The sequence below is a fragment of the Clarias gariepinus genome, chromosome 17 (genome assembly GCF_024256425.1).
Source record: "Clarias gariepinus isolate MV-2021 ecotype Netherlands chromosome 17, CGAR_prim_01v2, whole genome shotgun sequence".
In the NCBI taxonomy this organism is placed as follows: domain Eukaryota; kingdom Metazoa; phylum Chordata; class Actinopteri; order Siluriformes; family Clariidae; genus Clarias; species Clarias gariepinus.
In genome coordinates, this window is record NC_071116.1 from 26,502,512 (window position 1) to 26,622,669 (window position 120,158).

At 37.9% G+C, this 120,158-nt stretch overlaps 5 protein-coding genes across 7 annotated transcripts; 3 read left to right on the forward strand and 2 right to left on the reverse strand.

Annotated features, from left to right (window-relative positions):
• Positions 1-1,247: 1,247 nt before the first annotated feature.
• drg1 (developmentally regulated GTP binding protein 1) lies at positions 1,248-11,344 on the reverse strand. The gene is made up of 9 exons (XM_053475968.1): positions 11,216-11,344; positions 6,897-7,020; positions 6,055-6,230; positions 5,825-5,894; positions 5,562-5,731; positions 4,365-4,495; positions 3,728-3,895; positions 2,612-2,734; positions 1,248-1,624 (listed from the first exon to the last, which is right to left on the reverse strand). Exons 1-9 carry the CDS (start codon positions 11,252-11,254, stop codon positions 1,525-1,527), a joined length of 1,101 nt encoding a protein of 366 aa, XP_053331943.1. The 5' UTR covers positions 11,255-11,344; the 3' UTR covers positions 1,248-1,524.
• A 12,258-nt stretch (positions 11,345-23,602) lies between these two features.
• Positions 23,603-69,491, reverse strand: kcnn2 (potassium calcium-activated channel subfamily N member 2). The gene is made up of 8 exons (XM_053475913.1): positions 68,619-69,491; positions 66,072-66,167; positions 49,397-49,815; positions 43,801-43,942; positions 43,476-43,586; positions 41,915-42,042; positions 25,889-25,958; positions 23,603-23,939 (listed from the first exon to the last, which is right to left on the reverse strand). The coding sequence occupies exons 1-8, from the start codon at positions 69,489-69,491 to the stop codon at positions 23,679-23,681; spliced, it is 2,100 nt and encodes a 699-aa protein (XP_053331888.1). The 3' UTR covers positions 23,603-23,678.
• Positions 69,492-78,110: 8,619 nt separating this feature from the next.
• On the forward strand, positions 78,111-99,225 carry smarcad1b (SWI/SNF-related, matrix-associated actin-dependent regulator of chromatin, subfamily a, containing DEAD/H box 1 b). Of its 3 annotated transcripts, XM_053476302.1 has the most exons (24): positions 78,111-78,373; positions 78,463-78,513; positions 79,639-79,774; positions 79,864-79,951; positions 80,116-80,161; positions 80,305-80,390; positions 84,021-84,119; positions 84,365-84,443; positions 86,066-86,481; positions 86,687-86,871; positions 87,057-87,147; positions 88,911-89,010; positions 89,085-89,144; positions 89,225-89,300; positions 90,023-90,158; positions 90,270-90,401; positions 92,870-92,965; positions 94,924-95,041; positions 95,617-95,732; positions 96,697-96,885; positions 97,008-97,126; positions 97,414-97,596; positions 98,604-98,713; positions 98,894-99,225. In XM_053476302.1, exons 2-24 carry the CDS (start codon positions 78,471-78,473, stop codon positions 98,953-98,955), a joined length of 2,766 nt encoding a protein of 921 aa, XP_053332277.1. In that variant the 5' UTR covers positions 78,111-78,373; positions 78,463-78,470; the 3' UTR covers positions 98,956-99,225. The 3 variants fall into 3 exon arrangements, with proteins under 3 accessions (XP_053332277.1, XP_053332278.1, XP_053332279.1); XM_053476303.1 differs by having other exon boundaries at positions 78,111-78,513; positions 79,864-79,936; XM_053476304.1 differs by lacking the exon at positions 78,463-78,513 and having other exon boundaries at positions 78,112-78,373.
• Positions 99,226-101,215: 1,990 nt separating this feature from the next.
• ska1 (spindle and kinetochore associated complex subunit 1) lies at positions 101,216-106,216 on the forward strand. The gene is made up of 7 exons (XM_053475944.1): positions 101,216-101,333; positions 103,054-103,148; positions 103,231-103,355; positions 103,571-103,671; positions 104,836-104,976; positions 105,184-105,353; positions 105,999-106,216. Exons 2-7 carry the CDS (start codon positions 103,061-103,063, stop codon positions 106,145-106,147), a joined length of 774 nt encoding a protein of 257 aa, XP_053331919.1. The 5' UTR covers positions 101,216-101,333; positions 103,054-103,060; the 3' UTR covers positions 106,148-106,216.
• A 1,469-nt stretch (positions 106,217-107,685) lies between these two features.
• slc2a11l (solute carrier family 2 member 11, like) lies at positions 107,686-116,790 on the forward strand. Its single transcript, XM_053475923.1, has 12 exons — positions 107,686-107,752; positions 107,842-107,940; positions 108,472-108,632; positions 111,019-111,143; positions 112,667-112,796; positions 112,925-113,073; positions 113,178-113,368; positions 113,511-113,621; positions 114,010-114,111; positions 114,672-114,747; positions 114,944-115,071; positions 116,209-116,790. Exons 1-12 carry the CDS (start codon positions 107,729-107,731, stop codon positions 116,407-116,409), a joined length of 1,497 nt encoding a protein of 498 aa, XP_053331898.1. The 5' UTR covers positions 107,686-107,728; the 3' UTR covers positions 116,410-116,790.
• The last annotated feature ends 3,368 nt before the right edge of the window (positions 116,791-120,158 follow it).

The following is a 120,158-nucleotide window of genomic DNA, read 5'->3' on the forward strand; positions in this document are numbered from 1 at the left end:
TCGCTTCCTCTTTTTGAAAATTGTTGGTGGAAATAAAGTGTTCTACCGGATGAAGTGTACATTTTAATTTGAAACGCAACCACCCAAATGAGTGTATGTCACTTCAACATTCAGTATGAGAGCACACACTCGATGCTCGTAACAGTTTAAAGCACGACACTTGATAATGGTTTGTAGCTAAATTGTAGGAATTCAGCAATCTACATTTCATAATGAAAAAGAACCAACAACCTATGAAGTAACTTCTATGATATACAGTATCAATAAAAAGTTATGCAATTAAGTAAAAACAATAACAGTCAGCTGTTATAAATAGGTCTTCCAAGAACAGTATTGTCAAGTGAAGTTGCAAAACCCAGCAACTGAAGACCAAAACGTACCTCTGCTGCAGAAAAGTTCATTCAGAGTTACCAGCCTCAAAATCACCAATTAACAAACAGCACCTCAGATTAAAGCTGTTATAAAAAGCTTTACAGATAATAAGTAGCAGATACATACATCTCAAGATCAGTATCGTTTTAAAATGGAAAAATAAAGAAAACAAATCTGAAAAGACCATAGAATTAGAAGGTGTGTCCAAACTTTTGACTGGTAGTGTACAGTACTGTATATATAAGTAACTGAAACGACAATGTTTTTTCAATTTGGGAATTTCAAAGATTTGAGCATCTTTTAAAAAAAAATTAAGATGGCTTATAAATGGGGCAAGATACAGCATACTGAACTCAGACCAACTTTCTGTTGATCTCAGTGGAATTTGCTACCATCTCGATTTTTTTTCAGCTTCAGAACAAAGTTGCGAATGGAACTTTGTAGACAGTAGCCTATCAATGAAGCAATTATAATTATACCTCATGTCAACTTAGAGTTTAAAAAGAAAAAAAGAAATACTTTTAATAAAATCTACCGGTGTATTATAAAATAAATCTAAAATGTGTGTGTATATATATATATATATATATATATATATAAAAAAAAAGATAGATGTGATAGTACTGTTTCAGCACATCAGTTAAAATAAACCTGGATTTCATTTTCTTGACTAACGCCTTAACACACTTGTGAATAAGTTGTAATGTCACCGGGAGACCAAGTCAAACTCCACACAGACTCAGTAATCAGAGATAGACCTCATTCACACCAAAAAAAAATTATAAATCTATATCTCCCATACACAACATTTAACATCAATAAAAGGGCAAAATTTCTGAGTTTTGAATTACAGCCATGGAGAGACATGAAAAGCATCACTTCATCAATTTTTTTAAACCTTTTATTTAAACCTATAGATACAATATGATTTCCTTTTTAGCAATCAACCCATGTGTGGCTTTGACACATGTGCTAGGTAGGGCTAAATGCAACATTAACGTTCATATAGAATCTGATGACATCGGGAAAAGAAAATGACGAAAAGCCTCCTGACGGCATCGATGACAGACAACGTCTCTGGTCTTTGAAAGCCGTCTCACTTTGCTGTAAAGAGCAGCTTGGTCATGCACAGTGTTTCCAGTCTATGCGTTTTTACTTCTTGACCAGCTGAATGACATCCTCATCCTCCATCACATGGTCTTTGCCCACTTTCTGAGGGTTGTGTTTCACGGAGGAGCCCCACACCAGCGCACTGGAAAAAAGGAAAAAATTTATATAAAAAAAAAAATAAATAAAATCAGGCTGCGTTCCATTAAAGCTGTAATTTACAATGTTTTACTCGTACATCACATCAAGGCGGTCCTGCACTACTGCTGGAAAGCTACCAGTTTGCAGAAAGGAAAGTTTTTCCCCCCCAAGTTATTCATAAAGATCTGATCCAAGACCTGATAATGCCATTTCCTGCATCCTTCATCACACTCTCTCTCTCTCTCTCTCTCTCTCACACACACACACACACACACACAGGGTACCTCCTACAGCTGCGCTTTTAAAAATTCGGGGACATTTCTTCAACAGAAAGCTGACATTTTTCTTCACTTTTGACTTGATTTTTAATCTCTTCTTGTGCATTTTCATTCCTTTAAAAAGCCTGTGTTAAATTCTTCCCATCATCCCTTCTTCCCTGTATAATTATAATGTCTTATTGGCATTATTATTATTACTACTACTACTACTACTACTCTACATACTATGGCTTATAGTTACCAGATCTCAGAACCTGAAAGAGATTTAGTAGTGATGTATTTGACTCAGAATTCACCACCATCATCAGAACAGCAACTATACCAAGGTCTTTTCTTTTATTTCTCTCTGTGTGTCTTTCTGAAGAACTTTAAAAGACATGGATTAGCTAGGTGATTTGGGCCTGCACAAAAACTATATTAACCTTGTGATCTTGATCATGATGTGATTAAAGAACAGCACTGATTTAGTAGAACATCCCGTATATTTTCGGTGAGCACTGAACAAAACTTGTGCTCTGACTCTACAGAAGAACTATAAAGACACCAACTAGGACATTTCCCCCCGCAAAACTTACGATAAAGTTAAATGCAAATAAATTTTTTTTTATTGATCTTTGAAAAAGTTATCTGAGTGTCCCCAAAATAAGTTACACCTATGCTGGTTTCCTCAGTTTTGTTCAGGGTTTTGCAGTTTGCAGTACACATAAGCTTACTATTTAAACTCCTTGATGAGGTTTTTGTGGATTTTCAGGCAGAAGTCTTCGACAGATGTTCGCCCATCAGGAAGGACGACAGGAGCTGTGTAGTCAGGGAGCTGACCCTTCGGTTTGGTGTAGCTAAGTAATTATAAAAACAAGAAAAATATTTAATGGCTAACAGTCAAAATGTGATAATTATTAAAGTTTATCTGCAGTTACATCAGTCCTGAATATTATTTACCTCATGTTCTCTACAAACACAGTAATGTTATCGATGGTATGAACTGAAAGTAAATATACAGTACTTCTAAAAAAATAAATAAATGAAAAAGTGAAGCTTTTAGATATTCCACATTCATTAAGTATAAAGTGGAACACTTCAAGGCTTTTTTGTCGATTATCATGGCTTACAGCTTGTGAGAATATTAAGGTAAAAGATTGGAGATCAATGGAGTCTTGTAAAGAGAATGATAAAAACACCCGACCCAACAATACAGACGAGTTAAAGGCTGCAATCAAAGCAAGCTGGTCTTTAATAACACCGCAGGAGTGCCACAGGCTGATCGTCTTCATGCCATACTGTACTGATTTGTGCTAAAGGAACCTTGACCAAGCATTGTGTAGACAAATAAATGTACTTTTCACAAGTTTGCCATTTCCGTGAAAATTATTCTGGGAACTGTTTAAATATTTTAACACGCTATATTTTAGATTTTCATGAATTGTAAGCCATAATAATTGAAATTAAAACTAAAAAGCCTTGAAATATTTCACTAATCAGTCAAGTTCTGCAAACCCTGAGTCTATAAATCACAAAAAGGAGAGAGATCAGGTAGGATATCTTATTGAACAATTAAGGCTTCGATGTTGCAAAAGGCTTCGATGTTGTTTTAAATATAAAATTGTTGCTCATGTATTGAGATGTTGAATCCAGTGCTGTCAAAATTGCCAACCCCATATTCTTCCCTCATCAAAATTAACTGGCATTTACATGACATGAGTTTTATCAGCACTGTGCTTTAGCTGAGTTCTTAAAGCCTGCTCATCAGTGAGTTTTAGTCTAAACCAGAGACCCTGGGACTGTTCAGTATGACTTGTGCTTGAAGCAGACATGATTTTGGGTTTCTTTACATGCGTACGAGGTGCAGATAATCCCAGATCTTCTCCAGCAGATCGTCAAAGTTCCAGCGATGGTGTGCAGAGATAGGCACACAGTGAGGGACTTTGTAGATGATGTCCAGCTCTTCTATGGAGATCTGGTCGATTTTGTTTAAGACATAAATGCATGGGATGTAAACTCTGCGACAGAGAGACAGTGAGAGTAAGGGAGAGATAAAAATAATTAAAGCAAGAGAGAAGGGAGTGAGATTGTGAGAAAACCAAACGAAGAATAAAGTGAAAGAGAAAAAGAAGGATGGAGAACAAGAACAAAAAAAGAAAGAAAAATAGAAACAATAAAGGGAGAGGCAGAGAATGAGATTGAAAAGAACGATTGCAATAAAAAAAGTACAGCAGTATAAAGAAAGATAGATAAAGGAGATAATTCATTAGAAAAAAGTGAGATAGAGGAGAAAAAACATGTGAAAAGGAGAAAAAGACAGACAAAAAAGTGTGTGTGAGAGAGAGAGAGAGAGCGAAAAACAGAGCAAGAGACAGAAATAGACAAAAAAAAGAGGTAATTAAGTTTAGAACAGTTTCTTAGGTTGCATTCAACAGCAGGTCATGGCAGATCAGTCAATACCCAGAATCCTTTGCGATAATTACGTACCTGTTTCCCTCCACTACGTCTATGAGGTCGTCGGCAGTCACGTCACTTCTCAGTGTTATGTCAGCGTTGTGAATTTTATACTCTGCAAGAATGCTCTTCACCGTTTCAGCATCTAGCTCGCTCTGTGCACACTGTGACACATGCACATCGAGTGTTGGGGGGGGGGAAGAAAACATAAAAATTCTGCTGACTCTTATGTCCTTGAGCAAGTGATAATATTCAGTCATATTTATTCCTCTGCCTCAAATGATACAAATGATGTCTTCACAGTGACACCTAGTGGTGACTGGAGTATTGACAGTATTAATCATAAAAAATCTTAAGGTACTTGAACATACCACTTGGATTGGTTGCTCAAGGATTTGGTTTTACTAATTTTCTGAAAAAATGACACAAAATGCTTTTTGGGACTGTAAAAGTACAAAATAAATACAATGCAAACATTTAAAGTTATATTTTGGTTTGGTAATGTCTGCAGCGTTGCACAAAATCAGGAATACTGCCAAAGATAAACTTATGCAACTTTATTTACAAAAATTTTTTTCTTCAAAACTGCTGTCCTATGTGAACTCCATGAAAAGTGTTTAGTGCCATTTTACACAGAATCTGTTACTGTTTGCTTGAGTCAGCTAGGTTTCTAATGCAAATATAATGAGCATTGGTTACATGACTAAATATGCCTTTTGGAAACGTCCTGGAAAATGATGCACATAAAAAAAAATATCTTTCTACTACCATTTATTTTTGGGGCATGTTAAGCTTTTTTTAACTAACATTTTTATCATCATTAAACATTAAATATGGTTATAAGGTTATTCTAAGAAAAATAAATTGATACAATATGTTTTTAAACAAGACCGAGATGGTGTTTGTGATCAGAATTATGTCTGTATAAAAACTTAAGTACTTCCTGAAGCGTGATTTCTAAGATGTACAAACAATGGCTTTTAAATGCCCAAAAATCTAATATTTCCAGTCTGAGTTTCTATTTTTCACCTCAATAAACACAGCAGTACAAACCTGAGGAGCAATCCTTTTTTGCAATCCTTTGTACACTTCTAATCTAAACACGTTCCAATGATTCGGCTTGGAGGAAAAAAGCATTAATACTGAGAAAATACCTGCACTTTTTCATAAAAGTGTGTGTGTGTGTGTGATCTGATGTGTAAAATGTGGGCGTGTGACAGTGTGGCGTACAGTAGTGGTGAAGTTGATGCCTCCTTTGTCCTTCTTCTTGAAGCCGATGTTGGGAGGTTTCTTGTTGAGGCGGATGCCGAATCCCTCCAGCTCATGCTCGATCAGCTTCTTGTGTCCCAAAGGCTTCAGAACATCCAGGACAATCAGGATCAGATTGCAGGTACGAGCCACTGAAATGCACATCAAAACCAATGAGCTAAACTTTAGTAAACCAGAACCTCAATTGAATGTCTTAGGTGTACAACACTGTTTTGTCTCTCTACCTGCTATAACTTGACGTCCTCTTCCTTTACCGTCTTTGGCTCCTTCGATGATACCTGGGAGATCCAAAAGCTGAAACAAACAGCAAATTAAATATTAGCTTCAACAATACATCCTAAATGCTTATGGCTAATCCTTTAGAGAAATCTAGAAAAACTGTATGATGGCCATCCATGACAGTTTGCATTTTTTTGTACAGCATGTGCCATGTGATCATTTTCACACATCCAACCTGGATTTTGGCTCCTTTGTAGCGGATGACTCCTGGCACCGTGGTGAGCGTAGTGAACTCGTAAGCAGCGACTTCGGAGTACACACCAGCCAGGTTACTCAACAGAGTGGACTTACCCACTGAGGGGAAGCCCACAAAACCTATACGTGCATCTCCAGTCTTTGCAACATCGAAGCCTGAAACACAGAGAAAGTTTTAAAGGTTAATATGCTGGAGGACATATTAAGGGCAAAACCTACATTTATTTAAATTAAACACCCAAGCAAAAAAAAAAAGAAGCAAGTACGTTTTATCATTAATCATGTGCAAAACCTGCCATTCACAAAAAACAGAAATTTGATCAAGGGCAGATGGAACATACAGCACATTTTAAAGTGCAAGAGTCAAACTATTTATGTTTTATCCTTTAAGTATAGGTTTCTAACAATTAGCTTGGCTCAACGTTTGAATACAGGCAGTGCCTGGGTTAAGAGTATCCCACTGCCACAAAACTTACTATATTAGTGTAAATACCACCAGTTCGTAATATTTTAAGAAAACATTACTGCACAGAATATTTTATAAAATGCAGAAAAAAGTCTCAAAGCTTTTTGACATGTTCTCACTCACTCTTTGACATGTTTGACATGTTCTGACTCACTCTTCTCAAAGAGTGAGTCATTGGCTTTCTCTCCTTCTACCACAATTTCTTTGGTTCATATTTCTCTGAGATTGAGACTTTGTGGTGAGAAACATGATCATATACACAAGGTTCGCCTGTTGTGTTTTATTGACCGCAGGTTGTCAAGCTGCGTCCCATCCTTGTCCAAACTAATTTTTTTTGCTCATGACATACGATGTACCTTCTCCAGGTCCTCCTCCACCGCCTCCTTTGGGACAGATGAGCTCCCTGCGCAGTTTGGCCAGTCGAGCCTTCAGCAGGCCCAAGTGATGCGCCGTGGCCTTGTTCTTCTGAGTACGAGCCATCTGCAGACCAGAACACAAATCACAATACCTTAAAATGTCTATAAAACAGCATTTGTTATTTTAAGAATAAAACTGAAAAAGGAAATGATATTTAATAAGAAGCGCACAATCTTAAAATATCTATGCTCAGAGATGGATTATACCATGAGAAGGTGAGAAGATATCAGATACAGGATTACACCTCTTAGTGTACATTAGAGAATAAAATTAAACGTAATATTACATAATATTGCCAAAAGTATTCACTCGCCTGCCATCACATGCATATGGACTTGAGTAACATCTAATTCTTAATCCATAGGATTTAATATGATGTTGGCAACGCCCACTTTGCAGCTAGAACAGCTTTAACCCCTCTGGGAAGGCTTTCCACAAGGTTCAGTTTTTAGTGTGTTTATGGGAATTTTTGACCATTCTTCCAGAAGCGCATTTGTGAGGTCAGACACTGAGAAACCTGGACAGGTTAGACAACCTGGCCAGGCTTACAGTCTCCAGTCTAATCCATCCCAAAGGTGTTCTATCAGACTGAGGTCAGGCCAGTCAAATTCTTTCACAGCAAACTTACTCATCCATGTCTTTATGGACCTGGCTTTGTGTATTGGTGTGCAGTCATGTCGGCACAGGAAGGGGCTGTCCCTAAACTGTTCCAAGGGTTGGGGTTAAGTTGGGATCATGAAATTGTCCAAAATGTCTTTGTATGCTGAAGCATTAAGAGTTCCTTTCACTGGAATTAAGGCGCAGAGTCCAAATCCTGAAAAACAACCCCACATCATAATCCCCCTCCACTAAACTTTACACTTGCAGACACAATGCAGTTAGACAAGTACCGTTCTCCTGGCAACCAGTCCACTCCTCTAGAGTTCTTTATACCACTGCATTTGATGCTTTGCATTGAACTTGATGTAAGGCTGCAGCTGCTCAGCCAAGGAAACCCATTCCATGAAGCTCTCTATGCACTGTTCTTAAGGCTAATCTGAAGGCCACATGGAGGTCTGTAGCTACGGATTCTTCAGAAAGTTGTCGACCTCCGAGTGTGATTTTTTTTATGTGGCCTATCACTTCATAGCTGAGTTGCTATAGTTCACAATTGGTCCACTTTATTATACCACTTAAAGTTGACAAAAATATTTAGTAAAGCGGAAATTTCATGACTGGACTTATTGCACAGGTGCCATCCTATCACAGTACCATGCTGGAATTCACTTAGGCCCTGAGAGCAACCCATTCTTTCACAAATGTTTGTAGAATTGTGAGTTAAAAGCTGCATGCGCCCACAGCCAGTCAAACGGCACGCTCATTATCAGAGGTGTCAAGTAACGAAGTACAAATACAAATGGAGCGAATTTGATTGTGGTTGGATGAGAAGTATAAACATACCATTCCAACACCCTATTGGTTGGTACGCGATTCATCGCACCTGCACATGACGTCACACACTCCAGCAAAGGGCGTTTAAATAAAATAGCATTTTCGGTTGATAAGGTTGTGATAGGTAGACGAAGATGTCCTTGATTTAAGCAAAATGTCACAACCAAGCACCAGCGAGGAAGGTAACAGGAATTATATGTATATATATATGTATATATATATATATATATATATATATTTTTTTTTTTTTTTTTTTTTTTTTTTGATTAATCACTTGGATTAATCATTCATTCTGACAGCACTAATGTTTATTGTAGACAACCATACAAGGGTAATTGTTACTAAGCCTGCCCTGGGTACACTAATTTTCTTGCCCTCACAGATTCCTGCAGCTAAGCTTGGATGTACATCTACATTCCAATAAAGGTTACTGATGACATGCCTTTGAAGTTTGACTTTTTTCACCATTAAAATACTTATAGGCAGCTGGTTATCATATCTTCTTCTCCATAAAACATGTTAATGCTCAGTAGTACACATATATGGTTCTTCAATGTATTTGCATTTTACTAAAATGCATTCTTTTTTAATTGCCATATACAGTATCCCAAATCACTATGGCTGTTAGAATAATACAACAAAAAAACAATAACACATTTTTTATTTTATTTTATGAGGTGTTAGTGCAGTATATAGGCCCGTGGCACAGCCTAAGCTTTTATCTTTAAAACTTTTACTTTTATACTTTAGTTTTGAAACCAGTACTTTTACTTGAGTAAAAAGCTTGAGTTAATACTTCAACTTCTAAAGAAGTCTTTTTAAACCCTAGGATCTATACTTCTACTCAAGTAATGAATGTGAATACTTTTGACACCACTGCTCATTATTAAGTTGAGTTTCTGAGACTTTGGGTATTTATTAGGTCAAACATGACCCTTTATTCACTATCCTCTGTGGTAGAAGTAAATTATTTTGCAAAGTTTGTTTAGAAATAATGATAGTAAAAGACAGAGATATGTGCTGCTCAGTAACAATGTAGCTTTTCTTGTTTAATTTAATCCCAAATTAAATGTTAAACTCTTGTATTTTAAGTTAGTTTGTATTATTTAAATGCTGTGCTTGTTTTTTTACTGAACAAACTAATAGTATAAAAAACAGGCCACATTTTATTATAAAAATCGGGAGGAAATATGATATCAAATCGGATACAGTGAAATCTTGGATTGCGAGTAACGCAGTTTTTGAGTGTTCCGCAAGACAAGCAAAGACTTTTAATACATTTTGACTTGGAAAACGAACAAGTCTTGGTTTACGTGTACCAATATCATGTAGCACGCATGCGCTTCTTGTTTCGACGCCGAGCCTTACGTAATCACAACTGAGCCAACAACTGAGTTTTTCTCTCTCTTGCCCTGCGGAATTGTGGGTAATCGTCTCCCCTGTTGGGTCTTAGTCTCTTACTGGTATAATCAACATCCGTGCACACGTGTACTGTTAACTATGATCGCGTGTGTGTGCGTAAAATATATTTTATTTTGTGTCTGTATGCGTGTGTGTACAGCGCACGTATAAAGCAAAAGCAAGTCTCATTAGAGAGATTAAAGATCCATTTTCTCTCTCTGCTCAAGACTCAGCCTGCTCTTTGTGTCTGTGTGCGTCATTGGACACAGTGCCACACACAGACTCCTCCTACTTTCATCTTCACAGACACACACTCACTCTCTGCTTTGCACAGAAACACTGCACTGTCACAATGCTTTTCAAAGGTAAAGTGCGGGTTAATTTGTTTTATTTTAACTTTTTAGCAGTGATTCCGTTAGTGTGTCGCTCAATCGAGTGTCATTAGAGAGATTTCTTGTTTATTTTTCCGATAAAACAGTGTTTCCGTTGTGTGCGCATGTGTGTGTGAAAAGAATGGAGGAAGGGTAACTGTGTAAGCTTACTTTAGATTCATACACACACAGCGTCTGTGCGCACAAACTGAAACACTTCTGTCGTGATTTATTCTTCCTTTTTAAAAAAAAAAAAAAAAAAAGATAGACTGCAGGTTATTTTGTTTTATTTTCACTTTATATTTTGTGTTAATTATTTTTATGTATTTATTTTTTTGGCCTGTGGACCGAATAATTTAACCGTTTCCATTATTTCTTATAGGAAAATTCTATTTGGTTTACAAGTGTTAGCGGGCTCGTATTCCAAAACACTATATATAATATATTTTTTTATCGAATCGGCACCTTGGTATCGTAATAATATCATATTGGGTGGTGACTGGTCATTCCCGACCCTATAAAGTATCGCGAGATTACAGTTTAAGCATCCCCTACCTTCAATCTTAGCACTTACCCTATTGCATTAAATAATGATTTGTGTATTTATTTGCCATCTTCTTATATAGTGAATAGTTTACTTCTTTTGAATAAAGAATTAAGTGTATGGACGGTTTTGGCGCTGTAACGTCAGTGCCAGCTAGGCAAGCTAACTTCAGTTTGCACTAGGCCAGACACGTATACCATGAAAATGTATAATATCAAATAACAAAATCGATTTAAATTAAAGTTGTGGATGTGTTGTTTCATTGTGATCCAAATGTATAACCATATTTTTTTTTACAAGCTGTAGGACTTAATCGTTAACATTAAATCGTGGACACAGTTTCAATGCTGCTGAGCCGTGTCTCAATCCCGTTCTCCTAGTGATCTATTGCTCTAACATAAGGCGCTGACATAATTAATCCAACACCCTACAAAGTGCGCGTGCATACATAATAGAAAGCTATTTGAGACTCAGCCGTTTTATAGTAAGCTAACCTGCTATACACACAAACCTCGTTCTCGATTTCGGCGATTTTGGCCAGTAAACTCATTTTCCCGGCGTTGGTCCTTCCGCAGGAGTATTTCAAGAAATAAAAGAACTTAGATGCACTATTTAGAGTTTCTCTGTCTTTAGTTTTATATCATTTGTTAGCCCAGTGCTAATGTAATTCCACACACCGCTGACATGCCGTCGCGCGAGCAACTCGTCGCGAAAAAGCGGTCTCGTGTTTGAGTACCGGACCGCGCGTCGCCGCTTGCTGGCGTGGAGTCACACTGCAGAAGGAAATCCTTAAGTTTATTTTATCCCAAAAAAATATGTTGAAATAAATCTTAATCATATTTGCTTTTAATAATACGCCTGCTAAAAATATCCAAAATGCATTTTATTATGTTTAGACAAACATAGCCAAGGCAAATGTATTGGTTTTGGCCTGGTGGCGGGGAACAGTTACTGAAACAGTAGTTAAAATAATAATAACCTGTATTTGCCTAGAATAATGCGCTCAAAAGTTTCATTTTAAAATTAATTTGATTATGTGTAGGCAAAAGTAGCTAAGGCACTTTAATAAAATGTTTTTGATTTTATGGTTCTGGTCGCGTGTTGCCGCCTAGTGGCGCGGTGTCACACTGCAGCATGGAATCAGCCGGTTTCTTTTATCAGGAAAAGTAATTAAAATAATTAATAATAATTTTGCATAGATTGCCTAGAGTTTTTTTTTATATATATAATTCCATATATGACCAGCAAACTCATTTTCTGTAGCCGAGGCATAAAATGTACTCTTGTTGATTTAATGGTTGCCTGGGATTTTATTACAACTAGGAATAATCGGCTGCGTTTTATTCCGAAGTGTATTTCACAGCGTGCTCCCTACTCCCTGCTCAGTTTGCAGGGAACGTCGGTGACAAAACTCCACCATTCGGAAAACCCTGCGAAGTCATCAGCGTAGACGTGGCCCCCTCTATGCGTTACCATGGTAATATAAGCCCCTCTGATACCTGTCATTGCGGCTGTGGAAATTTAACGCTACGGACATTAAATATAATTTTTTATGATACTATTATAAAACATAAATAACTTGTAAAAATTTTTTTCTTAAAATTTGACAGAGATATTTTTAAACAGATAACTAGGCTATATAATACTAAAGATTTCTTAATTCAATTAAATTATTGTCCTTTTTCATATAATGTCGTCCTCTATAATAATAATAATAATAATAATAATAATAATAAATCCTTTTCGAGCTCCATTTTTTTCACGTTTCAGTGAAATGCATGACTTATGGGAAATATTTCATTCCCTTTTTCAGTGTAGTGAAGACCCGTTGTTCACTCGTTCTTTACACCGTTTGCACTTCTCTTCGAACTAAACATTTTCGCTCCCTGCTTTTTGTAATCACACTTAACATAGCCAAACACCCTATTCACAATGTACTTCAGGCCCATCGGAACGCACTTATTATGTTTCTTTTATCTGAAACAGTAATCAATTATTTTCTGTATTTGACTAGAGTAATACGCCTAAAAGTATAATTTAAAAATGTTCTTTATTTTGTGTAGACAGAAGTAGCTAAGGCACTTTAATAAAATGTATTTTTTAATTTATTTATGGTTTTGGTTGTGCACACTGTAGCATGGAATCATCATGTCTTCCGTATTTAAAAACGTATTTTAAATAAATCATAATTTATTTGATAAGCTTGCTTAAAAAATACATTCCAAAACTAATTTAATTATCTTTAGACAAAGGTAGCCAAGGCACTTCAATAAAATGAATTCATGTTGGTTTTAAGGTTCTGGCCACATGTCGCCGGCTGCTGGCGCGGAGGCACACCGCAGCAAGGAATCTTCATGTTTCTTTTATCTGAAATAGTAGTTAAAATAATTAATAATCATTTTCTGCATTTGCTTAGAATGATACATTTAAAAGTTTTATTTCAAAATGTATTTTATGTGTAGGCAAATGTAGCTATAACACTTTAAAATTGTATAGTTTTTGATTTTATAGTTTTTGGTTGTGCACACTGTAGCATGGAATTATCATGTTTTCCGTATCTAAAAACTTATTTAAAATAAATCATAATTATATTTTCCTAGAATGATAAACAAGCTAAAAATGTTTAAATTTTAAATGTAAATTTGATGATGTGTAGACAATGGTATACAAAGCACTTTAATAAAAATGTATAGATTTTTATTTTATGGTTCTGATTTCGCACTGCAGCATGGCATCATCATGTTTACGGTATCTAAAAACGTATTCAAAATAAATGTATAGATTTTATGGTTTTGGTTGTGCGTCGCCACCTGCTGGCGCAGAGTAACAGTGCCGCATGAAATCATCATGTTTTCCTTATCTAAAATCGTGTTTTAAATAAATCATAATTTATTTGATAAGCCTGCTTAAAAAATACATTCCAAAATAATTTAATTATCTTTAGACAAAGGTAGCCAAGGCACTTTAATAAAATGAATTCATGTTGGTTTTAAGGTTCTGGCCACATGTCGCCGCCTGCTGGCACGGAGGCACACTGCAGCAGGGATTTATCATGTTTCTTTTATCTGAAATAGTAGTTAAAATAATTAATAATCATTTTCGGTATTTGCCTAGAATTATTTACTTAAACGTTTTTTAAAAACATTTATTTAATGTGTAGGCAAATTCAGCTATCGCACTTCAAAAATGTATAGTTTTTCATTTTATGGTTTTGGTTGTGCGTCGCCACCTGCTGGCGCGGAGTAACACTGCAGCATGGAATCGTCATGTTTTCTGTATCTAAAAACGTGTTTTAAATAAATCATAATTTATGTGATAAGCCTGCTTAAAAATTAAATTCCAAAATAAGTTTAATTATCTTTAGACAAAGGTAGCCAAGGCACTTTAATAAAATGTATTCTTGTTGGTTTTATGGTTCTGGTCGCATGTCGCCGCCTGCTGGCGCGGAGTAACACTGCAGCACAGAATCTTCATGTTTCTTTTATCTGAAATAGTAGTTAAAATAATTAATAATCATTTTCTGCATTTGCTTAGAATGATACATTTAAAAGTTTTATTTCAAAATGTATTTTATGTGTAGGCAAATGTAGCTATGGCACTTCAAAAATGTATAGTTTTTGATTTTATGGTTTTGGTTGTGCACACTGTAGCATGGAATCATCATGTTTTAGGTATCTAAAAACGTATTAAAAATAAATGTATAGTTTTTGATTTAATGGTTTTGGTTGTGCGTCGCCACCTGCTGGCGCGGAGTAACACTGCAGCATGGAATCGTCATGTTTTCCTTAACTGAAAACGTGTTTTAAATAAATCATAATTTATGTGATAAGTCTGCTTAAAAATTAAATTCCAAAATAAGTTTAATTATCTTTAGACAAAGGTAGCCAAGGCACTTTAATAAAATGTATTCTTGTTGGTTTTATGGTTCTGGTCGCATGTCGCCGCCTGCTGGCGCGGAGTAACACTGCAGCACAGAATCTTCATGTTTCTTTTATCTGAAATAGTAGTTAAAATAATTAATAATCATTTTCGGTATTTGCCTAGAATGATTCATTTAAAAGTTTTATTTCAAAATTTATTTAATGTGTAGGCAAATGTAGCTATGGCACTTCAAAAATGTATAGTTTTTGATTTTATGGTTTTGGTTGTGCACACTGTAGCATGGAATCATCATGTTTTAGGTATCTAAAAACGTATTAAAAATAAATGTATTGTAGCGTTTTTACGCCGAGAAGAATGCTGGAGAGACGAGTGAGCTTATTTGCTACCCAATGCAATGGCTGGGAGTACTTTATTTAGCACACAGCCGGTAATGGCATGAGCAGCACCTTCACTCAGGAGCCTACATCCAATTCAGCACTAGCTTGAACTGGAGCACATTTCACACGTCACACACCCCTCACACACAACAGGGCCGAAGCCACTAACTCTAACACCTTTCCCCAACATGGTGAACACACACCGACATCCCCGCAAGGCATGCTGGTCGTCAGCCGCCGCCCCGCCCACGCCACACTGCCCCCACCCGAGCTGTGACCGTCCCCGGTCACCATGACGAACTCCTTTTCGGAGGCGTGGAGGCGGTCGGCGCTGGCGGTGGGAACGCCGGCGTCCTTTGGCAGGTGAGGGGTGAACGCGAATGTAGTCCTGAGGCGGTCCGGCCTCCATAGTTCGATGGTTCCCCGGCGTGCGGCTGTGGAGGCGCAAGACGGTCCCGGTGGGGCAAAACTCGTGCCCGCCCTGCCAACCGCACCCGGTAGATGACATCGGAGAGCCGAGCTGGCTGTGAGTGTCCACGCCCATTCGCCCCATAGGTGCCCCCACCCAAAAGTCTTGCTGCGGTGCCCGCGAGCGCTGGGCGGGGCCCTTCTGCCTGGCGATGAGCGGTTCACAGTTCCACAACCCGTGGGAAACAGTGGAGCCGGTGTCCACGAGCGCCCGCAGTAAGACGCCGTCCGGCACACAGTCGATGTAAAGCCCCGAGGGGCTCCCCAACCGTCCACCCGGCGCTAGCTTAGCGGCTGCTGGTGTACGCTGTCCCTCAGGCCTGAGAACGTTGAAGCGGTAGTCCGGCTGTCCCTCAGGCCTGAGAACGTTGCAGCGGTAGTCCGGCGGTCCCTGGCCTCGGCGTCGTCGCGGAATCTCGGAAACGGTGTCGAGGCCTAGCCGCGACGGGTAGCCCCGTCCCCGGCTAGGTTCACCTACCGAGCGCCACTGAGCTGCGGGCGGTCGCTCGGCTCTTTCGCCGTGATGTGCCGCCGATATGGGCTCAGCGTGCTCGACCTCGCGCACCGCCTCCTTACGGTCACCCGCGCCGTCGCCTCGCCGCGAAACGTCGGAGAGCTGCTCGTTGCCTAGCCGCGACGGGTAGCCCTGTCCCCGGCTAGGTTCACGAACCGAGCGGCACTGAGCTGCGGGCGGTCGCTCGGCTCTTCCGCCGCGATGTGCCGCCGATATGGGCTCAGCGCGCTCGGCCTCGCGCACCGGCAGGTCGCTTTGCCGGCTAATAGCGCACGGAGCTGTATCTTGCTCCGGCGCTTGCGCGGCGCCAGCCTCCGCCCCGAGATCCAGCGCCGGGATTTTCTGCTTCCCGCTCCGCGTTGGTGGACGTGGTGTGCTCGCGCTAGCTCCGCCAGGAAAACGCTTTTTCAGCGCGAGTAGTCGCTCCGCTACTCGGCGGCCCGCTTGGATTTTCAGAAGGTCCTCCTTTGTGCGCTTGAACCCGTTATTCTCCATCCCACTTCTGACACCAATGTAGCGTTTTTACGCCGAGAAGAATGCTGGAGAGACGAGTGAGCTTATTTGCTACCCAATGCAATGGCTGGGAGTACTTTATTTAGCACACAGCCGGTAATGGCATGAGCAGCACCTTCACTCAGGAGCCTACATCCAATTCAGCACTAGCTTGAACTGGAGCACATTTCACACGTCACACACCCCTCACACACAACAGGGCCGAAGCCACTAACTCTAACACCTTTCCCCAACATGGTGAACACACACCGACATCCCCGCAAGGCATGCTGGTCGTCAGCCGCCGCCCCGCCCACGCCACAGTATAGTTTTTGATTTAATGGTTTTGGTTGTGCGTCGCCACCTGCTGGCGCGGAGTAACACTGCAGCATGGAATCGTCATGTTTTCCTTATCTGAAAACGTATTCAAAATAAATGTATAGTTTTTGATTTTATGGTTTTGGTTGTGCACACTGTAGCATGGAATCATCATGTCTTCCGTATTTAAAAACGTATTTTAAATAAATCATAATTATATTTTCCTAGAATGATAAACAAGCTAAAAATGTTTAAATTTAAATTTAAATTTGATGATGTGTAGACAATAGTAGACAAAGCACTTTAATAAAATGTATAGATTTTTATTTTTTATGGTTCTGGTTTCACACTAAAACTGGTCACCTGCTGGTGCGGAGTAACACTGCAGCATGGAATCGTGTTGTTTTCCTTATCTAAAAACGTATTTAAAACAAATAATAATTTAATTGCCATGACAGAACGAAGGAAACCTTTGAGTGAAAAAATATCAGGGCCTCGTCGAGGAATGCCACAAAGAAGGGTGGACAGCTAGGTGCTGACCTGGGGGGGGGGGGGTTGGGTGCAGGGGCTTTGCAGGATGGTTTCTTTGTTTCTTTATATCAGCCTGCTAACAATGTTAAATTCCAAAATTAACGTAGACAAAAGTAGGCAAGGCACTTCGATAAAATGTCTTTTTGTTGATTTTATGATTCCGTACCAAATTTTAAACATCAGGTACTAAACAGTCAGACTTGTAAAAATGCATTGTAATTATTTAATATTTTCAAAAATACATATAAAATATAAAAATATTAATATTAAGATAATTCTTTTTGTCCTTTTAAACACCTTGACTGATATTAAAACTGAATTTTTACACCTCAAGCTCAATTTTCTGAAATCCTCTACACAGTATGAATAAGCAGTGCCATTTGTTTGGTAAATAGTGTTTTTTTATTGTTCATAATCATTTTGCATACATTATCATCACTCAAATGTTGGTGAATTTGCTGGATCCAGCACCGATCTTGTATGTCGGATGTGTTCCCACTCTGTAGAGCGCTGATCCATCCAGCTTCAGGCCATCAGATGAGTTGGGCATCCCAAAAAATATCACAGTCTGTAACATGCGAGTAACTTGCACCCGACCACCAGGAATCAGACACAGGAGTCTCTTTAAAAGAACCGAAACACACTGAGCTCTCGGGTCCCAGTCGATTGGAAGATTTGATCTAGTCTTAGACTAAAATTAGTCTTAAATATGGATTACTGTTTTAGCTGACCTTGATTACGTAGCAAATTTGTTAGCTTTTCAAGAATTCTGAAGTGAATTTCTAGCTGAAAAGCTCAATATTGTGTTAAAGGTGCGGTTTGCACTCTCTGCTGGCTGTGAAGTCTTGAAACGGAAAACAGAAAAGACATGATATAGTTCATGCTTATATTTCATATTTGATGTGATAAACAATCCTGTCCTTCTTTACACTGCCTCTAGAATGCATTTGTGACAATATTGCTTGTCACAATATCAGCTGACCACTCAGAACAACTGGCGGTTACGTGAAGTCTGTTTGACACACAGCACCATAGATTAGACACTGTTAGATATGCTGTTAGGATTGAGTTGTGCGTGTTGCTTGTCACTGTGCTCCTGTGTGATATGATTACCCTTAAGTCCCCTCTCTGCACTGTCACACTAGTAGAAATTAGCTTTAAAGAGCTATGGTTTGTTTCAGCTGTAGAGGAACTAGTTTCATTTCTGGGCCAAAAATAAATTAAAGCCTGATACAAAGAAACAATTAAAATATGTTATAGGGGGAAAAATAATGATATTTATTTATTTCATAACATAAATATATTATATCATATATTTATTTAAATTATATATAATTATTACAGGCTAAAAGTTGTTTTTTATAAATGTCAAACCGCACCTTTAAACCATCTTAGTCCTACCTAAATCTCAACTTTTGGATCATTTTAATTGTTAGATGGTCCAAAGGAAAAGTTGTTATTATGAGACAGACTTTAAAATGATTAAAGAGACGTATAAGCTCATTAAAAAGATGTAGAATGTTAAGAGAGCACAAGTTTAACCAAGGAGGGCAAATAGTGTCATTTAAAATATTAACAATAAAAGATACAACATAATAACTGCTAAAAGTTTGCATCCCCGTTTCTTAATGTGATGTAGCTATAAATATTCTCTAATAACTATATGAAGTTACAGTATATATGAAGACACACATGAACATGGTGAAAACATGAACAACAGATCCAGAAATGAAGATTCTCTACACCGAGCTGCAGTTCAGTTCTGTAGTCTGATTGGTCGGAAGGTGTGCATGACAGGAAATGGCTTAGAAAGTACAGTAGATCCGGCTACAACACTAATATTAATGTGCTTGTTTTAATGAGTGTTCAATCTAATCTAAGACTGATAATAAATATTGTTGTTGTTTAATAAAGAAGAAATACAGTATAGGTGTTGCTGTGGTGGAAGTTTATATATACAGTATATATTTTACACACACACACACACACACACACACATATATATATATATATATATATATAATATTACATATATATATATATATATATATATATATAATATTATATATATATATATATATATATAATATTACATATATATAAGTTTATTTATTTAAGTTTTGAAAAGTCTTTAGGGGTGTCATTACTTTGAAACATTTACAGTGATTTTTAAAGTTTCTCATTGTGAAGTGTTAAGGGCAGAGTGAGTTACGCTTTCCTGTTTCTCAGGCTGCAAATGCCGGAATTGACATTTAGCATTGTTAGAGCATAAGCTATAACAACAATTAACATTTCTCATGAACATGAATTGCAAGCAGAAACTATTAAAATGGGTAATAAAGTAAGATTTGTACATGTTGGCCAAATTGCTGTGTTAAAAGGAGATTATAGCACATAACAGATCATGTGGTTACATGAAAATTGTCCACTAATAATTTTAATAAACACTGATGTGGATTACTTGCATATAAGCACATGGCATAGAGTGTGTTATCCCTTGCATCAAGGTCCTATGTTTTATTATTTAACACAGTTTGTTTGTTAATACTACAACTGAAGTACTCTTACTCTCTTTATTTCACTGTTAGATTCCCCCTCAATGTGACCTGCTATAAGAAGATCCCCTCCCCTGACTTGATGCTCAGCTCTGCAGGTCCATTAAAGGGCGTGGCTCAACAGTAGCTCATTTACATAGATACTGGAATGGCACACTTGAAAGAGGAGCGAAATAGAGGGAGTTTAAGGGATGAAGAAATGCACACATGGCAAACATCACATACATGCACCTGTTGTAATTATTGTACCATGTACTAACTTGTTTAAAATCAGGTTTGGAGATAAAATAAAGAAAAAAATATTTAATTCAGTTCTTTTCAAACTGTTTCTTTTTTGGTGAGTTTTTGGTTTATACAGAACGTACCACTGTTTCATTTTTAATTAGTTGTAGATACAGCTTGGTATTATAATCGTCTATCTGGGTGAAGAATAATACTGAGATTACAGGATAGTAGAGGGATGCAAATTGTAGGGGATGCAAACTTTTGCACTCAACTCAACACACCACACAAAAATATGACGTGTTTCATCCGCTTTTAGGTTTGTTTGCACAGTTTGATCCTCCAGATTTATGTTTTTTTTTTTTTTTACGGAGAGACAACATTTATGTATTCTAAGACTAGACCTAATCTGCGTGGAAACTTGTTTCTTCCTTCAGTGAGACACGTCTGCTTCCAACAGTCATCTGACGTGTGACATGAGATGTTTTCCTTTTTTTCCACCTTTTGAAAGTCACAGTAAAGTTATTATTACATACTGATAGGCCGCCTGGGATGGAAGCCCAGATGCTCTTCCAGGATCCCTACAGGAAGCTGTTGAGGGTCAGTTGAGCTCTCACTAGCTTTCACAGCTTTGGTTCCGATCGCCAGCCACGCTCTCGGCTGCTGTTTGAGTTTTTCAGTGTTGTGTTCTTCGACAGAGACGGATTTTAGGTGGTGTGCTTGTCCTCATGAGTATAAAAATAGGCATTTCCAAACAAAGATATTTGCTGCTCTTAGACAGATGTGATACATCCAGAAATAGAGTCCGGTGAACGTGGGTTTTGTTGAGATTTTGGAGACGAACAGAACACTGAGCTGACACTTTGTTCTCGCCTGCTGAAGAGAGAAAGATAGATAGAGACAGAGAGAGAGAGAGAGAGATATGCACTTTGCTAATAAAGGAATAGTTTGGCAAGAAATCATACCAGAAACATTTATCTCCTTATGCAAAAATTAGCCAATCATTCAACATTTGGTGTCCAACGCTTGCTTTCTTAGTCTTGCACTGATTCTACAAGGCTAATGAAGCTAACAAGAACATTCACGCTAGGAAGTGTATAGATTGTCTTATGGGCGTGCACAGTCCAAAGCCATTTTTAGCAATTAAACGAAAAACAGTATTAGCGTGTTAGACATATTAGCTTTGACGACTTCTTAAGCTAAGTTGTTTTATTGGCATGTTACATGCTAGGTTTTGTACTAGCAAAGCAAGCTAACTATATTAGCTCTACACTCACCAGATATTCCTTCTATTTCCTTTTAATCTTTATTTTATTTTGTTTTTGTCTCTGTATACTTTAACAAAAGGTATTATACATTGCCTGGCCAAAACAAATGCTGTTTTAGAGGGATGTTTTGGTCTGTAGCAAAAAAAGAAAACATTAAAATAATTGGAATAAAGAAGGATTGGAAAGATAGTTCTCCAACATGGATAAAAAAAAAAAATCATGAATAAGCATGATGTTGCATCATGAAAAATGGCCAGTAGAAATCAGAACTATGTTTAATAGTGACTGTTAGAGCATTTCCATATACACACCATATGACAAGGACTGGGACTAAACAGCTTGTGTCTATAAGAAAACCACGTTAGTGAGACTCAAAAAGATAAATAAATAAATAAATAAATGAATAAAAGGCTTCAGTTTGCCAGGTAGCATAAAGATTGGACTTCGTGGCAATGGAAAAAGGCCCTTTTTCAGAGCGATGGATGTGTTCTTTAAGCATGAGGAATCATTCAGGACATTTACATGCACATATAACAGGTGTTCTGCACATGCTCTACACCGGGCTTTGACCTGGAAGTCAACCAAATGAGTGGAAGAGGCCACTGACAATAGGGCGGTGTCGACTGCCGTTGGATAACACCATAAACCCAAGGGATACCGGGCATCTCATTTGTAAAAAATAAATAAATACAGCATACAGCACATATTACGTGTACAGTGCTATAAAGTTGTATATGTTTTCAATGCTCGACATACTGCCAATTTGCCACTAGCTAACTTGTTTGTCAAGTGTTTTGGTGTGTGACTAAATTGCTTAACTGGGAATACAATAGTAACAAGGTGAAATGGATCACATTGACACTTATTGTAGCAAAGTCGGACACACTTCATATAATGGGAGAAGGACAGCAGACCAATTAAATGGCCTATGGCTAAATGGTTATAGCTCGATTTAACTACATGTGTAAAAAGACACACAAACTGGCCACTATGTGCCATAATCAAAGCTTGTCTCAAAGTTTTAATGTCACTTTTTTTAGCCAGGCAGTGTATGATATGAGGATGTGAGGTATATGAGGATAAGATGAAACCCAGGTTATAATTTTTTTTTTCTTTCCATTTTTGTGAGTCAACCCATAAACAAATTAACTCATTTAAAGTCTTTAGCGTGGAACTTAAAATTGGTCAGAGGAAACATTATTGATGATAGTTTAAACCTACTTTGTTGCTTACTAAAAGTAAGTAAACGTAATAGGGTAAAAGAAGTCAGTAGGAAGGAATAACACCAAACTGTGCTTAAAAAAAGAACGTTCCTGTTTAGCAAAATGCCGTCTCTATAACATTACATATTGCGTATTGAGATGCATTTTGAGAAATTTTTGCACGAGTTAGACCTACTATTTTTTCACATGATTTACAGTGCAAAACTACAAGAAGTAAAATATTAGACACCAATTGAGAAGAAACTAGAGTAAATTAGATTTCTCAACAAATTATCCCTTTAAGAGTTTAAAAATGGTGCAGCAGTAATAGCAGCGGTCTAATATCTAGGAAATAAGCACAGTTTCAGGTTGAGGTCCCATTTATAAATATAAGGAGGGGGTTAAGTTGTTATTGTATCTTGCTTTAAGACTACACAGTCGTATATTCTGGCCATAATCTAACGACTAAATGTGTTTTTTTTTGTGTATTTTATTTCTAAAGAGCAACATAAATTTATATATTAGTCAGTCAGCATTGAAGTGCATAAGAAGTGCAAGTATAGCTTTAGATGCATTTGGTAGAAAAAAAAGGAAAAAAGAAAAGAAAACAATATTTTTGGACCCCTTGGAGAGAATAGCTTTTAAGGGGCACCCTTGGAAGAAGAAGACCATAACATCTGCTGTTCTAATCTATATGTTAGCTCTGAAGGGGGAGGGCTCGGTCGTGGCGGGGTCAGTCCGCTATCGACTGCTGGATGATGGAAAAAAAAATCTAACACCTGCTGGTTTGAGGAATTACTCAGTCTCGTACAGACAGGAAGAGCAGGACGCCCATTGGGAAGCACTATACTGGCACAGTATTATTTTGCGCCATGGAGGTTGTGTGACACTGCTCTCCTGATGACTGTGTGACGAAGGGTTTTCACGATAGCCCCGCCCTTTTATACTGAGGAAAGATTTCTCTGAGAACCTGCCAACAGAGAAAAAGAGAACTTTGAGGTACAAATTAAAAGCTGTACGCCATTTCAGCTGCATCACCGCGGTAATCAGGATGCGGAGGAAGCGTTACTGAGACACCGTAAGGCTTTACAGTAAGATGCACATCGGCCATATGATGGCGAAGGGTCTCTACTCTCCAAGGTGCTCTAGCTGCTCTCTGATGACGTAGGGGGCGCCGTGGAGGAAGAGCGCCGTCGAGATACAGACTGCGAGCGCTCATATGGCTGCAGCTGCACTTCCAGAAAGTCACGCTGCTGCTGGCTGATTAGCTGGCTAATGAGGCCTGGAAGAGCCTGCAGGTTACTCAGCAATGTCTCCAGCTTGGTTTCAAGCACGGCAATGCGCTTCTCCGTGTCCTCACCACGTTCATTCAGGTCCGAGATCAGGTCATACATGATGTTCTGAGTCTGAGGCCACGGGGAGAGCAGGAAAAGAAGAAAGAAGTATAAATCAGTTAGCTGTCTGTGATTGTTTAAAACATAGTTTATGGTTAAAATCAAGGACAAATAAAAAATTTCTAATGCATAAATCTTGTCTTGAAATTTTAAGGTAAGTGTCATTAGCTAATCACAAACTTGCCAAAACATCACACCTGACACATCAAGTCAAGCATAAAATTCATACGAATGTATTTGAATATCTTCCATCAACTTTCCACATGCTGTGAAAACCCTGTGAAATGTGCATCCATTTAGATTTCTAAAAGGAAGAACACAAATCTGCCAACAAAACAAGATATTTTCAAGCTTTAAATCAATTAAACATGATACCAAACATGAACTCAGTCTACAGCTCCTTTTTTTTCAAGCTGGTCCTCATGATGCACCACAACGCACTTAGGGGAAACTGCTGCCTGTCCTCAAAGCTGCTCTAGGAATCTCTCACCTGACAGGCTAAATGTTTTTTGTTCTGCCAAGAGATTTTCACTTGATATTACTGTTAACAAACAGTTAATAAACCTTAGTTAATATTAGCTACATTATGGTATTGATGCCGTATTTTCTGGCTGTTTGGATTTAACTATTGGCCTGGTGGGGACTGTCACTCACTCAGCAAAATCAGGAAATCTTTCAGCCCACTTTCCTGCAGCTTCAGTGGAGTTCCAATAAGAAAAACTCTGCTGCACAGCCTGCCTGCTTAGACTATTAGCTCACACTGCAGTGCAGTCTGATCACTCACTTATCAAATAATCACGGGGACGTGACGAAGCCAGATCTATGGATAGTTCTTTCTCTAGAGGCTCTCTAATCACTTCTAGATTTCGTTGTAGAACTCACAGCAGCTGGGATTTGCAACACTAGTGAAACATCCATGTACCATTAACTATGTTCTTCTCATTTGTGGAAAAATGGAGACGGTTTTAAGGTTAGAAGCCTCCCTGAGGTCTTTATCATTATGGCCATCAATTATGACAGCACAACCGCTGCATAAGAAGCACTCTCATGGGAATTTTTTACTTACCTTATATATGTATTTGCATTCATAGCACTTTTTCTTTAGGAAATAAATTAAACTCCATCGATTATGAAAGGAGGAGGATTCTCGGCTTATCAGGGAGAATTTTATTGCAGAAAGCTGACTAAAGGAGTCTGAAGTTGCACAGCTGCCAGAGTTATTTTAAGCTTCATTATACAAGGCTTCTGCCGGTGGCAGCATCTGCGTCAGGATTAATGCTACGTCGCCCTCTGATGGAGAGAAGCAATTGTGGCAGCAAGAGAGAGATGGCGTGAATGAGTCTAAGTTCCGCCTCACTGCCTGGCTAGCTCTTACATTTCTCCTGGACGTGTTGCACAAGAAAGGAGACGACCGGGTAACATTAGCTAATGATTCACACAGCATAGAGGCTGGACATGGCTAACTGGGACGTGACCGATTGGGTCAACTGAATGTCAGAGCCCAAAGCTCAGAAATAGAGTGAGAGAGGAGAAGGGGTTGGGGATCTGCGTTTGAGCTGATTCATCAGCTCTCTGAGCGTCTGCTTTCCCAGTTTGCCGTGCGATTTCTGCCGAGTCAGATGGGCAGCGTGCCAGTGATTCTGCGAGTTGTCGCATCGTTTTTTTGAAAAAACTTCTGAGCTGTTTTCGCATCATGGTTTTGAACAATGAAGACAAAAAAATTAAAACAGAGAAAGGAAGTAAAAACCTCATACAGGACACTAAGACACTAACCACACCAAAAAGCAAGACTCAGACATAAAGAGCTGTTCATTTGACACCTGTAGACTCACACATATTTGATTTTGAACTGAAAAGAAAGCAGTTTCTACAGCATGCAGAAGAAACCTACTCATAGATCATCTGAATCATTAGAGAAGGGTGTGGCAGGAAGGGAAGGTGGGGTTTGGGGTCACGCTTACCTTTGCGAGGTCCACTAGAGAGTTTGCTTGGTCATTCAGCTTCCGTTGCTCCATTTTAACACTTCTTAATCTGAGCCCAATACAGGCAAGTGGTCATTAATCAGGTTATGATATATATATATATATATATATATATATATATATATATATATATATATAGATAAACTTTTACAGTCTTTAGGTTTAGGTCCACTGGTAAGGCACGTACATTAATCTTAAGGCAAAAGCAGTCCAGGGACATGCATAGGAGGAAATGGAAGGAAGATGCAAGGCTTGCAGGGAGGAAGGGGCAGAGCATGGTGGTCTGAGAGCATGCAAGCGTCCAGTTTTAAATCCGTTACAGCGGATCTTACCCACAAACCCTGAATCTGTGAGGCAGCCTTAGGAGTGTCCTGTAGTAATCATTATCATAGTCATTGAGGGACAAGGCTGAGATGACCACAGACAAAAAGGTTTGTTTATTTTCACACTCACAAATGAAAAATCCATTTTGAATTGAGATCCAAACTTCAGTAGTAATTTATTTCTCAAACTGTTTTAATATTAAATGATTGGTGTTCGAAAATACCCACAATGCTGTTTATCCGCTTATTGTGGTTCAGCAGGATTTAGCTCCTGCTTCACTAATATCCATGCTGCTCTAACATCGGAGATCAGCTTCTACTGTCATGCTATCAATGCAATCACGCTCACCATCTTGTAGAACATAACTGCGAGCCTAACGATTGCACCAGCGTCGACACTGCTTCAACGTTTAAATTCTTGTTAATATGATTAATAAATGGTGTATTAGATAAAAAGCGGTTGTTGATTTGTTTTCAGGTGTTAACTTCTTTTGTGATGTCAGAGCAGGAAACACTTGATACATTCCAATACAAATTATTAAAAAATTACTGCATCAAAAAACAAATCATCATCAGAATCCACAATAATATTTAAATATAAACATAATGACATGTTTCAGAGTAGTGGGTTCTTTTGATAATAACATTGTTAATGTTAATGTTCATGACTAGTCATAAAACGAATGATATTTCCCAGCAGACATTTTTGGTTGTCGAGACGCTGTGTTAATGTCAAATTGGTAACTTTACGCACGTTAGGAAAACATTGGTATTAGGTTGTTTTTTAAAAGTAAGAATTTGAGAATTTATGTTGGGAAAAACATTGACTACATGATGATGGGCTACATCGAATTAATGTGCCTAACTCAAAACACTATTAATACTAAACCAATGGCCAGAGCAGGACTCAAACTCAGGCCAGTCAGTAGAGAGAGGCAAGTGCATGCTTACCACTGAACCACTAGGGGGCATTCTGCTGATGCATGTAAATGTGAGGTCATAACGAGCGCCACAGAAAATAGTACCCAGGACAACAGTTATTAAAGGACTGTATTCAATTGAAAAGCAGCCAAAAGGGGGTAAAAAAAACATATTGCAATGCTCATCTGACATTAGGGTTCCTGTTGAGTCAATACATAGGTGCGGTGTCACCTTTAAATGCTAACTATTTGTTCATTAGATATTAGGGATGTAAATGAATGCAAATCCAATATTAAGATAATGCATTATAAACAAAAGCAATTACAGACACATTTTTTTGGTTTTATTTAAATGTGCTGTCAGAAGATCAGGGTTATGAAGAGGGTTTAAATTATGGGAACCATAACCACTGAAATTCCTTATAAAATATAGCATGGACATGTACAAATAAAAATAAAACCTGTGTGAGAGAGATTCGGTCTCTGAGTGATGGAGTGCTGGCAGGGTCAGAATCTAAACTTCATGCTGACAGTGCTGAGATTTCTACCTCTTGGTTTATTTCCAGGGGTCTCAACACAGGAACAGATACATGACTATGGACTCTAACTACAAAGAAATACAGTTATATTATCACACAGTTGGATTGTGTTACACACCTAATGGTGCCTTTGGTGTCCATAGCTCACTTTAACATGAGTGGTCTAAATATTTTTCACTCTTTACTTATTAATTAAAAGAGTGCTCTTCATAATGAATACTATGTAATTTTGTCCTTGAACTCAAATTCTGCCTTCATAGTGGTCAGACTGCAGATCTCCGGTTATCTAAGGAAAACTCAACGTAGGAGTCTGAACTTTAAAAACATAAATTAATTCAATTCTGTAAAACCATTCAGGCTGTACTTGTATGTAGCTTGTTTTTTTTTTTTTTACTTCTTTGCCAAACGAACCCACTTAGCCTGATCTATACAGCTTCCATTAATTATTCAAATCCATTCAATTACGTTTCCTTTGAGCTCCTTATCTTAACTAAAGCAAGAGCATTCCCATTTCATCCTCAAGGGCATGAAAAGCTGAAAAGCGAGCAGGGGGCTGGAATGCACTTTGAGTTATGAGCGAGACTTTGCCAGGCACTTGGCTGCTTAAGTGGCCTTTACACCACTTGGGGTCGGATGGGGTCGGGGAGGGCTGTAACACATCTGTGTATTTTGCATTTTCATTTTGTTTGGAGGTGGGTTTAAGTATTGATTTTTTAAAAGAGTGCTGCTGCAAATGTTCTAATTAGGATGTGTGAATTTGATGAAAGATCAGAGACAGTCCGGTGAAAAGGGCCAGGGGAAATAGAAGTTGGATTGGTCCAGATGGAGCGATTTCAAAGAGATTGGTTTACAGAAAGCGGTAATGATGAGAAGGTGGGTGATGCCAAGATTACCACACTGCAAGGATAATTTTGGAATCTTGTTTTACAGGATAGACTTATCAGGATTCACGCTCTAAAGTGCACCTTCTACCCCAACACCAGACATTAATATTAGAATGAGAGAAAATTTCCAGTTCATAGCAAATACTAGTTTGAAAATAAGAGACGTCTATCTTGATTAAAATCTTTCCATAAATCAGTTTTAAAAATTTTCCTGTACTCTCTTTCCAACAATGGTGAGGTACAACTAATTTTATTCAAATAAATAAGGCTGCAAAATAGCAAACAATTTTTAATAATAGTACATCATGCTTTCAAACTTTATAGGGTTCTGACAGAACAATACCGAACTACGCTACCAAAAAGGTGATTCTAGCTATCCAAGATGGCTGCCGCTAAAGCGTTCTGCTCTTCTAAGTCTTCTAAACCACACTGGCATGTCTGAGTGAAATCAAAGAAAAAAAAAAGAAAACTTTGGACATTTTAAATGTGCTAAGTGACTATATGTTCTAACTTGTGTTCTTGTTTCTTTTGTGACTTTAACATCACTTAAATCCTGTTGTGTGGTGGCCATTCTGAATTTCCTCTGTCTGTGAGTATAACAGCTCGCCTAAAGCATTTCAAATCTAAATCCGAGAGAAAGGCTCTCACACACCATTAGGTGTGGTCTGGAGTTACTGGCCATCTACAAGGTTTATATCCAGCTTTAATAGGTGTTGGAGTTCAAGGGCTGTTAATCTTGTGGTCTTGTAGTATAAAACATTACTGCCTAGCAGTTCTGTTAATAGTAGTGGTTAAACCGGGGACAGTAACGCACTGAGGATGCACGCAAATGTCCTGATTCAAGTTTATTCAAGTTTATCTTGTACCTAATTTACAGAGCTGCTTGAGTGAGAAAGAAATCTGCTCTGCTCAAAAGCAAAATGGTGTGGATTTGAAAAAGGGACGGGGACATGCACAGGGTGTTCCTCTGTTCCTCAGGCATTTTCTGACCTTCAAATACACACACACACACACACACACACACACATATTTTGAGTCATAGAGGTTCCAGACTTCATTCTCTTCTTCTGCTAGGCTGGTAATAAAATGTGCGGCAGCCCTTCAATTCAACGTACAGTCCACAACACTTCCTGCACACACAGGAAGTTATAAAATCCCCCAAGTTTACGCCACTGAGGAGGAAAAATATGGAAAGAAAGTCAGATGGAGCTCCAGGCACACATCTGGTTCCACGAGCCAAAAGATGAACCACCGTAGTTTTTTTTTTTTTTTTTATATAGTAAGATTGCTAAATGTGTATAATTAAAGGCAAGAGAAACTGCAGAGATTAAGCTTTATAGCAGTCATCCTTCGGTTCATGGAAGCAAACCCGAGTTTTAATCAGAAGCTACCTGATTAAAGGATTCAGATCAGCACACTCATGCAGCAATGGTAGCAAAAACACCCTCCGTCATTAATAATTGAAATTCATTTGGAGAAGGTGTAAAAAAATATTTGAGGTCATTAGTGTGGTCTATGGAGTGTGTTGGGCTGGGAGGCATTAATGGAATGGATCAGTGAAAAAAAAAAAATCTAATCTATACAATTGAATTTTCCACTTTTGTGTTGCACTCGAGTGTAATGGAAGTTTATCTGACTTAAATCTTTTCTGTAAGCAATATAACCTCATTTGTGAATCAATGATATATGAAATATATTTTACATTTAAAGCATAAATCTATATTATGATCTGCATCACTTGAACCTTTGGTATAATTTTTTAAGTGAGTACAGAGATAAAAAAATAAATAAAAATGTCTTTAATTGCAAAGTCTAATTTCAGCCTGAGTGAACTTTTTAATAAAAACATATTTAAATGTCATAGTTAAAAAGATACTGCGAAGTAAAACTTATCTTCAGTATAATTAAATGTATCCAATATTTTCTGTAATAAGCTTGGAATTAGTCTAATATAATTTTTTTAATGTAAAGCTTTTAATAGTCTTTTTTAAATTGTTTAAAGTTGCTAAAAATTTAATTATGATCGTGTGATATATTATAATTGCATAATCAGGCATTATTTCACATGTTTTGCCTTTTTACCCAATTTGGTCTTACCCAGTTTGGTCATGGGCAATTCCCAGCCAATTATCAGGGTAAAGGCTAACTGGTGGTTCCTTTGTGCCACAAAAATCTTTACAATGCCAAGCCACAGGGTATCTAAATTTTAAAATTAAGTGCCATCAACCCTCTTCTGCATACATACCATGATTCGCTATGATGTGATTGACAGGAATAGGAATAATGTAATATCTTACATCAATTTTGCTCACTGACTGAGATTCCAGTCCTGCATAACTTTCATGTTATGCAGGATCGCATTAGCCTGATTGAAGGCCGGCCAGAGCTGGCAACGCACCTGACGTCCTAGGGTATCCCTGGCCAATTGAGTCCGCATTAAATTGCAAGAGGTGGCACGTAGAGGGCTTCTTGGAGGCAGATATTTCCGAAAAAGATTTTGAGTCAGATAAGACTTCCATTACCTTTTCCACAGTACCTTTGTTATAATGTAGGTGCAAAACCGAGAAAGGCAATTTATCGTGGCTGTTTAATTTACAATTGTGTAAATGTCTAAATTAACCACCAAACCTTTTAAAAAAACATGTGCTTGCATGTGTCAGTCCTGAAAACCATGTGTAAATCTAGAAATAGAGGAATGACCCAGAAAGTGTCCCAAGGTGTCGGACAGAATCAGTAATAATTAGGAAGAAACAAATAAGTGATGAATTTCACTTATCAAATGAGGGAGTGCCATTTCGGTGTGATCAGACTGTCTGAGAAGAAAGACAAGCTTTCAGACGCATGCACACGGCAAGTGTTTAACTGGAGACACGAGGCACTTACTTCCGCGCTCTATCGGGTTGGGTGGACACGCAGGAAGGGAGGGAAAACAAAACAGACAAATGAATCATCACATCGTTCAGTCATTCATTCTATATTCTCTCTCTCACACACACATATACTCTTAGACATACTTATACTATATTTTATACTGGATGAATATTAACTGCTCTTTGGCATGAGATGCAGTTTTCATCCCGGCTGCCAATTTGGCACAGCGAACCTTCCCCGAGCAACAGCCAAGGCCACTAAAACTACAACTCGTCTCTGTTTTGAGTCAACATCTGATATAAAAAAAAATCTGCGTGTGTGTGCTTCTGCGTGACCTTCTCTAACGGAGCAGAAGCATTTGTGTTCTGAGGGATAAATGAGATTCGCGCATCCTAGAGCTTTCTCTAATGTTCTTCCGAGGCTTAGAGAGACAGCAGGTGGTGCACGGACTACTGCACACACAGGCATCAGTTACAGCGCGCACACAAACACACCCCGCACACACACTTTAACAGCAGTGGAGTAGCAGAATGGCACACCACACACGCCCACCACCCCACACACAGCTTTTCAGTGTCGATGTGCAATATTAATGGCCCAGTGGAATTTTAAGTATTCAGAGTGATACCTGACATCCTCTTGTCTTTGACTCCTTTATTTACTCTCCTTTCTAGTTTTTTTCCCCCCTTCTCTGGCAACATGTAAACACTGTGACAGGTAACCTTCATCCCTGGAGCGTCACTGTCCTTACATCCTGCTGTCACCATCAGTGCTGCTCCCCTCCCGCCTTGATCTGAGATGAACAACTGTCTGATAAATTACTGCTCTGAGGTCAGCTACTATAAGGTACATCTAATGATGTACTGATTTTTGGGCTAGAATTTTTAAAACATTGCTTTTACTTATTAACAGTTTTCACATAATGGTTATTTGAATGATTTTTCGATTCGAAATAGTCAAGAAACTAAAACAGAAAAAGTGCTGTAAATCACTAGGTCAAGGCCAGACACCCATGTCCCCTGTTTAATTAGCTTTAGATACGGCTTTGGAATTGTATCCCGAAGCAATTACCAACATCGTAAGACAGGACTGTCCTTTTGAATGATATCAGAGATTTAGTTACATGATTGTGGCCAAGCAAAAGCCATTTTCTCAAGGACTATTAAGAGATTTTGTGCTAAACACGGATTAAATTGGCTCTCTGACGCACAAAAATAGAGTGACATAAAAGTACCTGATTATTTGCTGTCTGTTTTAGAACACTTTGGGGACATACTGATCTGTTATTGGGCCATGTTATGACTCACTAATCTCAGGTCAGGTGTTCTGAAAAGTCTCAGAAAAAAAACTACTGATCTGTTATCACAATTATAGGACTCATTCTGATCTCAGGTCAGCTGAGGTACACAGTCTGAGAAATTACTGACGAGAGATCACATGATGTACACTCCATTTTAGGACTAAGCGATCAATGCACAGGATTTGTGAAATTACTGATCCAAGATCAGCTTTTTGTGATGAATAACTGGACAATAAGATCAGTTAATGCAGATTCATCCTTTGCAGAATCTGAGATCAGCTGCTATTACTGTATATTGTCCTGAGGTTTCACAGATTAGCTGATGTCTGTTGACGTCTGAGTGATTCCCTCTAAGGAGTCACTGATCTGAGATCAGATGCGTCACTCATTGACTCATTAGCATTCCACAGCTGTTCTGTGCATTTGAGGGCTCACTGATCTATGGCCTGAGAAAGTACACTTACTTTACTTCCCTGGCAGTACCTGATATTTGCTCACCCAGAGAACTCATCATTTTAGAACTTACTGATCGGCGATCAACTAATTCAGACTCCATCTAAGGACTCTCTTTGATCTGTGATCAGCTGCTGCATTCTTAATCTAAAAGCGCATTGATCTGAGATCAGCTCTTTCACAGTCCATTTTATGACATACTACTATGAGACCAGCTTCTGCATTCAAATAAGCTGCTGCACATCTGAGGGTTTGCTAATTTGAGGCCAGCTAATACTCACACCACCACTAATGGCTTATTGCTTCTATACTGTTCTTCTGAGGACTGACTTGCTGATCTAAGATTAACTCATCTTCACTCAATTCAAAGACTCAATCAAAGCTCTTGCATTTTTCTTTGTAGTCCCCCAAATGCCACACTGACTTGAGAACAGATACTATATTTCCCCTGATTATCCCATGTACTGTGTAGTTCTGTGCTAATCCACATCCTTTTATTACTCTGCTTTGCCAGGAGAATGAGGACTGAGTTAAACAATCTATCAAATGCTGAAGCCTTCAGCCCTGCATGCTGCTGCACTGGTACCCCCATCTCGATCTTTATGGGCATGTAACTGTGCCAACTGCCTTATCAAAGGAATTAAGTTTATTCTGGCCCATCGTTAAAGAGTTAAAAGAAGAAGACACATTCATGATTCATGTCTCTGACCTGTCTTTTAGCATTTTAAGGTTCAGTTACATAAACAGAACTGCTTAAACAGGGCTTCAAATTTCAATGTCATTTTATAACCAAAGGCCAAGTATATCTGCAAAATACTGCTAAACAAATCATAAACATTGTAAAGAAAAAAAGAATAATAAAAATAATAATACCATATAGCAATAATCTTAGCAATGTTCTGAGGTTTGATCCCCGTTTCAGTGCAGGTTTTAGTGTTTCCCTGCACCGACACACACATTTTAACCTCCTGAAGGGCTTGTTAATGATCTGATGGGTTGAGTCAGCTGTGTAAGAACAGGGAAAACACTGGATTGTGCAGTGAAGAATAACATGGAAACTGGCGCTGCAGTTGAAATGTCACACTCTAAATAAAACGGCTCCCAAAAGATTAAAGTCACAGAAAAAAGTAATTTATCATTACGATTTAGTTTTTAAATAATCACTAGAAAAAATGTGTACTACAAAGATCAAAGCAAAAGATATTTTCTTAGTTCTCAGCACAGGTGACAGTATTGCATGGGATTTGATAAGGTATCACCTGTTGTAATTCCATCCTTTGCACGTGCACATCTATGTATTTTGGCCAGTGGTATGATAATTTTACTCCTGAGTTCACACATGTGCATCATCCACCATTTTATTTTTATTACTGTATTTATCTGCCTAGCATATATAGTGAGGTCAATAAGTATTTAATCACATTGTATGATTTTTTAACAATTTATTTGTGAATTACTGTGTCAAATAAGTATTTGATTACTTGCTTATCAGCCAGATTTCTGACACTCAAAGACCTGTTATTTGTTATACAGTAGTAAGTAAGAGAACTTGCAAAATCACAGGGTGATCAAATACTTATTGACCTCACTATATATCTAGAGTACCTTTATACTCACATGTGCAACAGAACCTGGCAACTTTTTAGTTTAAAAAAATAAATAAATAAATGAGTGATTGTAATACTGTCAGTTACAATCATATAATTTAAGATGCTGCCAAATAAATTCATTCATTCATTTTCTATATAATTTATCCTGTGTAGGGTTGCAAGATTACCTAGAGCATATCCCAGACTGGGTAAGATGCCAATGCATCACAGGGCACGAGTGCACACCCACTCACACAATACGGGCAATATGGGTACCCGGAGGAAACTGACAAAGCACGAGAGAACATGCAAATTGATGAACACAGATCGAAGGAGATAAGCACAGACCGAATTTCTGAGCCCCCATGCTTTCTAAATCAAATCAAATCATTGTACATAACCCTCTTATCATTTCTGTACTTGAACCACTTATACGTCCACTGTTTTAGAGCAGGGGCAACCTGAGCAATAAACCCTTGGCTATTTTCAAAATTCTGTCACAAAGTTAAAACACCACAATAATCAAGGATGTCTTTATAAACTGGCAATGATTTATTTTTCACCAGAAATAAGCATGTTTTAGCATGAAAATGTGCAAAAAATTTGAATCCATAAAATCCACAATTCTACACCAGTCCCAACAAAAATATAAGAGGAAAAGAGAACAAATTCAATAATAATGCCTGTGGTTTTAAAACGAGATGTTCAATACGCAGATGTCCACATACTATTTGGCATCTGGTGTGTAACAACATATAAGCATGTGTGATACAAAACATCCTGGTTTACTGGATAGCCTGCATTGTACTAACAAAAAAACAAAACTGCTGCCTGGACATGAAAGGTATCACAGAGAATCCAATCCTGTCCAAACAGGGCTACTGATAATCTGGATGGAAAATTTATCTTGGAGTAGCACCCGTGTATAACAGGATTACCTTAATCACCATTCAGAACTAATGTAACATCATTATAGGTAGATGTTTTTTTTTTTTTATGGTTAAGAACATTACTACAATATGTACAATATATGAGAGGTGTTAATGTCAAACCGGGACTTTTGATTGCACAGAATAACAGAACATAATGATGAGGATATAGACTACCTTTATTTCTCTGTATAATCTATATATAAACTATACCATTGCACTTATCCTAGCATTTCACTAGTACTGTACTTGGATACCAACAAGGTGGAAGGTTTTGTCAGTATGCCAGAGCCATGATTAGACTGCCTACTTCACATCCGAAACGCTGGCCTACCAGGAACTACCTTAATGACTTATACATGTAAATGGCTTGTAGGGACATCAGGACTGTACAGGGGACGTGGCAATAACTCACAGGCAAGTTCTTGTAATGTTCTTCCCATAGACAGATGCATCTTTTCTGCAAATCGCTGAAAAGTTAGCCTTTGATTCTGAAAGATCAGGTGTTCCACTCACCAAATTTTCACGCTAACGACTGCAGTGAGCTCCGAGCCACATGGGATGGGATCGTCATTCACAAAGTTATTGCCTTCTTTATAACAATCACACCATTCAAATAGTTTACGTCGGTTAAGAGTCACATCACCGTACAGAGTTTGCAGTCCTTTGTAAATATCAATCCGTTTTAGAGCTTCATGTACCAGAAATTTTATCACGAGGCCCAATTTAACTTGAACAGCTGTCATAATCCTCTGCAGGTTCATCCTTTGTACTCAAACTCAGTTCTTAATATTTGTCCGTTTTCTGTGGATTTTTTTAACACTGTGCTTATCATGATGTAACGTGTGTTGCGCTTTAACTGTAGCTAACAAAATTCATTTATGATAAGTAGGCTGCTGTATAGCATTTTTTTTACAGAAATCTAATACTTTGTGATTTTATTAGAAAATATTTCTTTTCCTGTTTAACCGTTTAACTGAGTTATATTAACAGTATAGATATATCACCTCAAATATGTAGACGTTTTTTACATCTGCAGCAAAGCAAATTTAGAAAAAAAAACTAAAGTGAGTTCCTGCTGATTTTATTATGACAAAGAAATCTCTCTATAGACTTGGATCATGTGCACTGGCTTATTCGAATTAGCTTAGTCTCATTTTTGCAAATGTAGCATGTACATTAACAAATATTTAATAATAGATTTAAAGAGTCAAAATCTATTAGTAGAATATGAAGACAAGCTCTATTGTTTTAATCTGAAAAGGTTTACACCACATTGCTCTTTTATTACAGTATGTGCATGTGTGTAAGAAATTAAATAAATAAAATCAACAAGACAAACATGACTAGCACAAGGTGAATGCTAATAACATCTAATTAGCATGCTATAATTTACATTTATTGCAAATGAGGAGCCAGTATCTACAAACACGCGTTCAGCAACTATGGACATCTATGGAAAAAAGGAAGCTTGTCTTTTTTTTTTTTATAACAAAGGTCATTAATATGAGACAACACACGCATACACAAAGATAATAGATTTTTTTTTGTAGCAGAAAACTGCAGAATGCTCATTAATCTTGTTTCGTGTACAGTATGTGCCTTGCAGCAACTCCTGCTAATCTACAACAACCGACTTTCCAAAGAGGTCTAAACCTGTCCAGTCCATCAAGTTTTGCATAAGTTTGTGGGACACTGGATAAACCAGCAGGAGCTTTACATAATAAATGAGCAATACAGAAGGTGGCTAATTAAAAATGGGCTGGAAATGGAATGCTAACGCTAAGTGGCTGTCAGCTGTTCAGCTGTTTATCTCTCCAGAACTTGTCACATCATACACAGCCGTTTTTAAAGAAACAGTTTATCCCAAAATACAAACATCTATTTTTTCCCCTAAATGTGGTCTATTACCAGTCTGGTGTATGTCGTTCTTTATTTTTTTGCAAAGGAGCTAAGAGGCTAATTTTGCATTTGCTGAATTTACTGTCATTACCATGTCAGTACTTTTTCAAACCCAGGCAGAGAACATTTTATGTAGTTCTGAATGATAATAAATCTATGTTAATAAAGTATCCATGTCTCAATGATCAAAGAATTGACGTGCTTCCATGTTGTAGTAGTTTCTCTGCACGGTCGCTTCCATTCTATTACAGATTCTGTTTAAATGCTATAAAGATGTTTTATCAAGTTGTCTGTATTACAGGAGGATGCTGTAGTTCCTCTTTGTGATATTTTTCACAGCACGGTTTGCTGCCTGCTTTGCTTTAATTGCCATCATTAATCAGGGTGTAGATCTCCATCGCAGGATGTCGTATGTTCGTTTGCATGGCTGGCGAGGTACGCTACGCCACGCTCAGCTCACAGAGGATCATGTGGCATCACAATATCAGACTGTTAAACAGTACCAGTACATAATTTAACAGATCTATAAAATCTCTTTATTAAGGACACTACATACAGAAATTAAAGTGTTATGCGAATTAGGGTTTACTGACGATTCCTCCTTTTGAGTTAAAACTATTTTTATCTCTAAAGCAACAGTTTTTAGCACCTTTTCTTTCAGATCACAGCTCAACAAAGCGATTTAGGTGATTATTTACACAATGCTATTTTTGTGGTAAACTAACTACATTCCAAAATTAGCCTTGTGGCTCTGTTGCAAAGCTAAAGAAACAAATTGTAGACACCATAAATATTTTGCAGGATTTACATTATTTCTATCCAAATAATTGTTTCAATCATTTAGAAAAGAGACTAAAGCATAGCAGAGATTTCTAAAACTAACTGTGCTCAAACCTCTAACCCTCTGATCAGTAACTCAGAGCCTCAACCCACTGATCCACCACTGCCCCTAATATGCAAATATACACATATAATTTAAATTATGGTTAATTATGTCATGGGGTATTATGGAAACTGGTAGTTATTTTACAATTACTCATTGTGTCTCAATTATTTATCATGAAATGTGAATACTGTAAATGTATATATCGTGACTTATGGCACTCTGTGAAACAGATACTGCAGATAAATTCTGGCTGACAAACCTGGTTACAAGAAAAAAAAATGGGTGTCTATAACTAGAAAGGAAAAGAAAAAAGGGGGAAATAAATAAATAAATAAATAAATATAATCAGACAAAAAAATTTATACACACTTTTAAAAAAAGATTAACTTTTATAAATAAATAAATAAATATTTTAATACTAAATGTATTGCTATACATTATATATTGATATATATGCTAATATTATTAATATTATATTAATATAATATAGAGCATACTAATTTGCTTTTCCTGAAGTGTGTATAAATTTTTTTTGGCTGACCCTATGCATTTCAATGTTTTCTTGCCTAAGTTATAAAGATCACAGAAGGTAAAGGTAAATTATATAGTTTAAAAAACATTGGTATCCTACGAATAAAGGTAGTTATACAGTGTTTATTATTTTAAAATTTAGAATTTTTACATTTGTTCACCTGATAAATTTTTGCAGTTTCTTGCAGACCGCACCAAACAGACCACATAGGGTGTTTTGGAAAGTGACTTTACCAGTCATGAAATGATATATTTACCATTTTACCATACTGTTAAAATGTGTACTACTTTGACAACAAGATAAAGCGTGTATGTTTGCACAGCGGATTTAATCGTCTGTCATGAGGGTCGGCAGAGACACAGTGAACTTCAAATGCAAATTACAATCCCACAGTGTTTCCTTTGCTGATAATAAAAAGTTTAACATAAAGCCATGAGCGCAGGGCGACCGAACAGAAGGTGAGAGATGAATAAACAGATTTAGAAATGTAAGAAAAAGTGACAGATGGAGAAGGAGACAAAAGAAAAAAGAATCAAAGAGCATGGAAGGAGAAAAATGTATTTGTCTGTAAAAAAAAAAAGGTAAAAGCGGTCTCTCGTGAATAGCAAGGAGGATGGGACAAGCTTCAGGGACTTTGAGGATGTTCTCGAAAAAATTTTCCCTGCTCTAGATTCACCTTTATTTTTATTTCAAGTTTGTCAGTCCAGCTGATTGCTTTTGCATTAAGATTTAAAAGAGGATGTCGCATACAATTAGTGTTTCAGTTCTCTTTCTCAAAACTGAATGAAACATATATTCACACATTGACACACACACAGGAATGAATATTCCCGTTACTAACATTCTTGATTTGCCAAGTCACTTAACAGAGTGACATTTACAAGGTGCGCTGCTGCTTTTAGATGTCCTATAAATGTCAAGCAAAGTGTGTGTCGCTGCTAAACAGTAGGACTAATGCAGGATTTACACATTAGAAGTCACTTTCAGGCTCCCACTGAGATTCCTCAGCACAAATTAAGAGTAGAAATGGAGCATATCGCATGGCCAATGGGCATTTTCCACTAAAGACTTTTTAGTCCAGACAGGCCTTTTGGGAAGTGCATGCTTAATGGTGACACAGTGGAAGACTGATATGTAAAATGCTTTAAGGTTAAAACTGAATCTATGCCAAATTAACTTGCACTAAAATTATTCCAAAAATATGGTTTCTCCACTCTACCAAACCAAACCGAACTTTATAGAGGGGACATTCAAGTCAACCCAGGACTTTTGATTGTGCAGAACAACAGAACACAATTATGTGAGTAAAATCTACCTTTATATAATCCCCTGCTACCCTAATGCATTTATCCGAGAGTATCTCAAGTGCTTGAATACCATCAAGGTAGAAAGTTTTTCATGATCAGGGACTGCCTGCTTCATGTCAGAAATGCTGGCCTCCCAGGAACACCTTTAATGGCAACCACATGTGGAAATCTCTAGGTGCGATGTCAGGACTGTGTAGGTGACATGACAATAAATCCTGGAATGTGCAATTGGTGTTGGTGAAGAACAGTCCAGTTCCCTCAGATTACATCATGACCAATAAATTGGTTGCAAGGTCTTTTTGAAATGTTTGGATCACTTGAATGTTTTACTGCGGCTAAGAGTCTCATCACTGCAATGTGCTTGAAGTCTTTTTGTAAATTTTACTAGTTTTTTACGTCTTTATTAATAAGAAAAATCATCACATTCTGGTTTGATTTGAATGTCCCTTGTATAACTGTATAGGCAGAAATAGTCAAGTCATTATTTTTTAAGATAGGCAGGGGTATTCGATTTTTTTGAGGTCACAATGATGAGGGTTGCTACCTCACAGTTACAGTGTCCTCAGTTCGATCCCTAGCTCTGTGAAAAGTTTGCATGTTTTATCCATGTGTTTTTCTTTCACGTTCTCTGATCTCCTTGCATTTCCCATTAATGTGGGCAGATTTTCCACCATACATTGGCCTTGGGTGTGAATGACTAAGTGAAGGTGTACGTGGTTGCATGGTGCCTTGCAACAGCCTGGCATCCTATTTTTAATGTATTCACATGTTGTTGTTAGTCTTTCGGCTGCTCCTTCCAGTATTCCTGGAACAGGCTCCGAAAGCTACTTCAACTTTACTAGGATGAAGCATCTACTGAAAATGAACAGATGTTGTGCATTCTGCCGTATATTAACTTTCGCAACTACTTTTATTACCTGGTTGGTGTTAAATCATGGAAATACTCCTGGGAATGAGCATGGAGAATCAGTCTAGCATGCTGGTGTGACTGATATTGTTAACAGGATGGTCTAAGTTATAAATTACAAAGAAAAAAAATAATAAGTAAGCTCCATTTGGTTGAACAGCTACAATTCTGTGCAATCAAAAAGTGTGGAAATGTTCTAAATAAATATTTCTATAAATATAGTTCTTATTTTGTTTACTCATGATCTGACAACAGCTATGACTACATCATTACACATCATTACAAATCATTAGCGCTGTCTGGAATTTATTTAGACTCCATTTGGTGCCCGGGGGTCAGGACAGAATGCTCATCAAGTTTCAAACTTAACAGATCATACAGCTCATAAAGATTACTTAAAAAACCTGATGAGTGTGCCAGAGTAGCGCAAAAGCAACCCTGTACAGACAAAAACAAACCTCTGGTAGCCACTGTCCTATCCAAATACCAAAATAATAATCAACATTTTATGAAATAAAGCTGTCCTTTAGAAAGAATTCATTTGTCTTTCCTGCTATCACTGTTACCCTGTGCTACAGGTGTCAAACAATTCAGAGCTCAGAACGTAGTTCTGTCACAGAGACTGACATGTGAAACAATGAAACAAGGATGGAGGGTACGTACTGGTGAATGGCTTGGAGGAATTTCCTCTGGTGCTTCCTGACTCTGGCATGGTCCATCTTCCTCACCAGCTTGGTGTTCTTGTAGATGAGCCAGGTCTCCCTGAGAACATTTGCAGCAGTGTTCTTCACCTGAGGTAAAGGAAATACAGGGATACTCACACCGCAGTACTGTTTTTTGGGGGGGTGCTTTAGATTTTCATGAATTTTTAGCTTCTTTAGCCTCCTTTTTTGTAACATTAACATAAAAATAACATTCATATGGACCAGTTGGACGTCCTGCAAGTGTAATTTATACAAGATTAGTTTATTTATTTTTTATGCATCAATCATTTATATGCATATTCAAATTCTTTTATTGTTACTTTAAAATTGCATGGCAGAATTTTTGATCATAAGCATGAAAGTAAATGGATCATACATGAGTTAAAAAAATTAAACCGCATGCCTGAAATAAAAAAATCCAATGTCTAACATTTTTAACATTCAAATCAATATGTAGTACTGAAAGCCCAGTTTATATTTATTTGTGTAAAAAAAAAACAAAAAAAAACTTTGACTGAAGCAATTTAATGCAGTTCCATACACAAAAATGTTTTATTTAAAGATGTATTTGGTTTATATTTTACATTAAATCACAAGAATTTAATCATTATATTTTTTGAATGTTTAAACAATTATTAAACTCTTTATTTAGTTAAAAGAATTTGTACCACAGGGAAAAACTTCCAAAATCAAATCCTTACAATAAAAAAGAAAAACTGGAAGTTGTTTTAACATGTTTTTAAAATTTTTCAGTGATATTTCTTAATATTTTCAAAAAGCCAAATCAGTCATGTGACTAAGGCTCATGAGTCAGAATCATGAATGCCAAAGAGCTAAAAAGTAAGAGATTCAAGCGAACAATAGCAGTTTCTGCAAAGAAAAGAGATGTAAAAGTGGCACCAATTGCTTTTCATAGGAGAGCAATTTGAAAGATGGAGTTCATGTTTTACACACTTTGCATAAATTAGCATAAAAAAAATATTTTAAATTTTTTTAAATATATGCACTATCATATTTATTTTGTACCTTTACACATAAAAAAAGCTGGTTATATCTCTTTTAATGTTTACGCAAAAAACTTTTTATTTTATTTATTTATTTATTTCTCCTAGGAAGCTAGCATACTGTAAAATGCCTACATGGCTACAAAGGTTCACAATAATTTAAAGTTATTTTCTCATGTGATTTGGAGATTATTTACCTTTACTTATTTTTCATTAAATATAACAGGAGTTTTAAAAATACTGTCCATAAGTGTGGACACTGTGCATAAAAGGGTTAAATTACATCCTTCCTTGATGTTTAAAGTCTGTAAAGTACTCGAAAGTGTTTGAATTTAGTTGAAAGCTTTTAAAATTGAAAAAAAAATTTTTTTAAACCATTTATTATAAAATAGCCTTCTAGGTCTATTTGTACAATTTATACAGTAAATCTAGATTTCTGAAAAAACCGCCTTGTTACTATGTCAATACAAATAAAACTGTACAAAACTGTGTGTTGTCTACGGTGTATTTACTCACTCTTTTTGTCAGCTGCGTGTCCATCATAAAGTTATGTACATGTTTTTCAGCTTTGGTTAATTCCAGTTTTTTTGCAACCACGGCCACCACCAAAGCAGTGCATCCGGCACCCTGGGGAGAGAAAATACATTTTAAAATATTGCCTCCGGTTTCACTTCCCACTGCAAAGTAAACAGCATTATCACTTTATCCACTGTACTTTATAATGCCATAGTAGGGTATCAGTAATCTACACAGGCTTACAGAGAAACAGTCTTGCTTTTAGATTGCAAAAGGAACGTGACTGTTCATAAACAAAAACATGTAGCATGAGAGGCAAACTCACCATAATCCCGGTGAGGAGACAGACCCCCTTTCCACAGTATGTGTTAGGGACCATGTCCCCATAGCCGATGGTTAGAAAAGTGATTGAGATCAACCACATGGCTCCTAGGAAGTTGCTGGTTACATCCTGGTTATCGTGGTACCTAAAGCATGTGCATGAGGAACACAAATTATGAAAAATCCAATAATGTTATTCAAATTTTTGTTCTATGGAAAGAGAAAACTGAAAAAATAAACTGTCAGCAAAGTATCTTGTTATTTTGAGACAAGCATTAGTTATTACAAGAAGAGAAAACATCATCTTGTTATGATGAGAAACTTATCCTAATACTAGTTTAAGAATTGCAAATATTACAAGAAAACATTAAAGCAGACGTTCGTCTTGTCTGGACAAGATGATGTTTTTTGGGGCAACAAGATGTTTTCTTGTCACAATGAAATGCTATCTCGTGGTAACAAAAGTTTTCTTGTAAGATATCCTTACAAAGAGATATTTTGTTATTGTAATGAAATGTTTTCTCATAAGAAAATGTTTCATTTTTGTAAAAATGAGATGTTTTCACACAAAAATATACATTGTATGTGTATATACAGTTTATACAGTATGTAAAGTATATAATTTTTTTCTTGCAACAATAAGACATTTTCTCATCGTACTACAATTGTTCTTGTTAACATAAGATTTTTTCTTCGTAAGGAAATTATATCTTATAGTAATAAGATGTTTTCTCGCAGTAAGGAGATGATATCTCAGTAATGAGAGGTCGTCTTGTGAAAAACTAGATGTTTCTTATAATGGCAGTGTATTTAGTGTAATGAGATGTTTTTTTTCTATGAAAGAGATATCTCATAGTACAGTACTAACATGTTTTTGCATAGTAATGAGATGTCTTGTAAAAGATTGATGTTTTCTCATACTAACAAGATGTTTTCTCATAATAGCAAGAATCTTTCTTGTAATAATGTGATGTTTTCTTGTAGTAATTAGACTTTTGTTTAAATAAGATTGGGATTATCTCAGTAGGGAGAGGTTTTCTTGTAAAAAACAAATTCCACAAGGTGTTTTCTCGAAACAGCAGGTTATTGTGTAAAAGTAGTTTTCTCAACAATGTAAGATGTTTTCTCATAAGTGCAAGTAATAGTCTTGTAATAGGCAGATGTTATTACATAGTAACAAGATGTTATCTCATAGTAATAAGATACTTCGTTGTAATAAAGACGTTATCTCATAGTGACGACAAAATATATATTTCTCATACTCACAAGATGTTTTCCCATAATACCAAAAAAACTTCACTGTAATAATGAGATGTTACGTGTATTAAGGGGACCATATTATCTCATAGTACTAAGACGTTATTTTGAAAGATTAACCAAATAACCAAACAATAACCAAAACAAATGTTTCGCATAATAGCAAGAACTTTTCTTTTCATTTTAAAATGTTTTCTTGCATTAAACAGCTGTTATCTTGTATAATAAAGAGATATTGTCTTATAATGATGAGATATTATCTCATAGTAACATAGTAATGAGTCATCTTGTAAAAGTTTGATGTCACATACTAACAAGATGTTTTCATGTAATAGCAAGAAATTGTCGTGTAAAAATAAGCTGCTTTCTTTTATTAAGGAGATGTTATCTCATTTATCTCATTTTGTACTATCTCATTGTACTGCAATGTCTTCTGTTAAGAAGTAGATGTTTTCTTGTAATAATGAGATGTTTTCTCATAAGAATCATATACTTTGTGTTATTAAACAGCTAATAGACAATTAACTTTTCTTGAATGAATGAGATCCTGATGAGGATTTCTCTGCTTATGTGGAAGCAATGCACTTTCGTAACGTTCACTCATCGGTCCATATCGATTTAAGTTTGAGGATGATTGCATAATGATTGCAGCTACAGCGGAAAAAAGAGCTAATCTGAGGTGTTATAATAAAATGTTTAATATGCAATCCACAGCATTATAAGCTGCCATCTTTAGCATCAGATTACATTGATTCAATCATATGTTCGTGTGCTTTTAAAAACCCTAACTGAAGCATCAGGGTGACCGGATGGGCGTTTGTCCTAGTTTCCCATGCATGCAGTTAAACAGGTTGCTCCCTGAATGACCGTTCACAAAGCACCTCCAGGAATGAAACTTGAGAAATGTTCCAGACTGTGAGCTGTGACAGGGACGGACACAAAGTCATACACTGTTATTCTCACTCCCACTCAACAATCCCTTCACTGTATGGTCTTAAAAATGAACATGTAATTTTAAGCTAGTAAAAAAATCTGTATCATAATACAACTCGATACACTTTCCATCCTAAGCTTAATGGTAGCTTGTAAACTAGCATGTTTTTTCTAAGTGTTAATTACCTAAAATTTCAGAGACTACACCATAATCATCTGATAATTTAATTATTAAATATGATTATTCAAAAGCCACAGAGCTTTTTTAGTTACATCATAAATAGGGGGATAAGGCATAATGCTCTAGTTTTATACAGACATCATGGAGAAATGATCTATTTTAAAAGATAAACAAAAGCTTGGAGGTTTAGAGCTGCTTCCAACCTTCGTCAAAGTAGGGCTTAGAATGTTTTCACAACTCTAAGATGTAAATTTCTTCAATGTATTTTAGTATAAGCTCTTTGCAGTTTTTGATAGGAGGCCGAATATGCGTAACTCTTGACCGACACAGCACTTGTCAAAATAATATAGTGGAGCCAATCTTCTGGGATTTTGACCATGTGACTAATTTGTAAAAAATAAGAAAAAGCCTGAAACATTTCTAACTATACAGAATATAATATATGGAATATAATGATATAGCTGACAATTGCTCACACACAAAAAAGCCAATTAGTATATTATTATGTCATAAAAAAGCAACACAACATAACATAACATTAACACTTTGGTGAGCTATAGCTATCCTATAAGTAAAATCCCTGGTAAATGAAATGCTATGCTACTGGTTTTTGCCTTACTATTTTCTCCTCTATGGGGATAGAGCACAAATTTGCACAGTTCTGCGTTCCTTGGTAAAGATGTAAATCTGTAGGGTTCACAGTCATAGAATTATTTGGTGTGATGTTTGGATGCTGTCTCATTCTACTTCTGAAGGTTTACCAAGGTTAATTACAGCGTCTAGGGTCTAGTCGATTTATGTCATGCCTTTCTGGTTCTCCCTTATACTTACGCTGTCATAGCTATTCCTAGGTAGGTCATTGGTAGTGTTACCACAATCCCTCCTTGCACTCTGCACACACTGTACACTAGTAAATATCTTCTCCATTAAGTAACAATGAGCATAGTTAATAATCTGTGCCTCTCTCTTTTTCTCTGTCTCTCTCTCTCTCTTTCTGTCTCTCTATTCTATGCTTTTCCTTTACCAGCGATCCTTTTGCTCTCGGGAGACTTGCCTGATCCATCCTGATGCCCCATGTCTGGTTGTAGTTACCCCCTCAATTTCCTCATCACATGACCAAGTCGCGGGATCCCTTTTCTCGAAACGTGCGTTCTTAATGGCCAAGAGAGGACACTTATACTCTTCTTATACGAGGGCGAGTCAAAAAGTTTCTGCACTCAAGTTATATTAAAACTTCTGTTGGCCGCATAGCACTTTTCATTCCAGGCTACTGTCTTCCTAGTCACTGTTGTGCAGTTATCAACGAGGAAGGTAAGGAAGGTGAAAGTTTGTTAACAACAATCATTACTGGTAATGAGACATGGATTCATCACTACGAACCTGAAAGCAAATGGCAGAGAATGAAACGGGAATATCCTTAATCGGCTACCGAGAAAAAGCTGAACAGGCAACCATTAGCTGGGAAATTGATTCTCAAGAGCCAGTATTGGAACATTATCGGGAAAAATCTTCAACTATCAACCGAGGTCATTACAGTAAGATGCTTCTTGAAGAGCAGAAGCCTAAACTTTGGATTAAACACTATACAAGAGCGTCATGAACTTACAAGGATTTACTTCTGATGAATCTCAGCTCAGCCTAAAACTTTTTTAAATGTTTTAAGCTTGTCGACAGATGGACAGAGTGTTTGGAAAAGCATGGAGATTATGTTGAGAAATGATTTATGATAATACATTCTACAGAAAGGGTGCGGATAATTTATGACTCACTCTCGTGGATACATGAGCCTACTCGTGTCTAGCACATTTCCACTTCCAAACAGTGAGGATGGCTTCGGACTGCAATTGATATAAACACTTTTGCTACAGTGGCTTATGACTGCAATCACTTTGATAGCTTTAGGAATGAAGTTGCCACTCAAGTCTCATTGCTGACTGCCTCAACAAAATAGACCTCATTTTAAATCTACAATAAATTTTAACCATATAGCACACAGTTATCTCCATAATGAGAGTGGCTTCCCTTTTGCGTTTACTTCTTCTCAAGGTTTCTTTATTTTGTAGGTTTGGGGCATTTTTTCCTTGTTGGACTGCTCATTAGGAACAAATTGAATTATTTAAAATGTATGTAAGGAATTTATTTCTTTCTGTAAAGTTGATTTTGAACAATTTTCATTATTTAAAGTGCTACACAAATAAAATGGTTTACATGTCTTATACTGAACTGCATTGCTTAAATGTGATTTTAGAAAAAATATAGTGGTCAGAGAGCAAAAACAGGCCACTGCTTAAAATGTTAATACGATTAGGAAGTGCATTATGCTCAGCAGGTACCAAACCGCAAATAAGGTAAGAAAATCATACATTACAGCATGCACAGTCTCTGTGTGGATTACACATGAAACACAGGAGAACATGACTGCTTTCAAAATTTCCTGAACGGACTTTAGTAGTGCATCAGTGAACATGTTAGCAAGATAGCAAGGGCAACATGGAGACAGAAATAATGAAAGTATGAGGGAGATTTAAAAATTAGCAGCTTCTAACTACAGTACTTGTTTTTTTTTCTTTTTGATAATTTGATAAACTTGATGAAGTGCTACAAAAAGGTGCATAAGTATAACTAAAAATGTAACTAATGTATATATTTTTGCAAAGAAGAAAGGACATTTAGTAGTGACCCAAAGTGCTGTGACAGACACTTCAGAAAGTGTGACATTTTCTCTGTGTAGCAGAACAGCACCTCCTAATTATCTTAATCGGGTAATTATCAAACCCTCCTTTAGATGACTCAGGTGTAGGAAAAAACAGATATCTGCAGTGCAGGAATTCCTGAGACTGAAACTGTGAAGTGTTGTGTTAATACAGGATACAGTAAACAGCACCATAGCACATTCCTCTCTGCGTAAAAATGTCTGTAACTTTGACAACGTCCCTCAGGGAGACCAGGAAAGGCCAAACTAGATTGCAGTCCTTTATCTGAAGATAAAAAATCACCGACAAGAGAACATGCTACTGTTTTCCAACAGCAGATGTGTCACCGCTGTAGGCCCGATCAATGCTGTTTTAATTAGCGCTGCTCTTTCTAGCGTGGAACGTATACAGAATTCTAATGCCACTCTGCTACGCTGCAGGGTGCAATGACAAATACGAACAGTAACCATATGTGTTGGAGTGTAAACCCAGCTTAAATAGTGTATGCGTGTGGTCTTGTGAGTGTGTGATGACACCTTTCGCATGCCCTGACAGTCCAGGCTGCGATGATCCACAGGGAAATGGTGAAGACGAGCAGCACGGTGCCGGGACAGATGGTCATGAGGGTCTTCATGACAAAGCGGGTGTTGAAGTTGATCTTGTTGAGGGCGCCGATGCTGCGTGATGACGCGTCTGTGAACAGCTTGCTGTGTAGAAGCATGACACGGGCGATCAGGTAGAGGCGCAGGAACATGGGGATGGACAGGATAATGTCCACGTCGGCGTCCGTCTTGGACGGTGTGTAATAGAAGGCCAGGCGTGCTGTCCATGTGAAGGTGTATTTGCCTGGAATGGGGTGGATGGCGCAAACCAGGATTTCCAGGCAGATAAAGAAGATTCGCTCGTACGTCATGGCTATCCTCCAGTCGTCTGCTGCATTGTCCACCATAAACAGCTGAAGTGGTGTAGAGAGTAAAAGAATAAATTAGATTTTTTAAATATTTTAAATATTATACAGTTTTTCGAATAATATTTTTCTTTTGTTTGATATGTAGTTTAATGCTAGCACTAATAATGCTACACTATCGCTAGATGCAACCCAAAAATTAGGATAGCCCTCGCAGAAAAAAATAAATGTCACGGGATCCAGCCTGATTTAACTCTGACTATCCCTACCCCTTAAAGGGCATCTATAATGCAAATTTTACTTTTTAGTCATTTTTAGACATTCAGTTGGCTCTCCATTGTATGTGTGTGCAAAAACAAACAACAAAAAAAAAAAACATGAGACAAATACATTCCTTGCTTTTTGTTCTTTTTCCATTTTTGCAGTAACCAGGACTTAAACCCATCAAATAGAGATCCCCCTATTGTTACCTTATCAGGTAGAGGCGCAGAGGTTGCCGGGACTTAAAAAAGTGATTATGTGATTATGAAAAAAGTAAAAAAGTGATTATGGCTCCAGCCTACTCAGATTTCTATTTTGATGGTATCCAAGCATCAGTAAAAGCCTGGGATTACTGAAGTACATTACTGTAGCATGGGACTCTATAGACAAATAAAGGGAGTTTTTAACTCTCGTTATTCTGCACAAACAAGAGTCCTGGCTTGACTTGAACACCCTTCTTATATGGGAAACCCCCCTCGGCTCACTCGTTGCTTAGCTCTGCTGTTCTTTGGTAAGTGGACCTTGGCAGTAGCTCGTTTACATCGGCACTGAAGCAGCGCATTCAGAGGAGGAGTGAAATAGAGGAGCAATAACAAATACACGTTGGGGGACCTCTGGGACCTATTTTAAGTTGTTAAAGAAATAGTAAAGTATGACGTTTCTCTTTACCCAGGAGATGCTGCTACAAAAACCTAAAATACACAGTGTTTTAACTTCCTGGTTCAACTCCACTCCGGATCAGGAGTGTTGCTCTAAATAATACTGAATGAGTGCCTTTGAAAAACAGGATTAAATCAAGGCAATCTGTCTCAGACAGTCCAATTAGTCTTCATGGACCATCCTTTAAAAGTAAAAGTAAAGTCTTCCTTATAATGTTTTAAGGATACCTACTGTAAGAGCACTAATTCATGTTTCAGAACATGAAAACATGAAACTAAACTGCGCCTTTCCACCTTTCCACTCGAGTAGTACCCTTTACCCAGTAATAAAATACATAAAAACAATTCTGCACCTTAAATCTTTTTTTAAAAGGTACACTACATCACATTTTAATTTACAGCTACAAATGTTAAGTGGACAATCTCACTTAAAAAGAAGGAAGTGAACAGAACCACGTGGCGCTTCAACAAAGGGGGCGGAGTCAAGTGAAGGAAAGCATGGATCTCTTCTCATAATCAGTGTTAGTCCTTTAATGAAAATTTAGACAAGATTCTCTTTTACATCATCTAACATTTTGCGAGTGTTTTCCTTGTATTACACAACAACCAATTTAAACACAGTACAAAAATAATTCATATTGCATATTGTTTTACAAGATTAAAAAAAACCTTGCGAGGTTGGATTTGGGGAAGGGAATCTAATCTAATCTAATGTTCTGCATAACGTCTTTCTTTCTCTCTCTTTCTCTCTCGTACTGTCATTTCAATAAGAACACTGAACGGAAAAAGGATAAGATTTTGCTGAGACTGCCATCATTTACCACATAAGACCTTGAATTTGCTAATTCTTACAATCTGATAAAGACCTGATAAGACACTGACACCTCGGATGGCCATTATATTAGGTTCAGACTGCATGTACTGTTCAGGGAGTCCGTCAGCAGTTTTTTATTACTATCTCATTCAGAATTTTTAGGTGGTAATAGAATGATGAAAATCTTTCTATGTAAACATAACCACTGTTCACACCGTATTTATATGATCTCTGGTGCTTTTTTAGATGCCCAGCAGTTTTGACTGTTTGTGACTCCATTCATATCCTTATGGTGTGAGAAAAATACTTTGGCTTTTTTCTCAACACACACACACACACACACTCACTCGTTCACATACATTGCAATTTCAATCTCAGCTCAGCAGGCCGTGCCAGCACTCATCCCTCACTGTTCATTCTCAAGCCCATCTTTCAGGCACTGCCAACATGTTTCTCTGCAATTGGCTCATTCCTAAGAAACACTCAACATCTCTCCCCCTCCTTCTTCTCCATCAGAAAAGAAAAAAGAAAAAAAGACTCGCCTCCACCTTGGGCTCGATAAATAACTCCCGCCCAATCGGGTGTGTTGTCAAAACGGCCCCCCTCCTTGATAATCTGCGCAGATAAACTTCCCTCTTCACTTCCTCCTTGAGCTGTCTGTCACCTCAAGGTCCGTGCTGCGTTCTCCGTCAGCGCGACATATTTCACCGCTCTCGTGCTAAATCATTCTATTCCCTTTCCCAGTCCCAACTCTCTCGACTCTATCCGGCGTGTCTGCAACTCTCAGATACGACAGGAGGAAAGCATAAACTCCTGACGCGATGAATTTCAATGAGGCTTGCACTTTCTGAAGGCGCTCACACAGTAATAGGTTTTACTGTTAAACCAGCAGGCGAGTCCACGGGTGCTTTTTAAATGAAACTCTTGTTGAGAGACATTGTGTATAAAAACAATAAACAACATAAACACAGAAAAACGTTTTTAAAAGTTCACTTTGATACAAATTAATGAGTGTTAGAATAGTGTTGGCTGAATGACTCCAATGCTGCAACTACAATCTCGAAAAAAACTAAATATCAACCTTTATTTAGAGAATGTATGTGGTTTAACATCGGTTTGAGCAACATGAAGTTTTACATAATGGCACATGTCTGTTTTATACTTCCTGATAGCTTGGTAAATTTAAGTTTTCTATCATTTCTTGAATTGGAGAAGTAGTTCTGGGGTCCTTGTTGCTTGACATAAATAAATATGTGCATTTACAGACTTCAGCTTTAGGTTCTACATTTCAGGTTCTATAACGTTGCCAAATGATCATTGCCACAGTGTTCTGACAACCAAAAAATCCTGCTTGGCTAGGTTTGACTTCTTAGTTTTATGTTTTTTCTTCCATAAAGCTCACATGAGTTGTTAAACAGGAAGCTTGCATAAGATATAAAAACAAATGCTTACCAAGCAAATGCTTACTACATTAGGCATTCATTCATCCTCAGTGGACTAATGGATAACTCACTGTCCTCCTAAGCCAGCGATGGTGGGTTCAAGTCCCATCTGGGGAGTTTGTGGTAAGCAGAGTGGTGCAGCGTAAGCGTCCTGGGCGCATAGACCAGATAGCGGTGGATCAAAACAATGCTCTGCTTGGGCTACCAATTTTAGGGACAGTGGTGTGGAATGCTATGGAATACTGATCAGAAGGTTGGAGGTTTGAGCCCCGGCAATGCCAGGCAATGCCAGGCAATGCCAGGCCTCCATTTTTTAGCCCTTGCGCAAGGCCTTAAACCTATCTGCTCCAGTGGCACTGTACCATGACCCTGAGCTCTGACCCCAGCTTTGTAGCAGGGATATGCAAAAATAATAATTTCACTGTGCTGTAAGATACACATGACAAATTAAATCTTAATCCTTAGTAACTGCTAGGTCAGGATTGTGCTGATACTGGGAAGGGTGTTGAAAGGGGTGGTCTGCGGCATGGGTATCCTATTGCAGAACACAAAGCAGGGAACAGTCTTTGGACTGTGGGAGGGAATGGGAGCACCTGGAAGACGAGGAGAACATGCATGCAAACATGAATGTTTATATATATATAAACCCACAGCAACAAATAGGGTCATCGTGTTACATCCCAACGCAGCATGGGCTACAGAATGCAGGTCCAATCTACTGATTTACTGCAAAAAAGGTTCCACACAGTTTCTTGAAGCAGAGTCTATACAGCATCCATTCATCACAGGCTACGAGGTATTTGATCCAACCCTGTGGCACATTGCCCAATTTCACTAGTTAACTCCCCTCCTTTGTTAGGCACGAGAGCTCATTAGTGAAATCAGCTAAGGGGTGTGAAGGGTATGAAACGAATACCTGAGACCTTTATCGCCTGCAGGAAACCTTCACTCACGCAAAGCGCTTTGATTCAGGGCCGATTCACAGAAGTCCTGGCCCCCAGTTCGTGGTTAATTATTCACTTCGCTTCCTGCCACTCGGCTGCACGTCATCAGCGTGAAAAAGGCCCGGATGCTTCAATAATTCAGAGGACATAAAGGACCATATAAAACTCAGCGGTAAATAAATGAAAATCCCAAAATTATAAAATGCCTCTCTTCCAGCAATTTATATAAATATTTTTTTTTTCTTCCATTAAGAAAAAAATGCCTCTGTTCCATTACTGGAAGTGAAATGGGATCAATGACCTAGATCGTATATTTAGCAGCGGCATGTTACAAAACCACGAATCATTCAAAGAGAAATATATCTTAGAGCTTTTAAGCAATGCGTTTCCACCCAAGGACACGGGGTATGGAACAAAATTAAAGCTCCCTGACTGCACCTACACACACTAATCATACACACATAATCATGTTAGAACACAACAAACCTTCATTTACACCCACACACAAACACACACACTTACAAGAATTACACTTATACACAGCAGATAAAAATACTCTCACTGCATTTGGAACTACTTTAATGCAGCAAACTTTTTTAAGCTTTATCTGAAAAAAAGTTTTAGAGCTCCTGATTATCTTTTTTTCCATGTTAGATAATTTTTTTTTTTTGCATAAATAATTATAATTTGTCCTGCATTTTCCATAATGCTGCTATGAGGCTTCTTCTGTCTTCTTCTGTACTGCTGCAGTCCTTCTGGGTTTCAGAAATGAGGCATTTTGGAGGGTGAGTAAAAAAATTATCCACATTCTATTGGATGCACTGTCTTATCAGCGTTTCTTTAAGGCTACTGTCTCCCCAGTCACTGCTGTGCAGGTGTGGACATGTTACATCGGTTCCTTTGTAACTGCGGTGTGAGCAAAAATGGATGCCCCACTTGTGATTTGCATGAAAGAAGAGCAGCGTGCAGTGATTCATTTTTTGTGGTTTGAGAGTGTAGCGTTTGGTGCCGAAACAACTCACACAAGTACATAAACAGAAGCGTTTGAATATTTCATACTCTAAGGAATGTAAAAGTTTCTTTAAGAGAATCATAAGTGGTGACGAGACATAGATTTATCACTACGAACCTGAGAGTAAAAGGCAGAGTATGGAACGGAAACATCTTCAATCACAGACGAAGAGTTCAAAACTAAAACCATCAGCTTGAAAATGAATGCTTTCTTAAAAGCCAATATTAGACCATTATCAAGAAAAAGGTTCAACAATTAACAGTGCTCACTGCAGTGAGACGCTTATTGAAAAACTGAAGCCTAAACTTCTAATTAAACGCAGAGAACTGTTATCCAAAGCGTTGTGATTTGGCATGATAATTCACATTCTCTGTTAAATCATCCTCCCTATAGATCCCTGATCTCACTCTATCAAACTTTCACACGTTTGGTCCTTAACTTTAACATTTAACATTCTCGTTAAGGCCTGTTATTTATTTATTTTTTGTATTTCTCTGAGCATTGCACGATCTGACCTTGGGGTGAATGTCCAAATTTTTTGGAAATGGTTTAATAACCCTAGACAGATTGATGTGCAGCAACAATTGCTTCTCGAAGACCATTGCTTATGTCTTTTTCTCTTGGCATTGACACACACCAGAATGCTCAAGACCAACAAACTGCCAAAACTTCTCATTTTATAGAGCTCTAAACACATGTTTATGATCAAGGGTTTATAATTAGCAGTACCTGGCTGGCACTTGCCCTCGTAAATCCTGAGTAAGCAGTAAGGAAGTACTTAATATTGCAAATTGTTACTTCTTTTTTATTTATTTTTTAAAGAGTGAAAAAAGTCTTATGCTGTTGTTCTTTTGAGGTTGTATTTTTACACAAAAACATAAAAAATACAAATTCAAAGAGAGGTCGCTAACTTTTGAACAAGAATAAATATTGAGTTTGGCTAAAAAAAAAAGGATTTTAAAGTGTGTCCCTAAACACCCCAGGTCTAACATATTTCCTTTTCGTGATACAAGACACATGAATATAGTAAGCCCTAAAAAGCCTGATCTGCTTCCCTGAGGAAATAACGAAATATGTAGAAGCTGTATAATTAATGAGTTAGGTTTTCCCTTTCTGAACTTAATGTCCTCCTATCTCATAAGACATGCTGGATGGCTTTGAGCTGTCAATGTTGGATCAGAGATCAATGTCAGGAATGCTCGTGTCTTCAAGCTCCTCAGTAATCCTGACAAGTGTGGAGAACGCGGCATGCCCGACCCAGACTCCACACTTTCTGAGCTCATTGTGAGTTAAAGATAAAGAGATGGGCTGGAAGAAAACATATATAAAAATACTGATCTTCCTCAAGGCAACGAAGTGTCCTCAAGGAGAGGACTAAAAAGCTTTCATCTGTTTGCTAGGGGTGATCGGTTGTCACGAAAGTGCTTTCCGAAAGTCTGTTACTCCAAAGCGCGGTGATTAAACATTTAGAGTGGGCTGCGCAAGGAAAGCTACTCGCTAGGTAAAACTAATTATGATAATGGACAACCTGCAACACAATCCTCAAGAGGTCTTCACCTCCGTGCATCAGATATTCCGAATGGAGTGTCAGAGCCAGTGGACAGGTAGAACTGCTAAAGTACATTTGCCCACTACACACACACACACACACATATATATAGACGGTATATATGTATACACATATACACATAAAGTAGGTTAAGTTACACTGCCAACAAACTAAGCTATAGTAAGAAACAAATGAATCAAAGAATCTCCAGGGGTCAGGAGGATTTCCTGGAGGCTCAGAGCGTAAATAAAACACACAGCAGGAGGTAAAGATTGGACAGTTGATCTTATCTTGGTTGTTGAGATGCTGTGTGGTCCAAAAGTCATAGAATTTAGAAACGGGAATTTTTTTTGTTTGTTTGTTTTAAAACGATCCAACTTCAACACAAACAATAAATAAATAAGTAATTTGGGCAGTGGTGGATCAGTGGTTAAGGTTCTGAGTTACAGGGTTCAAGCCGCAAGACTGCTCAGCTGGTGGCCCAGAGCAAGACCCTTAACTCTATCTGCCCCCAGGCTCTGAGTCATGGCTGACCATTTGTTCTGTCCCCAGCTTCCTAACAAGCTGGGATACGTGGACAAAAAAAACTAAATAAATCTGGGGTGTTCAAGTCAAAATGGGATTTTTAAATGGTAAAGAATAACAAAACACAGTTATGAGAGTAACTCCCTGTATTTCTTTATTTATGTAATCCCCTGCTACACTGAAGCACTTATGCCATTGTTTCATAATTGCTTGGAAACCATCAAAGTAGAAAGTTTCTCGGTATGCCAGAACCATGATCAGACTAGCTGCTTCACCTCTGAAACAGTTGCCTCCCAGGAACTCCTTTAAGGGCCCAAACATGTGGAAATCTCTTGGAGCAAGGTCAGGACTGTATGGGTGATGAGGCAATAACTCCCAGCTGAGTTCCAGTAATGTGCAAGTGGTGTTGGTAAATGTGTGTACAGTTCCCACAGACAGATGCGTCATTTCCGTAAGTTGGCGACAAGCGATCGGTCGTGGGAACGACTGCATTGGACATCAAGACATCTTAGACAGGATTGTCATTCACTGATGTATGGCCTTCTTGCATCATTTAAATGTTTTACTGCGGCTAAGGGCCTCATCACCGCACTGTGCGCGAAGCCTTTGCGTGAAATGTTTTACACCTTCATTCACAATTTATAAAAAATGGAAATGTATGACAATCCTATACTAGCCAGAATTCTATATATGCTCTCAGGGATATTTGCAAATTGAATTATTATGCATGCATTTTCGTGAATTTGCGGATTTACAGTACATGAATGTGAAAATGTAGAAATTACATCTGAAGTTGTTTAAAAAAAAAAAAAAAAAATCATTATAATAAAATACAGGACATCATGCAGACAGCCCTCCTTAAGCATGACAGTCACAATGACGGATCAGACAAGTGCTGACACTCCAGTTCCTCTGTTTGCTATGAGTTTAGACTTTGTGTTGCTATTGATTAGCACTTTATGGCCAGGCAGAAGAGGATTTGACGTGAGACTCAACGGTCATCGGCATCTGTCACTCTGCTCGGCAGTGCAGGCCGGTTACTGGTTTCAAGGCTGCTCAATATAACTAATGGAGCGGGGCTCAATATTTAATCTGTGTAATGTGGAGATGGGAGCATATATCTTGTCACTGCGAAAAGAAATCGCTCTGTCTCATTAGAGAATTACAGCCACAGTGGCTCACCTCAATTAGAAATGACCGCCATGGTTTATTTATAATATCAAAGAGAGAGATAGTAAGGGGCCACTTTGCATAAATAAATGCCCCTCTAGGAGGTTACTTTGTGCTTTCAGGTTACTCTGAAAAGATGTATGGCCTTTGCGTACTTCATCACCAGGAGTCCGTTGGATGGTTGCTAAGGTTCTCCTGTTTAACAGTAAACCTACAGTATGTTCTCTGTGAGGTACAGATTAGCTAACGATAGCCCACACTCACTATGGTAAATCTTTATGGGAAAGCACGGTAGGTTTAATCACGTTGTATCTGGATTGTAATTCTGTCCAGGAGACGTCAGCGCAGTGAAAACTCAAAGGTCGCGGTGAAGACTGGAAACAAGACACCTGTCTGCTGTGTCACTGAGGAAACGTTTCACCACCAGATTAGAGATCCGACACATCCTCTGTAGACTGACACTGTCACTCACACACACAAACACACTCTTAAATATACGCATACACACTTGCACACGCATACGCACGTGAGCAGACATACTCATGCTTTTTCAGGAAAGAATGCATGCTTCAGGGACTGAACCTTATTTTGGGAAGTGTGTCCTCATTGGCTTTTTTTCCATTAAATAAATGTGGCCCCAGAGTCTGTCTCTGTCTCAGTAAAGAAGATGGGTCCTCTGTTCCTGTCTCACTGTCCCTCTGAAAAGAAGGGGTGTCCTCTGTTCCTTTCTCTCTGCAAAAAAGGGTGTCCTCTGTTCCTGACTTTCAGCAAAGAACGAGTGTCATCTGTTCCTGTCTCTGTAAAGAAGGTGTGTCCTCTGTTCCTGTCTCTCAGTAAAGAAGGTTCATGTTACTGTCCCTCGGTAAAGAAAGTTCCTGTTCCTGTCTCTCCACAAAGAAGGTATCCTTTGTTTCTGTCTCTCAGTAAAGAAGGTGTGTCCTATGTTCCTGTCTCTTGGTAAAGAAGGTGTATCCACTTTCCTGCCCCACAGTAAAGAAGGTTTGTAATCTGTTCCTGTCTCTTTGTAAAGAAATATGTCTCCTCTGTTCCTGTCTCTCTATACCAAGGTGTGTCCTCTGTTCCTGTCTCTCAGTAAAGAATGTGTGTCCTCTGTTCATGTCCCTCAGGAAGAAGGTGTGTCCTCTGTTCCTGTCTCTCAGTAAAGAATGTGTGTCCTCTGTTCATGTCCCTCAGGAAGAAGGGTGTGACGTTTATTCCTATCTCTCAGTAAAAAAGGTGTCATCTGTTCCTGTTTCTCTGTAAAGAAGGTGTGTCTTCTTTCCTGCCCCTTGGTAAAGAAGGTATATAATCTATTCCTGTCTCTCTGTAAGAAAGTGTGTCTTCTGTTCCTATCCCTCAGTAAAGAAGGTGTGTCTTCTGTGCATATCTCTCAGTAAGAAGGTGTAGACTTTGTTCTTGTCTCTTGGTAACAAGTTGTATAATTTGTTCCTGTCTCTCGGTAAAGAAGGTGTCTCCTCTGTTCCTGTCTCTCAATAAAGAAGGTGTGTCCTCTGTTCCCATCTCTCAGTAAGGAAGTTGTGCCCTCTGTTCATGTCTCTCAGTAAGAAGATGTCGCCTTTCTTTCTGTCTCTCTGTAACAAGGTGTGTCCTCTGTTTCTGTCTCTCTGTAAAGAAGGTATTTCCCCCTGTTACTGACTCTAAGTAAAGAAGGTGTGCCCTGTGTTTGTATCTCTCGTTAAAGTAGGTATGTCCTCTGCTCCTGTCTCTCAGTAAAGTAGGTATGTCCTCTGCTCCTGTCTCTCGTTAAAGTAGGTATGTCCTCTGCTCCTGTCTCTCAGTAAAGTAGGTATGTCCTCTGCTTCTGTCTCTCAGTAAAGTAGGTATGTCCTCTGCTCCTGTCTCTCAGTAAAGTAGGTATGTCCTCTGCTCCTGTCTCTCAGTACAGAAGGTGTGTCCTGTGTTCCTGTCTCTCGGTAAAGAAGGTGTGTCCTTTGTTTCTGTCTCTCGGTAAAGAAGGTGTTGTCTCTGTGTCAGTCCTTTGGAAGAGGCGTGTCTTTAGCTGTAGCAAAAAGCTTCAATTTCTTTCAGCCACACTAAAAGAGGTGTAACTTCCAAATCATCAAAGCTAGAACTCCATTCAGCAATTTAAAAAAGTACATGAATGATTTTTAAGCATCGTATCTTATAACAATTCTTATAAACAATACTTATACTAGTCCAGGTGCGAAGTTGCTATTGTTAAGACTACCTCCGAGGCTCCACATCTTTACACTGTTTCCACTGTCAGACCCTGACTGACCAAACACAAGCTCACACTGACAATGCTAAATGCTTCACCGTCCGAATACCCTGAAGTCACGTTAAAGTAACCCCACTGCTGTCTGTCTTCTCACTCGGATTTAACTTTAAGCTATGCTTGTCTGTTACAGTATATGATGTACGCTACACTGAAGTCTGACTGACCCCAGCCTTTATGAGCTGTCACAAGCCTACACAATCCAATAACTTGCAGTTCAGTGTAAAAATAGATGATTCAGCAAATACCCAAGCCGCTGGTAATAAAGTGGTAACAACTTTACAGTGTGATAACATAAAAAAAAAAAAAAAGATTAGAGGAACATTCAAGCTAATAATAGCCACCAGCTAGAGCAAATGATCGACATAATGAGACAGTAATGGAACAAGGAGCCTGATATATAACGTCTTGATATAAAATTCTATAAAATTAGAATGTAGAGTTATGGCTTGCCAGTGAAAATGAGCATGCATTAGGAGGAAAAAGTGATGCCAGGGCGGTCCATCAACCCCCACGCTAACCCGTTCCTCTGCCGTTACACACGGGAGCTATTGACACTTATTAAACAAACCTGATGCGCTAAACATTTTGAACGGCCGTCTGATCTCTTCGGAGTCTTCCGGCTTGCTGAATTAAAGATGGAAAAACGAGAAGCTTGGAAATGATCCGCGCTTTATTTGCCAGCTAACTCGTCACATTCCGTAATTTTGACAACCCTACTAACAGGCAAGAAATGCCTTCAGACAGAATTTCTCGAGTAACAGCGATGGTTGGAATGTCGTAAAATAGTGCTTTTGCGCGTGCATGTTTCTGTGTCTGGAAGTGAGTCTGTGTGTGTGTGTGTGTGTGTGTGAGATGGCATTTACACCGCCAGCACCTTTCTTCAGGCAAACTATTCAGAAGATCGATGTCTCTTTGAGACATGCAAGCCTTAAATACAAGAGGAAAAAAGTCACAATTTCGTAAAATTCTGTGAAGCTTCCTGCATATATTTACAAGCCTGATGACAAGATGAAATACGAGTGCTTACTGTATATCATACATTGGATGTTATTTGTGCCACCATTGAGAATCAGCTTTAAGATTTTTTTGATGGTAATCTGTATCAAACGCATATGAGAGTGAGTTAAAGTAATAAATGCTGCAAAAGAAATGTGCAGGTCGTTTAGTTATTAGGGTGGAAGGTATTTCCCAAAGGTGGGACTTTATCTGTCCTCCTATGAATGTTTGCGAAAGGTGGGAAATGACTCCACACGCGATTTCCTCACACTTCTGTAATCACGCTACAATAAATGCTCATTTCTTGCTCTCTGTCTCTTTCTCTGACTGTCTCCATTAAACAGGCATACTTGCTTTTATACAGTTATAATGAGTACAAAGGACTCCAAAAAAAACAAAAAAGATGAGGAACAAGAATAGAGCGACTCAAATTTCAAAGGATAGCTGGTCCCAAAACACACTCAGCAGGTCCTGTCTGAGTCAGAAACTCTGTCTGTGTTATTATTTTAATAATTTAGCACTAGGTGAGGATGAGTATTGGTATTTTTTAGCACTTATTTTAACATTTTTCTGAATGCAGTGCTGTGTTTTGGGGTTTTGCACTGTTTTTCCAAATTGCTGTTAAGCTTCGTTCCTTTTTGTTTTCTGATTCATTTTCTGATTTGTTTTTTTTTTCGTTCACATATTCACATTTTTTTTTGTTTAAATTAGTAATGGTTTCCGATTAGTCATAGTGTGTCTGGAAATTTTTCCTTGTCTTAGGACACCTCAGTAATTTAACCTTTTTTCTATTTTGACCCAGTCCTTCAACTTAGCCTTTGTTGCAGTATGACCAGGGCCTAAACCAATGAACCAAAGGTTTAAATTATGGTTTAGCCAAAGATAATGTTTATGTTATTGCATTATTATTATTATTATCATTATTATTATTTTATTTTATTTTATTTTCAATATTTATTATTAATGTCCATTTTGGCACCCCAAGTAGGAAACAAAATAACACATGGCTGTCAATAAAGTCATAATGTAAAGTGTTGGGCAACAAGGAAGGGAATTTAGAGTCTCTAGCAGATATCACGTCATATGTTTAAAAATGGTGTTTGATGTGGTCATAAAGTTATAGATGAACTTTTGTTTCATCCAGATCTTTTTTTAGGGGGCTTTTTCTCTTTCTTGGGATTAATTTCATTTGCAAGATTTTCGCTCTGTTTTTACACCGGATGCCCTCTCTGCTGCAGTCCTTCCATTTGTCTGGGCTTGGGACTGGCACTAATGACGTCCTGTATCTTCACTGACTGGGTATTTTGAATGGGCACAGGGTGAAGGGGCTTGCTCAAGGGCCCAATAGTGGCAATTTGGCGGTGGCGGGACTTGAACCCCTGACCCTTGTCAAACCCCGATCAGCAACCTAGTGCCTCAACTGTCTGATCTATTGAACCACTGCCCATAAAACAACAGACTACAGCTGATCTTTGAAAATACTGAATATACTTCGAATTCCACTTTTGCCTGGGCTTGTAAAATATTTCAGGAAATTGATAAATCTATATTAACAATGAAATTACATTCCCAAAAAGCCAGAGAAATACAATGCCTGGGCTGCGACATCAAAATGCCAATGCAAAGGACAAGAATTTGTGAATGGACACGCCTACATGTCCAGACTGGTTCATTTTTTGTGGATATTATTCAGGTTTTGTCCTGAAGTCAGTGTAAAGTGAAGGAAACTTCAGACAATTTTCCCAGAGAAAATGCTGTGACTTAATAATCGCTGATGTCACCTGAAGAGAGAGTATACAAAAGTTCATTCTAGCCTAACAATCCAATTGGATAAACGTTATGGGGATATTTTGGAAGTGTATCTATACTGTACCTTTTCTCACATCTGAGCATTAACACTACTTCAGCAATCTTTTATAAAAAACAGGCATTAGTTTATATGTGGTTCTATGGATATGGCAACTCTAAAGTAATGAGTTTGAATTGTTGCTATGTAACAAAGAACTGTTGTTGTTTGTTAAACACAGATCCATTTCTCCTTTTAGGGAACATGATGGGGGGGTGTAACACAGACTTCATAGACCAAAAGGAACACATTTTAAAAGACGTTTCCTTGATAATTTTAGTGCTAAAAGGCTACATCACGAAAACATGTCACATTGATATTTGTTTTAGAATTAGTTTTTTAAATAAATGTAGTCAGATCAGGTTAAACATAAAATATGACATATTATTAAATCATTGGACTTTTCCCTAATTAGACTTGTTAATTAGGATGAAACTTACTTATCCTAACAAAAAAAACAAGCTTTCTATAAGTACTGTAGCTAGTTCTGTCATATGTGCTACCCAGACATAACAACATTTTGGAAATGAGCATCACGGTTACACAGATTGTCACATGACATTTAAAGGGTTTGTGGGTTCACCGTGGGTGCTTTTGGGCTACTACAGCAAGCAGAAACTCTCAGTTCTAAAAGCATATTTTGAGATTTGTTGTTTTGCTGTTTGCATGATAATGATGATTATGAATCCATCTGAATAATATTTAAATATGAATAAAGTTCTGTTTTTAATACAGATATTCTGTTTTTTATACAGAATGTGTGCTATCCTAATCATGTACACAGCATTAACCATGTAGCTTGGGTGGAATAAATAAATCAATAAATAAATAAAACAAGCCGGGAGTTTCCATCTCAATTATTTTTAACATCCATCCATCAATCCGTACAGTGTAGGGTCATGAGCAGCAACTACCCAGGAAGGAGTCTATCCCAAAAAACTCAAGGTTCAAGGCAGGGCACACACTGGATGAGGTATACCCTGCCTTGTGCATGTCTTTAGACTGTTGGAGGAAACTCACTAAGCACGGGGAGAACATGCAAACGACCCTGGAGGTATGAGTGGACAGAGATACCAATAAGTCACCATGCCACCATGCCATCATTTCATAGTTAACAATTCTGATTAGGAAACACCTAACACAGTTTATTATTCCAAACGCTTAACTAAAAGTAACTTCCACTGTCTTCTGTTCTCAATTAAAAGACATCTCCATAATTAGGGAGATATAAAAATGTGTGCCTGATAATGGATGAAGGTCAAACGAGTTTTGTTAGAGCGGAACATTTTGAGGTTATCTGAGTAATCGCATGTCTCAGAACACCTCACAGGTTTATCTCTGAAACACATCAAACCTCCTTTGTGATTTCGCTTAATCATGGCACGGATGACCGAGTATACGGTCAGCGCTGCAGAATGCGGCACTTATCAGGCAAACTAAATCACAAGAAACGGTCGTGTTAATAAAGTGATCAATTGGTTTTAACGATAAGTTATCTATAAATGCGCTAGACTCATTTAATGGTCTAATAGGTTCACTTGTAGCTGGAATAATGCAGAGTGAATAGTAAATCAATCTAACACTGCATTATTAGACCTTTTGAGCATCTAATGAGAAAAAAAGGCATTGAGGGTGATGTATGGATAGTATGCATTGCATTGAAGAGGCTATTGGTTTATGGAGAAGTACCTGCTTGGTGGTCTGGTAATAATTTAAGGTGCTGAAATGCTGTAAGTCATTCATATAGTTTACTTATATCGTGGCTGGAAGCTGAGAATGCAAACGTGGACTTGATATCGATCTTCACATCACCAGCCAGTGCATATAAAATAAAATATCCATCATGAAAATGTTGCAGTATTTGTGGTCATTTCCTGATTTGTTTTATAACACAGGAACCAGAATGAGACACAAGCATTCATCCAGCACTTACTGACTGCAGTAGGGGATGAAATGAGAAAAAATAAGTGAGATCAGGCTATGAAAGTTATGATTCTATTCTCAAAGGCTAGAAAGAACAAACAATAGAACAAAAGCTTTAATCATATTCTCATTTACAAGTTTTCGAGCCTGCTTCTGTTTTTTGTCCTTCTTAACAAAGTAATACACCCCAATCCACAAATATATGAGGGAAAAAAATCTCGCAGAGAAAAAAAATCTCTGACGCAAGGTCATAAAATTGAGCCTCGTCCAAGTGCAGGGAGCTGCTCAGCCGAGCCGAGCCGAGAGTCCGGAGAGTTCTTTTAACCCTCCCAAGAGCTGAAATGACCGAAAATGAAACAATTATGCTGGAGGAGAATTCCGAAACTCTGGAGCAGCCTTGTACGGTGACAGTGAGTAAAGTAAAATCAGGAGTGATGAATTAGTATCTACAGTGCAGCGTTCCTCCAGAGGACAGTCACGTTCTCGGGCTAGAAATGAGTTTGTGCAGGGGATCCCCTACGACACTAATTGAATTCAACCAGGGCTGACCTACACAAAATACCACAAATCAAAATATATGATTTTGATTGACACTTAAAATAACTATTCTATTTTGGACACATTTCTCTGGAGCAAAAGCTTTAGAAGGCAAGCACAGGATTTCACAGGATAATTTGATTAAGGGATGGGATACACTCCAAGGTGTTGTACTGTAATCTGATTGTGTATTATTAACCACCACATTAAATGCCCTTCTGAACATGTTTTCAGGTGGAAGGATATAGCACAGTTCACACTGCACTTTCTTAAATGGTTACTTTAAGTGATTTACAGTGGACTCGGTATAAAAACAACAGAGTGTATGCATGTAAGAGTGTGTGTCCGTGTGTGTATGTAGGTTACCTGAATCTCCCGAGCATGATATATGATAATTAAGCCAAGCAGGATGATTGTAGAAAGGCTTATCAGGCATTTTAGAGCTAATGAATACAACGACTCCTGAAAAAGAAGAGAGAGAGAGAGAAAAAAAAGGTCATTTCAGTTTCGCAGCTTGAAACTTGTCAGACTAAATTTCCTCTCTCTTGTCAATACATACCTTTCCTATTGATATCCATGCTACTTGAATAATTCATAGGACTACTGAATAATACAATTCAGAATTAATTATTGGATAATAAGCTAAGAGTATAAGGAGTTAAAGTAGCCTGGACATGTGAAGTGTTAAAGGGTCACCTGTGCTACTTCAATTTCTTTTCTAGTTCTCACTAAAACATTTATGTGCATATGTTTACTTGGTAAATTAACATGCTTTCACTTTCTTACAGACGCCCAGAAAGTCACAAATGGCGGAAGAAAAATGGCCCCCTCACCTTTCAAGATCCCACCTAAGCTGGTGTAGTGTGGAGTGTGATAATCACATTGCTTATGTCAAAAAAGCTACTACACTGCTGCACCAGTTGTTTATTTTCCCATGCACTAGACTGACAGAAGCCCGGAAACTTTGGCAAAGTGGCCCAAATATGGCCTAATAAATGAATTGGTCCACCAATAAATGGGGTACAAGCTTGACGAACAATCCATCACATACTGTAGCACAAGCATATTTCGAAACATGGATTAGCCTATGCTGCATAGCTTTGGAGTGTAGGAGGAAACCAGAGTACCTGGAGGAAACCCACCAAGCATGGGGAGAACATGCAAACTCCACAAACACTGACCCAAAGGCAGAATTCACATCCTCAACCCAGGAGGTGCAAGGTCACAGTACTAACCATTACACCTGCTACAGCAAGGGATTTTGAAGAACAAAATAATACCGCTTCTAAATCAGCTAGCTACATGGTTTATTTTGATAATACATTTCTAGTGCAAGAATGTCTCTTAAATTTGTCTTTCAATATATTTAAAAATGTAAACAATGTTTCGCTAGAGCAGGGATATCTCTTCAATAATGAAATAAATTGTAGACATAACAGCTTACATCTAACTACCAAACTAGCTAATTACATGGGTTATACAGATGTGCAGCGTTTTACTTCATTAATCGTGAAGGAATCTTAAAGAAACATAGTTAACTGCAAAACTAGTTACGTAGTTTACCTAGTTAATCTTCTTTTCCTGCAGAGAATCCTTCTAAAGATAGATGAATAGTGGTTTATTACTAAGCTAGCATGCTATGTAATTTTTGTGGACATCATGTTATATTACCTTGTTTAATGCCTTAATATCTCTTATTTTAGCGAGTTACAATCACTGACAATCCCTTACTGTAAAGCTCTGGCACTTGAAAAACAGCTATTATAGGTGATTTATTTTACTTTATATTATATTTATTTGTAGCCAATAAGCTTAAATTGCAATTCCTCGTAAAATTCCTTAAAGCAAGCCACTGTGCTGTCAATGTTATAAACATTGCTGCAGAAATTAGTTTAAACAAGAGGTGTTTTTTAAGACCTTTAGACACTCCATGTTTTTATTCAGTACCAGCTGTAGTCTCGCCTGGGCAGGTTGTAAAGGTGACAGGTGAAAGAATGCTAATTACTTGCTCACGTGTGAAAAACTGGATAAGAATACAGAATATGGACTGACCACTGCTATTAAGGTCTGGAATAGGAACCTGAATAAAAAAAAAAAAAACTCTGGTAACCAAAGGGAGTTTGGTGTTGCTTCTTTAGTTCTGCACTGAAGCTACAAAGGTTAATGTCGGCTGTATGTCTGAAATCACACCCTACTCACTTGAAAGCGTATAGGTAGTGTCAGTATCATGTGCACACTGCTGTAGGTTAATGTCAAACAGTGTAGTTTTACTGGTAAAGAAAACCAGTAAGACACTTGTAGGTGAACAAGGAGCAGGACATTGCTGTATACACGGAGATCCAAGTGATTAGGTAATTATCAGGAACCTAAATTTTAGATGCCTGACAGTGAAGTTGAAAATCTGTGATCTAAACCTTCACTTCACATTATGCAAAGTTGTTAATCTGAGACTTTAGCAAGCCTACAGGGTTTGATGTTTTACACACATTAAGTAGAACAAAGTTAGAACAAATGTTTTCCTTAAATTAAACTTCTAAATGTCTTCAGAATTATTCAGTTATGTTTAGAAAGCTGTTTGCATATATCAACCAAGCAGGCCATGCAATGAAGAGTGTTGCAGTTTGTGCAGTGCTTACTGATAACGATAGACTGGAATTATTATTTCTTATCTGCGTTACTGTCGCTCCAAACTAACAAGACAAGCTCTCTCTCTTTCTCTCTCTCTCTCTCTCTCTCTCCACAGAGACATGTGTCTCTACATGTCCTGTCTGATTATAAACTTAATAAACTAACATTTCAGGCATTTCTAAGTCCTGTGCACATTCGATCACGAGCAGACAGACTAGTCCTGCGTGTGTGTATAAACAGCACGCGCGCTGGTGCACGCTCCTGTGCGCGCGCGCGGTGCTGTACCTTGCCGTACGCTCCCCATGACAGCTCGGTCTCTATCACCATGACCACGATGCCGAACATGCCGAAGATCAGCGCGTAGTCGCTCAGGCGCTTCCGTTTCTCAAATAGGGCCCTCCGGTGGCCGAGCTTCTGTCCGATGTTCTGGTTCTTCTTCTTGCCCTGCTTGCCGCCTCCACCACCACCACCTCCTCCTCCACCACCAACACCACCCCCACCTCCCCCTCCGCCGTCCGCGGTGGAGTACGGCACCGGAGCGCTGGCGCGGTTCTCCGTCCTCGTGTCCACGGCGCACACGGGCTGCAGCGGCTGCGACTCCGAGTCGAACTCGTGCAGGTTGCGGCGCGACGAGCCTGCACGGCTCAGCGGCCGCATCACGCCGCCGTTGTATCTGCAGCCGCTCATCGCGACGGCGGCTATTTCGCGGCGGGGCTCGCCGACCGGGCTTCCCGGCTGCTGCGGATGATGATGGTGATGGTGGTGATGGTGATGGTGGCGGTGATGTTGCCTGGATGAACTAGCATGACTAGAAGGCGTGAGCTCACACCGGCACCCTTGCCTCGGGGAAGACGACACGGACGGCGTCCTGATTATGACTGAAGTGCCGTGACAAACGAGGCTCTTGCGCGCGTGGCAGGTGCAGGTGCGGGAGTCGCGCCGCCCGCCGAAGCGCTGCTCCTCCTCCTCCTCCCGCTCTTCCTCCTCCTCCTCCTCCTCTCGCGGTGCGCAGTGCTGCGGCTGGAGGCGCTGCTGTAGGACGAAGCGACGCTGCGGATGCAATGGGCTTTCCATCCCAGCGCCGCCGCTTCGCACCGACTGCGCGCTACGGTGTGCGCCGGTGGGCGTTCCCAGCTCGAGTGCGCTCCTGGTTGCCATGGTTACTCTGCTAGCAAGTAAGGCTGGCTGGAGCAAACAAACAGCCACGGGGTAGATGCCAACTTCTGCAAAGGAACTGCACCTAAGTGGCCACTTTATCTGGTAGGCCACACCTAGTCTATAAATTTACAATTTACCTTTCTATCAGGTGCACCTTACACCTTTATCTAAAAAGGGTGCTATGAAACATACTATACAGACCTTTAGTGCATACATTTTACCTGGAAAAGTGCATAGTATTTATTGGCCTGTTAAATTTACATTTACCCCGAGGCATTTGGCAGACGTTCTTACCCAGGGCGACTTACAAAAGTGGTTTGAAGTTTCCGTCATTGGATAGATCCTACTGTGTTTGTTGAATTCATTTAATTACATTTAATCTCATTTTAACCTTTAAATTTAGGCCAAGCTATTCATCCTAAATACATATTATCCACTTCAAATACACACTAAAGGTGCAGCCTACTCTTGTGTTCCCAAATGGGGACATTATTTTAAGCGACTTTTATGTTGCTGAGGACCCCAACCTCTGATGTGGCAATCCACATTCACACACACACACGCGCGCACACACACACACACACACTGTGTCCATCTTGTCCATCTTGAAGGAAAGTGCAAATTCCTACAGTAGATTGCTGGATTTTTATTATCAGCTTTTAGTAAACCTAGAAATGGTTAAAAAAAATTCAGTGCAATGACTAGAAGAAGGTTGGGCAGGGAAGATGAGGTTCCTGTACAGGGTTGCTATTATTACTCTTTGTGATAGGAGACAATCCATGTGAGTGCTATTTTGAGATTTTTTGGACATCTCATGAGTACAGTTGGGTATGTCTTACTGGTGGAGACCCCAGCACAGACCAACCTAAAGAGATTATATCTCACAGCTGGTTAGTGAGGATCTGAGAACATTCCAGCAGGAGGAACTGGAATTCTGGAATTTGTTGCTTGAAATAGAGAAGATTGGACTAACTTGCATCAAGGAAAAGCAGAGGGAGAATAAATTATTTGATAATAAATGAAATGCTAATAAAATAATTAAGAGTTTTAGAAGCCATATGTGATCGAATAAAAATATTACCAAATTATAATAACTTGATAATTTTTAATAACTAAAGGTTTTTTTTTTTTGTTTGTTTTGTTTTTTGGTGTCATCTGGGGGAACTCTTAAAGGTTTTACAAAATAATAAGGACCCAAAAAGCAATGTGTTTTTATATCAGGAAACCTTTACACCTGAATATTCTCCAAAACCTTTTTAGGAAGATATAAGAACCTTTGTGGAAAAGAACCCATGAAGAACCTGAATCTAAAAGTGTAAAACAATATAAAAATCACACAACTTAATCATGAGTAAGAGTTGGTGAGATATATTGTTTCCCCTGGTTGAATCCCCGAAGCCATTTAAAATGCTGAGGTTCATTAGATGACGAGTTGAGTTAACTTCACTGCAGGCTGTAGAGTTTACCCTGAGGATACAGTGATCTGTTGCAGTTTCATTTTACAACTAAAAAAGATGAAAAAAAATCCAGAGGTCTTTTTTTAATTTGTTGCTCCAAGATGTTTTGCACTTTCAAGTTAATTTTGCAAATTAAAAGGTCAATAATAATAATTAAAAAAAATTTACTTACTCCATTGTACTTGGATTTCATTACTACAGAACCACAATATTTCTGGTAACAGATCAATACATTACAATAATATTAGCATACTTTTTGAGCAAGAGAGTTTATATTTCCCCCCAAAATCCCCCAAACATTTTATTTTATTCAAATTGTCACTAGTTGCCAGTTGACATTATTTATAGGAGTAATAACTTTAGTAATGGTGAGTTGTGATTTCCAACTCTGAAACGAAATTAGAAAATCACAGAACCCCTCGGCTATGCTTCAAATCCCCCTAGAGCTCGCCAGATCCTGCTTTAAAAACCACAGATAACCATATCTTATATAAGTGGAGTCTGATTTTTGTGTTGATCACATTATTTGCCTTGGGAATTTTCTTTTTTTTTATGAATTGTGAACTCATCAACCTTGAGTCTAAAATGGTACTATTTGAATAAAACATCATTATTATAATGCAGAGATAGTACAAACATGCATAAAGATACAATTTGGGAATGCGTCCTGGATGATTTCTTTATTCCAACCACACATATAGAAACAAACTTTCATTATAGTTCAGATACAGAATTAAAAGGAAGTCAAAGGCCATAAGTGAGCCGCACCATTTGAACCACCACAGCTTTTTGATTTAATTTTAATTGAAGCTTAATTAAATGTTGTCATTGTCATGCATTTTCTGTCTTAGGCTCGAGCGCTGTGTGCAGATTTTATATTCTGGTTACATCCTATCCTTATGGCAGCTAATTACACAAAACACATATTTACCTGTGAACTCTGTCAAGATATTCATTTGGCCCCCTAGCCAGGAAGCGTTTGCCTTTGCTATTTGTTTGTCATTTGCTGCTCTGATGCCTAGTAAGTCTATAGCACTACCAACATTGTCACTGCAATTTGATTTTGACCTTTAGTCAAAAATGTCATAGTTTTGACTTTTTTAACAAATGAGGGCTACAGTAATTAAGCAGCTTTTATGTGGTTTCAGAGCTATAAAAGAAATAAAATAATCGTAACAGAAGTGGTGTTTACCTATTATGATAAAATGCTGCACTATATCTAGGTTTTAAAATACAAACTTATTCTGTAGATATCATGGTAACAACATGTCACTGTCCTTTCCCTATCTGCTTGGTTTTTCCTTAGGACCCTTTGATTTTTCCTACATTTGAAAAAGAACCCAGGATTTAATTACTAAGGATGTCTAAGCCAAAATTGGACTTAAATATTCTGTTTTGCAGAATAACAGATCACACTTATGAAAGTAAAAAACTCCCTTAATGTCTCTATATAATCCCTTGCTACATTTATGCACTTATCCTAGTGTTTCACTAGTGCTTTATACCATCAAGGTAGAAAGATTTTTCAATACATTTACAAGAAAATGTATCACAAGTCCTGGTTTGACTTGAACACCCCATATAGACTAAACGTGAATCTATATGGGGTGTTTAAGAAATGAGAGTGTGTTTAATAGACTGCCATCACAGCTAGGATGTATTAGGCTCCAGATAGGGCTTTCATCCAGAGCGTCCGGTTTTCAGATTTAAATAGTTTTTGAAAAATTTTAAAGTTTCCAGAATTGTGCGGAAAAACATACAAGCAATAAAATCAAATTAAAGAGTTCCGATTCACTCCTCATTCATGCTCCACCCAATTCCCAATGCAATTTTAAATCAGTTGTATTATTTTCTTATTTTCTTATTTCTCATTTTTAATAATCTCTTTATCCTGACCAGGGTCATGGTCGATCTCCTAGGCACAAAGCAGGAATACACTTTGGATAGGGTGACCTACAGTAGGGGCAACTTAGGGTTAACTAATCCTTTTAATGGTGTTTTTGAGAGGTTGGAGGAAACAGTAAAACCCAGAAGAAAACCCACATGGTCCTGTTTTTGTGTGATTGACATTTTTAAAGCAGCAGATATACATAGTGAACTGGCACATATCACAATTGAAAATGTATAAAAACGACACTTTAGTAAAGAGCTTCTTTTGTTTGCAGACTAAACTGGTACAGTGTTTATTTGTGTAAAGCTGGATTTTATCTCTTGAGAAGCCTGGGAGATTTATGGATTACTGGGTTATTATTCTGTAAATTTCTCTTGCTTTAGCATCTCACAGCTCAGAGCCATGTTGCTGGTCAGTTTATTAAAAAAGGACCTCAAAGGACTGTTGGGAGATCTGAGCACGTGCTGTTGGAATAAAAGCACGGGATACGTCGCAGCCCTGCACTGCAGTCGCTCGCTACGTCATCTTGGGACACTGGGCACGAGCTGCAGCATGAAGGAAAACCCCTTTTATTAAAAATAAATAAATAAATGTGGCTGCATCCCAAATGCACTATGAATGAAACAAAGGCTCCTCACTCACATTCTCTCTAGTGCACTTTATAACCACTGGAGAGATTTGGAATTCTGTCCTGGACATCTATTACTAAAAATACTAAAAATCGTAAATAATTTACTGATAAATAATAAAAGAGCAAAATCATAATTTTGAGCAGATCAATTTTGAGTCCCTTTCAGCTTTGGTAACTTTCATTAGGGAGCCTAAAAGACGTCTCCAGCTACGTAATAAGACCTTTTGCTATGTGGGTGTAATACATTTGTGCCACTGTTGTACAAACATGTATCTCAACAACATCATTTTACTGGTAAAGCTGTAGAGTTTTATAGCTCTATAGTATACCCTGTACACTACATCAGCTGCCTCATTTGGAATTAAGCACTAGTTCATGAAAAGATATTACAAGTTTATTTAGATTAAATAAATATTAATATTATACCGTATTATACTTTATACGTATTTTTTTTTTAAGTGACTCATACAGATGGTGTGTAAGCTCACATCTTTGGATTTAATGCAACACATGGCAAATCATACTCTTATATTAAAACACTGCAGACCAGGGTGTGATAGAGCACACCAAACACACATGGATACCACATATGTGTGTTATTCTGCTTATTCCACAGCAAAACAATTGGCAAACAAAATGTTAAAATGTTTAAATGAAACATTGATCTACTGCATGAAGGTGTAAAACTGATTGACCTTTACAGAAGACTTCAAACACAGTACGGTGATGACACTCTTAGCTGCAGTAAAGATTTGAACAGTCAAACATTTTAAAGAAGGCCATACGTCTGTAAATGTCGATCCCTGCTGAGGTGACTCAGAGCCCACTGCAGTCGTTTCCATGAACATTCAAAGAGCAGAACACATGATCCTTGAAAATTAACGGATAACAACTTGTGCAAGAGACGCATCTGTCTGAACTGTACACAGAATCATTCACCAACACCAGCTGGCAGTTATTGCCACATCCCAGTACAATCCTAATCTCTTTCCAAGACATTTGCACATGTTTGGGCCACAGAGTTGAGAAATCCTTGGATAGTGCATGAGTGTAACAGGGGAGTATACAGAGAAATAATAAAGACAGTCGTTATTTTGAACAAAATAAAATTCTCAGTTTGACCTGAATGACTTTTTTGTACCTAGTGTATACCAGTATCTGACTATAAATCCAACATGGACATGACCTAGACCCGGGACCTCAAACTTTTTGCACGCATTTACTCATTTACTATTAATGGAGTTCCCTAAATCAGGTTTATTCTACAAAATATGTCTAAACTATTTAGAATGATTATTTTGATGTGTGCAATAATATTTGTCTATTTATGGAAAACAGATTGGGTTCATTTTGTTAATTGTAAAACCACAGAACCCATTTTTATAAAAACCGTCAGTTAATCCACTTGACATGATTTATAGATGTGATAATTTTGTTTTTGTTTTTTTTAAATGTAATTTAATTTAATTAAAAAAAAAAATTAATTAAGAACCTGAACCATCGCTGTTGCTTCTTTTTTTTTTTTTTTTTTGTCCTTTACTTAGGAAGTTAGTAAAAATTAAACAGTTGCTCTGGATAAGTGTGTGCCAAATGCTATAAAGGTGCATGTAACTAAATATATATATTTTGAAAGATTATTTGATGAATATTTGAAATTTTTTATTTTTTTAGGAATTCATCAAATCTCATTTTTTATGTTGTCAAACAAAATATGAAATCTTAAAGCACTCTTAATACAGATCACTTTCCTTTTCCACACGTTGCTTTTTTTTTAATGCTACCATACCCTCTGCAGAATATAAACTCAATCTTATAACTGATCTGTCCAAAATGGACGTCTCTGTTAGAGCCTGTCGGTTAATCTGTCTATTTATCTTCTGTGACATGCATTACACTCAAAGCCTCTTCATCTTCTTACTAAAAGTTATTGACAAAAGCAACTACGAGTACTTTCAATTTCCAAAGCCAAAGCGTTGATTAACTGAAAAATGCAATGCTTTATAAATGAAATGGATCTGCCAAAACATGAAGAGTAAAATAGTTATTTAGGGCAAAAGAAAAGTAATTAGTTAAGGAACGTAAGACTTTGGAGAATGTTGTAGTCACTGATGCACAGGGATCACGCCTGATGCAAGGCAGTGTTACTGTTAACACTTCACAGTGTGTGCTTTAGTTTTTTTAAATGTACAGTATTTTAAGTCTAAGTAATTAAACAATTATTACGTTCTTTAATCTATTAATGCACAACACTTTTTCTGCATAGATAGATAGATAGATAGATATACTTTATTGATCCTGTGAGAGAAATAATTGCATTATAACGGCAGCAGGTCACACAAACAGTAGTAGAGAGAAAAAAATCTGAATGTAATTAAGTAATTGTAACTTATATAAATTAAACCAATATAATTAAACCATGTTGAGAAATCCTGTTCCTGTTTTCATTACAACTATAAACAGTTTTAGAAGGTTTTTATCTGCCTCTAAAAGCAGAGTTCTGAGATAAGAAAATATATTCCAAACTAAAAAATGTGGTTCTTAGTGGCTCAATGGTTCATAATCATTTTTTCTGTATTTTCACAAGTCAAAAAACATATTGAATTTTAAAAAACAACGACACTGGAGACTCCTCTTCCTAACGTTAAATAAACATGTGCTTTTAGAAAACTTCATAAGTTCTTGCTACTGAAATGCTGTAGTTTTAAAATGCATCAATTAATGCACCATATTTGTATGTGACTTGAACCACAGCTGGAACCGCTGTCAAAGGTGCTGTTAGAGAAAATACACTCTAACACTCTCTGTCGTACAAATTAGCTAATAATATATTGAAAGCTTTTTTTTTTTTTTTTTTACCAGGGTGTAGTGTTTTAGATTAGAATTTGTTTTATTAGAACACCATAAACATGTTTATTTTCTTCGTCTTTAAATATAAATTTATGTTATATAGCACGGTTAAAGTTATATATTATTGAAGTCAAGTTAGCAACATTGTATAAACAAATCTGTGAACTGGGACTATTTGGGGAAGAATGTGCCATTTTTTGTGTTAGAGTACTTATGCATTTATGTAACAGCTATAATTTCTTATTATGTAATGCTAAAAATGCTTTAAAGCAAGGACAAAAGAAATATTTTTAAAAAAAGTTATAAAAAGGATGCTAAATTAATGCTTAAATTAATTTTATGAAATAAGTTTTTTCTTCGCGTGTCTCTTTCAGTATTCCTTATTAAAAATAAATGAATAAACAACCTCCCACTGTGGCCACCGTAGTTACCAAGGTTACCTTCGTGGCTTCCTTTAGTCTAAGGTGTTGCCATATTGGAGATTTTCACATATGCATTGTTTCAGAGAGAGTCTTGTCTTTTCATTTGACTCAGACAGTTGCAGCGCAGCAAGTACTCCATGTCTCACCGCCTCATACACGCATCTGTTTGTGGTCAAAAGTGAAACCCTGGACTACCTTGAAGCACCTTAACAAAATAAACCTAACACAACCTGAATAATACAATGAATAATCTAATGCATAGCCATTATCTTTTCTCATAAACATTATTTCAGTCGCAATAGCTGCTTATCTGGATTTTTTTTAGGTATGGATGGAATTTAAGAAAACTGGACCTTCCTAATTTTAGGTAAAAACTCCTGGCATACACCTGTAAATACTTCTACTACTACTATTCATCATTATCATCACCATCTTATATACTTCATGTATCACTAATGGATTACTGTTGCTTTATTGCGACCCCCTCCCTAAAAAAAAACCAAATTATTTGAGGACAACAAACATTATGTAATAACATGATTAAAATAAAAACATAAACAGCCAATCCATCACAGGCTACATGCCCCCAGTTAAAACTGTTGAAGGAACCCTAACAAACTCAGGGAGAACATGCAAACTTCATGGCCAAGCTGGAACTCAAACTATTGACCCTAGAAGTGTAAGGCCACAGTGCTAACCACTACACCATCGGGCCACCATCAGATATTCAATTACAGTTATTTACTTACACTTATCGGATTTACAGGAGGGTCCACACAGAATGAGATGCCAGGCCATTACTCACCATGCTCACACATTCACTTATGTACCCTGCCTTAAGTCTCTTGGGATAGGCCCCATGCCCCCATGTACAGTGTACAGGATAAATCGGCGATTGCTGATCGGAGAGACGATGAATGTGTGAGTGAGTGCCACCTTATTACCCTCTGGTATCCACCTAAATTGCACAACTTCTTCACTTTTAATAACTTAATTTCTGATTTTTTTTCAAAGTTTTAGTATAATAAAGTAAGCCGTGGTTTAATTGATTATACTCTCTTATCCTCTAATGAACTTATACTATATGTGTGTGTTTAAGATCATGACACCGATATGTATTTTTTCCCCCAAACTGTTGTTACAAAGTTGTCTTTGTATTTCTGTAGCATTGCAATTTCTTATGAGAAAAGATAGGGTTAAATCTGGAATGTGATGTTTAAAAACACATATAGCTCTGATGGTCAGAAATCCATAAACCTCTGGCAATATAGTGTCACGTGGTGCCTAACAGATTGATGTGGAGTGAGTGGGCCCAATCTGGCAACCTTGCCATAATCTGTCGCTCGTGCAGCTCTCTTCGTGTGTTGCAGAATGTGTATATTTTTTCCTCCAGTTTAATGGCTACACAATAAAACGCGTTGTCTTTTCAGTATGTCCTAAAAGGGCTTCCGTAACGCGTTAGTATGAGCTAAAACATACGCTCGCACAAAAAGAAAGCAGGATTTAGCTTTGGCGAGCTGTATTAGGTGGTTAGCTTGCTATCTTGCATACAAATATGACATTCTTTGTTAGCTAGCCGGCTAATTTATGAGGATTCTGGCCTTGTTTAAGTTTGTTTAAACTTGACGTTTCCGGTAGGATTTTTATATATATTTTTTTATTTCTGTCGTGAATCGTTTTCGCAGTAGGGGAGGTTTTATCTTTTTTCCCTGAATGTGTGCAGCTTAAACGATGAGGAACAAAGATGAACCAGGCATACTTGCGGACTGTACCGGTAGGCTGTATTCCAAATAGAGCGCTATGGTCTAGATAGGTGCACTACTAAGTGTGCGCGGGCGGACTATTTAGTGCCCCATTGTTTCAACAGCGAAGTAAATTGGAACACAGCCCTATTCTCTTATCTACTGTCTGGAAGGCGTCTGGTCTGTTATGTACATTGTTATAGGGAATACATGTTTTATTTATCTTTGCATCAACGTTTTATTTATAGTATAAAATGTATTTGCTGTTCAATGGTGGAGTGTGGTTTAATGTGTGTGTGTGTGTGTTTTAATAATGGTTGTAAAAATGTACACCCTATTAAAATTAATTAAATTTTTTTTTTATCTGGTTAATACACAACTATCAGTCACATCATTTTAATCCAATCATTACCATCTAACTATTAAAAAAAACTATAAATTTAAACAAACCTCTGCTGTATAAGCAAGTAAGAGGTGATATCAAAAAGTTTCAAGATTTGTGCACCACAGATCCGGTCACTTTTGTCATATGTCCTTTCTCAGACACCTTAAAACCTGGCAGTAATTGTATTGATAGCCACTGAAAATTAATTCTTGATGCACAATGCCGCAAATGTCAAAAAAAGACGATGAGCATGCATTTGCCCGAGCTGCAGACCTTCCTTGCATTTTTTGGTGGTGGAGATGATGGGCTCTTCTATTGTAAAGACTGTTGTTTCATCTCAGGGTCATGCCCATACACCCAAGTTTTGTCAACGGTAATGATCCGCGACATGAGGGACGAATTATCCATGACACGCTGACGTCAGTCTTGGTGGACTTTGACGAGAAGTTCCTTCTGCTCCTGGGTCAGCTGTGGACAAACTTGGCAACAGCATGCAAAATGTTCAAATCACATCTAAGGATGGCCTGATTCATGGTGAAATCACAGGCATGGTAACGCACATGGTTAAAATAGCACCAACTGCGATGTACACATAAAATCGGTTTGGCTTATAAAGGTCGTTGCTCCCTGTGACTGTTTTTGCAGCCTTGTGCAGCCATCTGTTGGCGTGTTACAAAAGTAGTCTCTAAACTTTTTGATACCACCTCATATGTGCTTCTCGAGTATACCCTAAATTCAAAATGCTTTTCTATAAAATGTACTTCTATTACAGGCAACACAATCCCGGAAACTCCTGAGGCCAAGCGTCCATCTAAACCTGGTGCCTTCAAAGCCGCCGATCCTGTACTGGTGGACTTGTCATCCGATTCGGATTTGGAGATATCTGGGAGCTCTATGATCTCAATTGGGTAAAATGGTGAATCTGAATCAAAAATTGTTGTTTTGTAACTGTCACTTCTAGGAATGATCTACATACAGTATTTGTGTTGTTCTCCAGGCCAGGAAAGACTCTTGTGACTTCAAAACAGGACTCTAATTCGTTCTCTGATGACGAGGACGAAGTAACAGAGGTGAAAATGGAGACGGTAAAGATCGCAGGCGAATCTGAGAATATGTTAGAAAAGAGCATAGTTTTCTCTTTTCTTTCTTTCAAACTAAATATGTCTGTCTGCGAACACGTCATATTTTTTTCCCCAAAATTATGAACCAGTTTTATCTGTTAATCATGTTTTATTTATAAATTTTTTAGGAAACCAAACATGAACATTCTTCTTTGAAGACATCTGGAAATGGAGGTGGTGATTAATTAGTTATTAGTTAGAAGTGGTGTTTAATAGCTTGTGTTATTTAACGAGCCTCATCTCATTGGCATTGATGGATTGACTTTAAGGCCACGATTTGACACTGTGTTTTTTTCTTTTTATTAAATTCTTTAAAGATACTGTGTGTAAAAGAAGGCAGGAGGAGATGTGTGAAGATTCACAGGAGAGCAACAAGAGCAGCAAGAAGAGGCGTGAGTCACTGGTGAGCTTGCCTAATGCTACTACGTTATCTTCACATACACCTCTGTGTCCTAAATCTTTGGAGAACCCTTTAGGGTCTTTCAGGGCATTTTCAAATTAGGTCGCTACTGAGAACACCCCACAGGCTGGTTAATTTTGATCAGTCAGAACACAGTCATTCTGCGCTCTGGAGCCGTGCCTGCGTCTGCTTGAAGAGGTGGTCTCCAGAACTGTACAGCATACTTGAGCACGTGTTAAATCAAATATAAAGGCCAATCAGACCTGAGAACGGAAATCTTTGTGTGTGCGTGTGCCAAACTTATCCTCTGCAAAATAAGGATGAACGCAGATAGAACTGTTGTTGTGTGTCCTAAAACGAAAAGAAGTTCGTAAATGTTTTCTAATTATAAATAATACTCACCTGGGAGGCCATGTTCAATTTTATTCTTAGCCACATACAATTTAGCAAATATAATGAAAAACTTATTTTCTGTGTGTTCAAATGTTGAAACCTTACCACGGAAGCCTGAGCTTTTAACGGTTTTTTTTTTTTTCGCAAAGCAGCTTTACAAAATCAAAAAATCTGGAAATTAGTTTAAAAACTGTGAGGAGAAATATTTAATAATCAGACATGATCAGACTGTCCCTGATGAAGCAAGCCGAGGGTGATGGTGGCAAGGGGAAAACTCCCTGAGATAAGGCAATAGGCAAAAACCACGAGAGGAACCAGACTTAACAGGAAACCCATCTTTATTTGGGTGATATCAGATTGATTCGTAGTCATACTAAATGTTAGGTAGCTAAAAGTTTAGTGTAACAGGAGAGATGTTTAGGTTTAAATGAAGTCCACTTTCATTATTGGAGGCTCAGGTACAGGACTATGTGTGGTCCTAAACTACTGAGCGACTGCAGTCACAAGCCATCAGAGAACAAAGGGCAGGACAGTGGAACCGTCCCCAGTCACCACATGCATCCTAAGCAGATCACACAGGTCCTTAATGCGATAAGATCTCCAATCAGAGGCAGGGCACCAGGATGAGTCAGACAGGATCTGGATCACTACAGAGAGAGAGAGAGATAACATTTAGGCATGGTCACTGTCACATACATAAGGTGAATGTATATGTAGTGCAGAGTGAAAGCAGGGACACCGGCAAGACTAACTATGACAGTGTAACAAAAATACTGTCTCTAGGACATAAAGCAATCAGTCACTTTATCATCAACAAACCTAAGTGATTAATTAGAGTGGAGGAAACAGCATCCAAACATACCAGTTCACCTTAATACTTTGTCAACGAGTTCCCCAGATCTGCAACTAAAACTATTCACAAAGGGATTGGCTAAATCAATAGGTTTTTATCCTAGACTTAAACACTGAGACTGTGTCTAAGTCCTAATAGTTAATTGGAAGGCTACTCCATAACTTTGGGGTTTTGTAGGAAAAAGCTCTGCCCCCTGCTGTAGTTTCCATAATAGGCGGTACTAACAAGCAGCCTGCATCTTTTAATCGAATCACTCAGGTACTAGATCATTTGGTGCTTTGTGATTATGTGAGTGATATTAAGGGCTTATAGAGCCAACTGTAATAAACTCAGATCATAAAAGTCAATTTTGTCCTTAACTACTATGGAGGTTATGTCAAAATTGGAGATCTGAACCATCAGTAGAATTTAAATTAGATTAATGTAAACATGCATGCTGTTTTGACACGTCCAGTGTATGATAAATGAGAATAAAGGTACTAGTAGAATCATAACAATTATATTAAATATATCTAAACTATAGTTATGCTTTGTTTTAAGTTTTGACTTTATGTCTGCTAAATTTATGCGGTTTCTTCTGACAAATATTTCTGGGGATGTTAAACCCTAAACATGACTGCTCTCAAACTGGGGCTTGACACATGCGTTTCTCTTCTTTTAAGCTGCATTAAGATTTCAGTCTGAACATGTAATTAAATTTTGCGTTGTCTGTCATGTGGCATCATGTCACAGTGGTGTCGCTGATCAGATGTATTGTGAGTCCATCAAATTAAAAAATACAGCTCAAGGACAGAAATGTTATTGCTTTTCAGTCACGACAGCTCCTGGCTTAGCGGTTAATCTTTTTCGCCAACAGTGATAGACGGCTGCCTGGATGGGTTATTTGTTATTTGTCGTTGTGAGGTCTCTGGAGAAGGGGTGTGGGCGTTTATGGTCACATGGCTCTAGGAACCAGACAGACTTTTTAAACGTGCTTTAGTCTCTTACTTGGTTTGTTTATGTCTCTTGAAAAGCAGTATGCTCGCTGTCTGGTGTTTGAAGCCAGAACCAAGCAGGAGCTGAGGAGATAAATCAGTGCTTTAAACCGATACGTCCGACTATTTGGATGGTAACATTGCGTTTTAGTGTAAAAGTTTGCACATCCTCCTGCTGTATTCAAAGGGGAAGTTGCAACTTGGAATTTATCATTTAATCGTTAATCACTTCACTGGTATTAAGAATTTAACTGATTAAAAATCTTTCTGCCTTTGGTCTGTGTGAGTAGTTTGTGTGTTTTTCCCCGTGCTTGGTGGGTTTTCTCTAGGTGCTCCAGTTTCATCCCACAGTCCAAAGACATGCAAATTAGGCTAATTGGCATTTATAAAATGATGTGGCATGATATTCCACACCTATGAGAGAGGGTAGTTGGTAATGTTTGTTTTGCATTATGATTCTCTGCATCTAAAATTTAACACACTATAACTTGCGACTTGCAGTATTGGAAGTAGTATTTTTCAGCAGGGTCATTTTGAATGGAGACAGAAAGACAAGCAGTACTTTCGACCACATTACTATTATTATTATTATTATTATCATCATTATTATTTATTAATATTTTTATATAAACTTTTTTGATTCTGCTTTTTTAGAAAGCAAATCTTTTGTTTTATTCCTTTGCATTACATAACTAATTTTACTAGAACTCTTTAAATAAACCTGAGAAAACATGTGCGTCTTATTCTTACAAATTAATTAATTATTGAAAAAATTGATTAACTGTTGTGTTCAACTATTGGCTGAACAGATGTGCGAAATTTGCAACCTTGGTTATAAATTAGCTGGCTAATGTTACGACAGCTGTTCGTATATGCATGATCATTTAAACTTTAGTACAGTCGAATACAAAGTGCAGCAAATAAGTCCTGTAAGGGTCGAAGTGCAGTTTAAGTAGAATTTTAGAGCTTTATGCGTTTTGACATGGCAAAAAGACACGCTTCTGTGGAGGAAACCATGTTTTTTTTTTTTTTCACTTTGTCAAACGTCGGGGTGGGAATTGACGGTATCACGACTTTCAAATTACAACCCACATGGTATCACGGATGCAGCATTTGACATTTGAACTTTTGACTGCTTTTTCTATCCCCTTAATTTTTCCCATTTAAAATACTGTTCTTAAGTTTTATTTACACCAAAGCTTCTGTTTAAAGGGAAGCTGTTCAATGCTGTTTGGCGCTAGTTAATAATAAATTGGACAGTGGTTGCAGCAGCACTTGAAATGTTTTAAATTGAAAATCAATAGCAGTCAGTTTTAATATTTCAAGTCAAATGATGTCAATAGTTGAACGTCTGAACTGGTCATTGTGTTGTGCGGTTTTGTGTCAAACGGCAGTTTTGCATGCTTTCTACAGACGGACGATTCTGCAGATGAGGGACCTGAGCCCAGCTGGAGGGAGCAGGAGAGCATGGTAAAGAAGCTGCAGCGTAATTTCCCAAACCTCAACAAGGAGGTGAGGCAACAGGTTTCAACGTGTTTGAATCTGGTGGAAAGTGACATCATGTGACAGTGATGTTTCTGTTATCAATATTGCAGAATAATATTAATATTACAGTAGACCTTTCTAAATATTGTGTTGTCTTTTATTACTCCCACATACATAAATACTGTAGCATATATGATCGTATATACATTTACATATACCATACATACACATATACAGTATGTATTTGACGTATGCTGCGTGCGTTCCTGCAGGAGCTCAGGGACGTGCTTCACGAACATGGCTGGATCATTGAGGACACCATGGAGGCACTGCGCATGTTCTCTGAGCACGGTGAGACCTTTCTGCTGCTTTCTTTCAGCTTGAACGAGAAGCGACCCACATTAGGGAGATCCACGAACGTGCGGCGCTGTAATAACAGACGCTTTTGAGCAACGTTTGCAGTTGCTGTAATTTGTACGTCGGCCCGCGCTCCGTGTTCATAAGCTCAGCTGCTCCTGCAGCATCCACCCTGCTGTTTCAGCATTTCCTGACAGGGACTTTAATAAAGCGTATTTCACCCTAATAGCACGGAGGTGTTCGAACCCGGTTGCTCTAAATTGGTTTTGCTCCAGCTCTCGGCACACCTGAGGCAGGTCATCAAGGGCCATGCAGTTTTGATTAACCGGCCAAGATTTGTTTGGTGCTGGAACAGCACAAAAAAAGGCGGACTGGCTTCTCCATCACAGTGTGAAAGCGTTGTACAGAAATTTACATTTACATTTATTCATCCGGCCGACACTTTTATTCAAAGAGACTTACAGGTGAGACAGAATGCGCTCCAAGCCCAGCGCTGATGATAGAAAAAAAAATTTCATGTCTCTTTTTGTGCTATCCTAGACGAATATATATTGCACTGTCTAACATTTTCAGAGTGAGACATTGTGGATTAAAAGTATTCCTTTTTCCCCCTCATACAGTAGACATGTGCCATACAGTATGCTTTAGATAGTTTCCTTTTATGTTTGAAAGTGAAGTAATATCAGTGCAAACTGTTATTGTGACTAAGGGTGTGTAAACCTTTTCATTCAAGCATGCATTACACACACACTGTACACATCCACTATTTACACCATTGGTCACCAACCACCAGACCGTGAATGATTTGGTACAAGGCCGCACAGAAAGAATAATAAAAAAAAAAAATGTAGATAGATAGATAGATAGATATTATTAGTATTTTTATAATATATATTTTTTAAATAATAAAACTTTTTTTTGCACTGTGTGTAAAAAACATCTCTGGAAAGCTTCTTTGAAAAAGCGAAAATACCCAGTAATGAGTGCGGTGGAAATCTTGAAAACACTATAAAGACGAGTAATTTATACACTGGGTAAGAACAAAGTAACAAAGGTTGTATTATAACTTTTGCAGAAAGACAATGCAATAAGCAACTGTTAAAGCTTGTTCAGTCTGTGTGGCACAATTAATACATAGATCAGAATGAATACATAAATAAAATGTGATTTATCCATTACACGAGACAGCAAATGAGATCCTGAGCCTGCCCAAACAAAAAAATAACTACCCTACCTAAATTATGGGTTTATGGCAACATGTGATTCACATGCTACCTGCTCGCTTTGTATAATAGATTTGGAAAACAAGCTCAGGGCTCACACTGATTTTGCTTTATGGTATGTTATATTTATTATGCACTTTATTATGCTAAGTTATAAGTGCACGATGGCTGTTCCATGGAAAACTGTCTTACATAAAACTAGGTGCATTAAAGGTTGGAGACCACTGATTTACACTCCAATAGAAATGATTAATTTGTAAACTCTATAAAACTCATGATATATGCAAAATGATATTGTGAATGAGATACCTGGGGATGAGCACACCAGCAGGTTCGAGTGTGCAGTAAACTACATTTCATTCACTTTTTTATTATACTTTTTTCTTCTCCCAGTGGTTGAATGCAACAGTGATGACTCTGAATCTGAACCTCCCCCATCTCCTGAACACAAAAGCACAAATCTGACCTCGAGCCCCAGCACATCTGCAGCACACAAGGTACACCCGCAGCCACCAAACTGTGCCCTAAATGGAGCCCGAGAGCCGCGGACGAGAAGGAGACGGTACCCCAGAGAAATCCAGAAGCAAGACAGCAGCTCAGAAGACAATGGCAGTGACTGTGAAGCGTCTCCTGGACACTTGGACTCGGATTGGGACGAGGCTGACGAGAAGCTTCCTCGACTGAAGGCTCAGATCCTGGACTTCTTCCAGAAGGCGACGGTCGATGAGCTGACGCTGATTGCTGGCTGCTCTGTGAAGAAGGCTCAGAAAATCATCGAGCTAAGACCGTATCAAACGTGGAGCAACCTGGTAAATGGCTTCTCCTACTTTTTTCTTACTTTCTTTCTTTCTTTTTTTCAGTACATATTTCCTTATGTACATCTTTTATCAGATCATCCACTAGAACAACAAATGGAAGCCAGCAGCATGTGTACCCTATTTAGCATAACCAGCAAGTGTTTATAGCTTGGTTTAGAAATGTTATATGTTACAGTAAAACCCATATTTTCTACAGGACGATGTCCTTCACAGAGGTAATGGCCTCTCTGCGGAGCTGCTCACTGGGTGTCGAGAGGTCCTAAGGGAGCGAGAGGTGGTACAGGGGCTCATGGTCAAGTGTGAGAAAATCTCCAGAGATATGGCTGAGTTGGTGCAGCAGGGACTGGGATCTATGAAACAACCAGACATCCTTAACAGCTCGTGAGTTCGCTCTTAGATTCTGGTTTTAGGATATAAGCTAAATATTCTATAAGTTGTTTGTATTAGAAATATATATATATATATATATATATATATATATATATATATAAAAATATATATATTTATTTATTTATTTTTATTTTTGGGGGGGGGCTTATTTTGTGCATTTGTGCATGTGTTTCCAGGTTTGAGCTGAAACCATACCAGCTGATTGGCCTTAGCTGGCTGACTCTGCTTCACAAGAACCAGCTGAGTGGCATCCTGGCAGATGAGATGGTAAAATCTCACACACTCTTGTCAACATTAGTGAATGTTTAGTGATGATATAACAGTATAACAGCACTAGGGCTACTCAATAAAAATTCGCAGTATCGACTTGTGTAATTATATAATTTATATCTCAATAAACAATACATTTAAAATATATTCTACAATATATTTTAATATTCTACAAACCAGCTTAAAATTTTAGCAGTACTTTTGCAGACATATGTGAACATATTTGCTTTATCTGAAATTATTAGAGCTATTATTAGAGCTTTCTGACATGAGGTTATGTGCATTTTCTAAGTTGGGAAAAAATTTTTCAAGTACCGTGGCATTAAAGTGAGGCACCAGGTTTCGGTCCCTAACCCTAGATGTTAGGGGTGTTTAATACTGGAATATGTCACTTTATGAGAAAAAGTGGCAGCACGATTCAGCCTTTATTTGTCAATACTTATTTTCATTCAATAAAAGTAAATAAATATTTACCTTTTTAAGAGCTACCTTGCTAAGCTATAGTCAGTTTTGTGTGGATTGTGGCGTGTCTCTAACGTCGCCGTCTGTTGTGTAAGTCGCTGAAGCAGTTCAACATTAAGAAAATGCACCAATATCCTAAATCAAATCACAGCATTAGATGCCGCAATTATTTCTAGGTTTAAAAATATTGAAGCTGGTTATATTAAAGGAAAGATGGCGTAGATTTGTCTCCCTTAACGTTTTTCTTCCTCAAACATTAGTGTTTTTTATATATTTGTACATTAATACAGAGAGGAATAAAATGTAAGGAGCGTGCTCTTATGGAAAAAAAAAAATTAACAACAGGTTCGTCCCAAATTATTTTATTACACTTACATCACATCATCTACAATTATTTTATTATTTTATTTTTTTATTTTACGGGGGCCCTATTATGAAGAAATGTTTAGACATTCAGATGTTTTTTGAACATTGAGATGCAAATGTATAATCTTGAAGGTTTCTTTTTTTAGCTAAGGCTTTAACACACACACACATTAGGGGGCCTTTGAGACCTGTGTTAAACCGTTAAAGAAAAAACATGGTAACTTTAAATAACACCACATTGTACTTGTCTATTTTTAAAGTTAATGTTGTGGAATAGAGGCAATCTTCCTCATACTTTCTCTTAAAATGACGAATAAAACAGGAAAGTATAGTACACAGTTGTACACAACGTTATAGCTTCAGTTTTTTCTCACCTCGAAGCAGGGCCACTAGAGACTATGTTTTTCTAAAAGTTTTAGGATGAGTGTATTCACATAAATTTGTGTCTCTTACTACCATCAGAGCTGCTGTTATAGTAAATCCTTCTGATTAATCAGATTTAAGAATTTGAGCATTATACTTTTTTTTGTTCAGCCAATCAGGTATGTCATCAGATGATCAGGTATGATCATGACATACTGTACAATGATGAAAACAACTAAACTGTGTTGTATTCCAAAATACATATCAACTTAAAAAAAAATGACAGTGAGTACCAATAAAAAGTACACTGAATGTTTTAATGAATGGAAGGAAAAAAAGCTGGTGTGTGTGCTGTGAAGTTTTTGTTTATATACTGATGATAAAATCTTGACAACCTAGACCCATAATGTTTACCTGTGCACTAGGGGTGAAACTTGATTAGTTCTAATTAAATTCAAGCTTAAAGAGCTTAAAGTGAAGCTTAAAAAGCTCAAAGTATAAAAGGATTATCTCTGATAAGGATTTAACAGAAAGGAGAGAAAAATTTAGTCTTCATCATTTCTTTGCAGGGTTTGGGGAAAACCATCCAGGTCATCTCGTTTCTGGCGCACTTGTATGAGGAGGGAAACCGAGGACCGCATCTTATCACTGTGCCTTCTTCTACGCTCGGTGAGTGAAATGACCAGGATGACTAGAACGACTAGCAATGCTTACTGTTTATCTGACAATTTTCCTCTTGACAGATAACTGGGTTCGAGAGCTTAACCTTTGGTGCCCGAGCTTAAAAGTGCTGGTTTACTATGGTAAGATTTAGAGATGTTGGTGACGTGACAAATGCAGTTTTGCGAACAGTAAAGTCGTCTAAACCACAACGTCTGTATAGGGTCCGTCGAGGAGCGAAAGTGCATCCGCTACGAGATCCTGAATGAAGAGGTGGACTATAACATCATTGTTTCAACGTGAGTGATGAAAGCTGCATTTGTCTGTAAAATCTCTTTTTATATAATTTTTTAATTTACAGATCCCAAGCCCTGGCCGTGTTTGCGAACTTAGTGTAGAAATTAAGCTTTATAAGTAAAGCTGGATCAGAAAAAGATTGACAAAAAAGTAAATTCAACAAACTAATGGCGCAAAGATATAGGTTCCTGGTGATTCCTAAGAAATGTTGTATTCTAAAACAAAAAAAAATCCCATCAGAAATCTTAATTGTATATTATTTAATTACATTGAATTGTAAAAAATTTTTTTTTTTTTATATATATATATAAATCTTTTAATTCAAAGTATGTCCAGGGAGAATGCTCACATACTAAATTTAGCTACAGTGTGATAAGATAATGATGCATAGCAGCCGACTCCTGTGCACGGTTTGGGATGAATCTGTTGACTGCTGTATGACTGATTGGTAAATTTTATGTTCCTATAATCGCACAAATCAAGGCAGGACCTCGAGATGTGTGTAAAGTTCCACTAAGAAGTGAAGTGCATTAAATGCTTGCTGAATCAGGATGAGGTAAAGTGCCCTCTCGGTGGGCATTATGCATAGCTAATAAAGTGTAGGGGGTTCTCACGGATTGCTCATTAGGAACTGCTGCTGTTAACAGTACACTCATTTGCAGAATTGTATTCATTAAGATTTTGTATGTAGGCCTGGATTTTTATTTATTTTTTTCCTCCCCAGGTACAACCTGGCCATCGGGAACTCCAGTGATCGCAGTTTGTTCCGTAAGCTCAGGCTACAGTACGCCGTGTTCGATGAAGGACACATGCTGAAGAACATGAGTTCGCTGCGCTATCGCCACCTCATGGGCATCAATGTAAGCGCAAGTGTCTGCATGCGTGGGCTCTATGCCCATCAGTCCAGAGTGTCTTTAAGAGCGTGTGTATCTATGTATGTATGTGTGTGTGTGTGTGTGTGTTGTTCATAGGCCAAAAAACGGCTGTTGCTGACCGGAACTCCGCTGCAGAATAACCTGCTAGAGCTGATGTCTCTGCTTAACTTCATTATGCCCAACATGTTCTCCAGCAGCACCTCACAGATCGCCAAGATGTTCTCTATGGTAGGAGGGACACACATACAGAATTCATTCAGCATATTTTAGTGTCAGTCGGTACTGATTTATTTTTACAAACTAACCGTTGAACGCTGCAATCTGACTGATCAGGAGGTGTGAGTTATCTCAGTATAACAGCAGGACTCGGACCGTAGGCCTGGGTGTAACATGAGCTACAGGTTAATATTAATGAACCTGTTCTTGTTATTGTTTCTGCAGTAACAGTACAGGGACTTTCCCGGCAGATGATCCACATAATCCCAGACTAATAACAGAACTCTCTGCCAAACTTATTAATACAAAGAAATCACAATTGGTAAGGTTGAGTATCTTGCGCAAGTTGTACTTCTTTTGTTGTCACCCAAATACACTCCTTGTTTAAAGTAGATTATTAAATCCGGCACAAAACTGTTTGATTTTTGTGCATAACACTGGGCTCTCAGTTCAGATATTTTACACGCCCTCACTTCAGGATATGTTTACTCTAACAACCCATGCTTTGTCTCTTAGTGGCGCTTCACATTACAGCTTTTTATTAGCACCGCAGTTTCAAAACATATGAAACAAACTGTTTTTAAACTTCCCGCAGTAAGAATAAACATACATTGATCTGTTCAAGGGAAGAACCATTTTATTCGTCCAAAAAATTGCTGGCTGCTATGACGTAATCTGTCACATAACTGCTCATAACATCCCTTCTACTCAACATTCGAATTTTATCCATGGTGCAAATTCAACTGCAAAGTTTTATTAATTTTATTTTTAGTTTTTTTTTTTTAGTTTTGCGTGATTCTGTGACAAAATCAGCTAGACGTACAAACAGAAATTTTTTTGGGAGACTAGTTTTGAGTCCTCCAATGTATATGAGACATAAAGATATCATTGAAAGAGTGAGTTCCAACCAATGTACAGGTGAAAACCTTTTTTATATTCAATCCCAAGTAAGTAGCAACCTGTTTAATTTATAATGATTGAGGCTGATTTATAATTTTTAATCAGTCATAGTTTTAGTAGAATCCGAAATGTTTCTATGGCATCCTATAGAACTGCAAGAAAGAATTTCAACAAATATTGTAGAATATATACAGTAGATACATGGCCCAGACCATCATTCCATATTGATATTACTGTAGACATACTGTATATAAACATGCATGTTTTACTAATCTAGCAGCAAGTTAAAAATCTCACAAATTTCTTTGCAAAATCCCCCAAACTGATTCCCAAAATCTTAGTTCTTGGCACCACTGGGGCACACACGCGTGCACTTTGGAAAGCTCAACAGGAAAAGCTCATTAAAATACATAGCTTTAATGAAGTATTCCTTTCCATTGTCTTGATAGTTAGTTAACACATGCCTAAAACACACTGCAGCTAAATTTAAAAGCTGAGAGCTTTCTAAGAGCTACTGAGTAATTTTTTATGATATATATAATTATATATCACTATAACTTTTTAATTTCGGAGTGCACTTGTCGTTTAGATTTTTAATTTTAGATTAAAACCAATTAATTCAAGTTTGGTCAAGCAGACTAATACCCATAAAAACTCAACAGGAAATTCTCGGATTTCTACCACAGAAATCAAATCACAGACATCAAGGGGTCCTACATGTTAGAAACCGTGGATTTAAACTAACATAGCCCTCATGATGTGTCATGTTCAATCCTCTCTCTTCTTAAACACAGAATGTAAACAAGGTTTAAAAATAAATTCCAAAACTTTTTACATCATCAGATTTGCACCGAAGCTGTGAGACTAATGTAGCCTGCAATTAATGAAACTCTAACTAACATGAAAGGTTTCTGCCTCAGAGCGCATCCACTTCATCAGATGTAGAACGCTTTGGTTTCTTCTTCTTCTTCTTTGTCTTTCGGCTGTTCCCTTTCAGGGGTCGCCACAGCGAATCAGTAGAACGCTTTGGTTTAGATTCGCTTAATGTCACATAATCCTTGTGTGCACCAACAAATCATAGATTATAGATAGGATTGTACCACTAAAGCAAAAATGATACAAACGACAATGTAATTTTAGCATAAACCATAAATATATTTGTAAGTACAGACTCCTGGTGCTATTGGCTCGTTTTTATTTATTCAGAAAGCTGAACAGCTTGAGCAGCTTAAGAATGTGGTTGGAAGTGATTATGTGAAGATTTAGGCATGTATTTATGGCTAGGCTTTTATTCCTCCAGTTTCAGTGCAGAAGTAAAAAAAAAAAAAAGGTTAACGATAGATAAATTGTGTTCTTTTATAATTCGGGGATTGCTGTAGAGCTTTTCATGCTTCAGCACATCTGATTGATTTCCAAAGGAGCTTTAATTAAACATCTCAGAACGGGGGAAAAAATAAAGAGCGATGTGGCTGTGCGGGATCGGGAATGGAACTGCAATCCTACAGCAATGCTGAGCTGAGCTCATCTTTTCTGTGTGTGTGTGTGTGTGTGTGTGTGTGTGCATATATGTGTGTATGCAGAAATCCTCAGAGGAGCAGAGCAGCTTTGAAAAGGACCGGATTGCACACGCCAAACTCATTATGAAACCCTTCATCCTGCGGCGTATCAAAAGCGAGGTACTGCGCAGCTTGCTGTGTGCATGTGAGCCAAGCCTGTGCATAAGTATGTATGTGTGTGTGTGTATATGGGTGTTAATGTCATTAATTTGGAATTCTACAATCTAATTGGTTATAAAACTCTGACAGTACTTCCAGCTGCAAGGCAAATCACAGGGTTAGATTAATGTGCTCGTTCCAAGATATTGTTGTTTCTATGGTAACAGATCCTTCACAAAGACGTGTGCAGCAGACGCAACATGTAATTTAAGCGTTTAAAAAAAACATATACTTATGTAACTAAGAAAAACATATTTACATTAATATAGTAAAGGAGAGGATTAGCAAACATTTATGGAAGGAGTCCCTGATGTCAGAGCTTTGTAAAGGTCAAAGGTGAACTGACAAGACCAACTAGATTTCATTCTCAATATCAAGAGAGGTAAAAAAGATGTATAATGTAAATAAGAAATGGGACTAATCTGTTTTTTAGACTCTGCACAAGAAAATCAGATATAATTACAGTGTATCTCAATTAATTAAAATATTGTAGAAAACCTTTTATTTTAATTAAGTCAAAGTGGCAAACTCATATATTCTACATTTATTAGTGGTAAAAGTTAAATATTTCAAGCTTTTTTTTGTTTTAATTTCAGGTCATAGCTCATGAAAAAGAAAAATTCTGTATCTCAAATTATTAGAATATTTAATTTCGGGTTTGAGTAAATTACTATTTATACACTGTTAATGTTAATGTCTCGGTTTAGTTTGTAAATTTTGGAAAGGGCTGGCTATGTGTTGTTGGCAGAGTGCTGTATCAAAGTCTATACATAGAAAGTTAACTGGATGGAAAAGTGTGGTAGGAAAAGATGCACAAGCAACAGGGATGACCTTAGCCTTAAGACGACTGCCAAGCAAATCCAATTCAGAAACTTCAAAGCACTTCATAAGAGGTGGAGTAAGGCTGGAGTCAAAGCCACCAGGGACTAATTGGTACTTTCCCAGTTGAAATGTAGCTTTCCTATTAAATCACCCCTGTAACAGTGACAATATCAAAAGTGTTTTACCAGGGCTAAGGAGAAAAAATTGGACCGTTACTCAGTGGTCCAGCCTCTCCTTTTCAGATTAAAGTAAATTTTGCATTTAATTTAGAAGTCAAGGTCATGGAATCTAAAGGAAAATTAGAGATGTGCAGAATGTGAGTTGCTTAAAGTCCAATGTAAAGTTTCCACAGTCAGTGTTTTTCTCAGTTTGCCATGTCATCTGCTGGTGTTGGTCCACTGTGTTTTAAGTCCAACGGGAGATTTATAAAGATGATAAGCTTCATAGAGATACTGATTTTCTTTTCCAGCACTTGCCCACAGTGCCAAAACGATCACTAACTGGTTTGCTTTCCATGATATTACTGTGTTTGATTGGCCAGCCAACTCATCTGACCTGAACAACAAAGAATCTTTGGGCTGTTGTCAAGAGAAATATGAGAAACACTCTCTTAATAATACAAAAAAGCTGAACTCTGACATCAAAGCAGTCTTCAGCTCATTGCCTCCATGCCATGCTGCGTGCTGTGTGATTCAGTAGTTTATACTAAAAGAGCCCTAACCAAGTATTGAGTGCATAAATTAACAGCGTAATTTTCATAAGATTGACATTTCTATATTGTCAATTCTTCCTTGATTGATTTTAGGAAATATTCTAATAAGGTACTGTTTTTTGTAAGTTATAATAATTAAAATTAAAACAAAAAAATAGACTCTGAATATTTCATGTTATGTATACTGAATCTAGACTATATGAGACTTTCACTTTTTGATTTAAATTACAAAAATAAACATGTTTCCATGATGCTCTAATGTTTGAGATTCACTGTGTAAATGCATAAAAACTATGACATGTTGTTCCTAATTTTCAATAAATCAAAAAGTAGTCGTTGCCATATTTCTTAGAGGCTTAGTGAATGTCTCTGTTGTGCTCGCCAGGTCCTGAAGCAGCTGCCTGCCAAGGAGGAACAGATCGAGTTCTGCAGCATGAGCCAGAAACAACAGCAGCTTTACGACGCACTGTTCAGCAAGCTAAAGAGCTCCAGCAACACAGAGAGTATGTTGGAGAAAAACAGTGATGGTGATGATGTTGATGATTTCAGTTCTGTTAGCTTCAGTTCTACAAAATTTGTGGGAAAACCCAAGAATATTTGAGTCAGCTCTATTTCCTTAAAATGCACAAAATTAAATTGTTTAGATTATCTCAAACACTTAACATGTGTTAAGACGCAAGCTTACCTCATGACTTGTCCCGCTCAGTTCACCTCAATAAGGAAGTGATTCAGGTGGAGTCTATGTTGTAGGGATAAGAAAAAAAACACCAACTATTCAGGCTGTGTACTGCACATTGTGCTGACGGAGTTTTTTTCCTCATTAGAAAAGCACAAGTTTTCTAGAGAGCTGTAGTTACAGCAGTTCAGCAGATAAGTGCTTCCTAAGTTGTTCTGATTAAAAGGAAAAATTATAATACGAAGAGACAGTAGCAGACTTAATCATCATCCTGATCATCATAATTAAGTATGATTGAGGCAAATCCGATACCCGTCATTTTCGACAAAGTAAATCAATTCATCATTTCTTACATAAAAGCTAGTCACTCTGAATAACTTCCCGTCTGTCATCCCCATACAGAACGTGAACTGACCAACGTCATGATGCAGCTGAGGAAGATGGCTAATCACCCGCTCCTGCACCGGCAGTATTACTCCAGCAAACGCCTCTCCGCCATGAGCAGACTCATGCTCAAGGTTTGCACGTGCATTATTCATCCTAGCAATAGATTATCCCCAGGCCATGTAACGGAAGAAGATCACAGCCTTTACATCCATCAGGTTTATTATAGGCATGCTGATCAGGTGACTGCAGTGCAATCATTTATTAATGCGCTGTAAAAATGATAAAGGACAACCTTTAATTGGATAATTACTGCAGTGATTTATAGGTTTTAGCTGCGACAATTCCCTTAACCCTGAGTTAAGCCCAGAGTAGCTTCTCGTTTCTTAAACAACCATATTCAAAGGCGTGGTCATGGAAAAGATGTAACTGTGTTACTGCGGGTCAAATTATTATGTGTCTGCATCAGGGACACATCATGGATGACCAAAAAACACAATACTAGGTGATGTTGAATCATAATAAACTGACTGTAGAAATCAGAGGTTTAATAGTAAAAGTAAAAGCATTTCCATACACACATTGTGAAAAAAACATGTAGGATTCAGAACAGATGTGTGTCCAATGAAAAGAAACTTTTGTAAGACTAATAAAAAAAAGGCTTTGGTTTGCTAAGGAGCATAAAGATTGATTTGAAGCTTGGAGATTGCACCTTTATGGAAAAAGGTCAAGTGGTCTGATGAGTCCAGATCGACCCTATTCCAGAGCGATGGGCGTGTCAGGGTAGGAAGGAAAGCACATGAAGCGATGCACTCATGCATATTGTTCACTGTACACGCCTCTGGAGACAGTGTTATGATCTACGGTTGATTAATTTGCTCAGGTCTAGACTCAGTCAGCTGACAACCTGAATGTACTGAATGACCAGGGTATTACATCGATGGAGTTTTTCTACTCTATTGTCACGGATATATTCCAGGGCTCGAATCGTGTAAGTGGTTCTGTGAGCATGAGGAATCACTAGTTACACTACACTAGTTATGTCCTGTGTTATGTACTCTATGTGATCTGTTGTCTCTGGGTTTTGTTGTGGGACAGGAGCCGAGTCACCGTGAATCTGACCCGGCTCTGATTGAAGAAGACATGGCGGTGATGTCGGACTTTGAACTTCATCGTCTGTGCCAGCAGTATACTGCGCTACACGAGCATCAGCTGACCACAGAGCAGCTGCTGGACTCAGGGAAGCTCCACCTCCTCACACCACTTCTGACAAACCTCAAAGAGCAGGTGGGTGTTTCCAGTGCACTCGTCAGCCCCTTGCGATTACCGTTCTATAAAAACTAAATCGATTAGACCCCCGGCATTCACGTCACTTTTACGGCTGTTTAATAAACTTGTATCTTACTCAGGGTCATCGAGTGGCCCTCTTTAGCCAGTTCACCATGATGCTGGACATCCTGGAGGTGCTGCTCAAACACCACAAGCATAGGTACATCCGAATGGATGGCTCCACACCAATGAGTGACAGGTGAGTCTAATGCTCAAGATTCAACAATTTTTAACTCTGCGATGTATTAGCATGTAATCAGATCTGAGATATAATTAATTATATAACAATATAATAACAAATCTTACTTGCCGATAAACCTGAATAAGATTGCTTGAGCTAAAAGTATAAACATTTAAGCATGAAGTAATCAGTGACTAAGTAATTTACTCTCCTGGCATGAATAAGGTCAGCCATTGAGGTATAAAATTAAATCGCTTAACATTTAACATTTAACTATAATCCTTTCCCTCTGTCCGCTTTAACAGAATTGTCCTGATTGACCAGTTCAACACGGACCGGGACATCTTTGTGTTCCTGCTGTCCACTAGAGCCGGAGGACTCGGCATCAACCTGACCTCTGCTAACATCGTCATCCTGCATGACATCGACTGCAATCCGTACAATGACAAGCAGGCGGAGGACCGGTGTCACCGTGTCGGACAAACCAGGTCAGAGCAGGTGTATAAGAGAATTGTATGAGGGCGAGTCAAAAATGATCCATACTCTGGCTGTAAAATTTCTTTTAATAAACTTAGAAAAGACAAATACATAATTTTCCTAATTAATCTTCTTGTTTGTCAATACACTTTGGCCAACAAGTTTTCGTATTCCCTCATTAAAAATGTTTGCAAGCCACGAATACACCGCTGTGTTCACTTCTTCAGCAGGAGTGAATCTTCGTCCTCATAGGGCTGGTTTCAGGAGACCGACAGATGAAAGTCTGATGGAGCGAGATCAGGACTATAGTGAGAATGCTTTAACACATAAAAACCTTGTTTTAGAGTGTTGACAGTGTGGGCAGAAGTGCACGGACATGCATTGTCATGTGAGATAACAACGCCTTAGGATAGCAGTCATCTGTGTTTAATCTGAAGTTAAGGCTTTGGCTCTAAGATTGTTTGAACTTTTTTCCTGATAAATTTTCCATTATTGGCTCTTGTGAATCCCAGAAACGTTAAGCATTAATTTTCTAGTTGATTGCTGACTTTTGAGCGTTTTTCCCCGTCAGCGATCCGACTCTCAAGGCTTGTACTCTCTAAGGCTAGTCGTGTCTCGTTTGTTTGCAGATATCCAAATGCTCTGTTAATGCTCTTCTGTAAGATGTTTTCGCACCAGGTACACCCACAGACCTAAAAAAAAACACGAATCACTGCATGCTGCTCTTCTTTTGTTAAAAATCATAAGCAGGCATTGCTTGCACTGTAGTTACAAATGAACTGATGTAACACGTTCACACCTGCACAGCAGTGACCTGGAAGTGCGGCCAACAGAAGTTTTAATATGGATAGATAAATATTTAATAGTGTGGATAATTTTTTACTTACCTTCATATATTTTATAGGCATGTAAAAGCTATTAGAAGCTGTGTCTATGTGATTAGTTTATCTATGTAATTAACAGTAAAAGGTCATTGTTCTGTGAATAAGCATTACAAACATAATTTTGTTTGCTGCAGAAACGTTAAAGTGATTAAGCTGATAAGCAAAGACTCTATAGAGGATGCTATGCTCCGCATTGGCCAGAGGAAGCTTAAACTAGAGCAGGACATGACAGCCACTGAGGAGGGTGAGTGATTACATTTTTGTAAGACATTTTTGTTGAGCATTTTGAAGCACAGTTGTAGGCTGTTAGGATTGACTGCATACTGTTCCAGCTTTATTAATAATATAACTGTGTTAAAGCAATGTGCTGATGTAAATTACTTCCAAACTGCGGATGTCTGGGTAATATTCTGCTTTCATCCAGCTGACGAGGACACCATTCCTGATGACATGGCCTCCCTCCTAAAAGCTTCATTAGGCCTTTGAGAAGCAGAAGAACACTGGATTATTAGTCTGTGTTTGTGACCGTATTCTGTTGAATCTTGACTGAAAGGACTATAACACAAATGAGTCTGACTGATGTGTGGTTTAAGGGTGCACTGATCATTTAAGTTTATACTGGGGATGTAAGTTTATAAATCCTCTGGATGGCTCCGACATTTCTGTGGAAAAGTGCACCGTGGTCTCTGCTTCTGTTTTTGAATGTATTAAAGTATTGTACTGTTTTTATTTTCTGTGTTTGAAAATGTTTAAATAAAAAAAAGAAAAAACACAGTATGAAGTTTTCACCATCGTGTTTTGTATACTGTTATTAATCTTCATCATCATCGTCATGAGCTTGGAATCTGAAAGAGACAATCATTATGTAATTAAAAACCTGTTTAGAGTGGGTTATGCCAAAAGTATTTTAACATACGCATGAACCGTATGCTATTCTTTCAGCAGCTCCTGTTGAGGAGTCGCCACAGTGCCACAGTGCAACTGCACAACAACTTGGCACAGGTTTTTTTTTTATGCCAAATGCCCTTCCTGGCGCACCTTTCCCATTTTATCCAGGCTTGGGACCAGGCTTGGGACTGGAACTGCATCTGGCTGGGGTTTTTGCATTGGCTCGGAAATTTATATACTATCTAAATTTAATTCGTACATCGCCACTATAGGTGAATTTCAATAAATGTAAATATCATTGAAAAGTTTATTTATTTCATTAATTCACTTAAAAAACTGAAACTCACAGTATGCATACGGTAGATTCCTTACACACTGACTGATATATTTCAAGTGTTTATTTCTTTTAATTTTTATGATTTATGGCTTACCGCAAAAAAAAAAAACCCCACAAATCTCAAAAATTAGAACACTGTGAAAAAGTTTAATATTGTAGGCTCATGGTGTCACTCTAATCAGCTAATTAACTGAAAACACCTTATGTTTTTTATTGGTCTCTAAATGGTCTCTCAGTAGATGTCCTTGGGAAATCCTTCGCAATTATGGAAAAGACTTGATTGTGAACTGGCTGACTTGACAGTTGTCCAGAAGACATCATTGACACGCTGCACATAGGGGGTGGTAGAAAAAGGTGGATAAGCAACAGGAATAACCACAGCCTAGAGGGAATCATGAAATTAAGCCCACTGAAGAATTTTGGGAAGACTTACAAGGAGTGGACTGCAGCTGGAGTAAGTGCTTCAAGAGCCACCACAGATGCATCCAGGACATGGGCTACAACCTTTGCATTTCTTATGTAAAGCCGCTTTTGAACCAGAGACATCAAACACACCTTTGCTGGGCTAAGAATAAAAAGGACTAGACAGTTGCTCAGTGAGCCAAAGTTCTCTTTTCAGATGAAAGTAAAATTTTCATTTCATTTGGAAAGCGAGGTCACAGAGTCTGGAGGAAGGGAAGAGAGGCACAGAATCCAAGTTGCTTGAGGTCCAGTGTAAAGTTTGCACGGTCATTGGTGGTTTGGGGAGCGATGTCATCTGCTGGTGTTGTTCCACTGTGTTTTATCAGGTTCAAGGTCAGCACAGGCATCTACCAGGACGTTTTATAGCACTTCATGCTTTCCTCTGATAACCAGATTTATGGAGATGCTAATTTCATTTTCCAGCAGGATTTGCCATCTGCCCAATGTACTAATATCTGGTTTAAGGGCCATGTTATCCCTGTGCTTGATTGGCCAGCAAACTAACCAAACATTTTTAACCAGGGAGCCACAACCCAGTACTGAGTGCTGTATATGTTCTTACTTTTTTAGTAGTCCAACATTTCTATTCTAAATCTTTTTAAAATTAGCCTTAAGTAATATTCTCAATTCTGAGATTTTCTTAGCTGTAAGCCATAAACATCGAGAAAAAAAAGAAAAGAAATAAACATATAGATTTATATTTAAGAGTTCCACTTTGAATTAAATTACATTTCTGAAATAAATCAACTTTGGGATGTACCTGTGTGTGTGTGTGTGTATAATTTACACAAGTGCTTGCTATACAATGTGGCGAATGTGTCACACTCGATCACGAGTGCAAAGGTTAACTTTAATCATTTAATCATAATTGTTGTTTTAACTACGACTGTATTTTAGCAGGATAAAGATGTTAGATACTAAAGTATAATATCTTATTTATATTTTATCATTATTATCACGACTATATAAAACGATTTCTGTGAAAGGAGAACTCGTTGACTCAGTGTAGCGAAAGTGCTTTACCCGATCACGAGATATTTCCTAGTGAGAATTATTTGAACGTTGGCGCGCGCTGAATGCCTGAAACAAGGGTTAGGAGAGATGATATATTTTTTATAAAAATAATAGTAATTGAAAAAACTAAGAGGTTTTGTGTCCAGGAGCAGTCGTTTTAAACGTAAGTGATGTTTGTGGTTTTAATTATAACGATGATTTTACATTGTTTCTCGTCAGTCATGACAACGCAGCGCTCGAGCAATAACGTATCGTTATGCTGTGAGATATAAAGTCATTTTCCTGTTAAATTAACATAAAAAATTTATAAAGTTGACTTTTTTTTTTTTTAAATTAAAAACAATAAATGAGTGAATACTTATCAGTTACCATAACAAATGGTTGACCTATAGACTGCGCTACGTTTTATGGAAATTTTTTAAACCCGGAAGTCATTTTTATTTTACTAAATACTTTTTTGTACACTCTGGATGCGGTGCCAATCCTTCACAGTGCACACACACACACACAGACAGACTCGTTCACACACTACGGGAACAATTTGAGAACAGCAATTAGACTAATCTGCATGTCTTTGGGACTGTGGAAAGAAACTGGAGTACCCAGAGGAAACCCAACAAGCAGAACACGTAGAACTCCTACATATTTACTGCATTCTTTTTTTTCTTTCTGTTTTCTTTTGTAGTTTTTAAACAGATTTTTATACAGCCGGATGATTTTTTTTTTTTTAGTGGAAGGTATAGTAAAATTAAATGAAACCATTTCAGACATATTTACCCCAATAGTATAAAGTCTTTCAGGTTTTTTTTTTATAAAATAAATCATAAAAAGCCATTTTTGGACTTGAAAGAGTCAACTCTTATTGTTTAAATTGATCTGAATCATTGAGAAGAATCTGGATTCTTATTAGCAATCTGAGGCACCCAGTCAAAATTTGGCAATTTGTCAGGTCTACTTGGGAAAGAAATGACCTTTTAAAATTCAAAACTAAAATAAAATAAAAAAAACTGCCATCCAATGTCATGCAATACCATGTGTTGTTTTAAATCATTAATTGTTACTAATATATATATATATATATATATATAATTATACATTTTTTACTTTTTTTCTAAAATAATGATCTATTATTTATCGAATTCCCAATAATGTTGTTGGTCTTTCGGCTGTTCCCGGCAAGTGGTCGCCACAGCAGGCCAACCGATCCGCATGCAAGCTTCAAATTAAAATAAAAATTTTATTTGTCACATACACAGTCATACACAGTACGATATGCAGTGAAATGCTTGTACGACCGCCGGTGACCTTAAAAAGAAAATAAAAACTATATATAAGGAATAAATATTAATAAAAAGAAATGAAATACAAAAGAAAATAAATGTAACTAGTAAAATAAACAAACTGTACAAATAAGGGCATAATAAAAATATTACGAAATATAGAAATATAGAGGGGAATATATATATATATATATATATATATATACATACATACTGTACATACATTTATTTTAAAACGTTTTAAAGTGGCATTAAAATGTTTTAAAGTGGCAAAGTGTCATGTGCAATGGCAGATGTATAAACATGCAAAGTGACACAGGTATTACACCGGATGCCCTTCTTGATGCAACCCTCTCATTTTATCTGGGCTTGGGATCGGCATCGCCCACACTGTCCACACTTCCCAAATCTTTGTTTTTTTTTGAGGTGTTAAACCATCCTCCCTATAGTCTTGATCTCGCTCTATCGGACTTTCACCTGTTAGGTTTTCTGAAAGCAGCCCTACGAGGACGATTCGTATTCCTAATTTAATAAAAGGATCTTATTAGTTTAATGTGTACAAAACTCAAAAGTTACAGCTGTTTGTATTTTGTTTTATTTCAGAAAAAAAATGAATCACTGTGAGCTGGAAGAGGTAACAAAACACATCAACGACAAACTTTCACTCGTTAAGAGGCTTTTAGACCTGCGAGCAGTAGGTATGCCTCAACATGCTACTTATTTATTGGACATCACAATTTGTTTTAATGGTGGACTAAATTATTTTTATTATTTTCTTAGCAAAAGATCCAGATAAACGGGCGTACCTGCTCAAAATTGAGCAGGATGTCAATGCCATAAACGGTCTCCTCGACCGGTTTGAGAGATGTGTCATTCAGCAGAGGGACCTGCTAAATCATTTGCAGGTCACCCTTTACATCTTAATGTAGTGAATTAAATTTTAAACATAACACATACATAAGTCTTGTGTCTGTATAATGTTAAGTGAATAAAAATAATTTATAAGAGACTGAACAAAACTGAGCCGTGCATTTATATATTATTTATTATCAACTAATCCTTTTTTTCATACTGTAAATGTGAACTCTATACCAGGCCTTCATTATCTTCTCTACTGCAGGACCTGGACATGTTCTTCCAGGAGGATGAGCAGAATGCACAGCACCTATTGGAGAACATCCCACCACACATGCCTCGCAAAGGAGGGCAGCTGACAGCTCAGTAAGCTCACATGCTTTATAATGGGAAGCTTTGCATACCAAAGCAATACCAATTAAAAGATTGGACACACCTTCTAATTAAATGTGTTTTGTTTAGTGGTTTATTTTCAAAATGCTAAAACAATACCAGAGATTTCAAAATTGTAAATGTAAATAACACATATGGAAATGGGAAATTATGTAAAATTTCCTGCGAGTATAGTAGTGTCAATTTATCAATCACCATGATGAAACTGGCTTTCATGAAGACAAAAAGCAAGACTAAAAAATTTACCTCTGCTACAGAGGAGAAGTTCATTTAGAGTTACCAGCATCAGAAATCACCAATTTACAAACATTACCTCAGATTAGAGCCGTTATGAAGGATTTACAGAGCATAAGTAGCAGATACATCTCAATGTCAACTGTTCAAAGAAGATTATTGTATATTTTGGAATGTTTTAAAATCTCCAGCAGTATCTTACAGTGTAGAAAAAAAATAAACATCAGGAAAAACACCAAGGAAGCAAACGTTTGACTGGTAGTGTACTCCTGTAATCACAGAGGACTCTGCTACAAACTATACCCGATTCATGCTAAACTGTCATGAACTGTCTACAAACTAACACAGTTGGCTATAATTTACCTACAAAGTATCTAGAACACCTCACATTGCAATGATTTGTCAGCGGTTGTCTTGTTTTGAATACCTGTGACTACAGAAGCTATGTAACTTCTGTAATAAACATCATCATACGCAGTGTTGTATCTATCAGAGCATATTATTATTTCATAGAGGCTTGGATTTAGCTATTTTATCGGATTTGCTCCACACCTCGTCTGAGAAGCTTTTACAAGTCCTTCAGTAAAAGAGCTCAAAGCCGTCCACATAAACAAGAATTTCTGAAATTTCTATGATTCATAGCGAAGAGGCACAAACCACCTGTGGATCTCTATGGACCAATTTATAGTACCTTAGATCAGAGTCTTTATGAAGTTTTTATAGAGGGTGAGTAGCAATTTTGGATGCTTTAAGCATTGTTTTACAATGCAAAAAAAAATAAAAATCAGGTGTGTCCACATCTCGACTGATAGGTCTGCTTGAGTACATACATTTGTCCATATAGTGTACAATAGCATTAGATGGAATAGCCTAATTGTTTTCCTTTTTTTTCTTTCTCCACAGAGGAGGACAGACAGAGGTGCCGAGCAAGCAGTCAGAAGTGAATTCAGCCCCACAGGAACAAGAACAACCCAGGAAGCCGTCACGGAGCCAGATTAAAGAGATGGAGTTTATCACAGTGCAGGAGTTTGACAACATCCCACAGTGAGTCTCACACAAGCATCTAAACCCACGCTTATCCAAACAGCACTGACTGTCAATACATTTAAAAAGTTCTCTGAAGTTTATTGCATGGTGACTTGTAAGGTACAAGCATTAAATCATTACTGGCATGTTGTAAAATTTAATTTGTACTTTAACATATTTGATTTCTTAAAAGTTTAAGTGACACTTTTGTTATTCTCATGACAGGTACATGAAGGGACGTGTAACATATGACCAGCTGAATACTGCTGTAAAAAGCATCAACACAGCCGTCACTGGGAAATATAAAATCCTCCAGCAGCCAGTCAAGAGCCTGAGTAACGCAGCACGTAAACTTCATCAGCGATTCAAAGACCAGGAGACCAAAGACACTAAAGGTACCATTAATGCAATCCTAAATGTGACTTCCATAGAACCTAGTGAATGTTTGTTATATAACACTAATACCGGTTGTGCTGTGTCGCTTTGGGGTCAGGGGTCAGCCTGGTCTGTTTGATTACCATGCCTTTTCATTCCCTGTGAATTAGAAAGTGTAGCTGCGTGAAAAGGGCGTAATTGATCTCATAACGAAGGTCATTAATCCCACTTGATGCCTTAACAAGCTCTAAATGGTGAAGTATCATGCCTTGTTTACTGTTTTCCTTTTATTTTTCCCCCCTTAGCCACTCTCTCAAGGTGATTCTGTGGTATAAACCTCTAAAAAAATGTAAATGGTCATTGATGAGACAAAAATGCACGAATCAACAAAATGTAACGTTCGACTTAGACAATGGATTGGTGTTCACTGTCTCACACAAATTCACCATTAATATGAAAACAATATCGGACTAGAACAAATGCATTAATATTACAATATAATGTATTGTGCATTGCAGTTGAACTACTGTTGAGGCTGTGTGTGTTTGTGTGTGTGTGTGGTCACTTACAGACTATCTGACTGACGCATTAGATTTGGCTATTCATAAAGATCTGTTTTCCACACTGAATTGTTTTTGCTGTCTCTTTGCGTTTGCCTCCATCAGGTCAGTTCTTTGTGGTGGAGGAAGACCTGCGTGACCTGGCTCAGCTGAAGGTGGATAAGCGCTTTGTGGGTATGTTGAACATGCTGAGACATTGCCAAAGACTAAAGGAGCTGAGAGGAGGCGGGCTGACTCGCTACATGCTGCTGTGAGCCTCTGGACATGCAAGGACACCAGAATCCACACACATGCAGAAAGAAGTGCTGCTTAAACACATGCTGGTGTTCAAGAGTTTTCCCAATGCTCATCAGATGGCATCCCCTGAGCAACATATGAACTTCCACTAATCTTTTGAAATATCACTTTTTAGCTGCAGTCTAAAGATCTAACTGCAGTCAAAGTGCATTATTTCAACATGCTTTGTCACATTTTAATGTACATTCATAATTATGTAAATAAATTTCCTAAATAAGCTCACAAATTGCTTTGATTGGTTATTAGTGGTGGTGTAATCAACAGGGGAAGAGATCATCCTGGAACTGTAGATTGTGGTAGATTTTTTGAAAACTGTAAACCATTACAGGAATGCGACCTAGAACAAAACCCTGAACTAGTTTTCAGCGTCATGTCGTGTCCCATATTTATGTTATTGACTCTAGTCTCTCTTTTGAATCACACCAAGATCTTTTGAGTTATTTTATAATTTGGGCTGGGGTGGAAGGTAAATAAGTACTTTTACTTTGGGACTGTACTTAAGTACAACTTTTCAAATACAGTGTACAGCGCTAGTCAAAAGTTCAATGTATTTTGTTTAGTGATTAATTTTCTACATTGTAGAATAATACAGGAGATTTATGAAATAACACAAATAGACTAACAACAGCCAGGTGTTAGTTTAAGACATGAAGGTCATCTGTCTTGCAAAAACTGTATTGTCAAGTACTTTTGCAAAAGCCATCAAGCACCATGATGAAACTGGTTCTCATAAAGACCTTCCTATAAAAAGCAAGACCAAAACTCACCTCTGCTGCAGATCTATCCGTACAGCTTTAAACGAAGACTCAAGGCGTATTTGTTTCTTAAGTACTTGGATACTTAAGTAAATTTGAAGGTGAGTACTTTTCTACTTTTTCTCAAATAGAAATGTACCATGAATTGAGGACTTCTACCCGGGGTATCACCACTTTTACTCAAGTACTGTACAAGTTTCGTGTTCTTTGTCCTACTCTGAGTTTGGGGTATATTTAACATAAGGACAACGGCACAAACGTAATGTTTCACATTTCTTGCGTAATATATCTACTAGTTGCAAAGCTTAAACATTAACATTTTTTCACTACTCGGTTTTTAAACTATGTTCCTGACAGAACTTTGTCCTACAAATTAAAAATGTCTTTTAATGCCAAGTGACCAGCACCAAATGATGTCATTTTGGATTATGAATAATGAACATTGGATTGTAACTGGTCCTGGTGCTGCAAGGGATGAAAATCGGCTCTTAGTTATTGATTGGATGGTTGGCAGTTCAAGTCCCTGTTAAGCAAGGCCCTTACCTATCTGCCCCAGGGGTGTTTTATAAAAGCTGACTCCAGCCTCCTTACAAAGCTGGAATATAGGAGAAATTGTGCAGTAACGTATATGTGAAAAAATGAAGGCTTAACTAACTTCAGTAGTTACATTGCAACAAGCTCAGTTAGACATTTACAGTTTTGCTGTGTCAGAATGATCTCACTCTTGATTTACAAGACCAAACCAGATGTTTCAAGAGTCTAGTGGGAGAACTACACAGTGCAATGACGAATGTCGTAACATTGCTGGTAAGTTGGTTTTTGCCAGGGTTTCCATGCACAATTTTCTCTAAATGTGAATTCTGTATCCTCAGGTGTGGTTTGTTGTTTGTTCTCAGGTTGCGAACCCTGTGCTTGTTGCAGTCATTCTGGCTACAGGTATTGGGGGGACGTTTCAATACGGCTTCCACATTTCTGTCCTGACCAGTCCATCAGCTGTAAGTCAGATTTTTTGGCTTTTTCTTATTAAAAACATACAGTATTTAATGGATTTACTTAATTCATGTACACATAAAATTTTTTCGTATTTTCCCTGCTCGGTGCTTAAAATACTTTCGTTTACTAAAATACTAATCGTTTAAGTTTTATTTTTTAATGTTTTAATATAACCTGACTGTTCTGTGCTCATCTGGGGGTCAGGTCTCTCGATCCACATAACTGTCCATTAAAGTTGCAATTTGTAATGTTTAAGCATGTATTAGGACCTATAAAAATGACACAAATTGAATTAGATCGTTAAAAAGACTTCTGCTCGTATCTGAACAGCTCTTTTATCTAAAGTGCAACAGACATACAGTAGCATAAGTAGTTTTGATGTAAGTAAATCGTTTACATTGCAGTTTCTATTACTTAGGCAGCAGAGGGCGCTAAACATTACAATCTGCCTCTTTAAGTTTGTGTACGAGGCACAAAGTGATTGTAGTTCAGCATTTGGCTGCTGTAATAAATCATTCTGTTTTTGTTGTCAGTACATTAAAGAGCTGGTGAACAGCACATGCGTGCAGAGATATGGCGTCTCTCCGGAGGAGTGGCAGCTCTCGCTTATCTGGTCCTTTATCGTCTCTCTGTACTGCATCGGGGGGCTGTTAGGCTCTTTGTGTGCCAGCTGCTTTGCCATAACCTACGGCAGGTATAAAAATATCATGTTCTAAGAAGTGAATGTTTACAAGTTTACAATCTTTTTTGGCAAACAAAGATGTGAGATGACATCTAGAGCACACAATGATGAACACAATAGAGAGATAAAGGTTACTTTAGGATAAAACAATTATCATGTGGCCCACTAATGTTTCAGCAACTACTAGAGTAATTTAACTAATGTACCTAACATGTTTGACATTTTTTAATGACGATTTAAAGATACTGACATAATGCGATCATGACAATTTAATTCGTTCAGAATATTTAGAATTTTGAAATTTAAATTAAGAAAGATTATTGCTAAAAAGCCTGCTTTATCTGAATTTTAGGCAAAAGACTAACAAAATGTTAGTCCTTTCTTACAAAATGTATTTCTGTCAGTAAATAAGAAAGCTTAATTTATATATTATACAATACTGATTATTCCACCCAGATTAAATACATGTGTTCACCAGATTTAAATCGAAAGTTATACTGATGATTATTTAGACATGCTTTTTGTACACTGCTAAACTAATGGCTTTAACAACAGCTGAAGAAACTAAAGAAACATCAGACACCAAACTGCGTTCAGACTAACTGTCATTTTTAGCTGAGCTACTCGCATAATGTCATGGGAATTGAAGAGTGATGGTAATAGGGGGGTTTATGATTGAAATACCATTCCTGGAGCAGCATTTTAATCAGAGGCAGCACTATATATCCGAATGAATCATGACCATTGCAGCCACTTTTTCCCCCTCTAGCAGATAATACATGTGGAAGATATATTGTCAGTATAAATCTAGAAGTTCAGAGCTGGTGTGTGTGTGTGTGTGCGGTAGACACTGATACAGGTACAGACACCTTACATAATGTGTGAGAGGACAGCCGAGTAATAATTCATCAGACGTGTTAATCTGTGCACTTGGATGTGGCCTATGTGTGTATCTTGGCAGCACACTGCTGAGCAGAGAGGAGATGACTAGGCAACTGATTGACTCAGGAGAGACACAGTGGTGTTATGGACGAGCAAAATAAAACGTTTACCAGGTGCTGATTTCTCCATCTTGACCAGAATGTGCTAGATTTGTCTGGTTGAGGATTGGGGTTGTTATGGTGTCCTGGTTTTCAGAGTTTGACACGATGTGTGATCTGATACAGATTAGAATACAGAGTAAAATGTTTTATGGAAGAGTTGTTCTACTACGAAGGACATCATGAGACCATTCTACAGTATGAAATTTTACCGGGATCTGTAGTACCATGATATTTTTGCACTTGCATGGTACTAATTTGCTGATACAGTACTGTATGTGTTTCACACTATCATACTTGGTTCTACCATTTACTGAAGTAAAGTTCTTGTTTATGCACCATATGTTATACAGATTTATATAGTATGGTACCACTGTATGTATGGAACATATAAAATACCATAGGGGTTCAGAATCAGGTTTAATTTGCAGAGTACTGTATGTTGGATTTAGAATTTCACTGCATATCGTACTGTGTATGACTGTGGATGCGACAAATAAAATATGAATTTGAAAATTTAAATTTGGATTCCGGTTGTGGTATGTCTAGATTCTTACTATTACATACAACAATATGGTACTGCCTGTACTATACCATGTATGTAACACAATGTGTACAAACATACTATATTAAATACCAGCTGAATTTTGGTAGCAGTTGTGGTACCCAATAAGTACAGTGACTTGGTATTTTGGTACACACCATAGCACTACCATGATTTCCAATGATGTACCAAAGTAAAATAAACTTCTGTGGTGTCTACCATGGTACTGTCTGAAGTATCGGGGTAATACTACTAGTATATTACCCGAATGAGGATAGGGGTCCTGTTGAGTCTGGTTCCTCCCAAGGTTTCTTCCTATTGCCATCTCAGGGAGTTTTTCCTTGCCACCATCACCGACACCGTTGGCTTGCTCATCAGGGACAATCTCATTATGATCTAAACTATACTGTGTCGAAGTCTGTAAAATGTCTTGGGAGTATTGTCATATTTTCAGGCTTGGTTATCATGACAGCGTGGAAATTTCAAACTCTACTATGCTTACTGCATATCCACACTAAATCAGTTTCTTCTATTAACACATATAAATATTCTTCATTCCAACCTCAGACTAGGGCAAAATCCAAAGAAAAACACCCTCTTAGCTTGAAATTCCTACTTGGCTCTGGCATACTGAGAAAACTTTTTCCTGACTATATGCTATGCTTATAAACCTAAGGAATATCAAAAACCTCCATAATTGTGTTTTGATCTTGCATAACACTACAACCATGCAGCCCAGGATCTAACTTTACATTTTTGCTTGTATTGTTTAAGGGGGTATAATCAGATTCTCCTTCTTTTGCTCTTTAATCAGGAAGAGATGCCTCATGCTGAACAACATGGTGGCCATCTGCGGAGCAGTGTTCATGGTGCTGAGCAAAACGGCACACTCGTTCGAGATGATCATGGCTGGACGCCTCATCTACGGCATCAACTCAGGTCCACTGATTCTGCAAAAATAAATCAACAATCCAATAATCACTTAGTACATAGAACATAGTAGAACTAATATCACAGTATATCATTATTTTACGTTGTTCTTCCTTTTGGGAGATTTCTAACACAGATCTTCTAGACAGGTCCTTATTAAAAAAGACGAGTTTCTGGTTGTGCATAGAGAATAGTTTTAAGAAATAAGGTGAACAGAAATGTCTTAGAATGGGAAAATTATTACACGATTCGACATTTAGCATTTTACATACAATACTGGATCTAAATGGTGTTCATGAATAAACCAATAAGTTGGGAAAAAAGTAATTACTGTACACAGCTTGATAACTTAATATACAGTACTGTGCAAAAGTCTTAAGCCACCCTTCATTTCTTCATATGAAATTTAATGAAAGTATGTAGATAAAATGGGAGGAAGAAATGGAAACAAATGTTTTACTGCGACAGGCTGCACAGTGCCTTCATGTAACAACCACAGCAGCAATCTTTTTTCCCCTCTTGTCTGTTCCAACCTCTAAGCATCACCAGTACACTAATTACCGGCCTGATCATCTGTCATCATCTGCACCTGTTGGATGTTTCTTTATGCTTGAATGATTCATAGGTCAAGGTACAAAAAACTTTCCTCTGAAACTGCTCAGGTACAGAAACTGGACTGAAAATGAGATGCAAAATATGAAGAAATTCAAGGATCGAGACTTTTGCATAGAACTATATACAGTCAAGCTTTGGATTGAAAGCAGAAATCGTTTCGGAAGCGTGCTTGTAACCCAAAGCACTCGTATATAAAAGCGAATTTCCTCCGTAAGAAATAATAGAAACTCATATGATTTGTTCCTCAGCCCAATAATATTCATGGAAAAATTTTCAATGCAAAAAATATAGTAGAAATAAAACAAATTAACCTGCACCTTTCCTTTCGAACTTTTTTTTTTCCATGAGGGCCGTTGTTGCAGTACAGTTACAGTAAACAGTATACGCTTAGACAGATGTTATACTGTATGAGTAGTGTAAGTATATATATCAAGACCTCACTCGTTTATCAAATTAAAATGTATTTTAAAAACTCTGCTTGCCTTTTAAATACCAGCAGACCAAGTTACTCGCAATGCAAGGCTTTACTGTATTAGAGACAAGATTTTGTAAAGCCAACCCAGGACAAAGTCATAAATAAAGACAAATAAGCTTAGCTATTCATCTAAAAGTAATGGGATTCAATCTTATTTTATTTTCAATGGAAGATACTGTGTGTGTGTTTGTGTGTTTATGGTAGAGAAAATGCTGCAATGGCTAGAGGGGTGCTCTTTTACTATTTAGTCACCATTTAGTTGTTTTTAGCTCTAAAGCTTTGACTTTTTTTGTCAATGTGATTTGATTGAACTTGGTACACACACACACACACACAAGTATTCATAAAATGGTGAGAGGTTTTACAAATCGGGCAGGAAATCACTTGCATACAACTTTACTCACTTAATTGTGTAGTGTGTGTTTGTGTGTGTGTGTTTCAGGTGTAGCTCTGACAGTTCACATCATGTATGTAATGGACTGCGCACCCAAATGTTTGCGAGGGCTGGTCGGTGCTTCTGTGGGCAGCTTCGTCTCGCTAGGGAAGTTTTTCGGCCAGCTGCTCGGCATCAGGTAAGTCAGGTGATGTCATCTGTTTTTGTACTTACATCAAAGTAGTGTCATATCAGGTTTCGAGTTAATGCTTGCCCTATGTCATTGTGTGTGTCTGTGTGTGTGTGTGTGTGTGTGTGTGTGTGTAGTGAAATATTGGGAACAGAAGCTTTGTGGCCCTTTTTGTTGGCCTTTAGTGCCTTGACGGGACTTACACAACTTGTCTCTCTGTACTTCCTGCCCGAGTCTCCACGCTTCCTGCTCTTAGACAGGGGAGACAAATCTGCCTGCGAGAAAGGTGAGACACACACACACACACACACACACAATTTCATCACGGTGTGGTGAGGCAATTCCGAGTTTGTTCAAAATGTACCTGTGTGTGTGTGTGTGTGTGTGTAGCTCTAAAGCAGCTGCGAGGTTCTCATGCTGACTACAGATCAGAGATGGAGGAGATGCTGAAGGAGCACGTGGCCATGCAGGGAGTGAGGAACCACAGCGTGTTGGAGCTCCTGCTAACCCGCTCCGTCCGGTGGCAGCTACTCACCACCATCATCGCCTTCATCACACTGCAGCTGTGTGGCATCAACGCCGTGAGTCCTACACACACACACACACACACACACACACACACACACACAGCCATAATGACCTTGCTACTTGCAATCAGTTACAATTTCATCTGTTCAGTGATTGGAGTTACGTGTAAGTCCAGGAGGCGCTGTGTTTCTACAGGTTTATCTCTATGCAAATGATGTGTTCAGTGCAGCAGGAATCCCAGCGCACAACCTACGCTATGTGACTTTTGGGACGGGATTGTGCGAATTCTGCACTACAGTCGCTTTCGTAAGCCTTCAAGCTCAGACACACACACACACACACACACACACACACACACAAGTGTGATTAGATGTAACATAAAGGTAGAATTACAAAATAAAACGCTGCAGTGTGTTTCATTAATCATTAATGTGATGTAAAGCATGTTAACACACACTATATATATTACATCTATATTATATATATATATATATTACAGTATATATATATAGGAAGATGTAATGTGTGCATCCAGATGTGTCACATCACCATGAAGTGTGTTAAGCTTCTGAATGAAAGAGACAAGTAAGTCATCAAGGAGTAGGGTTTATTTTCATTCTCCAGTTTATGGGAGAAGGAAATGTAATTGAAATGAATGTTGAAATGGACTTTGGAATGTGTGAATGTGTTTTAGGGGTTTGTGGTTGAGCGCACAGGGAAGAAGGTACTAGTGATTCGGAGTTATGCGGGCATGTCTGTTGCACTGCTCCTCCTCACACTCACACTGTACCTGCAGGTCAGTTCCACCCTCCTCTCCCCTCCTCTCTTTTCATCTGCCCTACCTCTCCTCTCTTCCCCTCTCCCCTCCTCTCTTCCCCTCTCTTCTCCTGTCCTTTCTTCTATTTCCCTCTCCCCTCTTTTCCTCTCCCCTCCTCTTTCCTCCTCTCTTCTCCTCTCCTTTCCTCTCCTCTCCTCTCCCCTTGCCTCTTCTCCTTTCCTCTCCTCTCCTCACTTTTCTTCTCCTCCCCTCTCCCCTCTCCTCTTCTTTCCTTTCCCCTCCTCTCCCTCTTCTCCTCTCCCCTCCTCTCTTGCCCTCTCCTCTCCCCTCCTCTCTTCCCCTCTCCTCTCCCCTCCTCTCCTCTCCTCTCCTCTCTTCTCCTCTCCCCTCCTCTCTTGCCCTCTCCTCTCCCCTCCTCTCTTCCCCTCTCCTCTCCCCTACTCTCCTCTCCTCTCCTCTCCCCTCCCCTCGCCTCTTCTCCTCTCCTCTCCTTTCCTCTCTTTGCTTCTCCTCTCCCCTTTTCTCCTCTCCTCTCCTCTATTAAATGAAATGATCACTCTGTCACTCTAATGTCGAAGGTATACGTGTCCTGGATGCCGTACTGCAGCATGGTGCTGATCTTCGCCTACATCATCTCCTTCTGTAGCGGACCAGGTGTGCACTAAGTGCAATTACACGACCATAAGTGTGTAATGTACATGCAGTTGTGGCCCTCGGTGGCTCTAGTACATCATATAGATATTACTAGTGCACTACATGTACAGCGAGCATTCTACGCACATTTTAAATTTGAATCATAGCTTGTGTGTTTTTCTGGCATTTCACTTTTGAACATCTCTGTGTGAAACAGCCTGTGTGACTCCATCCATACCTGGTGAGCTTTTCACCCAGTCCTTTCAATCAGCAGCTTATACCGTGGGCTGCACTCTGAACTGGATGGGACTGTTCTTCGTGGGGATGGTGTTTCCTCTCATAGTGGTGAGTTTTCTTTTGCACCTGATGTCACGACCCCTGTCCATCACAGTCCAGGCCACTTTTGGACTGCAAAATGGACAGTCCTTATTCAGATGCCAGTGCCAAAACATTTAAAACCAGTCATGGAAGCAAGAAAACAACTCTGAAAATGTCTCCCTAATAATTACTTCCAAGTCGTTCCACATCACCTCTGAACCGCCTGTGTTTAGTTTCTAACACAATTTAAAACGCTAACTAGCTTGTAGCACAAAGCTGAATCTCAAACGTCTCTTTAACCTCTGATCAAGGGCACTACTTTGTGTGTGAAACAATGGATAGGCCCCACTGCGCCGCACTAGCATTCCATTTTATGTTATTTGGAATTCAACCATAAACCAGTTAGTTAGCTATTATTAAAAAAAAATGCTTGAAATGTCAGCAATAGTTAACACAAACATAATTTTATGAAGTGTAAAGCACAATGTATTTCATCATCAAATCATTGAATATTCCAGCATTGTCTCATTTGTAACAGTAGCACTGAATGAGCTAACGCTAACTATAGCAAACCACCAAATCCAGGAGGATCACAAACGTGTACACTGTCTAAACACAATCAAGTTACCATACTCACATTATGATAACAAATTAAACTTCTAAAAATTAATATCCATATTAGCTTTTTTCTCTTTTAAATAAGTTACAAAGTCCAAAACAACCTTCTGCATATGGTTAAGGCTCAGACAGATACAGTCTACTGTAAGGCTACTCTTAATGTGTGACAAAGCATCAGGTAATCCTGTACGTAATCATTATGTAATATATCAGGTTTTTTTATTATTACAGAATACACATCAAATGTAATTGCCAATGGAAAAACATACTTACCGAATGTTGGTTAATGATATTTCCAGCAACTGAAATCAAAAGGTCAAAAGAATTAAGGAAAGGAACAATTCAAACACTCCTCACTGGTCCTCGCAAAGATCTAGAATCAGTTTCAGAGCTCTGGAAGCTCAAAGTCTTTGACTTTGTTAATAGAAATGAAAGGGAATTGTTTCCTGCTTCTATGATTACGACACAAACAACTTTTGATAAACTGTGGGTTTTTTTATCGTTGTTACTTTATGTAATATATTTTTCCCTATTCTCCCACAACAGGAGCATTTAGACTATTTCTGCTTCCTCATCTTCTTCGCGTTCTGCTTTGGCACGGGTTTGTTCGTGTGGTATAACGTACCTGAAACGAGGAACAAATCCTTAATGGAAATCACTGCCGAGTTCGAGAGAATGCACGGCAAAGCAAGACACTCGGAGACCAAACTAAAAGCTTTGCAAGCTGGACAGTGCACGAGGCTCTAGATTCTTGAACTGATTTCACAAACTGTAAATGTGCATGTATGTAGGCAGTTTAGAAAGGCAATAAATAAAACATTATACATTTGCAGGCATTTTGAAAGGTTTTCGTTTAATCTATTAATTTCACTCTAGGAAAGTAAACAGGTTTTCGTTTAATCTATTCATTTTATTCTGGCTCCAGGAAAGCTAAACTACTTTCATGTTCTAGACATACAGTATGGTTTCTAGAATGTAATTGCTGCTAAAAGCTTAAGGAATTACTGTATTTCTTATTTTACTTTGCATCAAATTTGAAGATTTTTTTTACCTCTTTCCATGACATTTTACTTATTAAATGCTTAATTAAATGGAATTCACTTCAGTTGTATTTATATTGTGCTTTTAACCATGGGCATTGTCGCAAAATAGCTTTACAGAATAAAAAAATAATGGGTTGTTTAAAATTTATTATGAGTTAAAGTGTGAGGATATATGTACAGTATAAATCCTAATTATCAGATTGTCCCTGATGAACAAGCCAATGGCGACAGTGGCAAGGAAAAACTCCCTGAGATAAGACAATAGGAAGAAACCTTGAGAGAACCCAGACTCAACAGGGAGCCCATCCACATTTTCGTGATAACGGATAGTAGGAATTGATCTGAAGTCATACTGAATGTTACGAGACTGGAAGTACAGGATAACAGGAGAAGTGTTTATGTAAATATGGAGTTCGCTTTCGTTATTGAAGGCTCGGATACAAAGCCGTTTTTGGGAATTTCATTCTTAAACTAATTGAGCGACTGCAGTGGCGAGTCATCAAAGAAAACAGCTGTCTGCATCAGCCGAGGGCAGGACAGTCTTCATGGTCAAGTGGAACCATCCCCAGCCCACACACGCATCCCAAGCAGACCACATGGGACCAGAGAGCCAGAGGCCTCTATGCGATGAGAACTCCAACCAGAAGCGGGGCACCACAATGTGTTAAGTGTGTTAATGTAGCCAATACACCAATTGTCATGTAATTTAGTTATATTTTCAAAATTGTAATCTGTTATTTAGACAATTTATGTAATCCGTGAGCCAGACAGCAGTGATTCCGTTAGTGTGTGCGTGAAAATCATCCTACAAGCCCCGCCCCTGCCCCCAATAACCCGCCCCCCTCTCTGTTATTCTTGCTGTTAGTAGTTAACAGATTATGGGCCAAACTTCGCTGAGTGATAATGGTAAAATAATTATAAAGGTCTTGACTAAAACAACATGCATGAGGAATTCCAAAGGAGTTTTCATTGTCTGCAATGGAACTAGTTACTTTTAACAGAAGGTAATGCTGTAATGTAACTGATTACTTTTTAATGTCATTAGTTACTTTAAAAAAACCCGACCCCCAACACTACCTAGGTGTCGATTCCATTTGTGTTGTGATTCTGTAAGTACCAGATTTTAGAAATATCCCAGTTTAATGTTTTTTTTTTTTCTGATTTTGTTACAATTCTGAACAAACTTGGCAACTAAATTACCACATATGATGCTGTGAGGTCTGCCAATGTACAGTATTAACAGTATAAAGCATGCCACCTGCAGGATAAGAGAGAAACTGCAAAATTTTACCTCCTCAAATGCAAGCATATATTTAATTTAAAAAATCTTTTTTAACTCATTGTGGCGATATGAATTGTCCGACAAAGGAATTGTGACCCCTGAATAATTTTTTTTTTTTCTTTATTACCCCCTCATTAATTGTTTTATATTGGAGAATTATATTTAAATTTTAAACCTGAGCTACCCAAATCCAGTCCTACAGCATATTCCTCTTAACCTCTTGTTTACCCTTTTGACCAACACTGATATGGTTAATGAACATGTTGTTGGTGCGAGTCTCACTGCGCCCAGTGGGTTGAGAATAGTGTGTTCTTGCTGCTCTTTCCAGATAACGCAATCTACACGTACAATCTGCTCACTCTGCCCAAATGACACTCACGCACACATGCCCATCTCACACACTGTCAACGTCATTGCTACACTCATACTGTACACATCTACTGCAACTAATATTAACCTGACAGTGACACTATAGTAAGAATATTGGAAAATGATAAAAAGGAGGTGTGATTAGTGTACTTACGTACATACCATGGTGGGCTGCGTCCTTGAATCTGATTGGCTTATTAATTGTCAATAAAAGCAGCTTGGGCAATAGTGTCAAATTACTGGTTTATATTAATGCATTTAAAAAAAAAATAAATAACCTAGTACTTATTGTAACTCAGGGTCTTGTATGGTGATTGCGCCGATTATTCAAAGCTTAATAATAAATATAACACATGGTGTTTTGAGATAATCATATAAAAATGAGAAATTATACTTATACTAAAACTGAACTAAACGTAACTCAAATGTATTTGTAAAGCACTTTAACAAGAATGCCCCAAAGTGCTACACATAAATAATAAAATAATATAAAAAGACATCATAAAAATCACATCACACACACATCTAATCAAGCACAATATATAAATTAAACATCTCATGTTGGTTTAAATGCCAAAGAAAACACGTGAGTTTTGAAATGGGACTTAAACACCCTCAGTGATGTGGCCTCACGAATAGTCAAGGGTGGGTCATTGCACAATTTGGGTGCCTCCACAGAGAACGCCCGATCGCCCCTGAGCTTGCATTTGGTTTAGGTACAGTCAGCAAAAAAAAAGGTAATCTTTTACTCAATTAAAAGTAAAAAAGTGAAAGTTAAAGTATTGGCTAACTCAGGTATTAAAAAATTTAATGTTTTTAACCCTTAAGATTAGTCCCATGTTTTTGCCAAAAAAAACTTTAGTCATTCTCTGTAAGTTTGCAGTATTTAACATCATAGCTAATTAACAGCTAATATAATACTGGAGCTGAGGCTAGTCTAACTTGGGATTAGCAAAGTAATCAAGCAAACCTGGCCAAATACTGTATAGCTAGGCGGTGTTAGCAAAATAATGAAACTTGGATCAACACGCTTTCTAGAAAACTATGGAAGCGACTCAAATTGTATAATTATTTTAATTAATATAATGAACAGTTACTTGTTGGATGAGAAAAGAAGAGATACCTGAGAGTTTTAAAGAACTGAATAAAGAAATGTAAGAAGTATGAAGAACACACAAACATACAGTGTTAACAAGCACTCACATCCTGCCTTTCCCATATACTCCTGTTTTTTTTTTTCACAAATTGTACTTGTTTTTCCTCCACAGATTGTCAATTATTGCACATATGGGGTTTTAGATATGCTCTATATCTGCAGTGACGTGTTTTTAATATCTATGAGTGACCTGTGCTGTGATGTACTGCTGTGTCGTGAGTATTGGTTTGTGATAGGGGTCAGTGGAGCCTCAAACGGTTAAGTCTCTGGGTTACTGATTGGAAGGTCAGGGGTTCAAGCCATAACATCACCAAGTTGTGACTTTTGAGCTATTGAGCAAGGCCCTCAACCCTGTCTGCTACAGGGATGCTATATCCTGGCTGACCGTCCATTCTAACTCCCAGTTTCCTAACCAGAAGAAAAAAAATATAATAATAATTTCACTGTGCTATAAGGTACATGTGACAAATTATTTAATTTAATTTTATTCCTGACTGCAGTCATAGGGAAGCTTTTTCTGCCCCTGACCTGGACTGCTGGATGTTAAGAGACTAAAGAGTTGAAGATTGGGGTGTGTAGGGTTCTTTGGTAATGCTGAGGCGTGGTTGAGGGAATTCTCAGGCAGTGTGAAGTGAACATGCAGAAG

Excerpts from the sequence above, each read along its gene's own strand:
- ska1 (XM_053475944.1), top strand. The coding sequence starts at position 103,061 with ATGAATCACTGTGAGCTGGAAGAGGTAACAAAACACATCAACGACAAA. Across the intron at positions 103,672-104,835 it reads GGAGGGCAGCTGACAGCTCA|AGGAGGACAGACAGAGGTGC; the intron begins GTAAGCTCACAT and ends CTTTCTCCACAG. Across the intron at positions 104,977-105,183 it reads GAGTTTGACAACATCCCACA|GTACATGAAGGGACGTGTAA; the intron begins GTGAGTCTCACA and ends TTCTCATGACAG.
- kcnn2 (XM_053475913.1), bottom strand. The coding sequence starts at position 69,491 with ATGGCAACCAGGAGCGCACTCGAGCTGGGAACGCCCACCGGCGCACAC. Across the intron at positions 43,943-49,396 it reads ACTGTCAGGGCATGCGAAAG|GTACCACGATAACCAGGATG; the intron begins GTGTCATCACAC and ends CACATGCTTTAG. Across the intron at positions 43,587-43,800 it reads GTCTCCTCACCGGGATTATG|GGTGCCGGATGCACTGCTTT; the intron begins GTGAGTTTGCCT and ends TTCTCTCCCCAG.
- slc2a11l (XM_053475923.1), top strand. The coding sequence starts at position 107,729 with ATGACGAATGTCGTAACATTGCTG. Across the intron at positions 107,753-107,841 it reads CGAATGTCGTAACATTGCTG|GTTGCGAACCCTGTGCTTGT; the intron begins GTAAGTTGGTTT and ends GTTTGTTCTCAG. Across the intron at positions 113,074-113,177 it reads CAAATCTGCCTGCGAGAAAG|CTCTAAAGCAGCTGCGAGGT; the intron begins GTGAGACACACA and ends GTGTGTGTGTAG.
- drg1 (XM_053475968.1), bottom strand. The coding sequence starts at position 11,254 with ATGAGTTTACTGGCCAAAATCGCCGAAATCGAGAACGAG. Across the intron at positions 7,021-11,215 it reads TCGCCGAAATCGAGAACGAG|ATGGCTCGTACTCAGAAGAA; the intron begins GTTTGTGTGTAT and ends TCTGGTCTGCAG. Across the intron at positions 3,896-4,364 it reads GACGTAGTGGAGGGAAACAG|AGTTTACATCCCATGCATTT; the intron begins GTACGTAATTAT and ends TCTCTGTCGCAG.
- smarcad1b (XM_053476302.1), top strand. The coding sequence starts at position 78,471 with ATGAGGAACAAAGATGAACCAGGCATACTTGCGGACTGTACCG. Across the intron at positions 80,391-84,020 it reads AGAAGAGGCGTGAGTCACTG|ACGGACGATTCTGCAGATGA; the intron begins GTGAGCTTGCCT and ends TGCTTTCTACAG. Across the intron at positions 87,148-88,910 it reads GCATCCTGGCAGATGAGATG|GGTTTGGGGAAAACCATCCA; the intron begins GTAAAATCTCAC and ends ATTTCTTTGCAG.